This window comes from Mauremys reevesii, unplaced genomic scaffold, assembly GCF_016161935.1.
Source record: "Mauremys reevesii isolate NIE-2019 unplaced genomic scaffold, ASM1616193v1 Contig80, whole genome shotgun sequence".
NCBI classification, from domain to species: Eukaryota; Metazoa; Chordata; order Testudines; family Geoemydidae; genus Mauremys; species Mauremys reevesii.
The window spans coordinates 7,679-141,496 of NW_024100896.1; the positions used below are offsets into that span (position 1 = coordinate 7,679).

Here is a 133,818-nt window from a genome sequence, read left to right on the forward strand (position 1 = left end):
CGGCCCTGCCCCGCAGCCCCTGCTCCCCCAGACCGGCCATGCCGCCTCGTAGCCCGGCCCGCAGCCCCTGCTATCCCAGGCCGGCCCAGCCGCCTCCTAGCCTGGCCCGCAGCCCCTGCTAGCCCAGACCGGCCCTGCCGCCTCCTAGCCCGGCCCGCAGCCCCTGCTAGCCCAGGCCGGCCCTGCCGCCTCCTAGCCCGGCCCGCAGCCCCTGCTAGCCCAGGCCGGCCCTGCCCCGCAGCCCCTGCTATCCCAGACCGGCCCAGCCGCCTCCTAGCCCGGCCCGCAGCCCCTGCTATCCCAGACCGGCCCTGCCCCGCCTCCTAGCCCTGCCCCGCAGCCCCTGCTATCCCAGACCGGCCCTGCCCCGTCTCCTAGCCCTGCCCCGCAGCCCCTGCTATCCCAGCCCTCCCACTCCTGAGCCGTTGGCCGCAGGTGTCTTTGCAGAGCTTTTTGTTGCAAGATGGAACTAACCAAACTCCCCTCGATCCAAGCGGTTCCTGCGTAGAGCTAGTGGCCTCACTCCCCAGCTTGGTGCATCCCGGTGCTCTCCCCCTAGCTCAGGACAGGAACTTGTGTGGTCTGTGTTCCTGTCACTGCTACGCCGCCACCCCACCCAGCTCTTGGCCTGTTGTGTAAAGCAGCCAAAGAGCTGGCTGTGTAACTACCTGAGCCCGGCCTGGCGCCTCTGGGATACCCAGAGACCAGCAAACCATCCAAGGGCCCTTTGCGCCGAGAAAGTCCTGCGGAGGCTGTTAAGGGCAGGAGTTACTTCCCGTCCATTAGAGCAAACCATTCTCCCAAAGGGCGAGACCCAGGAAGCCCTGGTGCCTACCTGTAGCATGACCAGATGTCCCGATTTTATAGGGACAGTCCCGATATGTGGGGCTTTTTCTTATACAGGTACCTATTAGCCCCCCACCTCCTGATTTTTCACACTTGCTATCTGGGTACCCTACCTACCTGTCAGTAATGGTCCTAGGAGCAGTGTCTCGGGGGCTGGCAGGGCGCTTGAAAATGCATATGATGCTATGAGCCCTTGGTGTGCGGGATGTGCTGACAGATGCCCGGGCAGGAGAGCAGGTAACGAAATCCAACCGCAGCTGGGATGCTCAGAGGAAGACAGCTGCTTTTGGGATTCCGTTGCCCGCTGTCGCGCCATCGAGTGGGCAGGTGGGTATCCGGTGCCACAATCCCCAGGAACCAGGCCCAGCAGGAAAGTCCAGCTTCAGATTCCTGGGGTGGGTGTAGAGAGACGGACTAACACCCCATCAAGTAGCAAGGCTACAACAACACTGCGAACAGTCAAACCGTCAGCCTGAGACTCCCTAGTGGGATACACCCAGGAGAGGACGATCACTTACCACAGCTGCCAACAGCGGGACCCACATGAGGGAGAGGTGGGAACTTCCTGAACTCACCCAGCAGCCTCGTCCCAGGGTCCATGAGTGTGCAGCAGATCACTGTAGGAAGAGGAACCCCTCCAGAATCAAGCCCTCAGGAGCATGGTTAGTTAATGCTGCAGACCCAGCACCGTCATGCAGACTAGCCAGAGAAGCAGAGAAGCCTCTGACCCCAGCAGAGGGGCCAAGGAATGGAGCCGTCCCACTCGCTGCTGGAGCTCAGACTTCGTAAGCTAAGCTGCTCTACACAGGGTCAGAGAGATCCGGGCGCTACAGGACGTGTGGCTGTAAAGTGGTGCTCTTCCCTCGGGGGCATTAGTGACCCCAGTGTGTGACCATGGTGCTCTGCCCATGGAGGTGGCCTCTCTCCAGTACGACCTGCCCAAGGGCCTGGCCACGCAGGGTTATTAAAGATCGTTGGGTATGTGGCCTGGCCAAAGTACCATTTGGGTAATGACGTTCTGCTAACGTCCTTATGCCCTGGCCGTTCTTCTTCGCTTCCTCCTCCAAAGCTGGTGCTGGGCGCTCTTAGAGAGCCTCTGTGCTCCACCCCAGGGGGGGCTGCAGTCTGATGGTGGGTGAGTGATCTCTGTGAGCACATGCATGGTTTGTAAGGGGCTGGCGTAGGGAAGGAGCTGTAGAGATACAGTTATAATGGGGGGAGAGGGAGCTTGCAGCAGTTCCACTCCCTGCAGGAGGCTCTACAAGGAACAGGGCAGAAGCTCTGGCTGTGGGGCAGAGCCCAGGCAGTGCAGTGCTGGAAGATGGTTCTGGGGAGGGAGTCAGTGTGGTGGTGGTAAGAAGAGGCTGGTAGCAGCACTGCCGGCCTGGCCCTGCTCCCAGCAGGAGGGGCTCTGAACAGGGTGGCTAAAGCTGCAAAGCCAGACTGCAGCGAACAAAGACCTCACCTGGGCCAGCCCTTTCCTAGGGAAGGAGCATCTGGCATTGTAGGAGAGGCTTCTTTAATGCCTGGAAACCTGAGACAGACCCCCGCCCCCCTGTCCTTTCATCCTGGCTTAGGCACCTGGGGCTCCTGCTGCCAGCGAGGGAGGGGGCCCAGAGGTGTTCACCTCAGAGGCCAGCTGGGCTCACGCAGGGAGGGGAGAAGCAGGCAGGGCTGCTGGTTTGAGGTGGGGAGCAGGAGTCAGGGTTTGGTTGCCGATTGCTGAGCTGGGAGCAGCACCAGCGCTGGTAGAAGGAGGGGACATCCCAGGGAGGGTCTGTGAGGCAGATTAGAGGGACGGTGGGGGCGTGATAATCCCGGAGGAATTCCCGACCTGGCCTCTCTTCTCTTCTGCGCCTCTGAACGTTTCACAGACCGTCACTAGCAAGGTGTGACCAGCCCTGACAACCACGAGCTGCTCCGGCCTTCCACTCGGTAAGGGGCTCCAGCAGCTGTGCCCTCATTCGGGGCTCTAGGGGTCACCTGCTGCGCATGGGGTGGCTGGATCAGAGCAGATGGGAGGAGGAGCAGGAAGTGAAGTTGCTCCCCCTCCCCCACGTGCCCAGGGTAATTCCAGGGCAGGCTCTGAAAACTGGCAGAAAGTCAGCGGTGAGCAGTGCCCGGGCTCCTCAGCAGGGAGTCACAGCCACAAGCTGGCACACGGTAGGGCTTGGCTCTGGGAACGATGGAGCTTGGAGTCAGCTCTGCCCTGGACCGTCTGCCACCCCAAAGGCTCAGGCTCTGCCTCTGGGTTGTGGGAGGCATGTGTTGGCGCTGAAAGGGGCTGTGGCACGGCAGGTGCCTGGGGCCGAGCTGCTCTAGATGGAAGGGCCGAGTCCCCTGGGTGTAGTGACTGAGGTGTGGTTCCAATGGGCAATGCTTTGGGGTTGAGAACTGCCTGGGATTTACACTAGCAGCAGCCCTGCCCTGAGCGCCTGTGGAGCCAGCTCCAGCAGGGCCCCTCCCGCAGGCCTTGGGATGCAGGGGAGGCCAGTGGGTTCTGCCCGGGGAGGCTGGCAGCCATGCTAATCATGGGTTGTTACTTGGCTGGAGATGAGAGCACGGCGGAAATCCCTAGGGAGAGACACCCCAAGGTTCTCTCTGCCAGCACCACTGCCATCGCGCCCCTGCTTCTCCGCTCTCTCCAGGCCCCCTGGCGCTGCCCTCCCCCCTGCCCCCCTCGCAGGCCCTGGCACAGGGCAGGCTCTAGTGCACATGTCAGCAAGCTCAGTGGGGAGGGGCAGACAGGCACCGAGGAGCCGCAGCGGCCCAGTCCTGCTTCTCGTCCTTGCCTGTCCCAGGACTCCCTCAGCCCTGCCAGGAGAGGGCACCACTCCCAGTCCTGCTCAGGTGGCAGAGAAGCTGCCTCGTTAGTGGAACTTGTCTGCAACCTCCCTCCCCTGACAAGCCTGCGCTGCCTGGCCCCTCCAGTGTGGGGAGGGCCTGCCTGGCTAGGTGAAGCGGGGCAGCCTGTCTCCTTGGTCTGCGTTGTGCCCTGGCCCACTGCTGCAGCACCCCCAGCCTGGGCCGCCCGGCCCAGCCCAGCGCAGCCAGGCTGAAAAGCACAGCGGGTCAAATTGCAAATACAGCAGTCACTGGATCCTGCCAGGATCCTTCTCTGTACCCCTCCACGCCACCCCCACCCCCCCAGCGGGAACACCGGGCCAGGGGTGGTGGGACGTGGGGCGGCAGCTAAACACACATACACCACTCCCTAGCTAATCCCCCAATGGCATCAGTCCGGCTGCAGGCTCTTCGGAGCAGGGGCTCTGCTGCCTATTGGCAACTCTGGCTTGCAGAATAAATAAGACATCATCACTGTAACCTGGGGGGGCCCATCTCTGCCTGCGACAGGGCCAGGCAACCTTGCCCCCTCCACGGTGCATGCTCTGTACCTGGCCTCTGCAGGCTGGGCCCTTCCCCACTGTGGGGCTGAGAGCTCTTGGCAGGCAGAGCAACTGCAAGGAGGAAATGCTTGTGGGGAGCTGGGGAGCTGGGAAACAGGAACTGGAGAGTTGGTGGTGTGTGGGGCAGAGGGGAATTCAGACCAGCAACAGTATCTTTGCCACTCTTTTCATGTTAGCTAGCAACAGCTCGCAGTGACAGAGCAAAGCACCGGGCTCAGCAGCATGCACCAGCTCACAGCACGGGCTGCAAGGGTGCTCGCTGTGTGGGCGGGATGGGGGCAGATCCTGGCCACTCTGGTCCCAGCCTCTCCCAATGGGGGGCACTGTGGGAAGCGGGGCAGGAGCGCTGGCTGTGAGAGTATTTCCCAGCTACTCCAGCCCCAGCCTCTCTCAGCAGGGGATGCTGAGGGGAGGCAGGGCAGGAGTGCCGGCCATGGGGGGAGCTCCTGGATACTCTAGCCTCACCCTCTCCTAATGGGGGTCACTGTGGGGAGTGGGGCAGGAGCTTGTGCTGTGGGGGGAGCTGCTGGCTACTCTGGTTCCAAACTGTCCCAGCAGCGCATGCCTGACAAAGACAAGTGCCCATGTTTCCCCTGTAATGAAAGAGGTGCCGGGGCTCAAGCCATTTTTTTACTTTCATAACTGATGTGGCAAATCCAGAGGTGCCCGAGGCTCTGAACCGCCAGGCCCGGAGAGGCCCGAGGCTCTGAACTGGCACAAATTAAGCCCTGCAAGTGCCTGTGTTGGTAAAGTGTTCAGCAGGTCCCTCCCTCCCTCTCTCCGTGCCATGGGTCAGAAGTGGGGCTAGGCTGGGGGGAATTCCAGCCCAAGGGAGGAGTGACTCCCCCAGCCCCGCGTATCCCAAGCGGTGGGTCACAAGAAGGTTTTAGAGGGGTTCCCGTGTCCGGGGCTGGATTTACCCGTGTGGGCCAGGAGCCAGGGCTGCAGGCTGCAGGGTGGGGTGCCGGGGTGGGATGGTGGATCACAGAGACACTGCCATAGGAGAGTGGCCTTAGTAAACAGTTGGGGAACCGGTGTGTTCCCGCCCAGGGCTCTAGTCCGGCGGGGAGAGAAGAGATGTGCTCAGCACAGCCAGCGCCCACCGCTTGGCCGTTCCACCTCTGGCGCAGGCCTGGGCGTCGCAGCTGGGGGAGGTGCCCTCTCCCACGGGGGTGAGAGGCTGGGGGAGGGAGGGGCAGTGGAGAGGAGAAGGGGGTGACCCAACACCCTCCCATCCCCTTGCCCAAGGGCGCTGGGTCCCAACCTGGGCACAGGTGGGTGGGCAGCCTGTGTGCGCCTCTCCCGTGTGCTCCGATTGATTTCCGCCCGGGCTCCCCGCCGGGGGCCACACCCCAGCTGCGGTGCTGCCAGCTCTCTCCTGCCCCCAGACACATGGCAGGGCCAGCCCAGGGGCACTGGCTCCTCCACCCCTCGGTCGCTCGGTCAGGAGACCTGAACACCCTGGGTGACAGGGAGCAAATGGGAAACCTCTGGGTGGGATTCAAACCTGCACCGCAGCAAGTGGCTGGACAGGGTGAGGGATCGAATGCCAGCTCAAGTGCAGCTCTCCCAGCCAGGGCACAGCTCCCTCCTCTCACCTGCCAGTCCTGAGGGTGGGAGCGTTGTCCTGGGCAGCCATCCTCCGCCTGTGCCAGGTTCGGGCTCCTTCCCCAGCCCCCGGTAGGCAGGGCTCTGCACGCTGCCAGCTGAGTGTGGAGTCTGCTTGGGTGGCCCCAGGCTGCCCAGAGACAGAGGCAGCGCTTGGGGGGGCCGGGGGAAGGTGGGCTCCTTTCCTCCCTCTCCAGGCGGGGCCTGGCCCCGCTTGCCTGGCTGCCCCTCCAGGTCTGGCTGTTTTATGCAGAGACGCCCAAGGCAATTCCCCCTCGGGAAGCCCAGGGCAGCCAATCATGGACCAGCTCCCCCCCTTCCAAACTTCCCCTTTTCAAGCAGCAGCAGTTTCACTTTTGCTATTACTCTGCCCTGCTCCACCCTGTGCTGCCTGGCCAGGCCCCGGGTGCAGGCTTGGGCTCCCCCCTGGGGAGGGAAGGGCAGCTCCTCGCTCTGTCTCCCTCCTGCTGTCGCTGCTGGGGGCTGGGCAGCCCTGGCTGTGCCTTAGGGTGACCAGATGGCCCGATTTTATAGGGACAGGCCTGATTTTGGGGCTCCTATTACCCCCCACCCTGTCCCGATTTTTCACACTTGCTGTCTGGGCACCCCATCCTGCCTGCCCCTCGCGGGGGGCTCTGCCGCAGTCCCTGCCTTTCCTGCAGCGCCTGGCCGCTGGCTCAGGCTACCCCTGTAAGCAGTGAGGGGCCAGCCGGCCACAGGGGTCCTGGGGCATCTGGCCGAAGCCAGGGGCTGTCGCCGGCAGTGTCTCTCCGTGGCTTTGGCACAGTTGTGTCAGGTGCCAGGCTCTGGGTCCTGAGCCAGCACCAGGGCTGGGGATTTCCACCTGCCGCATCCATTTACAAACCAAATGAACTGAATGTTGCGGGTCCCACTGCCCCTTTGCTGGGAGCTCATGGGCCTGTCTCCCCAGAGCTTCCGCTGGCCTCAGCGCCCCTGAGCGCGGGTGATCCCAGAGCCAAGCTGGGTTACACCCCGGCTAAACCCTGTGTTCAGCCTGGGGCTGGAGCTGGGCTGAGAATGGTCCTTTAACCCCATCACAGCCACTGCCAAGAATTGGAACTGTGCTGGCACAGTGCTGCACACAGCTGAAATTCCCCTCCCATGGCGGCCTCCCCACCCCTGGGGGGCTAGACCCTGCCATTGGGCTGTGAGATCCATGAACCTACCAGCACTGTACACCGCTCTCGCCTGGCGCCTTCCCAAGCCCCCCCCCAGTGCTGCCTGTCCTGTCACCACGTCGCTGGGCCCCACTTCCCTAGCCAGCCAGGATGCTGCAGTGTGTGGCCATCAGGAGCCTTCCTTCCCAAGAGGCAAAGGGAGCCATAGGCTGGGCTGGGCCGGAGCACACGGGAGGATGGCAGGAGGGTGCGTCAGAAGGGAACACAGATCTAGGTGGACGTCTACACTGAACTTGACCCAATGGTTCACTCCACTCCTGCTGTCTGAATGCTCTGTGGCTGGCTTCGCTCCCCTTCCTGTCCACAACTAGGAGCCACCAGCGGGATGTGCCCGTGAAAAGGGCTAATGCGGCCCTGTGTCAGGTGAGGTATTTCCAGGAGAGACAGGGAAGTGTTAATACCTTGTACAAGGCACTGGGAGCCCTCCTCTGGAATACCGGGTGCAGTTCTGGTCTCCCATGTTTACAAAAGATGCCTAGTTGCCACGGGTGCAAAGAAGGGCTACTAGGCTGAACCGAGGAATGGAAAACCTGCCTTATGAGAGGGGATCTTGGCTTGCTTAGCCTGGCCCAACACAGGCGAGGGGAGAGCTGATCGCTGGCTATAAATCCGGCCGAGGGGGAACACCAGGCAGGGAGAGGTTATTTCAATGAAGTGACAGTCTCAGCTGGAAATCAGGAGAGGGTTTCTAGCCATTGGAGGAGTGAGGTTCTGGAGCAGCCCCCAAGGGGTGCAGAGGGGGGCAGAAAACCTAACTGGCTTCATGCCTGAGCTGGATCCGTTTTCGAGGGGATGGTGTGATGGGGCTGCCTCCGCTGGCATGGAGCCGATCGGGGACTGCCAGCAGCACGATCCCGACCGCCGGGGATGGGCCACTAGCTGGGAAGGGCTCCGAGTCACTGCCGAGAATTCTCTCCGGGGTCTGGCTGCCGGGGCTTGCCCATGTGCTCAGGGTCTAACCAATCACCAGATCTGGGGTCAGGAAGGAACCTTGTGCTGGTCCCTTCAAAGCGTGGCCCCCAGGTGACATGGAACTTGCAGAACTGGATCCTTTGGGAGGCTACCACAGCGATGGGGCCATGGGAGGGTGTAGAAATAACTATCCCCCGAGCCCTCTTGGGTACGGTGCCAGGGAAAGCAGCTGGTGCGTGGAGCCCCCGTTGTGCGGCTTTCAGGGCTGGCTAATTGCAACTCGTGGCATTGGGAGAGGCGGTTCCGCCCTGGTGGAGTGTAGCCAGGAGGTGCCTGAACCACACAAGTCAGGGGAGGCGTCTTGAATAACACTGACTGGCAGAGAGTGACGGAAACTGGCCCATGGGCCCTGGCCCAGCCCAGCCCTGCTGCTGTTTGACAGGGACAAGCAGGGAAACCTGAGCCCGAGATCCAAGCGGATTAGCTGGCTTTGGTTTCTGCAGTGGCTCAGGTTGCAGGTGTTCGGTGGGGAGGGGGGCCTGCCCCCAGCTTCACCCACAGCCACTTTCCTGCTTTCCCAAAGCAACCTGGGGCTACTTGGATCCAGTCCAAGCCCCTTGCAGACATCTCGGGGGGGAGGGGGCGTCATGGAGGTCCCAGTAATCCCCTCTCTGTCCCCACAGAGCCCAAGCGATGCCCCTCCGTCCCCGGGAGGCAGGGAAAATATCTTGGCTGCTTCTGGAGGGGTGGTGGTGTCTGTGAGGCACAGAGAATCTGGGCCAGAGCGCAGCATTGAACCTAGAGCGCTTTAGCCACAAGGGCATCCTGCCTGCCTGCCTGCCTAGCCATGGCCCACATGCTTGTGCTGAGCAGCCGCAAACCCACACCGCAGGGGCCTCATGCTGGACACGGTGTGACGGTGCCATTTGCAAGTCGGAGTGTCTGGCCCTCCTCCAGGTGAGTGCTAACGAATGTCCTTGCTGCGGTCAGGCAGTGCAGGCCTGTGTGTGAGGCTGCAGCCGGGGGCCTCGGGAGGTGTGGAGTGCAGTTGGGAGAGGAGGTTGGCTTTCCAGAGCAGTTTGCAGCCAGGCTCCATTAGCCGTTCTTTGTCCTCGGTAAGGAGCGTGTTCAGCCTGTGCTAAGGCAGCGCTGGCGTCATTTCGCAGCCTGGCCCCGCTTTGGAACCAGTTTTGGTTTTGGAACGTCCTGGAGTCTGTCGCCATCCCAGTGAGCAGAGTCGGTGGCCAGGTCCTCCGCCTGGCCGCACTGTCTGCAGCCCCGGCCTTTAGGAGCTCAGCTCCCGGAGCTCTGCCCCAATCCGCAGAGTCCTGGGCCTGCCCTACCCATGCAGCGGCTTCCCCACCTCCCCGGTGCAAGAGGTCCCGGCTGGCCCCTGGCCCCCTCCAAAACCGCTGTCTTTACCCATGATGCTCTGTGCCAGGCTCTCTTCAGCTGACCATCCCCGAGGGGGCCCAGCCCGTCTCCCCTCGGACGAGGCGAGGCCGCTGGGACGTGACCTGCACCATCTGCCAGCACCGCCCGCCGGGGAGGGGACGAGCCGGCGCCGCGGCTGAGCCTCGCTGGCAATTAACTGACACCTGGGAAAAGCCCCCTGGCCCCCAGGGGCAGGTGCTTCCCAGCCGCCTGGCGCTGGCACAGCCCCGCCCTAGCGAGGGCTCAGGGGTGGGGGATGCAACCCGGGGTGGGGAAGCTGCAGGCCCCGTGGCTGAGCAGCCCCCGTGCTGCCCTGGCCGCAGCGACCCCCGCCCCCGTGGGAGCACCACGGCCTGGGAGAGGGGGCAGAGCCTGGGCAGCACCAGCTGCTCCCCGAGCCCAGGGGAGCTCCCAGCGCCGGCCAGCAGGGGGCAGCGTGAGCGCCGGCAGGGCCCGGCCGGCCGCTCTTCCCGCCGCTCCGCTCCTCGGCAGCGTCCCCAGCCCGGGTAAGTGGGGCTCGTGCAGCCGGGTGCCCCTCACTCCCGACCTGCAGCCCCGGCTCCACCCGCCCCGCCCTGCCGGTGCCCCTCACTCCCGACCCGCAGCCCCGGCTCTGCCCCTCCCCCGCCCTGCCGGTGCCCCTCACTCCCGACCTGCAGCCCCGGCTCCACCGCCCCGCCCTGCCGGTGCCCCTCACTCCCGACCTAGCACAGTTCTGCCCCCTCACTCCCGACCTAGCACAGTTCTGCCCCCCCCCTCACTCCTGACCTGCCACCGCAGCTCTGCCGGTGCCCCTCACTCCCAACCCACAGCCCTCTGTGGTTCAGCCCAGGGCTCTCCCTCGCAGCTGGTGCTGGACCTGGACTGAGCCTGGCACTGGTGATTTCTCCAGTGCATTAGGGTTGCCTGGTACTTTACAGATGGGATCATGCCCCTGCCTACAGCCTGAGATGCAGCCCATGGGCTGTGGACCGTGGTAACACACGTGCGGCAGCAGTGGGCTGCACTCAGCTGTGCAGGGACTCACAGCACCTTCCCGTGGGCTGCAGCTCTGGCTTTAACCCTCTCTCCATGTCATTGCAGCACGATGATTCTGGCCTCAGTGAAGATGTTCTGCCGCGGAGGCTTAGCTCCTAGCTGGAGGCTGGCAGCTGCCAGGAGAGCACTTGACTGGTAAGGTTGGGAGAGCCCAGCGGAGCTGAGGGCCCCAGCACCACCTCTCCCTGGATTTCCCATGGCCCAGTGCAGACTGGCCTGACCTTCTCTCAGGCAGAGTGAGCCTTCCTCAGCAGCTAGCAGAGCCTGGCTGCTCCGGGCCAAACCCCAGCAAGCAGCAGCAGCCTCCCCCTCTCCGAACGGGGACTGTGGCCAGGTCGAGGCTGGCTGGTGCTCTAGCAGCAAGACAGAGCTGTCCAGCAGTGCCCAGGGCCCCTCTTATCCAGGCCCAGCTGCTGCTTCTGTCATTGGTCCCTGTGTGGTGCAGCTTGACCTGGTCACTCAAAGGCTGCCTGGGAGCCTTGGGCGGCTCTGGGGTGAGCCCTTCATGGCAGTAGGGAACCAGCCACCAAGCACAGTGTGGGGAGGTCTCTGCTCGAGGGGGACTGGTGAGGAAGCTGAGTAAGTCCTGGGGTTTTTGGCTCGTGGGTCTCAGTCAAGCCCTCCTGTGGCAGGCAGCCGCGCCGGGGTCACCGCCTCACCCCTGCAGACGACGAGCTTTACCAGAAGACAATGCTGAAGGTGCTGGAGCAGGACTCCTCCAGCATGACGTTCATACACAGCTACAGCAGCCGGGGCTTCACCATCAATGGGAACAAGGTGGTGGGGCCCTGCGCCATCATCCCACACGCCATCCTGCAGTGGAATGTGAGTGCCCCAGGGGGCAGGGCCTGGAGCCTGAGGACCTGCCCCTCCCCACAGGGCCTGGGCCTTCAAATCCCCACTGTGCTGCACTCCCAGCCAGGGGGAAGTGGAGTCCCCCCAGTCCAGTCCTGGGGGCGGGTGTGTGGGAGACCCAGGGAGCTAGGCCTGGGTGGGAGCACGTCCGTCACTTTGACTCTTCCCTGCCCCCAAGGGGGAGTGCAGGTGCTTGGACCTGAGCCGCCCTGGCTGTCGAAACCTGCCCAGTCCAGGCAGCCGCGAGCGCCAGGGGCAGGTTGCTATTGGACTAGTGTGGGCGTGATGGTCCCCCATGCAGGGCACAGGCCGCATTGCGGGCAGGAGAGGTGAGTGTCTGAGTGTCCTTCCTTCCCCTCAGGTTGGCTCTTACCAGGACATCACCGAGGAGAGCCTGGTGCTGTTCCGGCTGCTGGAGCCGAGAATAGGTAGGTGGGAGGCGCAGAGATGAGTGGGGCACATTCTGCCGCTCCCCCCAGAGCTCTGCCAGTCACTGGCTGGGTGAGCCAGGAGCAGGGACTGCACTGGCCAAGCCACATTTCTGACCTGCCCCTGGCATGTGCTGGCGCGTGTCCTGCTGCCCTGGCCACGTGTGTTGTCTGAGCCAACGCAGAACTTCCCCTTCCCCAGACACTGCCCAGCAATGAGTGTTGGGACTGGGGCAGCCAAGCTGGGGTGACTCAGGGTCTTAGGCACGAGGCTTTGGCCACTGCAGTCTGAGTGGACAGACAGGCCTTGAGGATGGCTGTACTGGTTGTGTGCTGTGCACCCGCCATTGAGGGGAGGAGGTAGGGCTGGGTTTTGCCATGTGGCCAACAGCCTCACTCACCTGGGCTTGTCTCTTGCTGCTAGAAATCCTGGTGCTGGGCGTAGGGAACAAGGTGGAGCGGCTGGAGCCTGCTGTCCTGAAGTTCATGAGGGAATGTGGGATCGCTGTGGAGGTGCAGGACACGGTATGGGGGGGATATGCTGGGACCGCGGGGGGAAGCTGAGCAGACCTGCAGGTCAGAATATCTGCTCAGGAAGCCCAGAACAAGGGGCACGTTTTGAGGCGAAGGTAACTGCTGTGTCTGTGCCTGCCCAGCCAGGCAGCTGGAGCTCGAGTCTCCTAGTGCAGCCAAAGCGGGGGATGGCCTGGTGCCCCAATCCTCCCCTGGCCCCTTGCTCAGATGGGTGGAGGCCACAAGTGACCCTGCAGGGCCAGGGAGTGAGACGGACCCACAGTTGCTGTGTTCTGAGCTGGCATTGGGCCCCACGTACCCGCCACATCATTTCACTGGACTGTGCACCAGGGCCGCAGCCCCATGATCACGTGCACACGCTGGGGCAGGGTAACTGTGCCCTGGTGGCTATTTGCTTGAGACGCACTCCTGCCACCACAAGGTTAATGTTACTTTTCTGATAGGTGCCAGGCAAGGAACTCTGGTCCCTGGGCTAACAATCACCTGTCGAGCTCTGGGTTAGGCATTGACGGTTTCTGGGCCTCTGCTTTCTCTTTCACAGCCTAATGCTTGTGCAACATTCAACTTCCTGACAAGCGAGCGTCGGGCGACCGCGGCTGCCCTCATCCCCCCCAGTGCTGGCAGAGCCCTGATGTAGCGGCAGCTCCGCGGCTGAGCCCGGCTGGCCCTTGGGACTCTCACCCAGCCCGTGTACAAAGGGTTAAATGCCTCCCAGGGCCTGGACCTGGACCATGAGCTGGTAACAGGAAGGAGAAAATGCTTCAGAATAAAGAGTGAGCAGCTGCCCTGCATGCAGCCTGGTGGTGCTGCTTTCCCTGGGAAGGGCTGCAGGTGCCCCTACCCTGTGCTTCCTTCCTCCTGCACTGGGCCTGGCCAGTCGCTCCTCAGGCTGCTGCCAGGGGAGGGGGCAGCTACCCCCCTTGGTGCAGAACTGTTCTTGGCACAGGCTGCAGCCATTATTGGGGCCTCTCTCCCCCTGGCCCCAGGAACACCATCCTGGCTTTTGGGGGGGGGGGGGGGGGCTGGGCTGAAACACACCGCACCCCCCCTAGGCAATACTAGGCCCTGCCCGACAGGTACCAGGGGTTGGCTCAGCTGCAGCAGAAGTTCCTTCACTTCCCCCAGCTCTGTCCTCTCTTGGCCAATGCCAGGCAGCAGAATAACCCCTGGGAAGCTCCGCAGCACACTGGGGTGTTCCGGCTGCAGGTGGGAGCGGCCAGTAAAACCTGCCCGCTGGGGTCACAGGGACAGGAATGGTGAGGAGTACGTGGGGACAGCGGTTGCTCTCACCATTTTGCACCAGAGCAAATTCTGGGCCCAGCAACAAAACCAGCCTAAGGGGTGACCTGTGGGCATGACAGGCTCAGTGGCCACAACAATGGGACAGGAGTCCAGGGCTGCACCCTGGGGAGAGGAGGCCTGAGACAGACACGGAGCCCCACCGCTTTTCTTTTATTGTAAAACATGGGCTGGGCCTGAGCCCCGCTGCCCCGGGGCATTGGGAGCACAGGGCCGGAGAACAGCTGCTGAGCCCAGGGATCAGCAGGCGCTTGCAGGATAATGGCACTTCTGTGAAAGGAGCAGCTCAGGTGCGTGGCAGCTGAGGGCTGCAGAGCAGCAAGGTGCTGAGTACAGGCACGGACCCTCCTTCAGAAGAGGCGCTTCTCATACCTAAACAGACAGGAAAGTTAGCCATGGGCACGGGCCCCTCCTGCACCCGGCCTGCCCAGCCCAGCACACACGGAGCAGGGCCTGGCTTGCCCCCAGGAGCCCTACGCCAGCAGCAGCTGCTGCTCTCAAGCCATAGGGCCTGTGCTGGGACAGTCAGTTGCAGTAGATCTGCGCCATCTGGAGAAGCCAAGTCCGGTGCTATCCAGGAACAGCTCCGGCCCCCCAAGCAGCCAGGCTCACTGCAAGCCAATAGGACGCATCTAGGGACAGCAAGGGCAGGGCTGGGCCATGCCACACCACATCCAACTCCAACCGTGTGGAGCCACTGAGAGCCCAGCCCTGGCAGGGGACTTACGAATGGAGGCCGTGAACTCCTCCTTCCACCTGGGCAGACGTCGTCCTCTTCTCAAACTTCAGTTCTCCCGAGTACATCATGGCTCTGCCAAGGGAAAGCAGATGTGGGGTCATGCTCCCCTGGCAAGTGCCAAGGAGATTTCACACCAAGTGCAGCACAGGAAGAGCTAGGGGTTTCCACACGCTTGCCCCCAGGCCCATTTCTGGCAGCAGCAGAGCCAGGAGGCAGCTCCAGCACCTCCTCAGCAAGGCTGCCCAGGCAGCGCTCTCCCATCCCAACTCCGCCTTCAGGGTGTGCCCGCTAGGGACTGTGACAGGAGCAGGGGCTACAGCTCAGCTGCACCAGAGATCAGGGTCAGACATGGTGGGCCTTGACTACCAGACGCTAGCTCAGGGGTGACAAGATGAGCTCCATGGACGGCACTGAGCATTAGCCAAGCACGCACAGGGGAAGTCTCTTACCTGACTTGGGTCAGACTCTTGGCACCGATATCCTGACAGGAGTGCTGGATCCCAGCAATCAGGTACGGGATGAACTTGTGGATAGAGCCTTTGTCTTGCACTGCACCAGAGACCCCCTGGGCCACTTTAATTTTATCTGTCTCACTGTGGATGGTCAGGAGAGAAAAAAAAAATACAAAACCCAACCTTCCATGGACAAACCAGGGCTGGCAGGCTAGGCAGTAATCTCGGACTTGGGGACCTGCCACCCCTCAGGCCAGGTCTCTCCTACCTGAAATAGCGCGTCTGGCTGCCCAAGTTCTTGTCCATGGCGTCCAACGATCCCATTCCCCGGTATTTCTTCAGCCTGATTCCGTCCGAGAAGAAGTACTCGCCAGGGGCTTCCGTGGTGGCAGCCAGGAGAGAGCCCATCATCACTGGAGCCGGCGGGAAGGTTAGTGACAGCAGAGTCAGCCATGGGGCAGGAGGGGAGCTTACACTGGGGCAGGGCTTTGTGTAGCCTCTTGGGGGTGGGGGGGTGCCTGCAGCAGGACCCTGTGATCAGGACAAACGGTGACAGTGGAGCTGGCCAGAATATACCAGGTTGCCATTGTTTGCTGGGCCCTCTCCCCCGTTAGCAGGTGCTGCTGCTGCTCCCCCGGAGGAGGATTTGTTACCCTCACCTGGTTCTAAGGGAGGTGGGGGCTGAGCAGGCCTGAGGGAGGAACCGTAGGAACAGACGAGCTTAGGGAGGAAGGGGCACGTCTGGGCCCTACATAGCAGGTGGACTCGAAAACCAGACTGAGAGAGACAATGGCTCAGAGGCTCGCTGGGTTTGCAGTTAGCCCTTGTACCTAGATCCCGAAGGAGCCAAGACCCAGCCACGTTTGTTTGGCACGAGTGGCACCAGCAGACCTGTCTGGAGAATGCTGCCCTGAGCATGAGAGTAGATCAGTGCCTGGGGCAATGTACATTCGCTGCTGAAAAGCAGCCTGGGCAATGTAAACACCCCAGCAAGCTCCCACTCTCGGCCTGGCGTGACAGTGCTGACGTGGTCAGGGCTTTTCAGTGCTGCTGCCCTTGCAGAGCTCCCGTAACACTGCCAGGCAAGCGCTGCAGAACAGTCTGCAGGCAGGCAGACGCTCACTCATTGGGTTGCTATTCCAACAGCAAAGCAAATCCCCCAGAAAGGAGCCACCCCTCCGAACGCCCTTAGCTCCCCCCGTCCCCCTCACCTGTGGAAGCACCGAGTGCCAGGGCCTTGGCAACGTGTCCCACGGTTTGGATCCCTCCATCTGCGATCACCGGGACCCCAAATCTCCTGGCATACTCGGACACTTTGTACACTGCTGTGGCTTGGGGCCTGCCGCAGGCCAAGACTAGAGCCAGGAAGAGAAGGGGTGAACCGTCAAGGACCAGGTGCTGCAGCAGTGCCCGTGCTTAAAGGCCCTTTGGCTTTCAGTCACACACAGACCTCCCAGTCTGCTTCTCCCCTGGAATACGCCCCACGAAACCAAGCAGCCCTGGCCCCACGGCCCAGAAGGCAGGTGAACGGGGGCTATGAAGTAACTGCTGCCCCAATGCCATAGAGAAGCTTTTGCAGTGGTTACAGAATGACCATGGACCCCAGCTGGTCAGTCCTTAAGGGCACTGATTCACTCACCGCGTAGTGTCCCGTAAGACACAGAAGGAAGCACAGCCAGACCCAAGAAACCCAAGCCCAATGAGTCCCATACGATTGCTGTGTTCCCTGCCCTGCTGATCACCACAATGATGGGGTGTCAATGTGCAGCCAGGAAGAGGCATTGATCAAAAGGAGAGAGTTTCTATTGATACGCAGCAACAGAAAAGGAAAGACACAGGGAGTTTCCCCAGCATAGCAGGGCCTCCTTGAAGTTTAGCCAAATACAGATTTACCAGCGCTTTAGCGACTACAGGCTTTTCGCTGTACAAAGAAACACCTGAAGGGAAACCACTGAATGATACGTATTCGGGTACATTTACCAGCCAAGTGCATGCAAATATGCTGCAGGAACCTTCCCATCCCTCAGATTCCCCCAGCAACACAGTCACCTGGACGCCTTTCCTCCAATCGCAATCAGCACAGTAGCCCAGATGAGATTCTGAACATGCAAGATTAGTAATTCAGGGTGCAAACATCATGTCTGATGCAGGGTTTCAAGCTGCCACCTGTGAGCTGCACCAAGCGTGCCAGCTCCTAGGAGACTGGTGCTCTGCCAGAAGAGGGAGCCTTTACAAACTACTCTTTGCACTGGCTCACACACATTTCCCCCTGTGCTCACACCAGCAGCTCAGGTTGGGAGATTTCCAGGTAGTGATCGTGAAAGTCAGTATTAATTGGACCCAGCCAGCCATGAAGAAGTGTCTGCTAGTAAGAGTGTGAATGCTGTTAGTGTTAAAGAGAGGGTCTCGCTTGGTACTGCACTGCCGAAGGAGAGACTGAGGGTGCCCATACAGCAACTCCTCACTTAACGTTGTAATTATGTTCCTGAAAAAAATGCAACTTTAAGTGAAACAATGTTAAACGAATCCAATTTTCCCATAAGATTTAATGTAAATGCGGGGGGTTAGGTTCCAAGGACATTTTTTGGGGGCAGACAAAAGGCATTATATGCTGTACAGTACTGTACTGTACTGTGGTTGGGAAGTGCCCCTGCTTACCCCACACAGGCACAGCCCGCTGCAGGCCAGGATGCTAGGAAGCACCTTTGCAGCAGCGGCAGCTTCCCTGGAGAAGAACAGGCGCCGACTTTGCTGGGAATGCTCCAGGCCCACCTCTTCCCATCCCCACTCCACCTCCTCTGCGGAGCACGCCACATCCCCGCTCCTTCCCCTTCCCCCTGAAAGTCCTAAGCACCGTTTGGTGGTGGGGGAAGCGCTGGGGGGGAGGGGGAGGAGGCGGATGCGGATAAGAGGATGCTCCCTTGTAAAGTCACTGCTCTCCTACAGAATCTTACCAGCAGTGGACAGAGCAGGCAGCCTAATGATGTTAGAAGGGAGCATTGCACAACTTTAAACGAGCAGTGACATAACTCTGAAACAACGTTAAGCGGGAGGACATTAAGTGAGGAGTTACTGTACAGCCGTCTGTGACGGCACCATCTCCTCTGTGCACCAGCCTGATTTCAAAGAAACCCAGGGCCCCAAGCCTCTGGATCCCATGATTCTCTACAAAGAACAGAAGTTTGTAGCTAATTTAGAGAAGTAATCCCCGAGACCAGCCCTTTACAATTCACCTCTTGGCACAGGGCACATGGGACCATCACATGACTGTATTTGGCTGTCCCAGCTCCCAGTGCCAAGACAAACAGGAGGTGCAGGCTTCCAAAGCAGGGTTCAAAATGTACGCACACTGCGCCTGTACTGGGAGCCAAGGCCTGTAAGGGTGGTGCTAAGAGAGCACTGTCATGCTGGCGGGTACAACCCAGGAGCCAAACCAGAAACCTCTTTCCCTTGGAAGTGCTTCATAAATAGCCAATAGGGCAAAAGCCAAGATTCATCTTGGTCACCTACTTATCCTGTAACAGTAGCGTGTGAGGGAGAAGAGCCCTTCCTCACACTCGCAGCTCAGAATCACTGGCAAAGGGCCTGGCTCTGGGATGCGCCTTCCAGCTTCGCCACAGGGTGAAAGTCCCTGGTAAAGTCATTCACACAGCACGGCTAGCTTCACACAAGGCGAAATGTAGCTGATGTGTAACCTCTCCCATCGCTGAGAGGAGACGAGATTCAGAGCAGAATTGCATGCTCTGCCTAGGCCCCATCCTCCCACATGCAAGCACCTGCTGCACCTTCCACTGAGAGGCTCAGCAGTGCCCCGAGGAAGCTCAATCGGGTTTTTAAATTGGGTTTGGATTAAAGACACTGACGAGCCCAACTGGCCTCGATTCGGACAATTCAGAACCCTGCTTTAGAAATCCAAAAGACTTCTCGGCATCAGTCTTTGGGTCAACTACCAGTATCCAAAGCCACAAAACCCCAAGTGCATCTGCAACTCAATTATTCTCAAACAAGCGGAGGGGCCATGTGCAGCCAATCAGGGTCCTGCTTCAAGACAGAATTAAGGTTGAGACCAGGGCAAGTGACTTACTATAGGTGCCCATGACAGAAGACGGGCACTTGGGGCTGTGGGACTTTAGTTCTGGAGGGATCTGTGGAGCAGCTAAACAAAACAAATAAATAACATTTAGAAACAAACAGCGGCAGCAGAATAAAGGGCCCCCCAGCCTGGGCTAACTGAGCCAGAGCTCGGACGTCAGGGTCCCTCTCAGGCCAATCCCCTGAGAAGGATGCCAAGCTGAAGGCCACGTCCCGGGGAGCACAACCTGGCACTCAGCATGTGCTCTCCCTACTCCAAGTGATGCTGAAACCCTGGCTCCTGGCGTTCCTGGCACGAACACCCGCCACACAACATCCCCTGTGAAGTACAGGTGTTCCGTCTCTGCTGCCCCCGCGAGAGGGACAGAGCTCCCAGAGTCTGGCTGTATCCAACACACTGCCTGCCGTCACTTCCTCGGGGAGCACGCCAAAGGGAGAATGAAAAGCAGCAGGAAAGCGCTATGCATGAATGGCCTGGCCCAAACCAGGAACTGCTGGTGCAGTAGGGGATTGGGTAGGGAAGGGCAGCTCTTGAAATAAACATTCTTACACAAAAGAGACACGACAGTTTCTCCAGCACAGCACCTGGGCCAGTCTCCAAGCAGCAGGTGCTCCCTTAGCAGGCAGAGCGAGAACACAGATCCTTGGTACAGGGCTGTCCCCAAGGCGTGTCACCCTCCCCAGGGTCCCCAAGTACTGCTGCTGGGATCTGCAAGACGGCCCTGCACGCATATATCGAAGGGCTGCTTCTACTAGTCAGCGGCTTGTTTCAGGCCCATTACAGCAAAGGCAACTGATGAAGCACAAGAGGGGCTCTGCAGCAGTGATGGCATCCACTCCCCTGCTCGCTTGTGTCTCTTGGAACTGTGATGTCCAGTTGCAACTTTAAAACCAGTCCTCATTCCAGGCCGTGCCCAGCCACTGAGTCAAGTAGCTACGCTAGGCTAGAGAGCTGTGCCTAGGAACGCTGCCTGCCTGGCACAGGCTCCCCTGGGATCTTGCTAACTGCAATAGCTGCATTCAAAACTCTCATCTTCAGCGGGCAATTGCACACTGGCACCACAAGGGTCTTACTGTCAGCTGCAGCTGTCCCACACAAACAACCCTGGCAGTTTTATCACCATCCTCTCTGCTGCCCTCCTAGCTATGCCTAGGGGGCAAATGGAAACCCCCTACCCGCCCCCCGATGTCTGTACCCTATGCCCTCTCCTTTGCCCTGCTCACTTTGATGGAGATCAGGTCGAGTGGCACTTCTACGCTCTCACACTCAGCCCTGGAGTGTCTTTGGCACTACACAGCTGTAAGATCCTATCCTGGTACACCGGCCCTGTGGCAGACAGTCACCACCACCCCAACAGCACCTAGAACTCACTCACTGTGTCACCACAGACTTATCGCAGGTTCTCAGTAGGAAACAGATGTTTAGCAGATGTGTTCTTCTAGCTACTGAGAAGATATTAAACATTTTCTTTACCTTCTTGTGTGATGCAGATGGAGCCACTGCCCATCCCGACCCTTAGAGCATCGACCCCTGCATCAATCAGATTCTTCGCCTGAGCAGCCGTCACCACTGAAGCAAACAGAGGAAGGTTTTTAAGTGAGAATGTTGTCTCCTTTCACCACTAGTAGCTAGCCAGTCGCCCTAGCTTCCTGCAAAGGTGCTTCCTCCCTGAGCTGGCTTGGCAGTAAAAGGGTTCTCTGCACTTGCCCAGCACCTTCCACTCGGGCATCTCAATGGGTTCCACAAACAGCACCTGATTCAGCTTCGCAGCCCCAGGGGATCTAGGGATGGAGAGGGCTCCCTTTTGGCGGCAGGCTAATTGTGTTGGTGTGCATGGTAACAAAACAGGTCATGCACAAAGTCAGTTTGAAATCTCAACAGCAATCAGGCACCAAATGGCTGGTTCTCAGTCAACTGTGTGCGCATCCCCCTGCTGCTCCTGTGCATGCACCAGTCACCACAGCCATGGCACGTGCACACTGAACCTGGGTGAAAACCAGGCCTTGATGTTTGACTGCTCTAGAAGAGACCCTGCCAGCTTGGTGTGCAGGGACCAGGGGTTAGCTTTACAGGGGGGTTGGGAGGGATCAGCCTGATGCCAGAGCCTGGGTGTGGGTGGGGTTAGCCTAAGACTGGGTCCTTCCCAACGTGGTTCGTGTCTGCCTGATTCCCAGGGCCATGCTTCTCCACTGCCCTTTTCACTGGCATTGTACTGGCTGCTGAATCCACAACAGCTTCCCCACTAACCAGTGGCGCAGCGGAGTCCGTGCTGCAGCTGGACTAGTGAGGCCATTGTAATGCATTGTACAATGGCAGAGGAAGCGGGAGACATGCTTAGGGCCAGGCAGGGGACAAAAGGCTGGAAGAGGCACTATGCTGCGTTATCAACGTATTTGGTAATGCAGATAAAGACGAGAGTTAAACTCTGCTCTGCCAGATTCAGATGGATCTTTCCATTTATTTTCCACACAAGGTAGGAGTCCTCCAAGAACCAGACACCTGAAATTCTAGAAGGATTTCAAAGCAATGTTACAGAGCCCAGAGAGAAAAGGGTCACGGCTGGGGACTGCACACACTGCATTAACCCTGCGTGAGAAGTTTTCACACAGAACGGAAGTGTCCCTCAGGTGCTGAGGGGCTGGACCATATTCGATACATCTGACACACAGGTCAAAGTCTCACTGGGCAGGTGACAGGGAGGCTCATTTAAAGAAGGTCAACACGTCTTTCACTACAACTGAAAACACTCCAAGTCTAGAAGCTAAAATTGCATCTAGCAGATTACCATTGCCTCCAATGACCTGTAGGTTAGGGTATTTCTCCTTGATATACTTGATCATGTTGATCTGGAAAATGGAATTGCCCTGAGAGGAATCCTGGAAGAGAAAGAAAAACAAAATCAACCAAAATAGCTACAAAGGATTTTAAATCCAGCCCTAGGAGAGTCACAGGGACTTCAGCACGTTGCAAACAGGTGATTAATTCACTTCAGTACTGAAAGATCTCAGTGCCCAGGCTCAGAAGGCCAGGAAGACGCGAGCCACACGAGAAAACCATCACAAACTTTCATCTTCCAGGACTTTTCAGCCTAATGAATGCAGGGTGCACGCGCACGCACACACAAACAGCTCACACCGAGGGCTAAGAGAAACATCTAAGAGCTGCATTCTTTAGAGAATTATTTGTGTTTCGGGGTCTCAATTTCACACTGCCAAGAGACAGCTGCCTTGCGAACCCCAGGACAAGAGGAGGGCTCACTAATACTGCCCTGGAAAGAAAGGTTGTGGGGTGGAGGTCAGTCCAAGCCCTTAGTGCCACCTGTCCAGTCCTCACTGTCCAAATGATCCTGTCCCACCCTCACGAAACGCATGTGTCCGTGGTGCAGTCTATACGAGTGAGGAAGGATGGTTCTGTGGTTACAGCCCTGGCCTGGGCTAGGAGACCAGGCTTCAGTTCCTGCTCTGCCACAAATACCTTCTCACGTAAAGTCGCTAGACCCGTCTCCCACCCCTAGAACCGGAATGGCAGGACTGGCTGGCCTCAGAGGGGTGGTGAAGATGGTCAGGTGCTCAGCTACTATGGAGATGGGCCCCCCGAATACTGAATTCAAACAGACCCCAGAGATGCTCAAGGACGACTCTTCCCAACTCCCATGCACACGGCTCATTTTTTGTCATTCATTTTACTCTGGGTGGGTCTTCACAGCACAGTCAGCTCCAGTTCTGACAAGTTTGCACTCTGGGTCCTGTACTGGAGCTAGCCTGCCTTGGGTGAGGCCACGTCTACCCCACAAGCGCTAGAGCGGCACACAGCTGCAGCACTGTAGCTGTACAGCCATAACTCTGGCTATGGCTACACTTAGCGCTGCCGTGGCAGCGCTTTGAAGCGCGAGTGTGGTCGGAGCGCCAGCGCTGGGAGAGAGCTCTCCCAGCGCTGTCCGTACTCCACCTCCCTATGGGGATTAACGTACAGCGCTGGGAGCACTCTGATCACACTGGCGCTTTGCAGCGCCACAACTTGCAGTGCTAGAGGGGGTGTTTTTTCACACCCTGCTGCAGCGCTGCAAATCTGCAAGTGTAGCCATACCCTAAGTTAGCGTAGTGCAGACACAGAACGCTGCAGCTGCGCCACTGCAGCCCTTCAGTGTAGACAACCAATGCTGACAGGCGGGGTTCTCTCCTTGGCATGGGGTAAGCCACCTCCCTGAGAAGCAGTAGGTAGGTCAACAGAAGAATTTTTTCATCAACCTAGCACGGTCTATATTGGGACTCAGGTCAACACCACCAGTCAGGGGCGTGGATTTTTTCACACCCCTGAGCCATGTAGTTAAACCGACCTACATTTCTAGTGTAGCCCAGACCCGATGGCAGCCATGGAAGGGTTTTTTCTGTCACCACAGGAACTCCACCTCCCCGTGCAATGGCCGCATTCTTCCCTCGAACTGACTGCAGCTGGCATAGATCCGTACAGCACTCAGGCGTGGGATTTTTCACACCTCTGAACACCATAGCTATGATAAGCTAGGTTTTAAGGCCAGGCCTGACAGCAACCACACTTCAAAAGAACACTGGCGTTACACAGATTGCTCATTAGTAGCACAGGATGACTGGATTAGCTATTGATGAGATCCCCACTGCATTACTAGCTCCAGCGTCAGCATCCCTGGAACGCCACTGCCCCATCCACCTCATGAGCTAGCGAGCGGGACTTGAAGCACTGCTTCATTCCAGCTAGAGAACTGTGCATGTGGACAGGAGTCAAGTTAGGGGTCAGATGTTACCTGTGTGGTGAAGACACCCTAAGACAGGAAAAGTTAGCTGCCTTTTTCCCAAGGCAGCAGCAGTCCCTGCTTACAGAGGCCCCACATTAAGAGCACCAGCCCCCCTTGTTTGCATGGGAGAGAGAAGGTGCTTCTGACTAACCCAGCTAACTAAGATGGTCTGTTAACCAAGCGCTGGATGAACATGCTCTGGGAATATCGCCCATTTCCTTTGGGCTCTCAGACTAACCCATCGACAGCAAGGGCACGTGCAAACGGCTGTGCCCCAATGATTAGAGACGTGGGGCTGACAGGACGGACTGCTGAGGAGTTCCAGATTGGTCCCTCTGTGTTATCAGGTAATTACAGGACACAATACTGTTATTTCACACCAGGAGTCCAACACGTGCTGGTACATTAGTCCTATGGTCAGTGACAGACAACAAGCGAGCAGAGCACCTTTGTAATTAGCCATCTAGCCTGAGGTCCCTACATCGAGCTGCACAGATCACCACATGCTAGCAGACCGGTATCTGTACCAACACACACGCCATCAGAATGCCCCACCATGAACAGACTCCTGCGCCAGCCCTACAGGTCCAAGCTAGGCCACTGGCACAAAGTCCACGGTGAAGCTATGCTATGAAGAGGGATGCTAATCAAAAACTTGTCAGGGTGTGTTGAATTCACTCGAGTCAGAGAAGCCAAATCCTGGCGCTCACCAAGACGACGACATCCACCCCCGACTGCACTAGGAGGTCCAGGCGGTACTTGTCATCTTCATGGGTTCCAATGGCAGCGCCACAGAGCAGTTGCTTCTTAGCATCTTTAGATGCGAGCGGGTAATCACGGTTCTTCTTCAGATCTGTGCGGGCAATTATAGCCACCAGCTCATCCTCCTCATTAACAATTGGCAGCTTGCCTTGAAATAAATAAAAATACACCATCATTTCAGAACCTCCCACCAGCCTGGCCCTCAGGGCAGGAGTTCCCAGTTAAAGGAACCCAGCTCACCGGCAGCCCGAGCAGGACTTGCTTTTGAAACCCAGCAGACTCTGGTTCTCATCCCAGCTGGCAGAATGAGAAGTCAGTAGGACTGGGAAAGGGCTCAGGATTATGATCCCGATCGTGCGGCATAGCCTTGAATTCAAAAAGGGCACTTGTACTCGAGTCACTCCAGCCCCCCCACAGAACTGAACTGGTCACAAGCCTCTGAAACCAGACTCTAGAAACTGGATACAAAATTAAAACCCTGCGGCCAAGTGCACTCTTGGCATTTACAGCTTTTCAGCACCTTGATTGGCAGGAATCCCTGAAGTTCTAAGCAGACTCAGAGATGAAGGTGAAGGTTTTAATCTTTTGGCAGGTCTTCACGCTCGTTTGGGGCTCCAGGACACACCTGTCCTTACCACCCCCTTTTCTCCAAGGAGATTTGGAAGGAACACCCCATGGGACACCTGGTACCAGTCTTTGATTGTAGGAAAAAACATTTGCGTTGAGAAACAAACTGAATGTGTGGAGAGAGAAGCATGAGAGCATTTCCCATATACGCACAAGTGTGTGCTCACATCTGCCCCACCTCCCTTACCCGCTGCTCTATGCCAGACACAGCTCACCCACGCAACACATAGCTAGTCACGGTACCTTTTTTGCTTCTCTGCAGAATTTCATTTGCTTCCTTTAATGTTACCCCTGCAGGGGCAACAACGAGATCATCCCGCTTTGTCATAATCTGATAGAAAAGGGGGCAAAGAATGAAACGTCACACATGAGTGAGAGCTCCTTCCCACCTGAGCCAGGACAGGAAACACAAACTGCCAAGCAAAGGCACTTCAGTGGCCACTTGTTAGGAGCCAGAGGGTCCCAACTAAACGTTACATATGGGATGGATGAGGGAGCACAAGATAGCGTGGAGCAGCCCATGGAAATGAATCTTCAGCCTGCAGCGCTCAATACCCATTCAAACAGTCCACTCAAATCCACACGGAGCCCGGCACAGAGCTGTGTCCATAGGCTGTATCTCCATACTGCCGGCTGACCCAGGGACATCACCCTGAGAGAAGGAACAACCACCTCACACCCTCTACTTGGGATTTCAGCAGCACAGACTCCCCTCACATCACCAGCTACACAATCCAGACCAAAAGTACTTTTCATAGGTTAGGAACCTAACTCCAGCACTCATTTGTCTGATACAATCACAGCCTCTTACTGTTCTGGCAGAAACTCCACCAGTCACTGGGCTTGTTTTCAGACAGCGCTCCCTAACATGCTGGCTTTAGGACGACTCTGCTTGGGAGTGCCTGATGCTGCAGAATAAGGGCAGGGGATGGGAGGAAGAGTTCACATCTAAATTAGGGCTGTCAATTAATCGTAGTTAACTCACACGATTAACTCAAAAACATTAATCACGATTAATCGCACTTATAACAATAGAACAACTGAAATTTATTAAATATTTTTGATGCTTTTCTACATTTTCAATATTGATTTCAATTACAACATACAATACAAATTGTACGGTGCTCACATTTTTATTACAAATATGCACTGTAAAAATGATAAACAAAAGAAATAGTATTTTTCAGTTCACCTCATACAAGTACTGTACTGCAATCTCTATCGGCAAAGTGTAATTTACAAATGCAGATTTTTTTTTTGGTTACATAACTGCACTCAAAACCAAAAAAGCATAAAACTTTAGAGCCTGCAAGTCCACTCAGTCCTACTTCTTATTCTGCCAATCACTAAGACAAACAAGTTTGTTTACATTGATGGACAATAATGCTGCCTGCTTCTTATTTACAATGTCACCTGAAAGTCAGAATAGGTGTTCGCATGGCACTTACATGCCAGATATGCTAAACATTCGTATGCCCCTTCATGCTTTGGCCACCATTCCGGAAGACATGCTTCCATGCTGATGATGCTCGTTAAAAAAATAATGCATCAATAAAATTTTTGACTGTACTCCTTGGGGAGAGAATTGTATGTCTCCTGCTCTGTTTTACCCACATTCTGCCATATGTTTCATGTTATAGCAGTCTCAGATGACCCAGGACATGTTTGTTTTAAGAACACTTTCACAGCAGATTTGACAAAATGCAAAGAAGGTACCAATATGAGATTTCTAAGGATAGCTACAGCACTCAACCCAAAGTTTAAGAATCTGAAGTGCTGTCCAAAATCTTGAGGGACGAGGTGTGGAGCTTTCAAAAGTCTTAAAAGAGCAACACTCTGATGCAGAAACTACAGAACCCGAACCACCAAAAAAGAAAATCAACCTTCTGCTGGTGGCATCTGACTCAGATGATGAAAATGAACATGTGTCAGTCCGTACTGCTTTGTATCATTACCAAGTAAAACCCACAGCATTGGCCTGCTAAACTCAGGGTTGTGAGTTCAATCCTTGAGGGGGCCATTTAGGGATCTGGGGCAAAAATCTGTTTGGGGATTGGTCCTGCTTTGAGCAGGGGGTTGGACTAGATACCTCCTGAGGTCCCTTCCACCCCTGATATTCTATGATTCTATCAATATGGAAGCATGTCCTCTGGAATGGTGGTTGAAGCATGAAAGGACATATGAATCTTTAGCGCATCTGGCACAAATATCTTGCAACGCCGGCTACAACAGTGCCATGCGAACACCTGTTCTCACTTTCAGGTGGCATTGTGAACAAGAAGCGGGAAGCATTATCTCCTGCAAATGTAACCAACCTTGTATGTCTGAGGGATTGGCTGACCAAGAAGTAGGACTGGGTGGATTTGTAGACTCTAAAGTTTTACATTGTTTTACTTTTGAATGCAGTTTTTTTTTAAATACATAATTCCCCATTTGTAAGTTCAACTTTTATGATAAGAGATTGCACTACAGTACTTGTATGAAGTGAATTAAAAATACTATTTTTTTGTTTTTTACAGTGCACATATCGGTAATAAAAAATATAAAGTGAGCACTGTACACTTTGTACTCGGTGTTGTAACTGAAATCAATATTTGAAAATGTAGTAGACATCCACAAATATTTAAAATCAATGGTATTCTAATGTTGTTTAACAGCATGATTAATTGCAATTAATTGTTTTGATCGCTTGACAGCCTAATCTAAATTAACATGCCTGCCTGTGTCCACTCTGACAAACCAGCACCAGTGTGCATCTGTACAGGGCTCATAAGGTACATATGCAAGAAAGAGAGCTCTCCTCCCTGAGTTCAGGGGAGTACTATCTAACCCAAAATTGGGGTGGAGGGGGCTGGTTTGTATTCAGATTGCACAGAAAAGAATTCCAGAAAGATGGCAGGGGGGAGAGAATAACACCCAGCACTAATTACTTGGAGAGCCTATGAGAGCAATGAGCAGGACATGAGAGCTGAATCATAAGTGGGATGAGAACCAGGGCTGTTACAGAGACGCCTATAAACTCTCCTGCCTACTGTTGCATACATAGGAATCAATGTTCAAAACAAGAATAAGAAAGGGGCTCCCAGTTCTGCAGCATAGATGCTCAGAGGCCTGAGCAGGAGATCTGGCACGAATCTCAACTGGCCGCCGTCAGAGACAGAATGCTGTTCTAGATGGACCATTGGTCTGACCCATTATGGCCGTTCGATGTTCTGAATGGTTCAGCATCTCTGAAGAAACTCAAGTCTCTTTGATACCATTCCTGAAGTGACACCACCAGCGTCTCTTTGGCTAGTAACAGGAGATGGAAAACAGAGCTGGGACATGAATGCAATGCCAAGCTGGGTCTATCTTTAGCGTATGCTGACCTAAGTCAGGAGGGCGGCACTGGCCGAGAAGCACTAAAAACTACCCTATGCTGACATCTGACAACACCGAAGCTCAACGGAATTAGCACCAGAAGGCTCACACCCCAGAGTGCACGCTGCAGGCTGATGGGCGAGAGCAAGAGGAAGAAAAGGAAAGTTTGTTCAGGAAGCACTGTGGAAGTGCTAAATATGACTCTACTGAGCCCAGGAGTTAGCCTGCACGGAGAGTGTCCCAGCCAAAGGGATTATACCAGGTGCCTGAAAGCACTATTCAGTGAATGGGAGCTTGGCGGCTCTGGCCTGTGCATTCAAACAATGTCACTTTTCCAACGGCCAGGTCACTACAGGAGAGCAGCAGTAGCCAATACAGAACCAGGAGAGAGATGATGGCTACAGCTAATAGTGAACATCTGCCAGGGGCAACAGATTCTTCTTAAAAGGGTGGGTGGGTGTCGAGGCCCCGCCCCTGCCCCTCCTCTTCCCCAGAGGCTCTCGGGCCCCCCATCCCAGCCCGTAAAGGATCCGCAGCTCCCCACAGCTGTGTGGTCCGCTCTCACCTGGGCCTGGCGATGGAGTCTTATGGGAGAAGAGAAGGGACAGGGCCCGTGGCGAACAGTGGAAAGGCCATGTGTGGCCCCCCAGTCCCCCGCATTCCTGCACCCCGATGACTGCTATAGGAAGCAAAAAGGATCATGGCCAGATTGTGCCAAATGGTAAACCTGAGCCAGCAGTTATTGGAACACGCTAGTAATAGGCAGCTACAGAATGAAGCAGCAGGCACAGAACCCAGAGGTGAGCAGTTCAACTAAGCAACAAAAAGACTAATTTAAACCTGGAATAAAACAAAGAGCCAGGCCCCTGTCCCCGCTGGGCTGGTTCACAAACCTCATTCAAGCACCGAGCCTGTGTCATCACCACACACTGTAGCACTTCCTAACATAACCCTCCCTCTCCCACCAGGAGCGCGGGACCTCAGGTAACAAACCTCACTGAGGGGCAAGTCGTGCTCCTCCTCTTTCAGGAAGTCAATGTCTCGGGATGAGATGATCCCCACCAGCTTACTCCCCATCTTTCCATTGTCTGTGATAGGAATGCCACAGAATCCGTGACGGGCTTTTGCTTCAAACACATCTCTCACTCTGTCCTTGGGGCTCAGCACCACTGGGTCCGTGATAAATCCCTGTTCATATTTCTGAAACAAAGCATGTTCAGAGAGCAGAGTAAACAACATGGATAGACTGAGCTGTAATGTGACAGGCATTTAGCACTCCTCATGGTAAGAGCTGTGAAGCTCTGTCTCTCTCCCCAAGCTGGCAGAGTCCGTTGCATACAGGTCTTTGGGGTCAGTGACTGCAGTAGCAAGGATGCTGCATCAACCAAGTCAAGCTCCTTTCTACCCATCTCTGGGGATAAATTCAATGACACTTTTGAAAATAGGCAGGGGGGATTTAACCCCAGCATCCTGGCCAACATTCCCCCCCACTCAGTAAGCAGGTTCTCGTGTCCCTAGCGGTTGTGGGATATGGCAAGACAGAAGAGCCGATACGTCCACCTGCACTGACCAGTGCCACTGCTCTAAGAGACCAGTGTACAAGGGGAACGAGTGCCTGCCAGCTCTCCTTTGCTGAAGCCTAGTTCATGGTTCTCAAACTGGAGCCAGACCCCTTTGGACATTTAGTGACTTGCCCAGTTGCTGCAGCTCCTAGTTTCCGGCTTCAGCTGTTCTTTACCTTAACTTTCCGTACTTCATTGGCCTGGAATTCCGGTGTGCAGTTATGATGGATGAATCCAATCCCACCTGTGAGCTGAAAACACACAGAGGCAGCAGTAAGTCACTGGAACGATAGGGACCTTCAATTTTATTTGGTGAATTCAACAACCAGGTACAGACAGCAGACTACTACTGCAGCAGAGCAAACTGCACTGCTAATGGGAGCTCAGATGCTCTGAGGGCAGGATCTGAACAGTATAAATGCCAGGATTTCCTTATCCAAAGACACGACTTGCCTCCCACCCCCATGGCTGCTTATGGGATACCAGCGTAAGGAGTATGTTCAGGCCCAAAACATGCTCCAATTTTCTTTTAGGATGATTTAACATCAGATGTTGTATGTTACAAAGGGTTTGTTTTCCTTACAGAGTGAAGAGTTGGAATACAGCAGCTGAGAGGCTATACTGCTAAGAGGACACATTGATAAAGCTCCAATATGATGCAGAGAAATAAGATCTAACCCACTAATAGCAAGACCAGCTTAAGGAGATCTGAAAAAACAGCAGCTGGCAATAGGGAGCCTAGTTAGTGACAGCTGGTTTAACACTGTAGCACATTATTTTAAACTGTAAGTTTAACACAGATGATGTCATCACTCTTGGGAAAAGGTATTAAAAAGTTATTCTTCAGTTTACAGGAGTCACTTCTCCCACCTTCTACTGTTCCTGTCCAAGGGCACTCACCGCCATTGCAATGGCCATGCTGGCCTCTGTCACTGTGTCCATGGGAGAGGAAACCAAGGGAGTCTTTAAGGTTATCTTTTTGGTCAAAGCTGAAGTCAGGTCCTAAAAGAAGAAAAGGTTTGTTGTGGTGATATGCAAGTTCATCCCAAAGCAACTCTACCTGGGCCTGTGAACCAGGGAAACCAGCATGGATTTTTGCTTAATATGCCACACACCACGGCTTTACAACAGAGTGGTTTTTTTAGTTCCCATGATCTTCAAAGGGGCACTAATGTCTCCAAGAGTTTAGCTCCAAGGGCAGCCAAGAGAGTAAAAATAAAGATCATTCTCTCCCGCTACAATGGCCACTTAAGCAGACACAAGACGAGCCTGTTAGCAAAGAACTGGGGTCAGGGAGCACCAGCCTATAGACATTAATTCCAGATAACGCAAACTTCCCCTTCACATGACATGCATGCGACGAAGTGGGTATTCACCCCCAAAAGCTCATGCTCCAAAACGTCTGTTAGTGTCTGTAAGGTGCCACGGGACTCCCTGCTGCTTCCCCTTCATACTCACCACTTGGTCTGCAGTGAAGTCAATATAGCCGGGAAGAATAAGGAAGTCACTGGACCATGGGATGGAAGGAGACAAACTGAAATCACCTACATGTCAGGGACACGACCCCCCCCGCACCCCTCCCTCAGGGACACGATCCCCCCCCCGACAGCCCTTCCTGCCTTGGCGCCGGGGTGATGGGGGGCGGGGGGCACAGCCTGGGCTCGCAGCCGGACTGCGCGCTCGGGGCCCCCCGCCAGGGCGCTGCTGGTCCCGTGCGAGCGGGTCCGCAACCCGGGGCACCACCGGCACCGCGCCAGCTGCGGGGGGCCGCCGGGCAACCCCGCAGGCGCCATGGAGCCCCGAGCCCCGCCCTGGGAACGTGCCTGGCGGGACAACGCGGCTCGTTGGGAGCGACCCCCGACGACCAGCCCCCGCCGCAAGACGCGGCCCCTAGGGCCCCGCCAGACCCAGCCCCCGCCGGGCCCCCAGACAAACCCGCCCCCGGTCCTCCCGTCAGACCCAGGCCCCGCCGGGCCCCAGACAACCCCGTCCTCCCGTCAGACCCGGCCCCCCCGCCGGGCCCCACACACACCCCCCCCCCCCGCCGCAAGAGGCGGCCCCCGGGCCCCCCGCTCACTTGTAGGTCAGCCCGTCCCCGCAGTTGAGGAGCTGCTGCGCCGTCAGCCCGTCGTCGGGCACGTAGCCGGTGCCGCCGCTGAGGAGGTACTCGGCCATGGCGGCTCCGCGCTAACGGCTGCGGCCGCGTGGCCCGGACAGAGGCGCCCCCCGCGCGCGCCCCGCAGATCAACCCCGCGCAGGCCCGGCCCGCCCGCCCGCCCCTACGGGGCCGAGCGCGGACACCAGCCCCGCCCACAGCGAGCGGCGAGCCCGGGCCGCCCCGCGCGGGCCCCGCGCTGCCCGACACGTGTCCGCGTGACTGGCCGGGGCCGCGCTCACCAGCGCCAGCCCCCGGGGCGCGTTCCCGGCAGAGCCCCGCGGCCACGAGCCGCCCGGGGGCTGAGCCCGCGGGAACCCCCTGGTGTAAGTCCCAGCGCCGGCTGGTGCTGGGCGGGCAGGGCGGAGTCCCGCCGCGCCTTGCAGAGCCCCGGCCCCGGCTCTGAGGAAGGGGTTTGACCGGGGAAGCTCAGGCCCAAATCACTCTGGGAGCCGTGGGCCCCGCGTGTTTTGACACTGCTAGAGCAGGAAGGGCGCAGCCCCGTGCAGCACCCGGGCTGGAAAGGGAGCAGTGAGGGAGATCAGGACAGTAGGACACCACCCCTGAGACATGTAATTATTTTACCTCAGTCTTCACGGCCAGAAATGCTGGGGAAACCCATCCATCCATCCATGCCTGGGCCCTGCCCTGCCCTGCCCTGCTCATAAAGAGATGGGGCCCTCCGAGACTCAGGGGAGGAGCTGAAGCAAATTGATAATCCAGTGGGTAACCAGGCCCAGACAGTGTATCCAAGATTTATGAAGGAACGTAGGTAAGAAACAGCTGAACTGCTCGCAAAATACACCTCTACCCGGATATAACACCAGTTTGGATGGAACATGGGTAAAGTAGCACTCGGGGGGGGGGCTGCACACTCTGGTGGATCAAAGCAAGTTCGATATAACGCCGTAAGACAGCATTATATAGGGGTAGAGGTGTATATGCAGTTTCTCATTAAAAAGAGCAACTATTCCAGAGGATTAGAGAGTAGCAAATGTTGTACCAATATTTGTTTTTAAAGTCTTAAGCAGTGATCCTAGGAACAACAGACTAGTGAACTTTACATGGAAAGATCAGTTTAAATTATAATTAAAAGCAGAACAAAACACCTGAAACATCATAAGAGCATCTAATCAGCATGATTTCTGCAAAGGAAAATGACGTTTCGGTAATCTCTCAGAATTCTCTGTGTCAATGTAGTAGTGGCTAAGGGAGAACCTGTTTACATAATTTTTTTGGATTTCCAAAATGCCTTTGATGAAGTCCCACTCCAGAGACTATGAAGTAGTCATGGGGTGAGAGGCGAACTATTGTCATAGATCAAAAGCTGGCTAGGAAACAAAACAAATTAAATGGTCAATATGCATCCTGGCAAAAGGTTAACAGCACAGGCCTCTAGGTTTTGAGACAGGTTCCATGTTGCTCAATATTTTTCTTAATGATCTGGAAAGGATGGTGAGTAATGAAGTAGCAACATTTACAGATGACAAAGTAATTTAGGTTAGTCAGGACAGAGGAGAGTGAGGAACTACAGTGAGTCCCAAACAAGCTTGGTGAATGGGCAACATGATGGCAAATGAAAGTCAATGCAGGTAACTACAAAGCAATGCACATTGGAGGGGGAAATGAAGTACTCATACAGTTAATTTAGACCTCTGTAAGCTGTATTAACACAGTAAAAGAACCTGGACATCATAGTACACAGTTCATTGTATAGCTGTGCTAAATAAAAACAAAGATTTTAGGATGTCTAAGGAATGAGGTGGAGAATACACCATTATATACTCAACAGCACAGCCTCAGCTGGATTGTGTGTGCAGGATTGATCGCCCCATCTCAGACAGGATATCACAGGTGTTCAGAGAAGCATTAGGGATGATCAAAGGCCTAGGAAAATTCTCTCAGGAAGAGAGATGAATGGAGTTTGGGATTGTTACCTTAGAAACCAGAGCAATAAGAGGGGACACAATAAAAGTCTATAAAATAAGAAACTTCTGTTCTGCCTGCATCTTAAAAGAGCACATACAATTAAAAAGGTGGGAAACAAACTGGATAAAAGGAACAGTGTCAGATACACACTGTTTGAAATGCTGTGGAACTTAGTGCCACAAGCAGCCATTGAGGTCAAGCGCTGAAGATGCCAAAAGGGATCGACCTTTATATACATAATGTCTACTTAAGGTATGTTTTGGAAGGGATATTAAACCTCATACTTTAGGATTTAAAAGAAAGAACAAATGTAGGGAGCAGATTATCCAATTTTACACCCTCCTTTGAAGTGGTATTCAGACCTGCATGAGTTAGCAGCTGAAGAAATGTTGACCCCATTTCTAGATACATTTGGATTAAAAAAAAATCAAAAATAAACAAAAAAAACCAACACTGAGATGGCTCAATCACCACCAGACTTCCATTCCACCTAACCCCTTTGCCTCCTATTCATGTAGGTTTTCTGTTTCATTACTGTTACCCCTTGCCCAAACATGGCTATGTAGTATTGTCTGGTGTTGCAGTGAGTTGTAAAATTGTATAGCTGTGTAATTCTATTGAGATCCTGTGAAGCGTGGAGTATTTGAAAACATATACAACTAAGTCATGCACCTTTTTGGACTTTGCATTGTCTGTTTCTTTATGAAAATAATCACAAAAGTTTCATATTCTTCAGTTTCAATCAACAGTGGGTGCCTCTTTTGGGGCCAGATTTTCAAGAAAGCTCAACACTTTGGGTACTGAACTGTTTTGAAAGTCCCACTCTTTTTGCTACCACATAAAACTGGTTAGGACTGGATAGGATTCTTCTGATGACAATGCAGTAGGGCAGGATTCTGCAGTTCTGGCAGCAGGGTTCTCCCAGCCTATAGCCTGTCACTGGGGTGACTGAGTTTAGTTTAACTTTTGGTTGTTTACTTTATTCCAATAACTTGATACTTAAGGGCAGCACCACATCTTTTATACTAGATATTGCATGGTGTCTAAGACTGTTTTGTTAAGCTGCTCTTATAACTTAAGGCTATAGTCACTACAGAAATTGACCACTGCAGTTTTCTTTCAGCGACTCCCAATTTTCCTTAACAGGTACAGCACACTCTATGCTAGCTGTACCTAGTACTCAGAGCGGTATCATTTCATTCAAGATAGAGAAGGAAAATTAAACTCCTTTTCTTCAGCCTTGGAGTTAATATTGTTTCCAGTTGTGCAATGTTAAGTTTTCAGTTTGTGTTGTAGGATGGCAACTGTTAAGAGAAATATGGCCCTTGGGTTTCATAACATCCCTGGCTGTGATTTTATACATCTGTGCATTGTTTCTTGGTTATAGGTAGAGTTACAGAATTCATACACCCACCTGCTGATTTCCACCAATTTAGAATTTTCTTGGACTACACTGAAGGAGATAAGGTGCTAGCAGTTTAGGATTTGATGTCCTGACTGACGTACCAAAAGTGGCTTAGAGTAGTGATAAAGGCAGTTCTTACTGAGCACTCAGGCAGAAGAGCATTTAGACATGTTTTTCACATTCCACCAACAGTAAATGTTGCCTACTGTAAGAGTGCCAGAAGTGAGGATGTCTTGCCTGCTTAAGATCTTTTGTTTATTTTAAAGGAAAGGACGATGGTGGTACAACTGCCCTATTCCAATGCAAGGCACATTTACGCTAACCTCAGCAGTGATACTAGAGCACAGAGTAGTAAACAAACAGGCAAGTTAGCATCTGTTCCATTCGAAACACAAGGCAAGGTTTAATGGTTGTCAAACAGACTACAAAGGCTGCAAGGAAAGACATTTCATTTCCAAGGGGATTACAAAGATCAGAGGGGATAAGAGTAAAGTTAAATTAAAAAAATAGTTGAGTTCATCTCTTTAAAATGATTTGCAGTGTGAATAATTCACAGGGGGCAAAAGCTACTGGCGAGCTGGAAGGTCACTTTGCGGGATGGCAATGACATATGCTGTTCAGACTAGGATTCGATGTGGGAGGATGGACAAGACATTTCTGGCATGCAGGCTGCACCATTACCAAGGGAGGATCTGGGCTGCAACTAGAACCAGTCTTAGTGAGATGCATCCCCCACCCACCCTGTGTTCTTCTCTTACATTCCCTCATTAGAGACCAAGACCCAATTTATTCCTGCTTTATGCTGGGCTCAGTCCTGCCCTAACCCTCCTGATTAACTCAGTAGCAAGAACAGATGGAAGCAGGCAACTGGAAACTTGGCTGCTGCGCACAGGGCCAAAGTGTCTACTGCAGTGCTGAGAGCTGTGCCAGAGCCACACTGGAGGAAGGGATTGGCAGGCACAGTGCCACAGCCATTGCTTCCCATGTCTTTTGGCAGCTTAATCTCCCCCACCCCCAGGACATTAACAGTTCTTTCCTGGAAGAGGTTTGAGATGCTCCTTACAGTAGGAAGATGTTTGTTAGTGTTGTCAGCAATAGCTTGGATGTTTTCTATGCACTAGCTCCAATGAAACAGAACAGGCTGAAATGATGGGGCAAGGTGCATTCCTTAAAATATCTGGGGAAGAAAAGAATCTCTGTAGGCTGCTGTTAGAACCTAGCAGCTCAGGATGCACAGCTGGGAGAAGGGCCCCACATCAGAGGCTGTAGCAGTTTCTATCCCATTTTAACGGTGATGTAAGAGTCAGAACGTTAAGATTAACCATTTCATTATTAAACAGGTTACACCTACTGTGCAGCCATCATGCAACTCCTCAGACAGTACAGCAAACAGAAGGGAAGCTAGAACATTAGCAGTAAAACCCTCCGTCCCATACAGACAGAAAAGGGCTCTTTTCAGGCAGTCACCTCTTTTTTATTTAGCGACAGATAAAGAGAACTTGGGGTGGTGGACACAGCTTTTGTTCAATTCAGTTGACCAGGGCAAATGGACTTGTTCTCTCCTAGGTCAGAGCAATCTATCTCATTTCCACCCTGTGAGGATCGGTGCAAGGCAGGACTCCTGTTTAGAGTCACTTTCAGGTTCTAGATCCTAAAATGGAAGTTCTAGCTCCCACAACGAATCAGGCCAAGGCAGCATGCTTTGGAAACAGCTTCAGACATACAGGAGACTACCTCCTCCCAGAAACACGGGAGTTTAGGAATCAAGAAGTTAGAAAATGAAGGAACTATATTAAGTTACACTTAGATTGTCCTCTTCCTCCCTCCCCCTGCAGTAAGGTGCCAGGGGATGATCGTTTTCCACAGGCTGTCCTCCACTGCTTTGGTCATTCCAATTTTACAGTAGTGACCATCACCTCCAAAAAAAGGAAATAAGGACATGATGGCACAGTGGACACCAAGTCTATGTAACAGACTAAGTTTCCTGTAGGAGAGCAGTTATATTGCAATGTCATGAGACACAGGACAATACATGGAGGTCAGAGGTTAGAACACAAGAAGCTTCACAAAGCCGCCATGTTCAATCACGCTACACTTTCTATGGAGACAAATGGGCACAGAACAATTAAAAACAAACAATGCAGGGGGGCCTCAGACTAAATAACTAACTAAGCTGAGATAGAACAGACAAGGCTAACCCTGTATCACTTGCACATACAAGGCAAAGGAAGGGAGAGAGTTCTGGGTTAAATATGTACAACAGCAAGATGTTTGGTACTCAAGAGGTGTTAGGTGCCATGTCCATCACTGAAACTCAGGCAGGGAGTGGAATATAGAAAACCCTGCTAAAGAGCTATTTTACATCATGAAACCAGGAGCAGATTTGCCAATGACCTGGGTAAGACCCCAGGCCAACAGAGCACTGTTGCCCAATCTGGACAGAGTTCCTTCCAGGAGTCCTTAAAAATAAGGCTTTAGGGTGACCTTACTAGAAAGGAAAGGTCAGATCACTCTAATCAGAGAGTACAGGGTTTAAACTCCAGAAATATTGCAGACATTTTAAACTGGTTTCATAGAGCTATGCAGACTAGAAACAAGTTCTGTGAAGTCATCTGTAAAGCACAGTATATTGGATAGGCTCCTAAGAAATGAAACTGGTATCAGACATTTTGATACCAGACAGTACAGAACACTGCATCTTCCAGTCAGCACCTTCATCTTCCATACACAGGAGAAATCAAAAAGACAGGACAGGGATGGAAAATCCTCAGTGTTTGCTGGGGTTTACGGGGCCCTCTGCACCTGCTAAACTCCCAATCCTGTTAAAGTGAGTTGTGCTTCTCCAGGCTGAGTGGAGACCCTAAAGAATTACTTGATTCTCCACCACTTACATTTTTTGATTCATTTGCTCTTTACAGTAGCAAGTGAACAGCAATAAATACACGAGACTCAGGTACATTTGTAAGCAACACGGCACACAGCTTCACCACCAGCTCTGCCAGTGTGCCCCAACTCAACCCTAATCCCTTGTTATTCCACTGCTGGGTCTTGTCTGTCTGCCAAACCATTTCAAGCTCTGGCAAGTTTATACTTACACCAAAACATTATGTGAAGCCACATCTCAAACCATTCCATCCACTTAGTACTTGGTGGAGGAAAGAATAGCCAGCCAGCTTCCATTTTCAGGTTGCTCTCAGATTTAATAGTGGATGGGCCCCACTCCGACCTCTGGGAAGGCTGGATTTAGTTTCATATGCGGCATTCCAGGGCACAGTGACTTGATGGGTGTTTAGCCTGCACATGCTTATTTCTCAGGGTCACTTGCTTTCTGAGCAGAAGGCGGGATGCTCCCCTCTCACATCCAACATTCAGGGCAGCTGTTTACCCAAGTGATCTAGATATTAGCTCCATGCAGGCCCAGACACCCTTAGCACAACACACATGCGTCTCTGCTCCCTTGAGCAGAGCGATGGCTACCTGGCCCATAACTATGTCCTTAAATAACTGAACAGGAGCTTGGAGAATACTGCAGTCATTGGAACACAGTGACGAGGTTATAGCATCTGACAGTAGCCAAACCAAGAAGTGTTACTGACATGGACACAGAGGAAAAGTGCTGCTGATGCTCCTGATTGCTGCACTTCGCGGAGGGTATGATGGCAACTTTACACTCCACCTGTCTCCATTCTCTTTTCCTGCCCCACAGGGACTAGAGTATCAGCCAGATACTACCAGCAGTTGTTGAGGTGGGACTTGAGCTAAGTCAGTGGACTTTGCTTAGATCACCACTCTGGGTGTTGATGTTGGTAAGGAACAGAGGGAGCAAGGTAGCGTCAAACCCACTGCACAGGGGATGCACGACCTCCTGCAGCAGTTACCCAAACATTTCTTACCAAGTTAGGCTTTTTAAGAGTTCTCTTCAGGGGCAAATCCCTCCTCACTTTCATATTCTCAGGCATATCTGCATTCTGACTGTTTGATGCAAGGAGCCTTCCATCAAGCTCAAGTATCACATGCTAGGACCAGAAGTCTTCACTGGACATACCTCCACATCAAATAGGATGGCACACAGGCAGGTAACATTATGGACAGTCCTGATTTAGGGGTATATTCTATCCTTGGTGCACATGTACAGATCAGAGGGAGGACACACTCTGCTTGCAAATGTCAATAGAGAAGTGACAAATGGAAGCCTCAGGACTCTCTCATACAGTAATGGAGGAGCTTCCATTTACAGGACTGCAACAGAGGGAGAAGAGGGGAAGGCAGATTCAAGAAGCGTCACCTCCTCATGTCCAAGAAACTGGAAGCTCAGTAACCTCAAGCCTCGCCAGAGTGAGCTCCGATTTCAAGCACAGCGGACAATCTATTCTCTTTGGAAGCCACCAGAAATGTTATGTTGTCAAAATACAGCAGCCATTGAAGATGCAATGAGGCAAGTGCTGTGGGTCTGATTTAAAAAAGAATTACGACCCCTGACAACTCTTGAAACTATACAACTATGATACTGATATGCGAGCCAGCCATCCATACAGCCTGAAAAGCATTTTCTCCCCTAACCCTCTAGCCACTGGTCAGGTACTTTGGGGCTGGGACAGGCATTGCCTGTGCCTAAAGCCCCACACACTGACCTCTGCTGCAGACAGGACACTGGTCTGGATGGACCAATAAGTTGATCTGGTGCAATAGCAAATCCCACGTTCCTAGCTGGACACGAAGTTCTATCAGCAAACTGGTTTCTCTCAATGGTAAGTTATTACACTGAAGAAAAAAGCTGAGCCAATGTGCAACACTAAAGAAAGACCCAGACATCCTAACAGGAGTGAATTCCTTCAGATCGTCAAAGTTTGGAGGGTGGGAAAAGGGTCCGGGGAAATCACACTGAAAAGCATATGTGTGGGGATGAGAACAACCCAATTACACTGATCTTTTAAAATGCTCCCTCTTGCAGCTCTTGCGCTCCTCCCCAAATAAAGACACACTGTTCAATGGCATGTTGAAAAGACGTGCTCGTCATTCTTAATAAACAACTAGAGTAAGAATACATAAGAGAAACAGGGTGGTATCTTTATATGATACACAAGTGTATGGTACAAGAACTCCATCAGGCACAGGAGCCTCAAGGTTTAAGGCCTCAATGTCAGGCCAAAAAAAGAAGAGTGTGGTAAAGTTTTTTTTTGTTTTTTTACTTTTAACATCTAAAAATGTCACTTAAAGGTCTGAATAGAAATTGTTTTTTAGAAATCATAATTGCAGTTCACTCTCCTCCTCCTCCTTCCAGGACAACAGCAAATTAATGTCTGAGCACAAAGGAGAGACACCTGCCTCTCCTTGGCTGGCTGAGCAGGTCCGTCCATCCATCATTCTGCGCTCTTCAGGCTGCACGTGCTCTAAGGAGGCGTCAGAGGCCCCAGCCATCCAGGCCAATCCCATAGCTCATGTTCTGTTTTCTACATCATAAAAAACCAAAGTCAACCAGCAGTTTCAACAGCTCTGAGCTGGCAGAGAAACGCAGCCTCCAATGGCTCTAAGAGCTCAGTGTGTTTGGTAGGATACACAATGGGTAGGTTTTCCTTTTAGATTCTTTTAAACAGAAGAAGCCTAAAAGGGCTTCGTAACTACACCAATAAAAAACAAAACGTAGGCATCTCCTTTAGTGTAAAAGTCTGTACAATTTATCCTTGCTCGTCATCCCCCCCCCGCCCCCCTTCTGAGCTGGAAGGATGCCTTAGTGCATGGGGCTGGCATTAGCCACAGCAATAGCTTCCTGAATCTCTCGTATCACCAGGATCCGAGTGAGCATCTGCTCCATCTGCTCTCTGCTGATTGGCTGGATGGAATACCAGATCGGGCTGTTGGGGGCTACCACCGGCTCCGGAGTTAAGTAAAATGTGTCATTCCGGCCTTTCACACTCTGGGGGCTGCAAGGGGGAAACAAAATCAGAAACAGGCAGGCTAGTAACATGTCCTGGAACAGGTAACCTCCCCCTATTCACCCTGGGGCTTTAAGAATCCTTACAGTGAATGTTGGGCTGACGAAAGGTGCAAGACTAGGAGAGCCATGGAAACACAGGCACAATTATGGGCAATGGTAGGGCAAGCTTCTCCTACCAACGGGTCCCACCCAGCCCTAGACAGTTCTCCTCTAGGGGAAAGAGGGGAGTTCTGTCTTAATGACTCATTCAGCCACTGGACTAAGTCCAGGCTAACAATAAAGAGCCGCCTTCCTCCCCACCCCCCGCTATCACGTGGATCTATATTCACTAGGAAAGATTAAACTCCTTTCACTTGGGTACCAAAGGTTCCCATTTAGCCTTTAAGAGTCAGTTTTCTTCAGACTCCATTTTCACTTCAGTAAAGCTAGTTGTGGTGCTGTCCATGAAGGAGCAATTCAGCTACTAAGAGACCTCGGTCATCTTTAATATTCAAAACAAACTTCCATTTCTGTGGCTGCCACCACCTGGGTCTCTCCAACATCTCATCCAAAGCAGAGGGCACTTCCGTCAGATATACTGTCAGTGCACCTGTGGGCTAGGGGGCCACTGCACAAGCTCAACTGCTCTGACATCTATCATCATAAGTAAACCCTGGGATAAACACTTTCAACAATTCACACTTCAAATATTGAGCAAAACAGGACTTTAGTGAATTTTTTTTAATGCAACCCTGGACCAAAGTCTATTATGGGCATGCACCTCTACTGAAGTCCCCATCCTAGTTAATGTATTTAACATACAAAGTAAACTGCTATTGAGGAGAGAGAACTACTGTCCCAAAGGCAAAGCTAGTATCTTTCTGCAGCTATAAAATGCAATGTAGGTACACATTTATAGAGGATAAGCAACCCCACGTGACCGGAGCTCTCACCATTTGACGAGGTAGAAGTCAGAGAGCTTGATGGGGCACCGCAGGGGGTTCTCTGGATTCTCAGTCTGCTCTGCATACATGTCATATGTAACTGCAAACCAACCCCCCCCCGAAAACCACAGTGTGTCAAACTGAGTACAGGAAACTGTTTGTAGTAGAAGCAGCAGAGTCTTGTGGCACTATAGACTAACAGACGTTTGGGAGCATGAGCTTTCGTGGGTGAATACCCACTTCGTCGGATGCATGCATTCACCCACGAAAGCTCATGCTCCCAAACGTCTGTTAGTCTATAAGGTGCCACAAGACTCTTTGCTGCTTTTACAGACCCAGACTAATACAGCTCCCCTCTGATGTTTGTAGTAGAACAACAGTAGGTAATAAAATAAGCAACGTCAAGCAGCCTCAGTGTTTGCAAATCCTGTCATCACACGTCGAGTTACCAGCTGCAGGAAAGGTAAAAGGAGCCAGATCGCTGCCCCAAAGCACAGCTCACTTGTTAGCAGCCAGAAGCCTCCAGGTATTGCTTTTGGCTGCCTGCTTTATCACCCCCCCCAACTCATTAACCCACCATCTAGCGATAACCCCGAAAGGCAGGAAGTCTGGTTACATGGAATGCCAGCACCTGAGCCAGTGGAAGCTTATGTCAGCAGGCCATATTCTACCTCTCAACTCCATGAATGTTCCCAGGAGTGAAGTGCTTCCATTGAGAGAAGAGAGCATGCTCCACTCCTATTCCTCTCCCTGCTCAGCGGCCCTGGCATCACAACAGTGCCTCTGCCTGGGAGAATGAGACTGGAAACTGATACCCAACTCTTCCGATGGGGGGCCTGTGTGCCTCAGATAAATCTCAGCTTCCAGCCACTCAACGCTATGTCAGAAGGCATCACGCTCTCATAAAACACACAGATGTGCTTCATCTCTGATCACCAAGCTACTGGGGGGAGGGGGGGGATCTTTCTGTCAAAGACACTGGTTTCTTGCACCCCGCCTGAAGGCACCTGCAAGTCTCTTTATAAGACTAGTACAGACCAGGTCTGTCAATCCGAGACATTCTCAAGAAGGCTTGCTTCTCCTCTCCTCATGTACACTCTACCTTTCTGGCCTGTCTGGTGTATGCCAAGTGCCTTCAGATACCGGATACTCGTGCTCTTATCCTTGGGATTGGAAGGGTTCTTCTTGGTCTGCCTCAAGACCTTGGAGAAGGCCAACTTCATATGCTGGTCTACCGTTTTCAAGAGGAAGTACCTGAACAGTGAGAATAGGACACAGAACATTTATGGGGCAAACAAAGCCTTATGTAGCCTCTCATCTGACAGTGAAGTGGTGATCTTTACTCGCTATGAGCCAGCCAGGATTCAAAGCAGCCTCTGAAAGTCAGCTGGCATTCTGAACAGCATAACACAAGAAAAGGCAGATGCAAGTCCAGGTTTCTCTTTGTTAGTTCACTTCCTTGTTTTACTGCATATAATTTCTTGTGTAAAGGGACTGCTTTGGGATTTGCTCCCATGTCCCTAACCATTAAAAAGCAGTGACCACACTTAGTCCAATACAATTTCCTGTCAGTCCTGTCAAGGATGCTGTAAGTTCCTTGGCCATTAAATCAACTGCCCCAAATACTTACTTTGTGTTAAAAAACATCAGTGTAGTGAGCAAGGTGGAAGGGGAGTGAGCTCCCAGCTGCTTGCACTCCCACAGCATCTCTTCTGTTACATGGCTGGGGAGGACATAACCTGAAACAATCAGAAGTCAGCATCACCCACCAAGGTAGTTACCATATGAACACAAGAGGCACTTCCAGGGATACACACTAGAAACAGGTTCCTTGAGGAAGGGAAAACAGATTCATTCTCCCATTTCACAGTTACTCATTTTGATATCAACCTTTAATAAGCAAGCTGATGGAATGGAACAAATTGAGCTGTTGGCCCTATGTGCATCTTCAGTCAAGGTACAGGGTCTAACACACTATTTGGATACGTGTACTCTTGATTTCCCCTTGTGCAGAAGAATAATTCTACACTCCAAACACCTAGATACACAGCAACACGACAAACAGTATGAACTCCAGAGTTAACGCAATGGCACAGAAAACAAAGCATAAATCAAACAGGCAGAGGGGAAAAAAGGATCTGAAATCCACCACACTACTTAAGCAGAAGTATCTGAACACAAATGTAAGATGGATTGACAGATGATCAGACCAAACTAAGAGCAAGGGAAATCAAAATCTGAAGAAACAAATTTGTCCCCTGAAAATGTGATCCTTTAGTTTTCATCTGAGTAGGTGTAATACTGCAGCACTAGCCTAATTTGATCATGCAAGGTCTGTTCCTTTATCAGACACTCACATGTACAGAGCTAAGCCCACACAGACATCCCAACCCTACTCTGAATAAGGGGTTTAATGTTCAGAAGTTTTTGGCTGCAACATCTCCAAGGCTCTGCTAAAAGCACCCACAAATGGATTCCAAAATGCACTAAGTTCAGAACAAGCCACGCCTTAGGGCAAATCTCTGGTTTTATCACTTGAAGCTGCTCTAGTCTCTCATCAGTGGCACAGAACACTGAAAGCAAAATGCATTGCCAATTCAAATCAGATCGCTTGCCTCATGGACACCAAAGGTAAGCCACTAGAAGGTAGTATAAGAACATAATAATGGCCATACTGGCTCAGACCAAAGGTCCATTATCCTGTCTTCTGACAGTGGCCAATGCCAGGTGCCTCTGAGGGAATGAACAGAACAGGTGATCATCAAGTGATCCATCCCCCGTCGCCCATTCCCAGCTTCTGGCAAACAGAGGCTAGGGACCCTCCCTGCCCATCCTGGCTAGTAGCCATTGATGGATCTATCCTCCATGAACTTCTCTACTTTTTTTTTGAACCCTGTTATAGTCTTGGCCTTCACAACATCCTCTGGCAAGGAGTTCCACAGGTTGACTGTGGGTTGTGTGAAGAAATACTTCCTTTTGTTTGTTTTAAACCCACTGCCAATTCATTTCCTTTGGTGATCCCTAGTTCTTGTGTTATGAGGAGTAAACAACACTTATTTACTTTCTCCACACCAGTCATGATTTTACGGACCTCTATCATATCCCCCCTTAGTCGTCCCTTTTCCAAGCTAAAAAGTCCCATTCTTATTAATCTCTCCTCATATGGAAGCTGTTCCATACCCCTAATCATTTCTGTCGCCCTTTTCTGAACATTTTCCAATTCCAATATATCCTTCTTGAGATGGGGCAACCACATCTGCACGCAGTATTCAAGATATGGGCATACCAAGGATTTATATAGCAGAATATATCATATTGCTGTCTTATTATCTATCCCTCTCAATGATTCTCAACATTCTGTTCGCTTTTTTGACGCCACTGCACATTGAGTGGATGTTTTCCGAGAACTATCCACAATGACTCCAAGATCTCTCTCCTGAGTGATAACAGCTAATTTAGACCCCATCATTTTATATGTATAGTTGGGATTCTGTTTCGATAAATGCATTACTTTGTATTTATCAACATTGAATTTCATCTGCCATTTATGAATCCATCTCTGCTCAACAACTCATGCATTCCTTAGAAGGGGCATCAACGCTACACTCCCAATGTCCTAAAAATTAACAAGTTCTCAGAACCCCTTACAGAGTAAGTTAAATGGTACACAGAATCAAGCCTAACTAAACCCTTAAAACAGAAGTCAGGACTGGAGTCTGGTGCACAAAACCCTCTGAAATATTTGTACTTATTGCCGGCTCTGGAGAACTTCCCTCCCCAGCTCAGTGAAAGTTAAGGGATGTTCCTCTGCTCAAGTGCTTCTTCAGATCAGTTTCTAGTCACAGCTTTCAGAAAGATGCTTAAAGCTTGCTTGCATCCCACCCCTACCCCACCATGTCCGAGAGGCCTCTTCCTAAAGCAGAGAAAAAGCTCTTACCAAGAGGAGTGACTCGGGGCTGTACATCCTTGAGAACTTCATGTAACCACTCCGAACCGTATATAATAGAGATCCGAGAAAATGTCATCTACTCGCCCATTTTCAAAGAGATACTGCAAACGAGACAGTCACAACATAGTCCGATATAACAGCATCAAGCAAGCTCCTACCAGAGGAGCTCTCTTTGGGATGGAATGAGCCCCCTCCCAGGCTCAGAGCCCAGGCACTAGTCAGGTTTATGCATTTCCTGCTTTACTGTAGTCATTGTTTGCTGGAGAGGTTCCATAGGTTACACCTGGGAGAGTACAAATACCCCTGTACTGATGCAGGAATAACTAATTACTGCTGTATGAGTGGATAACAAAGAAGAGGAAGAGTCTTAAAAGCAAAGGTAGCTGGCCCTCAGCTTTTTATTTGCAAAAGGATGAGTTTATTTGAAATTTACATTTCAATTCTTGCCCTGCGTGTACTGGGATTGTTTCTTTAGGGTACAAACAGCCTCTCACATTATTGAATAAAGAAAATACTGTTGCAAACCCAGATTCTCTCTTCTCTACACCAAGTAATAGGCCTCCATTCACATTTCAGGCAAGTCAAGCTGAAACACTGATTTTAAGCAGGACAGACAGATCTAGAGCATTACACTTTTCTTGGGGAAAAAACCAAATAACTTCCCCATTAAATTCTCACCACATTATTTCCATTTAGTTAATAGCAACTATTTTGTTTCTAATTGCAAGCTAGTATCTCTTTAAAAAAATCTGTCTACTAATTAAGGTCTCAAACTGTCCATTCTTAAAGCTGCATGTTCTGTCAGCAATCACAGAAGTAGTTTCTCTAATTCATTCACTTTTCCATATATAAAACAAAGCTGGAGAACTTGATATTAATAGCAACTGCCACCCTCATTCTGGGTCAGGGCTGGCCAACCTGTGGCTCCGGAGCCACATACGTCTCCTTGTATAGGCACCGACTCCAGCGCTAGAGCTACAGGCGCCAGCTTTCCAACATGCTGGGGGATGCTCACTGCTCTGCCACAAGCCCTGCCCCACTGCACGCCTCCCTGAGCCTGCCATGCCCTCGCTCCTCCCCCTCCCCCCCAGAGCCTCCTGCATGCACTGAACAGCTGATCTGGAGGTGCAGGGAGGGGAGGCACTGATGGGCGGGGCTGCCAGTGGGTGGGAAGCACTGGAAGTGGCTCTTTGGAAATGTACATTGGTAAATTCTGGCACCCTCTCGGGCTCAGGTTGGCCACCCCATTCTAGGTCTTACACAGAGAAAGCTATCTACAAATACTGTCTGATCACAGCATATGCACACAACATAAAATAAGAGATGAGGGCTTTCCCCTCCTACCTTCTGAATACATAGGAAGATATAGTAGAGTACATCTGGATCGTATGGTTCGCTTTCACCATTGCAGCTTCTCGCCATCAAGCATAGCCCATAATTCAACTCAGCCACAGCAGAGGAGATGAGATCTTCCTGGAATCTCAGCAACTGGCGTCCTTGCAAAGCAAAATGTCATGATGAATTTGCTTAAAAAAACCAAAAAAACCCCACAGTTTTTCAAGCATAATCTTCCATTTCACCACTGTCCACTCCTCCCTCCCAATAGGCTTGCCCACTTCCAAACAGCTCCTTCAGCACCTCATACTCCCCACTATAAGACTAACAGCGGGAGCAATGGAGACCTTAAGCATTCATAAATCAACTCAAAGCAGCAAGGAAAGACATTTAGAGAAAACTGATACCACCACCTATTCTATATGGAGACCATCTCCTTCTCCATTCTCTGCAATGAAACATTTTTCCTGCAGCAATGGGAAAGCCAGAACAAAACCGTAACAGCGTTTGCTGATTCATTAAGTAGTTGGTGTATGGGGCTATTTTGTTCCTGTAACTGGCACTCATCCATCACAGTCCTACATGGCCTTTTCTGCGCCACCTGAACTGGTAGCTCAATATGGAACACAAATACTTCTTGGAACGTTTCATGATGCAGCTGGCAAAGACAAACCCTTCTTAGGCTTGGAAGGATTAGATTTTTATTTGGTAAATGTCAGTAAGTGTCGATTTCACTGTACACAGATAAACTAATGAAAAAATATTTCCACTGATAATCATTGAAATTTACAGATAAGCAGCATTTCATACTTTGAGTACTTAAGAGTTTGATTTAAGTATATTATGCGTGAATGCTTTAACATGTGATGTTGAAAATGTGTTTAACGGTTGTAAAGTTATTTTTTTGAATCTCAAATGACTACTGTCATTAAATAATTATAGGCTGTGCTCCCCAGGATTTCTTACAACTGTGAAAATTAAGATAAAATTAGGGGAATATACTTTACAATAATATTATCCTTTAAAGTTTTATAGATACAGAAGTTCAATTCTGCCAAGCCTAACCATTACACTGTGACCAATTGTAGTTTGGGATCCCAAACTACAATCACCACTCAAACCAGGAGGGAGTTTTCCTAACAAAAGGGATGGAATATTGCAGTGGTTCTGCTGAAAAGGAAAATGATCCTCAAAAATCAGGGTAGATGGAAGGGTTGAGAGAGATTTGGAGCTTAGGAAAACTAGATAGGTAGCTCTATTCTGAACCAAGTGAAGTCTTGTTTCATTTGCTACCTGATCCCTACTTGAAACCAAATTTCTAGTGGTGAACACATGGAGTAAAACATACCATCCGTGCCAGCTAACTCCCTCCCATGACACTTACTGCCAATAGGAGCTAGCCTGTTCTGAGACTCCTTTTCCAGCTCTGCATTCTTGGTCTGTGCCCAGCTTTTCCACACTTCAAGCCCTTCTTCTGGCTTCAGAGAATTCGGAAGCAGGAGTTCAGGTGAAGGCTGAGGCTGTGGCTGTGGCTCCACTTCAGCTACCTGAACAGTTTGAGCCTGGGAAACAAAACCACTTCTAGTCACATTTCCTTCGAGGTGCAACAGGTCAGCCAAAATAGGACACGTCTTTTTTGCCTCATTTTTCTAGTCTTGTAGCACCATCTCCCCACTCCCAGTAGTGAACGTTGCCATGATGAATAGTAACTCACTCGTATCTCAGTAACAGGCATGATATATGAAACTAAAAGGAGGACGTTAATGTCATATCAGTAATCATGCATGAACAATCCAAGATATTCTCTGATCCCCAAGACCAGCTACATTTTCACTGCAGGCAGGCATTCTGAAAAGCCTCCAGGCCATTCCATATGGGCAGTTTAAACCCAGTATTGCAAAATTTTCCAGAAGTGTTCCCAGCCATTCATCCAGGTCATGAAGACCATTTATATTTTACTTACGCGTGCACGGAGAGGCAAATTTTCACCAGAGGTAAAGAACTTTATAGGACACACAACATCTCAGAGTAATTTTTTCCTGTATTCATGAACAGAATGGGTGAATCTATTGATTTATCAGGTCACATTAGCTTCATCACTTTTTCCCTGGTTGACAGGGGAAAATTAGCTGAAACAGTGTTTCAAAAACCATTGTATTAGATATAGAGTTAACAGCAATACAATGCACACTGAAGATTGGGCTCAGGAGCCAGGTATTTGGAGCTTTTAGGGAGAAAGGCTGCCCTCTAGTGGCAGACAGTAGCAAGTTGGCAACACTTTAAAAAAAAACACAAAAACTTTTGAGTAAGTTCTATTCTATCAGAAGGGCATCTTCTCTCCAGCTGTATTCTACAGTTGCCAGTAGAGTCAATGGCAATTAGGCTAATAAATGAACTTTCATAAAATGGCACTTGTCCCAACATTGCAGTTTAAAGACACGAAGGCTCACCCTACTCTAAGAAGGGCCACTCACAATGGACTCTATTCTGAAGCAATTAACATACAAAAAACAGTTGCAACACTATTATAATCCCAGGTGAGCAACATACCCACGAGATAAGCCAGGCTCTGGGTAGGTTACTATGTATGTGCACATTGTGGGGTCCTGCTGACAGCCTACTCCATCCTTATCCTACAAGGATAGGATGCTTGTAAATGTCAGTTTCACCTATTTACATGAAGGAGCAGCTAGAGAACAGCGATACCATGCAATCTACAGTGATATCTACCACCTTTAATACAGTCCTCTTTAAAGAGGCAGAGAATGTGAAAATCTCTATTTGATCCACAATTGCCAAGTGTCTCAGAATTACATATTGTTCCCTTATGAATCGCTTTTTCATATTTAGTGATTGCTCAAATCACCAATACTAAAATGCCAGTCAATTTCACCAACAATTCTGTATACTGCTCCCAACCTACTGAAAAATTAGTTGCTAATCTATGCAAGTATTCTGGAAAACGTCTGTCACATTATCTATTGGGAAGTTTAACAAAACACTGCAAGAGGAGCCTTCCCATGACAACAGGGCCCCAGAGTCAAAGCTTTGTCACCTCAAGCTGCAGACATTATTTCACAACATGGTGCCCACTATGCAGTCAGTCACTCCAACCTGTTCATCCAGCATGACCTATGCAGGCTGACCAGTTCTTTACGAGCTGTACAGCAAGGGATACAGTTAATCCCCTTCTACACTTCCGCTTCCTCATACAGCGCTTTTGTATTTACTTGAACTGAAAGCTAATGGGATTAAGACAAAGCTTTAATGGTTCGTTTGATTAAGGGCTGTATTCTCATCTCACTTACCTTGAAAATTTACAAGTGAGGGATTCTTAGCCAATACAGGGCCCCCTTTTCACATCCACTCCCATTAGATAAGGTAAAAGGCAAGTTAAACAAAAGGGGAGCCACCCCCCCCCCCAAAATGGAAGAGTTGCTACAATTAAAATCATAAATTGCTTGATTTGGTATCACCCAATAAATAAATATATCACTCAATGTATGTTTGAAAGTACTTTCCTTTGGAAGTCTTCTTCCGCTGAAGCCTCACAGAACTATGGTGAAGACAATGCAAGGTTTACAAGGGAGAAGTCCACAGCATTACTGACCAATGAAAAGCAAGTCTGCTAAAGGCTCAAACCCTGCAATAACCTCAGACATGAGGTTTTTAGACACAGACTGAGTGCATCCCACTGTCAGCTCTCCTGCATCACCTGCGTGCGGCTGTTTACACAACAGCTCCTATATTACAGAAAGTGGAGCTAGGGCAGAATCTGAGACCAAGTCCTTTAATTGAAGGGGCTCTGCTTTTACCATCAGGGCAGACAGGGATGAAGCTTAACTTGACAAAAACAACTGTCTTGGGAAGAGCCCGGTGACGTGATGGCCCCACATTTGCAGACCAACTCTTTTTGAATGCTGTCTCCTTGCTCCCCATGAAATGACAAAGCTTTCACTGACACTTCTCTAGCACAAGAAGAGCACTGCCTATCTTCCTGTGAGTACCTCACAATCACTCTCAGTCTAAGGCAGGGGTCCCCAACGTGGTGCCCGCGGGCGCCATGGTGCCCACCGGGGTGGGTAAGTGTGCCCGTGTATTGGCCAGCGGACAAGCATCTGCCGAAATGCCACCCAATTTTGGCGGTGATTCCCCTGGATGACGCCACTTGCCGCCGACAAGCAGCAGCATCCAGGGGCATCGCCGCAAAAATGCTACCAAATTTCGGCAGCGACGCCTCTGGATGACACCGCTTGTCGGTGGCATTTCAGCAGCTGCTCGTCTGCCACCACCGTCCTCCGTGGCTCATCTGGCGCCTGCCAGACGAAAAAGGTTGGGGACCACTGGTCTAAGGGCTGGCAATTGGGCTGGAGAAGCAATTCCCAGTGCAGTGAACTGATTGACATGCTTCTACTTTTCCTTACTCATGAACAACATACCTGTCCAGACAGCCAGCAGCTAGATGGATTCTGGGGGATGGGGGACATATCAATGCTGCAGCAGCAGGTGAATGGGGAGTACAAAGTACTAGGAAAAGCTCTGGGTTTTGAGAAGCTTATTCCACAGCAGTAGCAGGTCAAACTCCTACAGCAGCAATGAGGGTCAGAAGGACCCATCCTTTCCTTTTCTGTAATAATCCAATAGGATAACTCTACAGGTGGGCACAAGGACAGGCCCAGAAGGACAGAGGTTTAGTTACCCTGGCAGCTTTATCACCCTTCCTCTAAAATGGAAGACTGAATTCCAACTTGCCTAGATAGTCCTGGCACTAGAAGACACACTACTCCCCAGCAGACCAAGAAGGTGCTATAGGTGTGCTGTACTGCTGTGCAGGGGAATGCTAAGCAGAAGTAGGGAGGGGTTATTACTCCTGTATGAGGGGTTAGTCTGACCATTACTGAAATACTGCTTCCAGTTCTTGGGTTCACACTTCCAAAATAGGACAGAGTTCAGATGAGAGCTACGAGAATGACTAGAGGTCTGGAAAATCTGCCTTACAGTGAGAGGCTAAAGCAGCTCAAGCTATTTAGTTTCTCCAAGAGAAGGTTAAGAGGTGACTTAATCATGGTCTAAAGTACCAACCTACATGGGAGGCTGGGGGAGATTTGATATCAGAGAGCTCTAATCTAGCAGATGAAGGCAGAACATCCAATGGCTAGAAGCTGAAGCTAAACAAATTTAGTCCAGAAATAAGGCAGTTTTTAATAAGGGTAATTAACCACTAGAACTTACTGCAAAATGTAGTGGGTTCTTTTAAATCAAGACTGGACATCCTTTTAAAAAGATACTCTCTACCTCAACCAGAAGTTATAGGACTGATGTAGGAATCACTTGGTGAAATTCTATGGCCTGTGTTATGCAGGATGTCAGATAAGGATTAATTAAAATGATCCCTTCAGACCTTAAAACCTATAGGTGAAATCATTGCTTCACTGCAGTTAGTGGAAAACTCCCATTTACTTCAACAGAGCCTGGATTTCATCCTATGAAAACCAGAGAGGCATATGGCTACTAGTCTGACACCTAGCAAGAGAGGATACTCCCACCACCACGCACATTATGGAACTAAGGTTGCAGTCAAGTTTAAATTATTTTTAAATAATGCTTCTTTGCTTTTGTTACTAGCATCTTAAGTTTTTAAAAATCTTTGCTAAAAACATTTATGCTGGTGGATTTTGGCATGGGTTTTGTAATTCTGCTAGTGACATACTAGTCACTTTCTTGTTCTGGTGGACTAGCACAATGTTCAGAGCTGACATTGTTACTACACACACAGGCAAACATTTACATACAAACGGATTTATGAAATTTAAAAAAAGCTAAAATGTAAAAACGTTTTTAAAGAGGTTTGCCCCTAAGTTACCCGCTTCCCTGTAAAGACAGCAATATATTTGGCCATTGTGTACACCAAGCACACTAAAAAAAAGATGGTGTTTAAATTAGTTTCCAATACTCATAGACTTTAAGGTCAGGACCATTATGATCATCTAGTCTGACCTCCTGCACAACGCAGGCCACAGAATCCCACCCATCCACTTCTATAACAAACCCCTAGCCTATGTCTGAGTTATCGAAGCCCCCAAATTGCGGTTTGAAGACCTCAAGCTGCAGAGAATCCTCCAGCAAGTGACCCATGCCCCATGCTGCAGGGGAAGGCAAAAAACCTCCAGGGCTTCTGCCAATCTGCCCTGGAGGAAAATTCCTCCCCGACCCCAAATATGGTGATCAGTTAAACCCTGAGCATGTGGGCAAGACTCACCAGCCAGCACCCAGGAAAGAATTCTCTGTAGTAACTCAGATCCCAACCCATCTAACATCCCATCCCAGACCACTGGGCATACTTACCTGCTGATAATCAAAGATCAATTGCCAAATTAATTGCCAAAATTAGGCTATCCCATCATACCATCCCCTCCATAAATTTATCAAGCTTAGTCTTAAAGCCAGATATGTCTTTTGCCCCCACTACTCCCCTTGGAAGGCTGTTCCAGAACTTCACTCCTCTAATGGTTAGAAACCTTCGTCTAATTTCAAGTCTAAACTTCCTAGTGTCCAGTTTATATCCATTTGTTCTTGTGTCCACATTGGTACTAAGCTTAAATAATTCCTCTCCCTCCCTAATATTAATCCCTCTGATATATTTATACTCATTCATATCATGTCTGTATTCCTGCACACCAGGCATTTACTAGAAACAGGACATGCTGTAGAGACAGACTGGTACATCTGATCATCAATGAGATGTGTTCCATCAGCTGACAAACCCCTAGCTTTCTGTCAAGTGTCTCATGCTACTCTGAGCGGAGTGATTCAAAGTGACTGGTGAAGTGGCTAGCATCCGCTGCATCACATTAGTTCCACTAGCAGGGGCTCTATTCCAATACAGTAACAACAACAGCTCAGAACATTAACTCAGCACAGGAGAGTATTGAAGTATTAAAAATACCTGCTATCATAAAATTTGCTACAAGTATACTGCCTCATTTACACTAGAGGCCAGAACAGCAGTTTCACCTTCTGATTCTTGCCCCTCATAATGATACCCCTGTCCAAAGTGACTGACATGACACACAGATGTACAGCTGGGACTGGTCAAATGCTCAGTGTCATGCGTAGATTATTGGAATGCAGACACATGTACTATTTAGAAGGATCCTGTGAAGCACAGGATACCTGACAGACAGCATCTCTCCCCTCACCCCATCAACATGTCATTAAAATCAAGCATCAGAGGGGTCGCTGTTAGTCTGGATGTGTAAAAGTGACAACGAGACTTGTGGCACCTTATAGACTAACAGACGTACTGGAGCATAAACTGTCGTGGGTGAATACCCACTTCGTCAGACGCACCCCCGAAAGCTCATGCTCCAATACTTCGGTTAGTCTATAAGGTGCCACAAGACTCTATCACCTATTAAAATCAAGGGCCTGCGAATAGAAGCAGTTTTACTCACAGAACAAGTCACTTGTAGCTGCTGCCCCTGCTCTTGGGGTGTGGGCTGCTGTTGCTGCTGTGGTCCCATATGTGCACTGTCTGAGCTGTATTCTGGCACGCCCTGCCACGGCCTGCACTGCCACTGGAATGTGGATGTTGCCATTCATGAACTGTGCTGGAAAGAGCGAGTTAGCGATAGTTTGCACCACTTCCTCCTGTGAGTTTTTCACTACAGATGCACCTCCCACCATCTTATCCTTGTCATCCTCCAGCTTCACAGCAGTCAGTGTTGTTGGCGAGCCGCTGACGTGGACAGCATTGTAGGCCTCCTGGGGGATGGCGATGTGGGTTATATTTTGCTGTTGAAGGTCACCACGTGGCTGAGCTGAGTAAACAGGGATGGTCCAAGTCTCTCCTGTGGGGCTAGTAATGGTCCCAGTGGCACTGTATAGGTGGGCACTGTCCACTGTTAATAAGTCTGGCCTTAAGGATACATAACTCTGCTGCTGGCCTTGAGGAATGGCCAACACTGTGGCAACTGGCTGCCCTGAAATAGCATAGGACACAGTAATAGGCATATCTACTTTACGCTTCTTCACTGGCTGAAGGACACTAGCGGTGCTGATCCGCCGTTCGCCTTCCCGTGGTGAGCCCTGCTGAGAAGGTGGAGGTGACAGTGCCCCAACTGTCTGGATCTGGATCTGCTGGCCACCAGCAATGGCCTGTCCAGACACAAGCTGGGCCTGGATCTGCTGGTGCTGTATGTGTTCCTCCTGGATCTCAGTGGCCTGGATCTGTTGGGCAGTCTGTACGTGCTGCACCTGGATTTGAGCCGCTTGCAGCTGAGATGGGCTAGGGCTCTGAAGAGACTGACTCTGTATTGTCTGGGACGCCTGCTGCTGTGCCTGGCCTTGGATCTGAACTTGACCTGTATTGGCTGCTCTGAGGCTTGGTGGACGGTGAGCTGGGAGAGAGCTGCTGGGCAGAGACCTGTTGTGGGGACTGCTGGACCTGGACTTGTACCTGTAACAGCAAAAATGCAATGGTTAGTGCTCAAAAACACAAGAACTTTAGTTCAATGGTGAGGCCATGAACAGACAATATGGTCTATATTCTAGAGCTCTCTGATGTGCTCACTTTGTATTAATTTGTTATACTAATCCTGATCAACAAGATCCTAGAGGAAGTATAGGAAGAGAGAGAGAAGCATCTTGCCTAAGGAGATCTCAAAGCTGCCTGACAAAGGGAAGGCAGAGTGAATGCTGGATTTCCTCAGCACAATTCATTGCACCTCTAAACTGAAGAAATTCACAAACTGTATCACACACCACTTCCCAAACAACTCCAGTCTATAAAACGGACATCGGGCATCCAAAGAATTGTCAGCACTGACAGAATGTGCACCATTAGAGATCCAGCCTACCTCAGAGCAAATCAACATAAAGTTACAACCTGATGCAAACACATCAATCATAATTAAAGCTGCAAGTTTATCATGGAGGTCACGGATTCTGTGACTTTCCGTAACCTCTGCAGCAGCCCCTGCACTGGGCGTGGCTCAGGCAGCCCCATGGGCAGTCTTGGGCCCCATCCCCGCAACAGAGTTCAGGTGAGAGGGGGGAAGGGGCATGTGATAGGATGAGGGGGCACTGGGTGGTACTTACCTGGGGGCGTGGCCATACAGCTCTTTGTGCTGCCTCCACCCAGAGCACCAGCTTCATAGCTCCCACTGGCTGCGGTGCCCCACCGCCGTGCGCTGTGAAGCTGGAGCTCTGGGTGGAGGCAATGCACAGAGCTGCCTGGCCACACCTCTGCCTAGCAGCTGAGTGATGGGATGTTGCTGTTTCTGGGAAGCCCCCCAGGTAAGCACCACCCAGCACCCCCTCATCCTATCCTGTGCCTCAACTGCTGCTGTGGGGAAGGGAGGCAGGTAGCCAGGTAGAGAGCCAGTGGGGGTCCCGGGCCCCCAAGTTTTAATCACAGGCCATGGTTTTTTTTATTTTATTTTGTTTTTACTGCTCGTGACCTGTCCATGACTTTTACTAAAAATACTTGTGACTAAAACGTAGCCTTAATCATAATGCTTGTGTTAACATTCTTTAATATTCACCTTGCTACAAAATGCAAATGTTTGACTAACAAATCTCTCCATCTGTAGGATGCTTCAAGAACGAGGCAATAGGTTTTGTTTCCACTCAGTTCCCCAAAATCATCATGTCACTTCACACACAATGGGCACTAACTGACGTAAATCAGGATAACTCTCTTAAAGGAGGGGTACAGTGTTTATACGTAGAAACTGAGGTCTACTTACCTAGCCTTGGGACTAAGAGAAGCACTAATTAATGGAAAGTCCATGCATCTGAAGAAGTGGGTTTTTTACCCATGAAAGCTTATGCACAAAGAAATCGGTTCGTCTTTAAGGTGCCACCAGACTCCTCGTTGTTTTTGTGGTTACAGACTAACATGGCTACCCCCGATACTTGACACTAATGAATGGGTATCACGTTGGAAGGAACTGCAGACGTCAAACACATGGTGGTTTAAATGAAAGGGACACTATTAGGCTAAAAATGACTTTTTGATGTTTTCCTAAGTAACCTTTGCCACAGATTTTCAGAACTGGAGGAATTTTGAGTGTCTAGTTACCTGTTCGTCATTTCCAGTTAACTCTGCTTAGACAAGAACACCGCATTCAATTTCACTCTCGGGTTCTCAGGCATTTACACAACACATTGCATACTCTTGGTTTGAAATAATGCAAGGAAAGATTTACACCCAAAGAACAATCTTGAGTTTTAGTTTAGAAAAAAAGAATCCTACCTTCCTCTTTCTCCTAAAGTTATGGAGTCAAAACTACCCCAAGGTATCAGTGTACTAAGACACCTATCCCTTGTTGAGAAGCAACTTCACACAGACACACTGATGACATTTCACCACAGTGTCTGGAAGAAGCCCAAGAGTCCACGCTAACTCCTTCTGACAGTCTCACCAGAGAGTCAGTCTCAGGACCGACAGGAATCTACGATTCAATTCTTCTGATTTTAACAGCTAGAAATACTCTTCCAGGTCTGTCATGGCCACGTTGGATACTCGGATTACATAGTAGGAAAATCTTTGTAACTACAAGGACAGTTACATACAGTACCAGGTTACCAAGGGAGGTTGCTGAATCCCCCTTGTTGGAGATTTTTAATAGCGGGTTAGACAAATGTGTGTCCAGGATGGTCTAGCTTTACTTGCCTCCTCTTGCTGAGGCAGATGAACTCGATGACCTCAAGGTCCCTTCCAACCCTACACTTATGAAGCTATGTCACCCCCCATCCTCCAATCCCTCTACTGGCTTCGCACTGCACCAAACAAACTTCTCCTCATCTTCAAGACCCTTTACAACTCTGTCCCTCCACACTTGTCTGCTCCTGTTACCAGACTGCACCTGCCCCATTGCTCTACCGATTCTACTAGCCCTGAACGGCCATTTCTCTGCTTGTTCCATAAACATCCACATGATTCTTTCCCAGCATAAGGGGCTGCATGGAACTCCTCACATGAGTTCATCTACAAGGCCACCACTCTCTCCTCCCCCAAATCCCACTTCTATGATGTTTAGAAGAAATCAGGGAACCAATGATGGCCATGGAACACATTAGTGAGGGGTTGCAAATTTATTTTAAAGGTTTGACAATCTGGAGCCATCTGGAACCAAGAGCTAAGCTATGTAACTGCATGCTATTATTTTCCTTATCCTTCCCTCTTATTTGCCTCACCTATCAGATTCAAAATTATACTGTAAGCTCTTTGGGGCATGGACTTCCATTTGCAAAACAGGGATCTAGCACTGACTGGGGACTTTATTTCTCACTTTTATGTTGCGTGTATTGCAGTAGTACCCAAACAGTGATCCTTACCTAAAACGCCCAGTCCCTGAAAAGCTCAGATTTCCAAAAGGTCTTATTAAAATGTTTCAAGGATTCGTTTGCAGTAACTTAAAAGTTGCCAAGGAAAACTGAGGTAGGCAAGGAGGCATCATTCACAGAACCATTTTAAGTCACCTGTTGAAAAGAGCGGCTTCTACTCACAGGAAGTACAATGAACTGTAATCGTTCCTACTGCAGGGCTAGAGCAGTGTGCAACACACCATAATGCAGAGATGAATTTGATCTAATTTCCTACAAGGTAACAAGAATCATTTGGCCTCTTGCCAACAACACAACTTAAAGCTGCATCAATGAATGATCTGACCAGGCAGTTAACTGAAATAAATGAAGTCACACATGGGCTAATGTTTCAGTTAGTAATTTCTTTTCCTTTATTCACCAATATTCATCTCATCTACAAAAATCAGTCTTTATTGTCCCGTATTTAAAGGAGGCGGAGATCAAAATTTGGGTGGGATTTTCAGAAGCCCCTAAGTGTCTTAGAAGCACTTTCAATGGGACTCATGCTCCTAAGTCATTCAGATGCTCTTTAGGCTGGGATTTTCACCATACACAATGAAAGATACCTGGACAAAAAACCCAATCATCCAGCACTATTTTTGCAGCTACTTAAAATACACTAACTGTACTCAAGCCCTCAGTTTAGAGCGGCCCAGATACCAATGATGCAGAGATACAAATAGGAAGTAAACAAAAAAGCAATGTTATTTTCACAGCTTCACACAAAACAAGAACGTGAACGAAAAGCTGATTGAGAAATTGGAAGATTCTTGTCCTGAGATCGCCACACAATGAAGGAGTGTACGCAGAGGGCAGCAATTAAAGCGACACTAGAAACAACTCCCAAAATGCTGGATAAATATCAATGCACAAAGGGGGGGCCTGATCAGGTTGACAGGGTCCCTTCATTTAAAAAGATATTTTGCTCTGTGCTTCATATTCTCAGGATATCCACTGCTTTCCTTATATTCACTTTTTCAGATCAGAAAGTCTGTTCAACTGCCTTAATGTACACAAAGCTCTGCACCTCTTAGAATCATAGAATACCAGGAGTGGAAGGACCTCAGGTGGTGTCTAGTCCCACCCCCTGCTCAAAGCAGGACCAACCCCAACTAAATCATCCCAGCCAGGGCTTTGTCAAGCCAAGCCTTAAAAACCTCTAAGGAAGGAGATTCCACCACTTCCCTAGGGAACCCATTCCAGTGCTTCACCACCCTCCTAGGGAAAAAGTTTTTCCTAATATCCAACCTAAACTTCCCCCACTGCAACTTGAGACCATTACTCCTTGTTCTGTCATCTGCCACCACTGAGAACAGTCTAGATCCATCCTCTTTGGAACCCCTTTTCAGGTAGTTGAAAGCAGCTATCAAATCCCCCCCTCATTCTTGTCTTCTGCAGACTAAATAATCCCAGTTCGCTCAGCCTCTCCTCATGTGCTCCAGCCCCCTAATCATTTTTGCCGCCCTCCGCTGGACTCTTTCCAATTTTTCCACATCCTTCTTGTAGTGTGGGGCCCAAAACTGGACACAGTACTCCAGATGAGGCCCCACCAATACCGAAGAGAGGGGAAATATCATGTCCCTTGATCTGCTGGCAATGCCCCTACTTATACAGCCCACAATGCCGTTAGTCCCCAGGAGAAGGCACTACTTTTGTTTCTTATTTCATTGGAGGGGAGTCGGCTCTCTATTACATACTAAGAAGGCAATCTCCAACAGTAGGAAAGTGCAGCTAGAAAGGTGACAAGACTGGTTATTTCAAAGCAAAAGCCATCTCTATTCCTAGAAACAGGCAGGGCAGCACCACCAGCATTTTCCTATTTTAACCCTTGTTTTAGAGCCTGATCATATACCTACTGAATCGAGGGGGAGGAAGGGGAAAGGAGTTTCATTGGCAAGGCCTGAGACAACCTGCTACTCCCCAAGAGTAAATCCTAACTACTAATATATAGCACGCCTTGTAAACCTGTTCCTGTGTTTGTGTACCCATTAGTCTAGCTATCCAGAGACGTAGCACCTAGGTAAGAGGCAGACCCAGGAAGAAGGTAGGATGACACAGGTAAAGAATCACGCTTAGTGAGCTGCTAATTCTTTACAACTTCTCCAGAACCAAAGGAAACCACAACATCCTTAATTGTCACCAAGTGACTTAATCTGAACTGAGATACTGAGTAAGGACCCAAGTAACGGGATACTGAAGCTATTCCTACTTTGCTTTCCTATTACCCTCAACTCCTCCAATAATAAATCTTCAATATTTTATCCTTCCCCAGCCCTACATTGTAGCAACCCACTCCCTGCTAGCGTAACCAACACCACTCCTTAAGTGATCCAGTAGGGGGTTGCTAGAGAACAATGCATGGCCCATACGTCAAAGCATTCCCAAACCTCTCTACTCCTGAGGGCATTCTGTGCCAAAACATTAAAAATTCTACACAATATTTTAAAATTCTGAAAATTCTGTGTGTCAAATAAACGTGGCGGCTCTAGCATAGCATTGGGGAGCACAGGGCACTGGCTGCACACAGGTGGGAGATCACAGAGATCCTGGAAGGGGGGGGGTCTAGGTATGGAGGGCTGAGTGGGGGCATCCAGATGCAGCTGGTTGGGCCTCAGTAGGGTGGGGATCAGGTGGCTCGTTGGGGTGGGTCCAGGTGCAGGGGCAATGGGGCTCATCGGGGGTGTTCTGGGCAGATGGGGAACAGATCCCTATACCGTGATCCCTCCCCCTGCAGCTGAGGAGCGATAGGTGCAGGAAGCGTTGCCGGGGGGGGGGGGGGGGGGTTTGGCAGAACTTCCTACAGACGGGGGAGAAATGTGGGGGTGGGTTCCAAGATGTCAGCGTAGGACTTTCTGGGTAAAGCTGCCAAAGGAATCCCCAGAGCTACGCTGTTTGGCCCACTGTGTTCTGAAAGGCCCTGGTGTCACCCAGAGCAGAAGGAAGTGGTTAAGACAACATCTGAGGAGGAGAAACAAAAGGAGCCAAGAGTGACTCCACATAGTATAAGTAACAAAGAATCCTGTGGCACCTTATAGACTAACAGACGTTCTGCAGCATGAGCTTTCGTGGGTGAAAGTGACTTGCATCTGAAGAAGTGGGTATTCACCCACGAAAGCTCATGCTGCAAAACGTCTGTTAGTCTATAAGGTGCCACAGGATTCTTTGCTGCTTTTACAGATCCAGACTAACACGGCTCCCCCTCTGATACTGTCCACATAGTATGAGTAGGCTGAGCACTGATGGTTTCAAATGTTGACATTCCCGCCACAGGAGCCTTCAAAGAGTGTTGATTACTGGTGCTTTGGCCAGGGTGAACCAGCGGGCACCCTTCTGTATGTATCTGGGGCAGTTGGACCATTCATAAGACAATCCTACCCTTCTTGGGACCATCAAGATCTTGGAAAGCCATTTCCATGGTGCCTGGTTAGAGTCAACAACAGGATCCTTGCTGGAGCCCCTCCTTCCTTCCATACTGTATCAGTGGTTTCCAAAACACACAAGAGGGGTTTTCCTTGACCCCAGCTTCAGGCCCTGGAAACATCTTGTAGGGAACCCTGGAAACGGTTTCAAGGGTTCCCTATAGGATATTGTTACAAGGATATTGTTATGCTCCTTTTAGCCTGCGATTTGCACTAAGGGAGGCACAGGGGCCATACCAGGGGTCCATTTTAGGAAAAGTCTCCTAAACTCACAGGCTATGAGTCGTTTGCAGGGACAGAGTCCACAGCATAGTTCTTGTGACCCAGGAACCTCTTGATGCCAACTGACCGAGGGCACCAAGGGGATGCATGGGGTTTTACAGGGATACTCTGGGTCACTTCTAGGCATAATAATTCACCAGAGAGTGGCATGTAAGGTTGTGAAACGCATATACAGGTAATATTCAAGAAGTTATGCTTCTGTGCTGAAAATTATGTTCTTAAGAGATGCAGTTAAGGCAAGTCACCATTTGGTGACAAATTTTCTCCTGTCAGGTAGGAGGGAAGAGGAGACGCCATCTCTCTCTGGCTGTTCATATGCATATTGTCTGGCGACCTATCTATAGTCTGAGCCAAATACTAATCAATATTGTAAAAACTAGAAAGCAGCACACAGGAAAAGACACTAGCAGGGGGGTGGGGAGGGGAATCCTGTTTACAAGTAAAGACAATAGATTGTTGGGGGTATACCTTTGGGTGCAAAAAGACACCCTTCATCCTTCCCTGAGAAGAGATGAACTGTCAGCATGTTCTATCTTATGAAAGGAGGGTCACAACCAACCTGGCTGGAAGACACTGCAAAGACCAGGTAAGCTAATTCATTAGACAAGACAGTACCTTGTTAACTAAATCTAGGCTCTAGAAGGCATAGAACGATTTTATTGTACATGTAACCATGCGTGTCCAATACTTTGACTTGCTACTTCTTGAATCTCTATACAGTACTTCATTAAACAAACTTTCACTTGTTTTCACTATATACAGATCTGAGTGCTTTGTGTTGAACAGAACAATGAAACTGGTAAGCTAGTGTCTACTGTTTCTTTGGGAGCCGCGGGTCTGTGAATTCAGGGAGTTGTGTCACCCAGAGGACGCTTGGAAGGCTCAAGGGTTGGAGGTGCCTACTGCTAACCTGTGCAGAGGGAGCAGAGGCTGGGTCGGTTTGGAAGGGAGTGCTTGTTTACCCTGTGGCTTGTTGGGAAGCTGACCCCTGGCAGGCACAGACAAGGCTTCCTCATGCTAAGGGCAGGGGCTAGCGAGGTGCCTCACAACCCGAGATACCCGTCAGAGTTCTCTCTCCTCAGGCTTGCAGAGATCACAACCTGGGTTTGAGTGGCCATACCCAAGGCACAAAATACACTTTTCAGGACCATAAGAAACAGAAAATAGCAGGGCAAGGAGAATGCCTCTCACTTTTGTTAGATGGATCCTACCAGCTTGGGCAAGGCACAAGGTGACCCAAAGCCAGTAAAACTTCAAAACAGCCCAAGAACTACAACAATTAAACCAAAATTATCAGGTGTATTCTACACCTATCTGAACTATTCTACGAAAAGAACAGAAAAATGAGAGGTTGTTTCCATGACTATTCCAGCAAGCAAAGGCCACTAGAAGGGATGGGGTATTCATAGCCACTTCCTATGAAATGTAGGGTTTGAGGGAGTTACACATACACCAAAACTGCTAACTCTCTCTCAGAAAGTTTACGATCACCTCATTGCTAGGTCTGGAACTCCTCCGAGAGTGGGGCTCTGCAGAAGTAATGCCATGAGACATTATCTACCACACTTCTCAGATGAAAGAAATAATTCTGATACATGGAAAGCTAGGTGTCCACAGACTAGTGTTCAAATTATTCCTACTTTTTAAATTCTGGCCTGCATGTTGCACATCCCAAATGTAGACACCTGTACCTCTGACTTACAAGTTAATGCATAAATTCGAAATAATTCAAAGATGTTTACCTGGACCTGTTGTGGCTGCTGAACCTGTATCTGTTGCTCTTGCTGGGTTTGCTGCTGACACTGGTTGTAACAGGACAGGCAAGCTCAGCAAAGATCCGCCACCTCTGTGCTGTCCGTGTAAATGCAGTTTCCACCTTGCTGATATACCATGGTGGTGGTGGCTGTCTGCTGGAACTCCTGGAGAGCTTCAGGCCCCTTGGAAGCAAGAGAGTCGAGAAACTCCTTCATCCTGTGCTGAGGGATTGTTCGTGCTTTCACACGGATGTATTCTTCAAAGGAAATGGTGTTCTCCAGAGAATTATTCATATTGCAAGGTCCTTAGGATTCCTTAACAAAGGAGAAAGTTAAGACTCTTGTTTCACAACTTTCATAGTCATACCGCACAAGGGTACACAAGAAGCCAATGGATAACATCTTACACACACTGGATTTCTGCGTGACAAACACAGGCAGCCGGAAGCCTTGAGACAAATGCTGTAGTTTTACATGCCATTTTATGCAGCTAAGCATTTCTTTAATTAATCCCTTGTTAAGAGTCACAACTGCACACTGCTACCCACCCTTCAGGCTTACTTGCCCTGTATAAAGAGCTCTCTCCAGAGTGTTGTCTCCTGCTGATGACTACACTAATGCACTCGGTCTCAGGCCAGACCAGTCCCGAATAGGCTAAATTAACCCTTATTGAATTGTATGTGTTCATTTACAACATGGAATACTATATATAGTATCAAGAACATTTGAGAAGCTATTGCCTAAGGGATTGGTTTATAGCTACAGATGCAACAGAACCATTTATCATAACCCATCAGACAACAAAATAACACTCTGTGGTAACTAATGGGAAGGAGGAGATAGGGAAGTATGAAGAGATAGTATCTCCACATTTACACTGGGATTATTCTCTCTCACTTTGCTGAGCAGAATTTTAAGACTTCTTTGAAAGGACAGGATAGAATGCTGGAATCCAAAGATTCCATTAAATCAGACTGGTGCACCTGGAAAGCAGCAGTGAGGTCTTGAAAAGTAGGCCTCACACTCTTATTAGCAAATATTAGGAGGAAGAAATGAATATGAAACAGGGTATAGTAGGAAGGACATAGAAGTAAGATGAAGAAAGGAAAACAGAGCAAAAGAAACCAACAAGATCAGGGAGAAAGTAAGAGCACAGAGAAAAAAATGAGGACTCACCCAAGAACAAGATTAACATCTGGGGTAGTATCTCACAGGTAGTGTTTGAATTGCTTACCTATCTTCTTTAAATACAAGAAGTACTCCTATTTAACTATCATCTTTTCTGTGAGTGTATTCTTGTTTCTATGGCAGTAATAACTCCTGTTGAAGGGTAAACACATTTAGATGGTAACCTTACAACTAATTATGTGGTCATGAAATGGTGTTTGTAGATATGTGGTTGCAGCAACAATTACCAGGATAGGGAACTTTCGTGACTGGGCCTAATTATGTACACAGAAGAAGAGAAAGGGACACATACAGATAACACTATATACACACACATTATGGTGATTGGGACCATAGAAACAATAGATGAGAAGAAAGAAGCTGTACAACATTTCAGCACTGATTTGGTCACAAGAGACTGACTACATCTGCTCAACAAGGTGGCCAAAGTGTTATTTCTAAAGCAGCATGCAAGCAAAAGGGGGTTTAGTAATAGGCTGTCAACATTAAGTGCAACAGAGTTCTAGCAATGGGAGCTGGATCAGACCCTAAATCATTTCTCATTGTTGGTCTGAATCCCACCCCAACCTGGTCAGGCAGCACCACACCCATGACACTTCATGCAGGAGGGACTCGGATACAAGTCACTACTAGCACATGGGTCCGGCTTACAGTCAAAGAGGTATGGCTCCCAAAGGCAGAGAATGTGTGTGAGGCAATTCTTGCAGAACAGAACTTATGGGACCTTAAAAATAAGGTGACAAGTTTCTGCAATGGGTTCCTGTGGAAAAATCTAAGCATTTATAGTGAACACAACTATACTGTTGTGCTGACACAAATAAAAAGTACAAGCTTACATTGTTCATTTATTTAAGAGAAGGATGTTAATACAGAATAGCTGCATTTGCCACCGTCCTTTGGCCACAATGTTTTATAACACAGCATGCAGAAGCTTCCATCTGATAATGGTGGTGGGGGGGGGAATCTCTCTTTCACTGAAGTTACACTTTAACAAGCTTTCTAACCAGCTATACACGGGACACACAATTAATGAAGCTATTCATGTCACTGCTGACTCAGTGACAAGTTTCCCCAGAAGCCACCAACAACACACTCCAAACATCTTGAACAGTTTACCTTCTCTCAAGAAGAAAAAGTTTGACACTATCTACATCCATGCTGAAACCAACAGAAACCCTGGCCTTGCTAATCTGTTTTCAGTGCTACAGTAGACCACCAGGCCTTCATCAACAAATTCTGAAATGAGTATTAAACCTCACTGAAAAAAAACAGAAACCCAGTATGATACTTCGACGTAGAGAATTGTTAAGTTTTCCGTGTGTGTGTCTGGTTGGAATTTAAGCCTACTGAAGTTTGCAGAGATTGGCCAGAGTACCTTGACTAAGATTTTCAGACATGAATAGTTACCTTGGGTGCCCAATTTGAGATGCATTAAATGGGCCTGACTTTCAGAAGGCAGGTGCTCCTCGCAAATGTCTCAAGATTGGCACCCAAAAACTGACACACACACCCCCCAAATCTCTAGTTACTATTGAAAAATCTTGATCCTTGTGCTGGAAGCTGTTTTCACATATACAGCTGACTGCTCTGTGGCAGAGCTTAAAAACCAAAACCAAAAAAACCCACAACCCAGAAATCTATATCTACTAGGTACAGCCAGATTAAAAAATAAGGAGGGACCCACCACCACTGAGGTCTAGAGGCGTGAGTACCAAGGTGCCATCCACTACTTCCAACAGCTGAGGGAGTAGAACAAGTGCTGGGATTCTTTCTTACTGTCCCTTTACTTGACTCAGGTGTTCAATCTCTCCATTAGCTTCAGACTAGTAGTCAGCTGAAATCAGAAGCCCACTCTTACTTCCCCTACAGTCTGCTGGAAGGAAGTTTCCTTTTCCTCTCCCTCCCAATCCCAGAGCCTCCTGACAGCTGTCCTACTAAGTTCTTACACTGCATTTATCACTGTGGTATCTAAGCACCTTCAGAGCATTATCTAATATACATGTTATCCAGAGTGCATAGGAGCATTAGTCATGGACCAGGACTCCCTTATGTTAGGCACTATACAAAGAGAACAAAGATGGTCCTTGCACCAAAGAGTAGAGGAGTCGCTGCTATTCTACCTCTCCCAACGTTCTGAGAGATTGGGAAAGAGGCAGACTGGACTCTCTAGTGCTCCATTCCTATGCTCCCTTTATCTATATAGATAATTTAAAAACAAGTCTCCCTTTTTCTAAGCAGCAGCTCAGCTAAACTGACCTAACCAAATTCTTGTCAATTTCAAGGCTGCCTACAGAAATACAGAACTGCAGTAGTTAAACTGACAAGGATCTTGTTAGTTTCACTCTTCTTCCCTTGGCAAAAGTATGAGCAAGAGCAGAGGTATTAGCACTGGTTGTAGATTTAGGAAGGTAACATGTATTGAAGCCTTATTTTTCCATTGTAATGAGCAGAAGTTTAACAAAAAAAGTACAAAAAGGACTAAGCCTCCCCCTTTGATCACCTAACATACCACCTCCCTCAGGCATATTTACTACTCAGCATTAACATATAGATTTTTTTTTTTAATAAAAACCTGTACAGGTTTCCAAGCACACACTTAATATAATTCTCTTTATGCAATGTTAGTATTGCATTTAACAGAAAAAAGATTTTATACTAGAACATACACAAATTTATAATGTCAGGCAGGCAAACACCTTTACCACTAGCTATTAAAATATCAGAGTGGATCAGTTTATGCACTCAGTTTATCCATTATGTACAGTCCATTTCAAAATGAAGTGAATACTCATCACTGCTAAAACTTGGCAGAATGCATTTTTAAATTGTTCAGCAAAGGTTGCTGCTTGGATACATGGATATAATTCCTCCCTTTTCAGCTTAATTGCATTTTCCACTAAATAGGATCTGGAAAATAGTTCAAGTTCATGAGCATAAGTGGTTAGTTCATAAAACTTAGAGACTAAAGATACTGAAAATGTACACACAGATTTGCAGCAGGTGGACTATCTGGACTCACCAGTCACCATGTTGCAGGTATTTCTGCTGCACTTGTCCTGAGCTCTTAGACTTGTAACATTCTGGAGAAGACAGAACAAAGAAGCCCTTTCTATCCCCAGTTTTTTGGGTTTTTTAGTTAAATTGTATTTAAAAGAGACTTAAGAGAATGAAACAAACACAAAATGAATATAATCATAAAAATGCTACACCCTTAATAGATAGTTCCTAACTAATTATTACAAGACATGCCCAATTCCTAATCAGTTTGTTTTACTTCCAGCTCTTAAGAACATGTATTAAGACAAACAGATCTCCATGTACATCTTTTGCACAGTGCAGAATGTTCTCCGAGACAGAGAACTGTGCTGGAACTTACATAACACTTTTCAATGGACACTGGAGTTACTGAAACTTAGAACAAGGCAGCAGTGGGGAAAAAAATATTGCCTTAAGGTCCAGAGGCCTTTTCTTGCTCCCTTCTCCTCACAAGTGTTCAAGGTAGAATAGAGTAACTAGGCAGAGCTGGGGACCTTTTAAGGCTCTCTGAGGAGATAACAAAAACTAAAAAAGTCAGTGTTAAATGGAGAGAAGACTAAACTCCATACACATCTGTTAAATGGTGGGTTACACCTCAAGATTTTTTAAAACCCTCTTAATGTAGTTATGTAAAATATCTGCTGCTCTTGTTGCAGCTAATAAACAAAACTGTAAACAGACTTGACTAGTACTTTACTGAACCACTCATCCACTATACAAAATATACTAAGGTTTTGTGCAATACAGCAAAACTTTCTTAAGAGACCACTCAAGAGCCTGACACGTCAGGTGCTTACTGGAGATGTTTTCCAATAAAGGAGCAGCAAGATTGTGCTCAATTAATTTGCAGAGGTCTCCTGGGACAGGAGATTGCTTAGTAAGGTAGATCTGGAGAACAGTTTTCACGGCATATAAGCAACTAGGACTCTTGCTTTGTCTCTAAAACAGAGATTTCTGGAGGCAGGAGCCGTAGCGCTTCTACACGGCTCTGAACAGACACGGCCTGGGCTGAAGAGCTCCGCTACTTCTCCTCCTGAACTTGCTTAAAAGCGAGAGCTGCCCCCGTCGCGCTGTAGCGGTTCCTGGGGGCGACGCACAACTTCCAGGCCGAAGGAGTCTCGGTGTCGCCCCCGGCCGCCCCCCGGGCTGGGCCGGAGGCTGCGCAAGGCAGAGCCGCGCTGACAGCCCCAGCGCCCCCCGCACGGGCCCGGCTGCGCTCGGAGCCCGGAGCCCGGGGTTCCCGGCGCGGAGGCCCAGCAGAGCTGCTCGGCCCCGCCCGCCCCCAGCAATGCCCGGGAGCCGCATTGAGACGAGCGCGCCCCCGCCGCCGGGAGCGAGCGGCCCCGTGCGCGTGCCCGGGAGCAACAGCGGCGCAGGAAGGGGCCGCCCCGCGGCTGGGGGAGGGGACACGGGACGCGCCCTGCCTCTCACGGGAGGCCAACGGGCCTCGCGCGGGAACACGGCGTCTCGGTTCGCTGCGCGCTCCCGGCAGCGCCACACAACAAACGGGCCCGCGCCTCCCGTCGGGGCCGCGCCGCCCCCGGAACCGCCGCCGCCTCCCCCCCCCCGCGTGACGCGAGGGCCCGCCCGTCGTCCCCGGCCCGGAAAGCCCGCGGCGCCGCCGCCGCTCGGCCCGGGCCGTCCCCGCCTCACCCTGGCCCCGCCGCCGCCTCGCTCCGCCACCGCCTCGGCCCGACTCTTTTCCCCTCACAGCTCCCTGGGCGCCATCTTACATTCAACCCCCCGCAGCCAATCAGCGCTCAGCCACGGCCTCGCGAGAGCGCGGCCGCCAAGCCCCGCGAGAGCTCCGCTCCCAGAGCCACCCCGCGCCTTAAAGGGGCCGTGCGCCGGGCCGGGGCTGGGCTCTTGGCAGCGGGCGCTGCCTGCTGCTAGCGCCCGTGGGCGCCTTGGCCCGGCCCTGCCCAGAGAGGGGCAGATTCCAGAGCCCCCTCACCGCAGGGGGGCTGGGGGCCCCTTCCAGGCTTTGGGCCAGGCCCAGTGCACGGCGCTGCACAGCCCCTGCACCCGCTGGGTCCGGCCCCGACTCACCCCAGCCCAGCAGGTCTGTGACACAGCCCGGTCGTTAACCAGCCTGCCCTAGAGAAAGCACCGGCCCGCTGCCGGGGGGGGGGGGGGGCAGGTGACTGCAAGCTCAGCCCGTCCCCCCACACCCCCGGTTCCAGTTCCCATGAACACTTTTAACCCAATGTTCACAGGGAGCTTTACAATGGGAGACCCCGAAAGTCTGGCTTGGCCGAGCGACAGCCAGGCGGGGGAAGAGAATGTCATTTCTCACCCGCAACAGAAGGCTGCCTGTGGCTTAGGTACCTTTCAGACTAGCCTCTGCCTTACAGGCGGGTCTTGGCGTAGCTGGGATGCTCAGCAGTAACTAAATGTTTCGTTCTGCTTGCCAGCCCCGGGGCAGCAGAATGGCCTAGATGACCTTGAGGCCCCTTCCAGCCCTGCATGTCTATGATTTAACACCTTCTCCCCACACCTTTCATGGTGGACAAGACAGAGATGTGAGAAATGCAGACTGGAAGTTGGCTTTTTCCCCATCAGTCAAGTGACAGCCTGTCCTTTAAGATGAAGTCAAGCCTGTAGGATGATGAAAGAAGAATTAAAAACAAATAATAGGCCCACAACCACAGAGGCAGGCTCCTGTGCCCTCACCCATCTGCCAAGAGGAGCAGGGCCCAATGTGAAGCAGTCCAGGAGTGACAGGTTTCAGAGTAGCAGCCGTGTTAGTCTATCAGCAAAAAGAACAGGAGTCCTTGTGGCACCTTAGAGACTAACATTTATTTGAGCATACGCTTTTGTGGGCTAGAAAGGGCAATACAGAGGTCCTCTGGCAGCAGTTTTTTATTTCAGTACAAGAAAATACCCAGTGAAAGTTTTGACAATTAGGAGAGTAGCTGTGAATGGAATTCAGAGAGGAAGAAGGAAAAGTGCTGACCACTATGAATGGAGCTGGCTAAACAACTCCATGGAAGAGGACAGAGACAGGAAATACTGGATCCCATTGGTAGGAGAGAAAGAGCAGCTCTGGCTGCACTCAGGCAAAGGGAATAAGATCAGGAGCTGTAGAAATACAAGATGAATGGGGTTGGGTTTTTTTGGAAACCACAGTTCTATTTCCAGTTGAAGCAGCCATGATATTAGCGAGGCTCAGAGATAACATCCACACCTGCTGGAGAGAAATGCAGAGACCCTCTGTCTAGAATATTCACAGCTGAGCAGTGGAAGGATACATGGATTTCACAGTCACTGTCAATAATGGAAACAAAACACCGACAGGTCAAATCAAATCGCCTGGGGCAGGAGAATGCATCAGAGAAGCTTGCAGGCCTTTCCAAAAGCAAACATTGCTCCACAGCATTTCGGATGCTTGTGACGGAGCGATTCTGGCGGGACCCAACTGAGGTGCCAAATCAGGACCAATTGCTCAAACAGGGCAGTCACAGCCCTAGGCTGGGGTTTTTCCACCTCTAAGGCAAACCAAACCAGCCAGACAAAAACGACTCCGGTCTCACCCCACTGGCTTACCACAAGTCACACAAGCAATTTCCTTAGACACTCCAGTCTCCCCACCAGTGCACTCGTCCTGGGGATAAATGGTTATGAAAACCAACACCCCAATAAAAGAAAAAGGTTCCCTCGATCCCAAAGGACCAAGCCCCAGACCCAGGTCAATATACACATCAGATCTTACCCACAAATCACGCTGTTGCCAATCCTTTTAGAATCTAAAATCTAAAGGTTTATTTACAAAGGGAAAAAGGTAGAGCTGAGAGCTAGAATTGGTTAAATGGAATCAGTTACAGACAGTGATGGCAAAGTTCTTGGTTCAGGCTTGCAGCAGTGCTGGAGTAAACTGCAGGTTCAGATTAAGTCTCTGGAACATCCCCAGCTGGGATGGGTCCTCAGTCCCTTGTGTAAAGCTTCAGTTTGTAGCAAAGTCCCTCCAGAGGTCAGAAGCAGGACTGAAGACAAGATGGAGATGAGGCATCAGCCTTATATAGGCTTTTCCAGGTGTAAGAACCTCTTTGTCCCCACTGTGGAAAATTACAGCAAAATGGAGTCTGGAGTCACATGGGCCAGTCCCTGCACTTTGCTGAGTCACAAGGCGTGTCTGCCTTCTCTCCATGGGTCAATTGTGTAGCTGATGGTCCTTAATGGGCCATCAAGCAGGCTAAGCAGAGCTAACACCAGCTTGTCTGGGATATCACCCTGAAGCACATCACCAACTTGAAATACAGACAGTGTAGAGCCAATATACATAACTTCAACTACAAAATGATACACAGACACACAGACAGCATAATCATAACCAGCAACCCAGAGCCTGGTCTTAGACACCTTATATGACCCCTTTACTTAAGATTTGGTGCCTCTATAGGACCTTGGTTGCAACCCATGTTCTATATGGTCCCAATTTATATCAATAACGTCACAATGCTGCTTTGGAGGAGAGCGTTGTGTGGTCTGTATGATTGGGAAGCGACTTTGTCATGCCCTCTCCTCTCACTGCTGAGCTCTTCCTCTCAGGACAAACTCTAGTGTTACAGAACAGGAGCAACTTCCAGCACACACCCCAGGCACTGCAGTGGGCTTGGGAAGGGCTTGTCCCCACAGCAGCTAAGCCAGGAGGTGCTCCACCTAGCAGGTATTATCCTTAGTGGGGGCGAAGTTGTGAGGGTGACATGCAGCTGCCTGAAAACTGTCCCTGTCTCCCATGCATCACCTGTTGGAGCCCTGCAGCTAGCATGCTCTCCCTTTGCTTCCTGGCTTTAGAAGCAGTATCCTGGGCTCTGCAAGGCAGCACTATGTCTGACCATTCACAATGCAATGAGTTAAACAGGGTTTGTGTGGACAGAATGTGGAAGGCCAATCACAAAGAGGGATTTGATTGGTCCAAGTATCTTAACTCCCCTCCCTGCTACAAGGCAGCCAGGCTGGGTGAGTTGGAAAGCAAATGGTTAATTGCTTAATTAAAATACAGGGCAACATCCCACACAGGAGGGAGTTTAAAGACTAGCAAGTGAGACTGGGTAACCCAGAGATGAAGAGAAATGCAGGGCTAATTCAGCCTCGAGTAACTCCTTTCACTGCATGGAGTTACAGAAGGGATTACACTGGCCCACTGTTTAGCATCTGTTCAGTAGTTTCCATTGGTGGTGACCTGCTAACACCTTCCTGCACTTTGTTACAGCTCGCTCCAGGGAGCTCAGCACAGCTGTTGTGGCCTACAGCAGGCCAGGAAGAGTGAATTTGGCTGTGGGTACTTCTGCCTGGGGTTGGAGAACTGAGTTGTGCAGGGCCCTGTGCAAATCCAGAATCTCCTTATCAAGGAGCAGAAGCCCTAAGGGATTCTCACAGGCAGCCCACAGTGATGACGTCTCCTTGCAGACAAGCTATAGGCCAGCAGAGCAATTTCTGCCCCAGTGTCAGCCTGGGAGTTGCACACACACACAGCAGCCCTGGTTATGTGTGTGCAGAGCAGAGCATTTAACTTAACCCCCCAGCACAGGTAATTGGCACAGCCTCCCCGAGAGTCAGAGGACAGACTTTTAGCTGGCAAAAGGAAATGGAACAGCAGGCCCTGCTTATGGCATCTACCCCATCCACACAGAGGATCTTCCAGCAGTCAGTTGCTAAGTACAGGACCCACAGGCTACCAGGGGAGAATGAGCTGAGCCGAGCCTCCACTCCCTATGTAGGCCCTGTGCGCTCACTTTCACTCCTACACTGACCCAGTGGGGAGAGCCAGGGCTAATTGTTAGCAGCTGGGCCCAGGAGCTAGTTCTGGGCAGTGAGAGCCCAGGGAGTCACCTCCAGGTTCCAGCAGGCGCTTTCACGCCATCTGCCCAGGCTCAGGCAGCTGTTAGCTCTGCCACAGCAGTGAGATGCCCACAGCAGCCTTGGCACTTTGTGCCACTCTGGACCAGTGCAGACGCTATCGAAGGTCCTTCTGTGGCCTCATCGCCATGGTACCTGGGCACCTCCCGACTCCAACGCCCCTGGGGAGCTCAGCCTGGGCATCATCCCCACTGACAGATGGGGACTGAGGCCCAGAGCCTTCCGCTGGTTTAAAGAAAAACCTCCCTGCCTCAAGGATCTGGGCCTAAGCCACTTTCCCAGCCATGCAAGCCTTGGGTAGAGCCGGGAACTGAACGGAACCGAAAGGTCAGTCCCAGGCGAGTGCCCGGACCACGGGGTCATCCTCCTGCAGAGCAGCCCCGGCCGCCTGTTCTCTTTGTTCCGGCCCCCAGGGTCTCTCCCTGCCGCTGCCTTGATTCCACGTACTGCCGCTCTGCCCCAGCCCCCAGCCCGCGCCCCACTGGCTGTGGGGCCGGCGGGGGGCGCGGCCCAGAGGAGCTGAGCAGGGCACAGGCTGTTAGGAGATAGGGGGCTCGTTAAGGCACATCCTGCTCCGGCCAGTGCAGCCCCGCTGGGTGCAGGGCCAGGGCTGCCAGAGGGGAGGTTCCCCCCACGCCAGCCGGGCCCAGGCTGCTCCCTGCCTCTCCTCGCCCCACGCCCGTGACCCCAGGGCAGGGCCCCGGGGCTGGGATCTTTGCAAGGCGCCGAGCTGCTTTAACAGCCCCATGTGCTCGCTGGCAGCCTCCCACCCGGCAGCACCAACACAGCCGCTTAAGGTGGCCCGCGGGGCTCGCGGGGGGCGCTGCCGCAGCCCCCCAAGGCAGCTGCCCCCCTCCAGCGCCCGGGGCCCAAACCCGCCTGCGGCCCCCAGCGCCGGCCGCGGGCCGGCACCGCCCGGGGGTCAGGCCGCCCCGAGCCCGGCCCACCTTAAGCGGGGCCTGAGCCCCCGCAGCCCGGCTGCGAGCTCAGCTCCCGGCGCTGTTCGGGGCTCCGGGCCCGGCTCCTCGGCCTTGAGTCCAGCTCCGAGAGCAGCCGGGCCCCGCTGCGGTCCGCCCCGCCCGGCCCCCTCTGCCCGGCCCCGGCCCGCCCGGTCCCCTCTGCCCGGCCCCGCTGCGGTCCGCCCCGCCCGGTCCCCTCTGCCCGGCCCCCGCCCGCCCGGTCCCCTCTGCCCGGCCCCCGCCCGCCCGGTCCCCTCTGCCCGGCCCCGCCGCGATCCGATCCGCCCCGGCCCGGCCCGGCCCGCCCCTGCTGAGCCCGCCCAGATCCCCGGGCAGGGCCGCCGGCGAGCAGCCAGTCCCGAGGGCCCCTCAGCCTCGCCCCGTCCTGCGGGTTGCGGCCGGGGGCTGCCCACGTTTTAAGCGTCACTGTCATTAAGGGCGAGACTGACACTGGTCGGTGCCGCGTTTAGTGTCTCACATCCCCAGCGGGGCCAGTGCGAGCCCTGCTCTGAGCCCGGCCCCGAACCAGGGCCCGGCCTGAGACCCCACCCGGCCTCTGGAAACCGGCCCAGCGTTAAGTCCTCCCGCCAAACTCCCTCCTTCCCTGGCTGCTGGCCTCAGCCTCCAGCCCCAGGGCCGGGTTACCCTTCGCTGCTGGAGCCAACAGCCCTCACCCACTCTGTTCCTGGGGCACGCCAGGCCGGGCTCACTCACCCCAGCCCAGCTCCTGGGAGCTAACCAGATCGAGCCGCTGGCTCCTCGCTGCAGGGCAGGTTTCTAACCCTCCCGGCTCTGCTCTGAGCCTTCCGCACTTATCAACGTCCGCCTGGCAGCGCACTGGAGCTGGACCCAGGATTCCCGCAGCAGTCGCACCAGTGCCAGATACACAACACAGTCAACCTGTGGAACTCCTTGCCAGGGGATGTTGTGAAGGCCAAGACTATAACAGGGTTCAAAAAAGAACCAGAGAAGTTCATGGAGGGCAGGTCCATCAATGGCTATTAGCCAGGCTGGGCAGGGAGGGTGTCCCTGGCCTCGGTTTGCCAGAAGCTGGGAATGGGCGACGGGATGGGTCACTGGATGATTCCCTGCTCTGTTCATTCCCTCTGGGGCACCTGGCATTGGCCGCTGTCGGCAGACAGGACACTGGGCTGGATGGACCTGTGGTCTGAGCCAGCCTGGCCGTTCTGATGTTGTAGGTGTGGACACTTCCATGTAGCTGTTACCGAGTGCCCCAGCTGGCTCTGTCGCGGCCAGCTGCCCTTTCCCCAGTCACCACTCCCCTCTGCAAACTTTAGCTGTGATGATTTTGTTTTTTCTTCCAGGTCATTGACAAAAATCTCGTGATCCCTGCAGGACCCCCAGGAACCAGCCCTGGCCTGCGAGGATGCCCCAGCTAGTCACAGCTTGCGAGCGAGCCGATAGCCAGTGCATAACCCCTGCGACGCGGGGGCCATGGGAACGGGACCTTGTCTAGCCTGGGGTCGCTGGCAGGCTGACAGCCCAGTTACAGGCACATTAGCTCTCTGCCCAGCTTGGAGAACAGCCCCCAGGCCAGAAATGGGGGTGGACCCACCCAGATGCCCCAGGCACATGCAAACAGGAGCCAGGGAGTGGCTGGGCCCGGCCAGCTCTCAGGACACAGGCTAAGTAACTTGGCCTCTCCCTTCCTCCCACCCCGCTCCCCCCTCGCCTCCTCCCCTCCCAAGAACCCTGAGCCCTGCCCCTGGCGAAGGCCTGGCCCTGGGGGGCAGCGCTGCAGTGTGGTTCACGCACCAGCAGAGCCTGGCACCCCGTGACCCTCAGCCAGGGCTGGAAGCAGGCTGCCCGCAGCTCCTCCCCATGGGGTCCCCTCACGCCCGGCCCCATGCAGGGCCTGAGCCAGAGCTTGTGGGTCTCTCCCGTTCCCAGGACAGCTGCTTGGGTCCAGCCTCACTCCACCAGGCCCCATGGCCCAGGCCATGCCTGGCTGAGTGGCTCTCCTGGGTGCTGCTGGGACGCCACCACCCACCCCTGGGTGCTGGAGCACGGTGCGCTGGGGTGACTCTGCCCCAAGGCTCATGTGGGGAGCCTGGGCTGCTGCCCAGCCAGCTGCCCAGACACTCGCCCTGGCCAGGCATGTCCCGCCCTGCCCTGCCCTGCCGGCTCTGAGAGGCGGCTGCTGCCAGCAGGCAGGGCTGGGCAAGGACCGGCCCTGGATCGAACGGAGTCAGTAGCTCCCAGCCGCCTGTGGGATGCGACCAAACCTGCAGTTTTGAGCTAGGAAGCGATGCTGAAGGCAGGGCTGGGGCCGGGCCATCCCGGCTGGGCTGGGGCCGGGGCCAGCCCGGCCGCGGGCTGGGGCCGGGACCATCCCGGCTGCGGGCTGGGGCCTTCCCGGCTGCTGGGCCGGGGGCCATCCCGCTGCTGGGCTGGGGGCCGGGGACCATCCCGGCTGCTGGGCTGTGGGCCGGGGGCCATCCCGGCTGGCCTGCTGTGGAAAGCGATGGTGACTTAGCAAGGGGAAGACGTGACCCAGCCTCGTTCATGGGAACTGCGGCGCCACCTCGGTGCCCTCCCAGCAGCACCGGCTGAGCAAAGGGGCCTCCCCTCCCCCCTTTGGGGGCTGCTTTCTGAGGGACGTCTCCCCTGGAGTAAAAGTCCTGCGGGGTGGCTGGGGCTGGGCTGGGTCAGTGACGGGCTCAGGCTACACCTTGCCGCCGGGTGGCTGTTCAGGTTCGGCCCGAGCCCAGGCATCTCCCAGCCTGGGCCAGCCGCGCCTTCGGGTGCTGTGTGGACGATCCTGAAAGTCTGCGCCCCGCCTCGGCCGCTGCTTGGCCTGCAGTGGAACAGAGCAGCCCGGGGTGGGGATCCAGGGCCGGCCTGGCCCTTCGAGGGCGCCTCTGGGGCCAGCCCAAGGGCTGTGCCCAGGTGCCCTGTAAACCAGGTGGGGCTTCCTCCTCAGGGACTGCCCCTAATCCCTGGCTCCCAGGAGGCTGCCTGAGTGGCCGTGACCTCGCCTTTGACTGGAGCAGCCCCACGCCTGGGGCCGTGCTGAGCTCTGCAGAGGGGCTGGCTCCAGCGAGGGGCAGCAGAGAACCTCTGCGCCCACTACAGCACCCTGCCCCAGCACAGCCCCGCCCCTCAGCAGCCAGGACCCTGGATCCCACCCAGGAGGAGCCCCAAGGTCTGGCTGGCCCCTCGTGCTGGCTGTAGGAGGGCAGGTCAGCCTGAGCCCATGAGCCGTTTGGGGGGCAGGAAGGGGGTTACCCTGCAGCCAGGAGAATGGCAGGATTCCAGCCCATAAAGCTCGGCCCAGCCTGGCACGGGGGGCAGGAGGGAAGGGCAGCTCCCCATGGTCAGGCCTGGGGGCAGCACAGAGGCCCTCGGGTCCCCGCCCCATGCCAGTGACGCAGGCAGGAAGGCAGCTCCAGTGCTCGTTTATTGCGGCGCGATGCGCCAGCCCCGTGGGGTCTGGGTTAAGGCAGCTGTGGCCCTCGGGCGTGGGCCGGGCCCTTGTTCCTGGGTCGCCCTCGCCCCGGGCCAGAACGGGCCTGGGCACAGCCAGAGCCAAGGCGGCAGCAGCGGCTCCGTCACACCTTGCCGGGATCCTCCTTCAGCGTCACCGTGCGGTTAAACACCATCTGTGGGAGGAGAGGGAGCCGCAGTGAGCGAGCAGGGCAGCGCCGGCCCCGCCCCCCGGGACCCCGAGGACTCACCGTCCCCTCCGAGCTGTCGGGATCCACCGAGAAGTAGCCCAGCCGCTCAAACTGGAACCTGTCCAGGGGCTTGGCGGAGCGGACGGATGCGTCAGCCAGGGCGCCGGCGACCACGCGCAGCGAGTCCCGCGGAGAGCGGCACGCACGGCTCAGCGCCCCGGCCCACCCCACGGCCAGGAGAGCGGCACGGCTCAGCGCCCGGGCCCCGGCCAGGAGAGCGGCACGGCTCAGCGCCCAGGCCCCGGCTCACCCCACGGCCAGGAGAGCGGCACGGCTCAGCGCCCGGGCCCCGGCCCACCCCACGGCCAGGGGAGAGCGGCACGGCTCAGCGCCCGGGCCCCCGGCCCACCCCACGGCCAGGGGAGAGCGGCACGGCTCAGCGCCCGGGCCCCCGGCCCACCCCACGGCCAGGGGAGAGCGGCACGGCTCAGCCCCGGGCCCCGGCCCACCCCACGGCCAGGAGAGCGGCACGGCTCAGCCCCGGGCCCCGGCCCACCCCACGGCCAGGAGAGCGGCACGGCTCAGCCCGGCCCCGGCCGCCCCCACGGGCAGGGGAGAGCGGCACGGCTCAGCGCCCGGGCCCCCGGCCCACCCCACGGCCAGGGGAGAGCGGCACGGCTCAGCGCCCGGGCCCCCGGCCCACCCCACGGCCAGGGGAGAGCGGCACGGCTCAGCGCCCGGCCCCGCCCACCCCACGGCCAGGAGAGCGGCACGGCTCAGCGCCCGGCCCCGGCCCACCCCACGGCCAGGGGAGAGCGGCACGGCTCAGCGCCCGGGCCCCCGGCCCACCCCACGGCCAGGGGAGAGCGGCACGGCTCAGCGGCCGGGCCCACGGGCAGGGGAGAGCTGCACGGCTCAGCGCCGCCCCGGCTCACCCCACGGCCAGGGGAGAGCGGCACGGCTCAGCGCCCGGGCCCCCGGCCCACCCCACGGCCAGGGGAGAGCGGCACGGCTCAGCGCCCGGGCCCCCGGCCCACCCCACGGCCAGGGGAGAGCGGCACGGCTCAACACCTGGGCCCCGGCCCACCCCACGGCCAGGGGAGAGCGGCACGGCTCAGCACCTGGGCCCCGGCCCACCCCACGGCCAGGGGAGAGCGGCGCCACTCAGCGCCCGGGCCCCAGCTCACCCCACGGCCAGGGGAGAGCGGCACGGCTCAGCGGCCGGGCCCACGGGCAGGGGAGAGCTGCATGGCTCAGCGCCCGGGCCCCGGCTCACCCCACGGCCAGGAGAGCGGCACGGCTCAGCGCCCGGGCCCCCGGCCCACCCCACGGCCAGGGGAGAGCGGCACGGCTCAACACCTGGGCCCCGGCCCACCCCACGGCCAGGGGAGAGCGGCACGGCTCAGCGCCTGGGCCCCGGCCCACCCCACGGCCAGGGGAGAGCGGCGCCACTCAGCGCCCGGGCCCCAGCTCACCCCACGGCCAGGGGAGAGCGGCACGGCTCAGCGCCCGGGCCCCGGCTCACCCCACGGCCAGGGGAGAGGATGTGCCGAAGTGGGAATGTCCTGGCTGTGCTCTGACACTGCTGAGGGGGGAGCACGGACCTGGGAAGGTGGCAGGGGAGTTGTGCTGGGACGGGAGGAGACCTGAGAACCCAAGAGGGGGGTTGGAGGCCGGGTGACACCTCTGCCCGGGACACTGGACAAAGGACACAAAGGCTGGGGGAGGAGCTGGGGGGAGGCTGAGTCAGAGGCTGGGGGGGGTTTCAGTCTGGGGCTGGCTGGGAAATGGAGAGGGGCGCCCCCCCCCCCCAACGGGGCTGTGGCCTCCCTGGGGCCCCAATGGACCTAACTCCCGGGGGTCCGGCGGTCGGTGCCAGCACGGCCTGTCCTGGATTGGGTCCCTGGCATCTAATAAACCTTCTGTGTTACTGGCTGGCTGAGAGTCCTGGTGCATCGCAGGAACCCGGGGGGGCCGGGCCTGGTCTCCCCCCTCCCGCCCCGTGACAGGGGCACTGCTCAGCGTCTGGGCAACAGGCATGTGTGGCCCCAGCCCTGCTGGCCCCCCCGGCCCAACAGCCAGGACCTTCCAAGTGGGGTGGCAGAGGGAAGGGAGACCCTGGGGGGCCGGCAGGGCAGGCTCTCAGCCCGAGTCTCTCACTCTTCCTGCCCCTGGCCGTGGGCTGCTGGCGCAGAGAACCGGACGGGGTGCTCCTCACCCAGGTTGGGTGGAACCCGCCTGCTCTGCCCAGTGGCTCACGTGCTCAGTGCCGCCACCGACTCCCAGCAAGGCCCCTGGGCGCTGGCCCTGCCCTCCCAGCCGGAGCCGCTGCACTCGGGGCAGCACGTCCCCAGCCAGAGGAGGGAAGCCAATGGCCCGGCACGGGGCTGCACTCGGGGCAGCACGTCCCCAGCCAGAGGAGGGAAGCCAATGGCCCGGCCCGGGGCTGCGCACGGGCAGCACGCCCCCAGCCAGAGGAGGGAAGCCAATGGCCCGCACGGGCTGCGCCGGGCAGCACGCCCCAGCCAGAGGAGGGAAGCCAATGGCCCGGCCCGGGCTGCGACGGGCAGCACGCCCCAGCCAGAGGAGGGAAGCCAATGGCCCGCCCGGGCTGCGCCGGGCAGCACGCCCCCAGCCAGAGGAGGGAAGCCAATGGCCCGCCCGGGCTGCACTCTGGGCAGCACGCCCCCAGCCAGAGGAGGGAAGCCAATGGCCCGGCACAGGGCTGCGCTGGGCAGCACGCCCCCAGCCAGAGGAGGGAAGCCAATGGCCCGCCCGGGCTGCGACGGGCAGCACGCCCCCAGCCAGAGGAGGGAAGCCAATGGCCCGCCCGGGCTGACTCGGGCAGCACGCCCCAGCCAGAGGAGGGAAGCCAATGGCCCGCCCGGGCTGACTCGGGCAGCACGCCCCAGCCAGAGGAGGGAAGCCAATGGCCCGGCACAGGGCTGCGCTGGGCAGCACGCCCCAGCCAGAGGAGGGAAGCCAATGGCCCGCCCGGGCTGCGACGGGCAGCACGCCCCAGCCAGAGGAGGGAAGCCAATGGCCCGCCCGGGCTGCACTCGGGCAGCACGCCCCAGCCAGAGGAGGGAAGCCATTGGCCCGCCCGGGCTGCGACGGGCAGCACGCCCCAGCCAGAGGAGGGAAGCCAATGGCCCGCCCGGGCTGCGCTGGGCAGCACGCCCCAGCCAGAGGAGGGAAGCCAATGGCCCGCCCGGGCTGCTCTCGGGCAGCACGCCCCAGCCACAGGAGGGAAGCCAATGGCCCGCCCGGAGCTGCACTCGGGCAGCACGCCCCCAGCCAGAGGGGGAAGCCAATGGCCCGGCACGGGCTGCGCTGGGACAGCACGCCCCCAGCCAGAGGAGGGAAGCCAATGGCTCGCCCGGGCTGCCTTGGGGCAGCACGCCCCAGCTGGAGGAGGGAAGCCAATGGCCCGGCCCGGGCTGCACTCGGGCAGCACGCCCCAGCCAGAGGAGGGAAGCCAATGGCCCGCCCGGGCTGCACTCGGGCACCTGGCGGGAACCTGGTCACAGCAGCGAGGCCTGGCCCGCTGCAGCCGAGCCACAGCACCTGCCAGCACTCACGGGGTTGAGGTCACTCAGGAACCCAGCTGGCACCTCTGCAGGGTCCTCGGGGTTTTTGTGCAAGAACCTGCAAATAAGACAGGGCCAGTCAGGGCAGGGGCTGGGGCCCCAGGGGCAGGAGTCCCCAGGCTGGAATCCCTGAAATCTCTCCCCTGCCCCCTGCGGCGACCAGCTGCTCAGCCTGGCTGAGTCTTACCCTGTGCCACCCTCTGCCGTGCCAGGGGAGCCCACTAACCTAGCAGCCCCAGCAGTAGCCACCAGGGCTGCAGCCCTCCCCCTGCAGTGGCCTGGGAAGTGCTGAGGTCTCTGGTGTGTTTCCCAGCAGGCAGGGGCTGGCACCGAGGTGCCTGCGGCTGCCAGGGCAGCTGGCGAGCAGCAGAGCTGCTGAAGTGGCAGCTCTGGGTTCACCTGCTAAGTGCAGCTGGGTGCCGCTGGCTGTGGCCAGTGCCTGGCTCCACACAGCAGGGCTGGGGCACCGGCCCAGTCCCGCCCCCTGCCCCCCGGACAGCCCTGAGCCAGCGCCCCGCACTCACAGCCGCTCAGAGCCGCACCGCAGACCAGCGGCCCGACACCCAGTGGATGAAGGCTTTGGGCTTCTCCGCAGCGTCCGACTTGGTGCAGGTCACCTCCAGCTCCATCACCTGCCCGCCAGCATCCTGAGCACGGAGCAAGAGGAGCGCCAGGGGACGCCCACGGCCTCGCTTGTGCCCACCACACAGTCAGCCTGGGGAGAAGGGGCTCTGCCGCATGCCGAGCGGCTGGGGCTGGAGTGCCAGGGCCACCGGCTGCCTGTGCCAGCTCCACCCCTCTGCAGAGCTTCCCGCAGCTCCAGCAGCAGCTGCGCCTGGCCGGGACCAAGCGCAGGGGAGCAGGCCCGAGGCCCAGTGACAGCCAAGCCCTCCCCGGAACCCAGGCGCCCTGCCCCACCCCACCCTCCCGGAACCCAGGCGCCCTGCCCCACCCTCCCAGAACCCAGGCGCCCTGCCTCCTCCCCTGCTCCCTGGAACCCAGGCATCCTGCCTCCTCCATCCCACCTCCCTGGAACCCAGGCGCCCTGCCCCGCCCCACCCCACCCTCGTTTGAACCCAGGCGTCCTGCCTCTTCCCCCTGCTCCCTGGAACCCAGGCATCCTGCCTCCCTCCATCCCACCCTCCAAGGAACCCAGGCCTCCTGCCCCGCCCCACCCCACCCTCCTTGGAACCCAGGCGTCCTGGCTCTTACCCCTGCTCACTTGATAACAGGCATGCTGCCTGCCTCCATCCCAGCCTCCTTGGAACCCAGGCATCCTGCATCCCTCCACCCCACCCTCCCTGGAACCCAGGCGTCCTGCCCCGCCCCACCCCACCCTCCTTGGAACCCAGGCATCCTGCATCCCTCCACCCCACCCTCCCTGGAACCCAGGCGTCCTGCCTCCTCCCCCTGCCCTCTGGAACCCAGGCATCCTGCCTCCCTCCCCCCCACCCACCCCGGATCCTAGGCATCCTGGCTCCCCTCACTCTCTCTCTCTGGAACCCAGGTATCCTGCTTCCTCCACCCCACCCTCCCTGGATCCTAGGCATCCTGGCTCCCCCACCCCACCCTCCCTGGAACCCAGGTGTCCTGCCTCCTCCCCCAGGCCCACCCTAGAACCCAGGCATCCTGTCTCCCCTGCCCTCTGCCCAACCACGTAGCTAACAGTGATTGGAAGGAGCGCCCCCTGGTGCTGACGAGGCAGGTCGCACCGGGCAGCCCCCTGGAGCCAGGGCAGGTGGCTGGCACATCAGTCTAAGGGCAGGCGACCCCAAGGCAGCGGCAGTGCTGGCCGCTGGCCCCAGCCCACCTTGACGACGTTCTGGACAGCAATGACGTAGCCGGTGTGTCTCAGCCCCACTGGCTGGCCGGGTGCCAGCCGCTTGTAGCCTTTGTCCAGCACCTGCAAGGGGAGAGCCTGTCCCGCGTCAGCCGAGCCCGCCCCGCCCGCGCCAGCCGAGCCCGCCCCGCCCCAGTCCCTGTCAGCCGAGCCCGCCCCGCCCCTGTCAGCCGAGCCCGCCCCGCCCCGCCCCTGTCAGCCGAGCCCGCCCCGCCCCGTCCCTGTCAGCCGAGCCCGCCCCGCCCCGTCCCTGTCAGCCGAGCCCGCCCCGCCCCGTCCCTGTCAGCCGAGCCCGCCCCGCCCGCCAGCCGAGCCCGCCCCGCCCGCCAGCCGAGCCCGCCCCGCCCCAGCCCCGTCCCTGTCAGCCGAGCCCGCCCCAGCCCCGGTCCCTGTCAGCCGAGCCCGCCCCGCCCCAGCCCCGCCCCTGTCAGCCGAGCTCCAGCCCCGCCCCGCCCAGCCGAGCCCGCCCCGCCCGCCAGCCGAGCCCGCCCCGCCCCGTCCCTGTCAGCCGAGCCCGCCCCGTCCCTGTCAGCCGAGCCCGCCCCGCCCCGCCCCTGTCAGCCGAGCCCGCCCCGCCCCAGTCCCTGTCAGCCGAGCCCGCCCCGCCCCTGTCAGCCGAGCCCGCCCCGCCCCGCCCCTGTCAGCCGAGCCCGCCCCGCCCCGGTCCCTGTCAGCCGAGCCCGCCCCGCCCCGTCCCTGTCAGCCGAGCCCGCCCCGCCCCGTCCCTGTCAGCCGAGCCCGCCCCGCCCGCCAGCCGAGCCCGCCCCGCCCGCCAGCCGAGCTCCGCCCCGCCCCAGCCCCGGTCCCTGTCAGCCGAGCCCGCCCCAGCCCCGTCCCTGTCAGCCGAGCCCGCCCGCCCCAGCCCCGCCCCTGTCAGCCGAGCTCCAGCCCCGCCCCGCCCAGCCGGAGCCCGCCCCGCCCGCTCAGCCGAGCCCGCCCCGCCCCGTCCCTGTCAGCCGAGCCCGCCCCGTCCCTGTCAGCCGAGCCCGCCCCGCCCCGCCCCTGTCAGCCGAGCCCGCCCCGCCCCGGCCCCTGTCAGCCGAGCCCGCCCCGCCCCGTCCCTGTCAGCCGAGCCCGCCCCGCCCCTGTCAGCCGAGCCCGGCCCCGGCTCCCGCCCATACAGACTGGCTGGGCTCTCCTGCTCAGCGGCTGGCAGGTGCCCTGACTGACCAGCCCAGCCCCACTCCCTGCATGGAGCCCAGCTCCCAGTGCCCGCCCCCATGCCCCATTCCCTATGGGGAGGAGCCCTGAGCCCCGCCACCTCCCTGAAGTCGCTCTGCTCGATGTAGATGGTGGCCTGAAGGGGACTTTGTGGAAGCCCTTGGTCTCGCTGGCTGGGAAGTTGGGCACGAACTTCCAGGGCCTGGCAGGGAAGCCAGCAGGTCAGTGCCAGCAGCGGGCCATGCTGGGCCCCTTCGCCCCAGCCCTCCCGCGCCGCCAGCCTCACCTTCTGGGTGGGGAAGTTGGTGATGGTGACTCGGAGGGGCTGCAGCACGCCATGGCGCTGGGGCCCGCTGCTCAGCACCTCCCGCACGCAGGCCTCCAGCAGGTGGGGCTCCATCGCCGCCTGCGCCACCGTCACCCCACCTGCGGGCACAGGCTGCGCCAGCTCCCGGCCAGGAGGCCGCCAGCGCCCGCCCCAGGGCACCTACCCGCGCACAGAAGTTGTTGATGGCCTCGGGAAACCTCGGCGCGCAGGGCCGCCAGCGTGAAGAGCCGCGGGTCGCCCCAGTCCCTGAAACGGCAACCCCAGCTGTGAGCAGCAGGGGCAGCGTGGAGCTGCCCCGCCGCCCCAGCGGCCTGCACACCCTCACCTGACGGCGCCGCCTCCACCAGCCGGATGATCTTCCTCTTGACACCACGGTGTAGAGCAGGTTCAGGCGCCCACTCCCACTGCACGGGCAGTACACGCCCAGCGCCACAGCCAGAAGTAGGAGGAGCGCCTGGGGGCCACAGCGCTGGTCACGCCGCCCCGCCCGCCCGCCCCGCTCGCTGCCCCACGGCCTGCCCCACGGCCCGCCTCACCCCGGCTCACGGCCTGCCCCACGGCCTGCCCCGCCCCCTGCCCCGCCCGGCCCTGGCTCACGGCCTGCCCCACCCCTGGCCCTGACGCCACGGCCCGCCCGCCCGGCTCACGGCCTGCCCCGGCCCGCCCCGCCCCAGCTCACAGCCTGCCCCACGGCCTGCCCCTGCTCACGGCCTGCCCCACGGCCCACCCCGCCCCGGCTCACGGCCTGCCCACGGCCTGCCCCACGGCCGCCCCCCGCCCGGCTCACGGCCTGCCCCACGGCCCGCCCCGCCCGCTCACCCCGGCTCACGGCCTGCCCCACGCCCTGCCCCCCCCAGCTCAGCCTGCCCCACGCCTGCCCTGCCCGCCCCTGCTCACGGCCTGCCCCGGCCCGCCCCGCCCCCGCCCCGGCTCACGGCCTGCCCCCCTGCCTGCCCCACGGCCCCTGCCCCACGGCCTGCCCCACGCCCGCCCCCTGCCCCGGCCTGCCCACCCACGGCCCGCCCCGCCCCGGCTCACGGCCTGCCCCACGGCCCGCCCCGCCCCGGCAGCCTGCTCCCATGCCCACGGCCCGCCCCGCCCCGGCTCACGGCCTGCCCCGCCGGCCTGCCCCACGGCCCGCCCGGCTCCCCACGGCCCGCCCCACGGCCTGCCCCCGCCCCGCCCCAGCTCACAGCCTGCCCCTGCCCCCAGCTCACAGCCTGCCCCACAGCCCGCCCCGCCCCGGCCCTGCCGCCACGGCCTGCCCCGCCCCTCCTCCAGCCCTGCCGCTAACACCCTGCCCCGCGCCCTGCCGCCACACCCTGCCCCTGCCCCTGGACCTGCCACTAACACCCTGCCTGCCCCCGCCCAGCCCTGCCGCCGCACCCTGCCCGCCCCACCGGCCCTGCTGCTCACAGCCTGCCCCCGGCCCTGCCACTAACACCCTGCCCCCGCCCCGGCCCTGCCGCCGCACTCCTGCCCCGCCTCCGCCCTGCCGCCGCACCCTGCCCCGGCCCTGCCACTCACACCCTGCCCCACCCCGGCCCTGCCGCTAGCACCCTGCCCGCCCCACCGCCCTGCTGCTCACAGCCTGCCATCCCCGGCCCTGCCACTAACACCCTGCCCCGGCCCTGCCGCCGCACCCTGCCCCCGGCCCTGCCACTCACACTCTGCCCCCCACCCCGGCCCTGCCGCTAGCACCCTGCTCGCCCCACCGGCCCTGCTGCTCACAGCCTGCTCCCCGGCCCTGCCACTATCACTCTGCCCCCACCCCAGCCCTGCCACTAACACCCTGCCCCTGCCCCTGGACCTGCCGCCACAGCCCGCCCCGCCCCGGCCCTGCCGCTAGCACCCTGCCCCTGCCCTGGACCTGCCGCCACAGCCCGCCCCGCCCCGGCCCTGCCACTAGCACCCTGCCCCTGCCCCTGGACCTGCCGCTAGCACCCTGCCCATCCACTGCCCCTCCGTGCCCTGCCGCCACACTGCTGTCCCCTGCCAGCTGGGCTCAGCCCCAGCTGCACTGAGCTCCCACCGCCGCAGGCACTGCCCCTGCTGGCCTCCAACTATTCCCGGCTCCCACAGCCGCCGGCACTGCCCCACAATCAGAGCAAGCTCCCACAGCTGCTCCGCTGGCCCCGCCTCACCGGGCCTGGAACTCTTGGTGCAGAGCGAGTGGGTGATGTGCTCAATGGAGTCGCACAGGCAGTGCGTAGTCGCACGTGGGGTAGATGCACCTGAAAGGCAAGGCAGGGCCTGAGCGCTGGATGCCCAGCCCCGCCCGACACCAGCCCCTCCCCGACACCAGCCCCTGGCCGCGCCCGCCCCCGACACCAGCCCCTGGCCGGCGCCCGCTGCTCCCCCCCCGCCCCACCACCAGCTCCTCCCCCCCGACACCAGCCCCTGGCCGGCGCCCGCTGCCCCCCCCCGACACCAGCCCCTGGCCAGCAATTGCAGCCCCCTCAGGCCCCAGCCCAACACAGAAGCCACCTGCCCCACCACAGGAGCAAAGCCCAGGGTCCCTGCCCCAACCCCTGCATCCAGGCCCCCTGCGCCGCTCTAGGCAGGTCCGGGACGCGAGCCCCCTGCCCCCCAGGTCCCAGCCCCATTTCACCCCAGCTCCTCCCCGGTGGGGTCGGGCCAAAGGGCAGGCCCGGCGGGGGCCTACCATCTGTCCCCGGTCCGGTGGTGTGGCATGTATTTGATGCGGTAGGCGACAGGGTCCAGCTTCCCATCCTCCATCACCAGCTTCATTCGCAGCGTGGCCTCCCCCTCCTCAAACTTCCCCTTCTTCATCCCCTGCCGTGACAGCCGGGAGAGACCAGCGGGGCCCATCAGCCGAGGGGCGCTGGGGGGCGGGGCAGGGCCCCGTGGGGATGGGACGGGGCGAGCACCCAGAGCAAGGGGAGGGGCAGTCGCCCAGCAGGGGGAGGGGTCACCAAGGGGGCGAGGTCGCCCCGCCCAGAAGGGGTTGGGGTCACCGAGGCGGCAGGGCAGTGTCCGAGGGGGCGGGGCAGTCACCCAGCAGGGGGAGGGGTCACCGAGGGGGCGTGGCAGTGTCCGAGGGGGCGGGGCAGTCGCCCACCAGGGGGAGGGATCACCGAGGGGGCGAGGTCGCCCAGCAGGGGGAGGGGTCACCGTGGGGGCGCGGTTGCCCAGCAGGGGGAGGGGCAGTCGCCCAGCAGGGGTTGGGGTCACCGAGGGGCAGGGCAGTGTCCGAGGGGCGGGCAGTCACCCAGCAGGGGAGGGGTCACCGAGGGGCGAGGTCGCCCAGCAGGGAGGGGTCACCGAGGGGCGAGGTTGCCCAGCAGGGGAGGGGCAGTCGCCAGCAGGGGTTGGGGTCACCGAGGGGCAGGGCAGTGTCCGAGGGGCAGGGCAGTCACCCAGCAGGAGGGGTCACCGAGGGGCGGGCAGTCGCCCAGCAGAGGAGGGGTCACCGAGGGGCGGCAGCGCCCGAGGGGCGGGCAGTCGCCCAGCGGGGGAGGGGTCACCGAAGGGGCGGCAGCGTCCGAGGGGCGGCAGTCGCCCAGCGGGGTCACCGAGGGGCGGGTCGCCCAGGGGCAGGGGCCCACGCACTCGAAGAGGAGGAGTGACTCTTCCACGGGCCGATCCCGCCACGGGAGGGCGGAGGGTTGTGGCCTTTGATTTCTTCCACCCGCTGGTGGCAGACGAGGCGTGGCCCTGGGGAGGAGAGGACGCCACGCCCACTGGGCACACGGCTGAGCCACCGCCCAGCACGGGACCCAGCGGCCTGGCGCTGGCAGGCGGCCCAGGCTGCTTGCGGGATCCCCATCAGACTCGCCCCTTCCCGGAGCAGCCAGGCACACCCTGCCCCCAGAACGGCCGGCCCGCCCCATGGGCCCCACGTGCCCCCACACTCACCGCCGGATGAGCTCCACGCCCACGCGCACAGCTGGTCGGTAGTCCGAGGCATGTGTCACGGCATGCGGCTTGTAGCCTATGGCAGAGCGAGCCCATGAGTGAGTCCTCCTCCCTCCTCCCGCCCCACCCGGAGCACCAGCCTCACCCCCGGTCTGCCCCAGAGCCAGGGGGCGGCCCCGGGTGTTCCCCTTGCTGCACTAGCTGATGGCTGATGCCCTTCGGAACTGGGGGCCCAGGAAGGGGATGTGACCAGGTGCAGCGAGACAGAGAGGAGGAGCAGGAACAATGGGGGGCAGAGGTGGGGTGGCTGGAGGCTGGCAGTCTGCGTGGGGGGCTGCAAGGGGGGGAAGCCAGGCCGCCTGGCCCAGGACTCCCAAGGTGGACTTGGCTGAAAGTCCCTGATTTCTGTGCTAACGAGCTCTGCCCTTCGCCGGGATCCTGTCGACTGATAAACCTGCTGTTTTACGCTGGCTGAGAGTCCCGGCTGCCTGCGGAGTGGGGGGCAGGGCCCTCTGGCTGCCCCAGGACCCCGCCCGGGCGACTGGCTGCGGGAAGCACACGGAGGGGCAGGGGTGCTGGATGCTCCGAGCTCAGACCCAGGAAGCTGGAAGCTGTGGGAGCTTCTTGCCCTGGGGACCGTCTGCTCCGAGAGAGGAGGCTCCCCCAGAGTCCTGCCCGGCTCCGTAGGGAGCAGAGCCGGCATCGCCCACCGGCTTCGTAGGGAGCAGAGCCGGCATCGCCCGGGGCCCCCGGGGCAGAGCCGGCATCGCCCGGGGACTCCCTGCCCCGCATTGGCAGCATGCAGGGACCTCGTGGGAGCCAGCTGAGTGAAATGGGGAGGGGCCAGGCCAGCACCCTCCACCCCACCTCCTAGGCAAGGGCAGCAGGCCCTGGCCACCCAGCAGCACCTGGAGGGGCTCTGGCATCTCCCCTGGGTACCGGGCTGCTCCCCTCTCCACCCCAGCTGCTCCCGCTCGCCCCCCCCACTCCTCATACCCAGCAGGTCCGGCTCCGCCTCCCTCACCCCCCGCGCCCCATCCCCCCCGCCTGGGCACTCCAGCTACCCCCCAGCCACTGCCCCCACCCCTGTAGCCAGCTATTCCTCCCACGCCTGGAACCCAGCCATTCTGCCCCGGCCCCATACCCAGCCACTCCACCATGTCCCGGATGGCGCGGTACTTCTCCTCCTCCTTCTCGGGTTGGTGTCATCGCACCGCAGGAAGCACACGCCCCGCTGGCCTGAAGGGAGCACGGCCTGGTTAGCCAGCTCCGCACCCCTGCGCCCGCAGCCCCGCCAGGCCCCGCCCCTGGCACCCCTGCAGCCCCCATGCCCGCCCCTGGCACCCCTGCGCCTGCAGCCCACCCCACCCCGTGCCTGGCACCCCTGAGCCCGCAGCCCCGCCCGCCCCACCCCGGCACCCCTGAGCCCGCAGCCCCGCCTGCCCCCTGTCCCCGGCACCCCCTGCGCCCGCAGCCCCGCCCGCCCCCTGCCCCCGGCACCCCCTGCGCCCGCAGCCCCGCCCGCCCCCTGCCCCCGGCACCCCCTGCGCCCGCAGCCCCGCCAGCCCCGGCACCCTGAGCCCACAGCCCCGCCCCGCCCCTGCCCCTGCACCCCTGCGCCCGCAGCCCCGCTCGCCCCTGCCTCCGGCACCCTAAGCCCGCAGCCCCGCCCGCCCCTGCCCCGGCACCCTGCGCCCGCAGCCCCGCCAGCCCCGGCACCCTGAGCCCGCAGCCCCGCCCCGCCCCACGCCCGGCACCCCGCAGCCCCATGCCTGCCCCCATACCCCTGAGGCCGCAGCCCCACCCACCCCACGCCTGGCACCCCGCAGCCCCACCAGCCCCCATGCCCGCCCCTGGCACCCCTGCGCCCGCAGCCCCGCCAGCCCCCACCAGCCCCCACGCCCGGCACCCCCTGGGCCCGCAGCCCTGCCCACCCCCCACACTGGGAAGAGGGCAGGGCCAGCAGCTTCCTGGAGCCGGCCCCCGTGTGGGGTCGGGCGTCTGAGAGTGCTGAGCTCAGACTGGGCACCACCAGCAGGGGCCCCAGCAGGAAGGTGCCGTGGGGGAGCTGGGAGGGCACATCTGGCACGGGGGCAGGGCAAGAGCTCACCCTGGTGTAGCCAGGGGCCCCGGGGTGCGGCTGGCTCGGGGGCGGGGATCACCCTGGTGTAGCCGGGGCCCCGGGCCGCGGCTGGCTCGGGGGCGGGGCTCACCTTGGTGTAGCTGGGGCCCTGGGGTCCGCTGGCCTGGGCTCACCTTGGTGTAGCCAGGGGCCCCGGGGTGCGGCTGGCCTGGGCTCACCTGGCGTAGCCAGGGGCCCTGGGGGTCCGGCTGGCTCGGGGCGGGGCTCACCCTGGTGTAGCCAGGGGCCCCGGGGTGCGGCTGGCCTGGGCTCACCTGGCGTAGCCAGGGGCCCCGGGGTGCGGCTGGCTCTGGGAGCGGGGCTCACCCTGGTGTAGCCAGGGGCCCCGGGCTGCGGCTGGCTCGGGGGTGGGGCTCACCTGGCGTAGCCAGGGGCCCCGGGGTGCGGCTGGCCTGGGAGCGGGGCCTCACCTTGGCGTAGCCAGGGGCCCCGGGGTGCGGCTGGCCTGGGAGCGGGGCTCACCTGGTGTAGCCAGGGGCCCCGGGGTCCGGCTGGCTCGGGCTCACCTGGCGAGCCAAAGTTGAAGTTGATGGCTTTAGCGTGGCCGATGTGCAGGATCCCGTTGGGCTCCGGAGGGAAGCGTGTCCGCACCTGAGGGCAGAGGAGTTCCCAGCCCCACTAGCCCAGGGTCCGGAGGTGTTACCAGCCCTGGGCCAGGCCACACAATGCCCCTCGCAGGCACCCAGCCCCCACCCCCACCCCCGTGGGACTTTGCCCACAGGCCAGGCGGCCTCCAGCCCCCAGGGACGGTGCGATGGAGCGAGAAGGGCCTAGAAACAGAAAGAAACCAGCTTCCAGCTTTGAAATGCAACCGCATGGTTAGCGGTAGAAGGGGGGTGTTTGCTCAGGGCTGGGATGGCAGCAACCAAGGCTTGTCTATTGCTATGGCTTTAATTCAAAGATCAAACAAGGAAGATTAACATTTATGAAGACACTTGAGGGAAATAGTATTATTGTCTCTGTGTCTCTTTGCAGGTTGTGCTAACCTGTATCTGAACTGGTTAATGGATAAATTACCCTGTGCTAATTGCCAGGATGTTTGGGAGAAGGAGTTAAGCCTATTGTTTTCTCAGGCCAAAAGGCTGCTGGAAATGTATAAGAACCTGGGACATGATCCTTCTTCATCTCAGATCTGCTTTGGGTTTCAAGAGGGGGAAACCTTAAGCCAGAAGGATTGAGATCCCCAGTCACTGACTGGAGTCACCCTGAATATGGAAATTGGACTATAACCTATGGACTATTTCTAAAAGGACTTTTGGCAACTACAAGCTCATCTCTGCTGTGTATCCGAACCTCAGGAATTGAATTCAAGTCTGTCTGTAGATTGATCTTTTAACCAACACTCTCTCTCTTTTCTTTTTTAATAAATTTTAGCTTAGTTAATAAGAATTGGCTATAGGGTGTATTTTGGGTAAGATCTAAGTTATAATTGACCTGGGTGTGTGGCTGATCCTTTGGGATTGGAAGAACCTTTTCTTTTATAGGATGAGATCAGATTCTCAGGAATCATCATCATATATCTGACAGGTGTGTCTGGCCGGAGGCCTGAGGCTGGGCACTTTAAGGGAACTGCGGGGTTTGGACTCTGAGTGACCAGTGAGGTACTAGAGAAGCTGTTCTGTGCTGGTTGGTAAATCTAAGTATTGGAATAACCACCAGCATCTGGGGTTCGTCTGCCCCGTTTGGTTTGCAGTTCACCCTGATTGAGTGACCTCAGCTGGCTCCCACGGGCAGCACTGTCACACGGGGCTGCAGGGGTGCCAGGCGCGGGGGTGGTGGGGCTGCGGGTGCGGTGGGGCTGCGGGTGCAGGGGGTGCCGGGGGTGGGCATGGGGGCTGGCGGGGCTGCGCTGCCCCCCATTTCACTCAGCTGGCTCCCACTCAGCAGGAAGGAGGGTCTCTGTGGTGTCTGACCCCCCTTCCCCCAGAAACTGGGCAGAGGAGGGTCTGGAGGGGTCTGTCCCATCCCTGGGTTCTATCCCCAGCTCTTCTGCTGACCCTGCCACCATATGTCGCCCACATGTGCCTCAGTTTCCCCATGTGCCTAATGGCCTCGGAGGCCCACTGTGGGGGTTAACGACTAGATGGCCAGCACTCATCGCTGTGGTTAACGAGTGACAGGAGCCCGCCAGCCCCAGGCACTGCAGAGGAGCTGGGGGAAGAGCCTGACCCACCTGCCCGCCAGTGATCTCCAGGTGCTGCTTCATCAGGGTCATGGTGTGCGGCGTGAGCACGTAGCCTTCTGTCTTGTAGTTCTCACCTGGGGGAGCAGGGAGCTGTGAGCACGGGCAGGGCGAGCGGGAGGGCTGGGGCCCAGTGCCCCTGGCCGGGAGGGACGCATGGGACTCCACCCGCACACCCCTCTGCTAATGGAGCACAGCACCTGCTCCAGCAACCACCCCAGGGCTCCAGAGCTGGGCTGCCCACCTGGGGCACCGGAGCCAGGCTGGGGCGGGAGGCTCCAGTGCCCTGCCCCGCCCCCGGGGAAGCCAGGCTAGGATAGGGCGCCCCCGGCACAGGCTCCAGAACACCGGGGGCAGGATTCCCAGCAGGACCCGACCTTGCCCAGCCAGCCTGGGACGGACCCTCCCATCCCGAGCCTCTGAGCAGCGGCTCCAGAGCCAGGCTGCCAGGCCGAGGCCCCAGGAGCCCAGAGCGGGCGGCCGCACTCACCGGGCTTGTGGAATTTGAGGGCTTCTCCCCTCAGTTGCTCCATCAGCGACTTTGTTTCCAGGGTCACTCCACCTGTGGGACCAGGGGGGCGAGGTATGTTAGCCTCTGCCCCAGGGACCCCGCCCCTGGCTCCCAGACCTCCAGCGCCGCCCGGCCCAAGGCCCTTCCCGCCGCCCTGCCCGGCCGGCCCCGCTGCCCTGCCCTGCCAGCCTCGGCCGGCCCCGCTGCCCTGCCAGCCCCGGCCGCCCCGCTGCCCTGCCAGCCCCACTGCCCTGCCCTGCCAGCCCCGGCCGGCCCCGCTGCCCTGCCAGCCCCACTGCCCTGCCCTGCCAGCCCCGGCCGGCCCGCTGCCCTGCCCTGCCAGCCTCGGCCGGCCCTGCTGCCCTGCCAGCCCCGCTGCCCTGCCAGCCTCGGCCGGCCCTGCTGCCCTGCCAGCCCCGCTGCCCTGCTGCCCTGCCAGCCCCGCTGCCCTGCCAGCCCCGCTGCCCTGCCCTGCCAGCCCCGGCCGCCCCGCTGCCCTGCCAGCCCCGGCCGGCCCCGCTGCCCTGCCAGCCCCACTGCCCTGCCCTGCCAGCCCGGCCGGCCCCGCTGCCCTGCCCTGCCAGCCCGGCCGGCCCCGCCACCCTGCCCTGCCAGCCCCGGCCGGCCCCGCTGCCCTGCCCTGCCAGCCCCGGCCGGCCCCGCTGCTCTGCCCTGCCCTGCCAGCCCCGGCCGGCCCCGCTGCCCTGCCCTGCCAGCCCAGGCCAGTTCCCAGCCTGGGAACTCTCCAATCATTTTCCAGCCACGGCCGGCCTGCCCTTCCCTTCCCGAGAGCCAAGACCCGCACAGGAGCTGGCCCGCCATCAGCCATGCAGCAGGGACCACGGAGCCAGCAGGGGAGCGGCCTTGGTCCCCTCTGCCCCCCGCCCAGGGACAGCAGGAGCAGGCAAAGCCAGAGGATGGGGGTGCTAAGCAGCAGGAATCAGGGCTCAGGCCAGGCCGCCAGCTCCCAGCTGAAGGCAGGGAGAGCGATATGCCAGGGCCATGGCAGCTCCCAGCTCCAGGGGTGGGGCAGGCACATGAGCGTGTGCAGTCAGCTCCACAGCTCTCGGAGGCTGGTGGGGGGCAGCCCCACGCCCCAGGCAACGGGGGAGGGGGTGGTAGGTGGGGGCAGCCCCACGCCCCAGGAGGAGCTGCCCCAGGCCTGGGGGAGGGGGTGGTAGGTGGGGGGCAGCCCCACGCCGCAGGAGGAGCTGCCCCAGGCCTGCGGGAGGGGGTGGTAGGTGGGGGGCAGTCCCACGCCCCAGGAGGAGCTGCCCCAGGCCTGGGGGAGGGGGTGGTAGGTGGGGGGCAGCCCCACGCCCCAGGCCTGCGGGAGGGGGTGGTAGGTGGGGGGCAGCCCCACGCCCCAGGAGGAGCTGCCCCAGGCCTGGGGGAGGGGGTGGTAGGTGGGGGGCAGCCCCACGCCCCAGGAGGAGCTGCCCCAGGCCTGGGGGAGGGGGTGGTAGGTGGGGGGCAGCCCCACGCCCCAGGAGGAGCTGCCCCAGGCCTGGGAGCAAGGGAGGAGACACTGAAATGCAGGGCCCAGCACCGACCAGCGTGGCCAGGGACTGGGCTGCTCGGGGGCCGGGCACTAGATGGCCCTGCCTCACAGCCCCCCAGGTAACACACTGGCACGTGCAGGTCCCGACTGGGGACCAGCGTTTTCCAGGGACAGGACGCGCTGCAGATGCTGGGCTCGTGCCCCCGCCAGGACCCTGGCACCCAGATCGCTGCAGGCTGCAGCCCCCGGGGAACGGCCCTGCCCTGAGATCAGGGCCCTGCCCTGTCACTTACGGAAAGGCAGCCGGGGCCTGTGCAATGGCCGTGCCGCGGGCAGCCCCTGGCGCGAGGGGGCAGCCGAGCAGTGCTCAGCGCAGGGCACTGCCTGGCTCCCGAGAGCGCCGCAGGCCAAGCAGCAGCAGCCCCAGGGCCGGGCTGAACCCCGCGGAGCTGAGCTGAGCTGGGCCCCGGCTGGACTCCACTGGCTGCGAGGCCCCGGCCGAGAGCGAACCCCCCACTGGCCCTAGCACTGACCCTGGGCAGGGACAAGGGGAGCCCTCCCGGCTGCATCTGCTGAGGGGCGCATGGAGCGGCCCAGGTCAGGCTGCCCGGCGGCACCTTCCCCACCCCGCTGCAGCAGGCTGCCCAGGAGGGCGCAGACGAGGGTGCGGGGAGCCCCCAGACCCTCCCAGCCAGGCCCCCCAGCAGCTCACCATTCTCCACCGCCACCGCCTGCTGCTTCTCCGCCTCCGCCGGCTTGGCCTTCCCAGCCTGCGGGACAGACGGGGAGCAGCCTTCAGCGCCCCCAGGCTCTGCCTGGCCCAGCCCCCCGCACCGGCCCTGCAAAGCACCTCCTCCCTGGGGCCACGCTGGCTTCCCGCAGCCAGACCGAGCCTGGGCCCTGGCCACGCCGCGCTGCGGAACGGCTCCAGCCCCCTTCAGCTCCCCGGACCTCATACGTGCCCCCAGCGCCCGGGCACCGCCGCCCGCCTCTCCCCAGCGCCCGGGCACCCCGCCGCCCGCCTCCCAGCGCCCGGGCACCGCCCGCCTCCCAGCGCCAGGGCACCCCGCCGCCCGCCTCCCAGCGCCCAGGGCACCGCCCGCCACCCGCCTCCCAGCGCCAGGGCACCGCCCGCCGCCCGCCTCCCAGCGCCAGGGCACCGCCGCCGCCCACCTCTCCCAGCGCCCAGGGCTCCCGCCGCCCGCCTCCCAGCGCCCAGGGCACCGCCCGCCGCCCACCTCCCCAGCGCCCAGGGCTCCCGCCGCCCGCCCCTCCCCAGCGCCCAGGGCACCGCCGCCGCCCCCAGCGCCCGGGCTCCGCCGCCGCCCGCCTCCCAGCACCCAGGGCACACCCACCTCCCCCCGCCGCCCAGGGCACTGCCAGCCGCCCGGCCCTCCCCAGCGCCCAGGGCTCCCCGCCGCCTGCCCCTCCCCAGCGCCCGGGCTCCGCCAGCCGCCCGCCTCCCCGCCGCCCAGGGCACACACCCCACCTAGCCAGGCTCGGGCTCCTCCTGCTCACACGGTACCTTTGGTTTCTTTTCCAGGTCAGCTTCTGTCTTCGGGCCCAGCAAGTGCAGCACCTGCAGGAGAGGGGAGTGGGGCCTGAACAGGGGTGGACGGGGGGCAAGGAGTCTGGGTGGAGCTCCCTCCCCCACCAGCCCCCCCATGACCATACTCGGGCTGGAGCCCAGCCAGGATCTCAGTGGTCCCTCTCTGGCAGTGCCAGCAGGACGTCCCTCCACTGCCCTGCCTGGGCCACGGGCCTGTGCCCAGGCACTTCCGCCTGGGCCACGAGCCAGGTGCAGGGCTCGTTGGGGCCAGCGCTGCCTTCAGAAGCCCGCCCGTCGCCCGCTGGCGGCCCGCCCCGTCGCCGCTGGCGGCCCCGCCCCGTCGCCGCTGGCGGCCCCGCCCCGCCGCCGCTGGCGGCCCCGCCCGTCGCCGCTGGCGGCCCCGCCTCGCCGCCGCTGGCGCCCCGCCCCGCCGCCGCTGGCGGCCCGGCCCCGCCGCCGCTGGCGGCCCCGCCTCGCCGCCGCTGGCGGCCCCGGCCCCGCCGCCGCTGGCGGCCCGGCCCAGCCCCACCTACCTGCAGGTCCACTTCATTCTTAATGCTCTTGCCATCCGCCCACCTCAGCCTGCCGCGCGCCTCGCCTGCAAGTGAGCACAAAGGGACGGGTGTGGGCAGACCCAGCTCAGGGATCCCCCGGGGACAGGCAACCGCACCTCCCCCTCGAGTCTGGGCCCCAGCCTCACTCAGCCTCGGGCCTCTCTGCTGCCAACCTGGACAAGGCCCCGAAGCCACCGGGCGCAGCAGGGGTGGGGGAGCTGCCGGGCCTCGAACTGCCCCATTGCCCACACCTCTGCAGAGCGCTGGCACGTACGACACTGGGGCCCCCAGGGCGGCTGGGCAGAGCTTCGCCATGGCAGGGATGTTTTCGCACAGCTCCCTCGGGTCAGCCAGCGCCAGCCCTGAGGGATCTCGTACGGCTGGGCGTCCCCCTGCCCACCCGCTCGCGGCAGGGCTGGGGAGCTCTCCCGGGCAGGGGCTGCGCTGAGACGTCTGCACAGTCGGTGCTGCTAACGGCCCGTCCTGCGCAGCGGCACCCAGCCCGGCTAGCAACAAGCCCAGCTGGCTCAGGAGCTGCAAGGAAGGAGGATGTTGTCCAGGGCTCTGAGGGGCACCGAGCCGTCTCCCTCTCAGTGCTGGCGGCTGGCTCTCGCTCACCTGCTCCGGGGCTAACCCAGCGCCCCAGGGCAGAGGGGCAGTGACCTCGGGGGGGGGGGGGTCGCCTTCCTCCGCGGCCTGGGGTGCAGGTCACTGAATCACTTCCCTGCCATGGGGGCCTCAGGCGCTGGGGCCCTCGGCAGGGATGGACCAGAGCTGGCTTTCAGCAGGTGAACCCCTGTTTCTGCTGCCCCAGGAATACTAGTTAATCCCACTTTAAGGCGTTTTCTATTTAAAACTGTCTCGTTGCTGCTGCGCTTCCTCTTCCACGCTCACAAGGCTGCAGATTCAGAGATGAATTTCGGGCTGTACAAAGTGCTGCAGGCGGCACAGCGAGCTTGTAAATGCAGCGCTGAGCAGCCGAATGCCCGTGTACATTCTGGGTCAGCGTTTTCTGAAGGAAGTGACATATCTCGGGACTCATTTCAATATTATCGAACCAAACCCATTCGAGAGCATGAAAAGGCCAATAATGCAGCACTGTCGGCGGGCGGAGGCAGCCAAGCCCCGGGCGGGAGGCGGGAGGCGGCCGCCGAGCCGCAGGTTGCCCGTCCAGGTCCATCTGGCTGTGCAGTGCAGTGGCTGGGCGGAGCCTGTTCCTCGCTCTGAATGGCCGGATGCAAAGACTGAAAAGAGTCGCTCGTCGCTCTGTGTTCCTGGGCACTGAGGTGGTTCTTTTCCCAGGTTCAAGCGGGTTCGGGTCGCTGTTTGCCAGCGCCCTGCGCTAAATCAGTTTCCCAGGAAACCGCAAGCCCTGTACTTGGATCTACGTCTGGCTGTTGGGCTCAGCGTGCGGGGGCTGAGCGGGGCTGGCGCTCTGTCCTCTCTGACTCTGGCTCCACACAAGTTCCTGTTTGCAGGGTGTGAGCGCTAGGAGGGGCCCGGAGCCGAGGCAGCCGCAGGAGCTGGCGATGGTTTTAGTCACACACACAAGGAGCCCAGGAGAGGGGGACTCCAGCTAACGTGCCAGCGTGGGCCACCCCTGCCCTCAATGGCTCGACGCACATCCCTGCAATAGCCAGACCCACAGGCCAGGAAACCTCAACGCAGCCCAGCAGAGCCCCGGCGGTGCCAGGGCACAGGGCGGCTGGGCAGGAGCTCAGTGCCAGGGCAGGGCAGCCAGGGCAGGAGCCCTGCTCGCAGTCATGTGACTCTCAGAAGCATTTCCAGGGGGATCCTCTAGACTCGGGGCGCACATGGCAGCCCCACCAGGGAGCCAGCCCTCAAACCAGATCCCGCCAGCCCGAGGGTCAGGGGGGCAGAGGTAACCAGCACAGGGCCAGATCCTGCCGGCCGATTCCCAGGCACAACCACCCCCAGCTCAGCTCCAGAATTCTGCAGGCTCCTGGCCAACAAGCAGTGGCTGAACCTGGCCCTGCTGCGCGCTCTGGCTGTGGCCCTCGGGCGAGTTACCGGAGCAGCCGCTGAGCAGACGCTGTGCAGTGCTCACAGCAGGGCACCAGACGCTGCCTCCCGCCCTGGCCCGGCCCCCAGGCGCGGTTGAGGAGCTCTGGCAGGCGAGGGGGGATGCTGGAGCACTGGGAAAGCAGGGTGCTCTGGGAGGGGGCACAGAGGCGGGCAGGTGCAGAGGAGATGGGCACATGGATGCTGCGCCTGCTCTGTTAGAAGCACAAGGAGTGAGCCCAGCTGGGTGGGAGGGAACAGAGCCAAGGGACACACGGGGGGGGGGGCGGGGAACCTCTTGATCAATGCCATGGAGAACCGCACACAGGTCACCCCCCGGAGACCCACCCCCGCCCGCCTGAGCTGCTGACTCACCCATCAGCAGCCCCATGTTGAAGCGGTACCGCTCCGACAGCAGCTCGGCTCGGTGCTTGTGAACGGCCGCCTCTACCTAGAGCGAGCAGGAGAGTGCACGTGAGCCAGGCGGGGCTGCCGGGCAGAGACTCCCACGGCGATGGGAGAGCGGGACTGGCACCGGTGCGGACAGGGCAGGGCCACCGCACGGGCCAGACGGGCAGGGCTCAGGCACCCAAGGGAGCTACCGGCACGGCCATGCCGGCAAGGAGCTTCCACCGCAGCGAGGGCCCCCCACCTCCTCTGGGGAGAGACTCTAGGGCAGCCTGGCCCCATCCTCGCTGGCGGGGCTCTGACATGCCCAGCAATGGGCACTATCTGCCTCCTAGTCCCTGCAGAGCTCACCCGGCCCCCTGGCTGGCACACAGCCCCAGCAGCCCTACGAGTACAGCGGGCACAGGGCACCTCCGGAGCAAGGGAGGCCCGGCAGGAGTGTTCTCTGCCAGGCCCCCGAGAGCAGTGCGCTGACAGGAACAGCCCCCTGCCAGCCACAGCCCCACCGCTGCCGCTGGGAGCAGGGACGCCAGCCAAGCCCACCAGGGCTGCACCCTGCTGAGGACACACTGCCTGTGGTGCCATTAACACGGCCTCCTGGCCCCCCAAACCATGGGCTGCCCTGCGCAGGGGGGCCCCTCGCTCGCTCCCTTGTACTCACGGCCTCCTCTATCTGCTCTGGGGTCACGACCACCCCCACGCCACACTCCTGCTCAAAGTCTGCCGTGTCGATGGGGTCCAGCGGGTGGCTCCGCACGTACTCCAGGGCAGCTGGGGAAGGCAAAGCAGCAGCTCAGGCGAGCGGTATTTCCAGGCAGTGCCGTGGGCTGCTTCACCCAGGCTCCAGAAGCCAGGAGACCCCACGGGGGTCCCTGCCTGGCCACCAGGCTCTCCCAGACACATGGCCTGCACCCAGGCAGCAGCAGCTGCCCCTCCGCCTGGGGCTTCAGGCTCACGTCGCCCAGGTCTCACAGTATAAGCCCGGACCAGGCAAAGCGGAAGGCAAGGCAGGACATCAGCCAACTGGCTCCTGCTCCACCCCCCAGGTATCAGATTCCCCCTCTGCTGCCTTGGACTGGACGCATTCCCTCCAGATCTGATCCAGGCCGGTTCCTGAGCTCTAAGGGGGCTCGTGCCTGTGCCAAGCTCACAGAGTGCCGCCCCCGTGTGCCGCTGGGTCCCGGGGGCTGCTCTGCGGCTCACTGCAGCACGCTTGCTCAGCTGAGACATGGGATGCATTGGTCCGGGGGGCTGCATGCCCAGCGCCCTCCCCTATCCACGCTGGGACCAGCACCACCAGACTATGGGCCCTGCAGCAAGCAGCTCACACAGCCCACTGCACAGGGAGGCCACACAGGTTGGGATCCAAGGCACAAGACTTGTTGGGGCTCCTTATTCCCACCCACAGGCCAGGGCAGGATGCTCCTTGCGGCATGTTCTCAGGTCTTTGTCCAGCCCTGTTTAAAGGGTCTACGTACTAGGTGCTCCCCTCCCTTCCCTGGGGAGACCACTCCACGAGGAAACGCTCCTCCTTCTTAACGCAGGCGCAGACAAGCAGCACCGAAAGGAAGCAGCCTCGGGGTCTGGCTGCCAAGGGGCAGGCAGACACCACCACAGAGGAGCCTGCGCTGATGCCTGTGCCTGGAGTGACCAGGCTAAGCTGTGGGACAGACCACGCAGGCAGCTGAAGTAGGGAAAGCCTGAGGCTCGGGAGAGAACACACACTCTCCTGCTGGGCAGGGGTTGAAATGTCCGATTTACACTGGGAATTACCCCCCAGACTGAACCGCAGGCACAAGGGGGTGAGGCGCAGCCGCAGCAAAGGGAGCTGGGTAGCACTTTGCACGCACAGAGCAGGCTGCAGCCTGGCCGGGAGTGGGAGCAGGGAATTCAAACCCGGCTGAGCTGCTAGATCTCAGGCCAAGGCTGGCTCAGCAGAGTCCATGCTGTACATGGGAAAGAGGGGAGCAGATCGAGCTGCCCGCCTCCCGTATCATACCACTGAGCTGCAAGTCTGTGACGATCTTCTTGCTGGTGATGCAGCCCACAAGGAAACGAAGACGCTTTTGGTCCTGCCGAAGCCACATTGTACAGGAGGGTTCCAGTCGCCTTGTCGACAGTTGGGCCCAGGACTCCTTGTGCCTAAAGCCCAGGAAGGAAGAACAGAGTTCGAGCGACACTACCTCTTCACTACCAGTGTTGCCATGGCTACGCTGCTGGGGTGCAGACTCTTCCTCTATGGACAGATGGGGCTTTTCCGTGGCCGTAGCAAACCCACCCAGTGAGAGGGGGCGGCGAGGTCGCTGAGAGAATTATTCAGTCAGCCTAGCACTGTCTACACCAGGGCTTAGGCCGGCTTAACTACAGTGATCAGGGTTGAATTTCTCATGCCCCTGAGCAACACTAGGTCACCCTGACTTTTGGGTGTAGACCCGGCCTGAGCCAGCGGGAAAAGGGAGCCAAGCAGGGCCCTGGCATCGAAGGGGCAGGGGATGTTTCCTCTGAGAAACCCAAAGGGAAAAAATCTGTCAAGTTAGTGTGGTAGGAAGAGAGTGAAAACCAGCCCAGGGCGGAGGAGTGGGCCAACCAGGGCAAACCCCTCTCCTTGTCTTAGGAAGGGTGGTGAGAGAGGGGAGAGCTCAAACTCAGCAGTGCCTTGCGGGGGCTCTGCTCCCTCTGTGGTTTGAGAGTCGCAGCTGGGTAAGCAGTGCTCCCTCTCCCCCTCTCTCCGCCTGGAGCACACGCTTTTCTGCCAGGACAGGCCACGTGACCATTACAAATGTCCTATCCGAGCCCTGCTCTCAGCAGCACAGGGACTCCCAGACACAGCTAGCCAGGAAGTGCTGATTTTAATTTGTACGTTAGTTTCGGTTTCTGTTTGGTGCAAAGAATCCCATTGTAAGACCAAACCTCTGAACACTGAAAGCCCACTCTCTGCCTCCCAGAGCCCCAGCCCCGTGCCTAGGGGTCCTGTCACACACTAGGGAGAAGCGCTAGCTTACAGCATTCAGCCATGTATCAGAGGGGTAGCCGTGTTAGTCTGGTTCTGTAGAAGCAGCAAAGAATCCTGTGGCACCTTATAGACCAACAGACGTTTTGCAGCATGAGCTTTCGTGGGTGAATCCCCACTTCGTCGGATGCATTCAGCCATGGCAGTTACAGAAGCATTCTGGGAACCAAAACTGACTCAGCCTCCCCGAAAGGGGCACATCCAGATACAACTGCTGCGTTGTAAACAATCGGGTCACCGACCACGTCTTACGCTGCTAAGACACACAAATGATACAAATCCAGCTCCCTGGTTATGCTCTGTCTCTGCCAATCAGTTTCCCTGCATGGCGATGAAAAGCCAACGCAGTCACTTCCATGTTCCCAGCGCTGCAGGGCTTGGGTTTCACACCCAGAGCCGGGCTCAGTTGTCAAAGATAACGGGTTTGTGGCTGTTTCAGGAGAGGAGCACGGCTGGGCCACGCTAGTGTGCCCTCACCCTGGGGCGAGCTGGAGCGTGGGAGGGGAAGGCAGAGAGGAGTGCAAGGAAGTTGCCAACGCGGTTAGTTTGAGGAAAACTCTTCTCTGATTCTATGCACAGTGGCTCGGATGGTAACGATTCCACCCTGGGTTTGCAACCCGCACCCAGGCCCTGACCCTTACCATGAGTCATGCTGACAGTAGGCCCACTCAGCCCTGGCGTTAGCAGGCCCAGGTCCCAGGGACTTCAGGGGGTGCAGAGCCTGCAGACAGCAGGGTGTGCGTTGGGGACAGGTGGGGCTCTCTCCTGCACTGCCCCTGCCTGCAGAGGGTGGGTTGCTGCTGGTGCTGAGGCCACGGGGGGTCAGAGGAGGAGGAGACAGAGGGTGCACAGCAGGGACAGGGGTAGGAAACGGGCTGCCGAACGGGGGGCCTCGCAAGGAGGAGGAAGGGCTGTGTTCAAGCCAAAGGCCAGGGGTCCTGGTGGGGGCCAGGGGTGCAGGTGAAAGGCACAGGGGCAGGATCAGGATGCAGGGGTCAAGGGCCAAAGGAAGGACACAATGGCCAGAAGGCACAGGGGTCAGAGGTCAGGCACCCTGTGGGGGAAGGAGCTTAGGACAGGAGCCTGGTCAGAGGTCAGAGGGGAAGGGTCGCGCTGGGGCAGAGGTCAGGGATTGCATGGCTGGGGGGCCCGGCCAGGCCAGGGGTCAGAGGTCAGGCGCAGCTCAGGGAGGAGCTTGGGGAAGGGACCAGGTTAGAGGGCAGAGGGCAAGGGTCGTGTTAGGGGCAAAGGTCAGGGGTCATGGCCAGGGGTCAGGCACAGCTCGGGGAGGAGCTTGGGGCGGGGCCAGGTCAGAGGTCAGAGGGGAAGGGCTGCACTGGGGTCAGAGGTCAGGGTGCGTGTGGCTCCGGAGCTGGGCGGGGTCAGAGGTCACGGGTTACCTGGGTCACGGCTTCCCGGAGCAGCGCGCTCAGCGCCTCGTTCTTCAGGGTCTCGCGAGCCTTGGGCTCGCTCAGGCCGATGGCCGTGAACAGGCTCAGCGCGTCCAGCCCCGCCGCCATGCTGCCGCCGCCGCCGCCGCTGCCCCGCCCGGCGAGGGGGCGGGGCCCGCACCGCCCAATCAGCGAGCAGGAGGCGGGCGCTGCGGAGGGTTTCACCAATGAGCGGCGAGGATGTCCCTGATGGCCAATGGAGGAGCACGGCAGGATCTGGGTCCCCGGCAACCCAGCCAATGGGGACCGAAGCAGCCGGAGGGGGCGGAGCCAGGATTGCTGCGGGTTGCATCATTTAAAGGGCCAGGGCAAGACGGGAGCCACGTGGTGGGATGGGGCGGGGCTAGTCCCTGGGGGCGGGGATTGGGGGTATCTGGAGTTAGGGCGGGGAGGGAGCTGGGCAGCCCCCCCCCAGGCTCCCCACAGCTGGGTCCCAAGTGCCAGGCCAGGGGGCTGCGGCACAGCCCCCTCTCCACCAGCTTCACCCTGGTCCTTGATCTGCCGGCGCTGGGCGCCCCTCCCGGGCCGCGCGGGGACGGGGGGTCCTCGCCCGCCTGCGGGGCTAGTGCCCCCTGGGGCAGTGGGACCCAGGCACAGGGAGGCCAAGTGAGCTGGGTTAGGGCTAGGGTTGCACCTGGGTTTCCCCAGCCCCGGCTACCCCCAGCCGCTGGGTGCATCACCCGATTTCCTGGGCAAAGCCAGAGTCTCTGCAAGCCTCAGGGCCAGTCTGTTTGCACCACTCAGGGCAGCAGTTAAGCTCAATCCCCGGGACAGTGGAGCTGCTGGCACCTGGGCTGAAGCTTCCCGGCGTGGGCGTCTGTGGCATTCTCAGAAGTGACAAGCGGGCTGTGGAATGCCCTGGTACTGGAAAGCCCACCTCCTTGCCCTTGGGAATGGCTTGTTTTCCCAGAAGCAAACAAGGGAATTAGCCGTTTCTCAAAACAACTGGGATGCTCCTAGCCATGGCGTCTGTGGAGGAGTCTGCAGCCTGCCAAATGGGCTGCTGCCGTTGTCGGTGTGTTGCCACTGCATTGGCCTGGCGGGTGGGTGCATTAGTGTCTGCAACACTGGGCATCAGCTGGGCAGTCGCTGCTGCAGTGAGGCAAAGAGCCAGGGACACAGACTCAGCATCTGGGCCGGTTTCCCGCTCCCTCCCCAGTATTTATGGGACTTCAGTTATGCAAGAAGTCATGCCACCAGCTGGGCTTTTGTATCAATAATTGACACAGGGAATCACAAAGCGCTGGCCTGACTGGGTCCAAAGAGCAAAAGGAAACTGAGCCAGCACCTTGCAGTGTCACGTCAACAACCTGAAAGCAGCCCAAGCCTCCCTGCAGACTAGGTGCATCAACAGAAGCCTAAAGACGAGCCATCACAGGGGCCACTCTGACCTGCCTCTGCCTCAGAAGGGCCTGTGGCCTTTGCCCTGCTTGGCCCTGGCCCTGGCCCTGGCCCCAGCAGCGCGGCAGCGCTTTAACGTTGGCTGCGTGCGGACTGGGACTGGCGGCCACTTCTTACCGGTGCACCATCCCATCTCGTGCTGGCCCACGTTCACCCCTGCCCATGGGGCTAAAGAGAGCACTAGACATTCCGGACTCCGAGACCCTCCCCCTCGCCAGGTTTCAGAGCCGGGGCTCCAGCCCGAGCAGGAGGGGCTACATGGCTATTTTTAGCCCCTGAGCCGGAGTCGGTTGCCCTGGGCTCTGAGACTTGCTGCTGTGGGGGGTTGCAGTATAGATGTCCCCGTGGTGAGCCTGGAGGGAGAAATGGGCCTGCAGGAGGGAAGGGAGGGAGGCGAGAGGAGCAGCTCTGGCGGCCGCCTGGGGAAAGCAGAGGCTGGCATTGGCGGCAGAATAGAGGGCATGGTGCCCACTGCTGGCCACTCAGCGTCTACACTACAGGCGGTGCCAGTCAGAGTCTGTGTGCTGTAGACAGGGCCTTAGGTCTTGAGCAAAGGACACCTCTCACTGGCCCAGGGCTGGGTAGGAGCCCAATGCAAGACGTGGGCTGAGACTCTCAGCCATGCTAGCCTCTCTGTGGCCAAATAAATACAAAGCAAATAGCACTTGGCAGTTAGAACATGTTGTGGGTTGGAGGGGAGGCGCCAGTGTTCGTGGCCTCAGTGACTTCCTGTGGCAGGGAGTTCCACAGTGTAATATGGGTGCGTGGAAAGATATTTTATTTGTTCAGATTTTAATCTCCAGCATGTCCCCTCTTACTCACCTTTCCAAGGGAGCCATCCTAGTCTTGGCAACCTCTCTTCACGGGGGGCGTTCCAACCCCCTGATCATTCTCATCACCCTTCTCTGGGCCCCTCTAGCGCTGCGCTATCCCGTGGGAGATGGGCTGCCCACCTGCAGACAGTACTCCCCGCAGGCCACCCCACTGATTTATATTAAGGCAGGAGAATATTTCCATATTCCTTATGTCCCCCACATCGAGTTAGCATCTGTGCCCGCAGCTGCACCCGGAGCAGAGGTCTCCGCTGAGTCCCCCGGCACTGGCCAGGTCCGGTTGCTGAGCGGCGGCAGTTGGCAGGCGTGCCAGAGTTTGACTTTCCGCTCCGAGGTGCAGTGCTTTGCAGTGAGCTTCCCTTGCCATCCTGGGCCCATTCACCAAGTGTGTTGAGGTCTCCCTGAAGTTCCTCCCAGGTGTCGCTGGGCCTGACTCACATAAAGAAATCGGCATCTGCTGCACATTTTGCTCCCTCGCCTTTCCAGATCATGAACGTATTGAACAGGGGGCTTGGAAGCTGACCCGGTGGGGAAAACCCCATTACCTCTGTTCCAAGCTGTGATTAGCAGGGCACCCGAAGGACACGTCCTGAGGTTATTGCTTGGCATCTTGCCAGGCCTTACAGGGGCTCTGCCGCGCGAGCGTGCAATCAGAGAGAAGATGAAACGGCTCAGTGGGGGGTTGCACTGGGCGGGGACTGCTGTGCTGAGCGGGGGGTGCTCACAGCCATCGGGGGGCTGCCTGGGAAGCGGTCATGTGAGACATGGCGTTCATGGAGGGGTGTGAAGTAGAGAAAGTGCTTCGCAGGCAGGAGGAGGAGATGGCTGCAAGCACGGGGGGGGGGGGGGGTCCAGAGCTGAGAGCAGAGCGGCTGGATGTGCCTGGGGCAAAGGAGGCAGGAGAGAGATCTTGGATTTTAAACATAATTTGATTTGCCCCCATCACAGTCCAGTCCAACAGCCCGGGCAGCCCTTATGGCCCAGCAGTCTGGGCAGCAGGCAGCACACAGGAAGGTTGTTCGGTTGCAGCGATTTCTACCGTGGGCTTGAGCCGGAAGTGCCAGCCAGGCTCGCCCTTGTGTTTCACAGAACCAGGGCTCCAGCCTTGAAGGAATGGACCCCAATGGCTGGAGTAAGAGCTAGATCCACACCCCGTCCAAGCCAACGGCCTCGCCACATTGCCCTCTGCTCCCAGTAACTCTGGTTTGTATTATGGTACTGCCTCAGCGCTGGACAGACACAGAACCACGGGCCGGCCCCTGTCGTGCCAGGCGCTGGACAGACACAGAACCATGGGCTGGCCCCTGTTGTGCCAGGCGCTGGACAGGCACAGAACCACGGGCCGGCCCCTGTCGTGCCAGGCGCTGGACAGGCACAGAACCACGGGCTGGCCCCTGTCGTGCCAGGCGCTGGACAGACACAGAACCACGGGCCGGCCCCTGTCATGCCAGGTGCTGGACACAGAACCACGGGCCAGCCCCTGTTGTGCCAGGCGCTGGACAGGCACAGAACCACGGGCCGGCTCCAGTCGTGCCAGGCGCTGGACAGACACAGAACCACGGGCTGGCCCCTGTTGTGCCAGGCGCTGGACAGGCACAGAACCACGGGCCGGCTCCAGTCGTGCCAGGCGCTGGACAGACACAGAACCACGGGCCGGCCCCTGTCATGCCAGGTGCTGGACACAGAACCACGGGCCGGCCCCTGTCATGCCAGGCGCTGGACGCAGAACCACGGGCCAGCCCCTGCCCGAGGAATCATTTCTGACTGGGCAGTGAAGACCGACTGACGTCCTTCTACCGCTGGACAGACACAGAACCACGGGCCGGCCCCTGTCGTGCCAGGCGCTGGACAGGCACAGAACCACGGGCCGGCCCCTGTCGTGCCAGGCGCTGGACAGACACAGAACCACGGGCAGGCCCCTGTCGTGCCAGGAGCTGGACAGACACAGAACCACGGGCGGCCCTGTCGCCAGGCGCGGGCCAGCCACAGACCCACGGGCCGGCCCCTGTCGTGCCAGGCGCTGGACAGGCACAGAACCACGGGCCGCCCGTCGTGCAGGCGCTGGACAGGCACAGAACCACGGGCGGGCAGCTGTCGGGCCAGGCTCTGGTCAGACACAGAACCCCGGGCCGGCCCCTGTCGTTCCAGGCGCTGGACAGGCACAGAACCACGGGCCGGCCCCTGTCGTGCCAGGCGCTGGACAGGCACAGAACCACGGGCCGGCCCCTGTCGTGCCAGGCGCTGGACAGACACAGAACCACGGGCCGGCCCCTGTCGTGCCAGGCGCTGGACAGGCACAGAACCACGGGCCGGCCCCTGTCGTGCCAGGCGCTGGACAGGCACAGAACCACGGGCCGGCCCCTGTCGTGCCAGGCGCTGGACAAGCACAGAACCACGGGACGGCCCCTGTCGTGCCAGGCGCTGGACAGGCACAGAACCACGGGCCGGCCCCTGTCGTGCCAGGCGCTGGACAGACACAGAACCACGGGCTGGCCCCTGTTGTGCCAGGCGCTGGACGCAGAACCACGGGCCAGCCCCTGTCGTGCCAGGCGCTGGACAGGCACAGAACCATGGGCCGGCCCCTGTCGTGCCAGGCGCTGGACAGACACAGAACCACGGGCCGGCCCCTGTCGTGCCAGGCGCTGGACAGGCACAGAACCACGGGCCGGCCCCTGTCGTGCCAGGCGCTGGACAGGCACAGAACCACGGGCCGGCCCCTGTCGTGCCAGGCGCTGGACAGGCACAGAACCACGGGCCGGCCCCTGTTGTGCCAGGCGCTGGACGGACACAGAACCACAGGATGGCCCCTGCCCGAGGAATCATTTCTGACTGGGCAGTTGTGACGTTATTGATATAAATTGAGACCATATAGAACATGGGTTGCAACCAAGGTCCTGTAGTGGCACCAAATCCTAAGTAAAGGGGGTCATATAAGGTGTCTAAGACCAGGTTATGGGTTGCTGGTTATAATTATGCTGTCTGTATGTCTGTATCATTTTTAGTTAAAGTTATGAATGTTGGTTCTATGCTGTCAGTATTTCAAGTTTGTGCTGTGCTTCTGGGGGAAGCCTCCCAGACAAGCTGATGTTAGCCCGGCATAGCTGGATTGATGGCCCATTAAAGAGCCATTGGCTACACAATTGACCCATGGAGAGAAGGCAGACACGCCTTGTGACTCAGCAAAGTATGCAGGGACTGGCCCATGTGACTCCAGACTCCATATTTTTGCTGTAAAATTCCACAGTGAAGACAAAGGGATTCTTACACCTGGAAAAGTCTATATAAGCCTAATGCCTCACCTCCATCTTGTCTTCAATCCTGCTTCTGACCTCTGGAGGAACTTTGCTACAAACTGAAGCTTTACACAAGGGACTGAGGACCCATCCCAGTGGGGGATGCTCTCCAGAGACTTAATCTAAACCTGCAGTTTACCCCAGCACTGCTGCAAGCCTGAACTAAGAACTTTGCCATTACTGTATGTAATTGATTGCATTTAACCAATTCTACCTCTCTTCTCTACCTTTTTCCCTTTGTAAATAAACCTTTAGATTTTAGATTCTAAAGGATTGGCAACAGCGTAATTTGTGGGTAAGATCTGATGTGTATATTGACCTGGGTCTGGGGCTTGGTCCTTTGGGATCGAGGGAACCTTTTTCTTTTATTGGGGTGTTGGTTTTCATAACCATTTATCCCCAGGACGAGTGCACTGGTGGTGATACTGGGAGACTGGAGTGTCTAAGGAAATTGCTTGTGTGACTTGTGGTTAGCCAGTGGGGTGAGACCAAAGTCCTTTTGTCTGGCTGGTTTGGTTTGCCTTAGAGGTGGAAAAACCCCAGCCTAGGGCTGTGACTGCCCTGTTTAAGCAATTGGTCCTGATTTGGCACCTCAGTTGGGTCCCGCCAGAATCGCTCCGTCACAGTGACGTAGTCGTGCTAGGATCCACAGAACCAGGTCAATTAAGCTTTGGGTCAGAACCCCACGCTATCCAAATTTTAACTTTGGGATTGAGAGTTTGGTTGGTTAAAGATCAGTGACCATGAGACAAAGAGCATCAGGAAAAGCAAGGAAACTGCAAGCCTTGAGAGACAGCCTGCAGTTTGATTATGAGCAAGAACTGGCAGAGATTCGAATGGAGAAAGAGGCTGATGAGAGAAAGAAAGAAGTTGCTAAGAGAGAAGAAAAAGCTCGTAAGAGGCGTCTGGAGCTGCTGGCTGCTGAGGAGAAAACTCGACAGATGCAACAGGAGACAGCTAGACTCCAACTCCAAGTCAAAAGCAATGGAAGAACAGCAGAGACTGTATCCTCTTGAAAGTCCAGTTTGTAACAATGTTGGTATGTTGTATCACTCTGAGCAGTTGTCTGGGGTAACCACATGTACCCCAACAATGCCACCTTTATGTCAATGCTGTTACTGTGGGTTCAGTAGGGGGTGGCCCCATAAATTGTGGCAGTGCTATGTATGAGAGTGTAAAAGTCAATGGTAAAAGCTGTTTAGGGCAAACTATGGCTTCTAACATCACTCTTGTTAGAGCAGATCTGGTCAAAGAGGAAGATTATTTACCAAATCAGAGTGTGAATGTTGTGATCCTCTGTGAGTTTACTGTCCGTGTGCCTTTAGCCAGAATCCACCTTGAGTGGAATGGGGCTCAGCATGAAGTGATAGCTGGCGTCAGGAAGTTATTGCCTAAAGATCTTTTAATTGGGGAAAATGTTACAGCTTTGTTCAGTCCAGGTAGCCAGTTACAGGAGAGGAATGATCTTAAACCTGTGTCTATTGTGGGCAATGATTTGCCTGAGGAGGGTTGCTCCAAAGGTTTGTCTGTGCAAAAAAGCAGTATTTCTGGGAATGAAGTTTCTGAATGTCTGTCTGATGTCTCAGAAGTGAATCTGGAGTTAGATCAAGAGCAGAAAGATCTCATTGGTGAGGAAAATGTTTCTCAGGAGCAGATTAAAGTAGATGGTCAGGTTAAATCCCTAACTGAGGAAGGAGAGGGTAAATTTGTAATGGGTAATGGATTGGTGGCTAGTGCAGCTTGTAGAAGTAAACCTGAAATGGGTAACTGTGATTTGCTAAAAGTAGCTCAGTGTAGTGAAAAGAGCAGCAGCTTATCTGTTGGGAGAGGCAATGTGCCTGGTAGGGAAAGTTTGCAGGAGACTAGGCAGCCTTGTGAGCTGATGGCTTTGTCTAATCAGCAATTTGGGAAGGGAGGGATAGTGGAAGATAAGTGTCCATATCCCTTACCTGTTTCCTGTGTGGAGAAATGTGACAGTGAAGGGAATGTGCCTGTGTCTGTCAGGAGTATTGACTTGCCTATAAAGGAAGCTACTCCAGTCTCCAAGCAGTTGTCTGTGAACAGCCCTGTGTGCTGGGACAAGGAAGTGAAATCCCAAGCTGTGTGTCTGGTAAAGGAGAATGTGTCTCCGGCTCTTCTGTGTCTGTGGAGCAGACAGAAGGTGCCTGTCAGCCTGTAATGGTTGAGGGTGATTCAGTTGTCTCGAAGTTGGTTGTAAATACAGCTAAAGCCCAGGAAGGGAATGGTCCTGAGTTTGTGTCTGCTGGGGGGAATGGCACTGTGACTAGGTTGCATCCAGTTAGTGTCATAGCAAAATCCCAGAGACCAGACAATTCCGGTGCTTGTAGTTTGCCAGTTGCTAATGTGTGGTTGGAAAAGGGTGCAGCAACTCTGTCTGATCAGGGTGATACCCCAGCCAGGGCACAAGAAGAGCATAAAGGTGATTTAATTGTGTTACCGACTGACAGTTTGACAACTTGTAGCAAGAAGGAAAAGATTCCTGAACTTGTTCATGGCCAAGGGAAGGAGACTGCTTCTGACCTGTTATCTAGAAAGTCTGTAGCATCTGTGGTTGCTCAGGGAAGTGTTCCTTTAGAGCAAGCCCTAGGTGAAGAGGGGAAGGGCAGAATTTCTGAGAGGGGTGAATTGCTTAGAGAAGCTCCTAGGGAAAGGAATCCTCATGGTAGCCTGTGCAAGCAGTTTACTGCAACTGAAGGGTGTAAAAGTGATTTAATCAAGAAAGTTTCAGTTCCTAACAGCCAGAAATTTTCTGTTGTGAATGGATCCACTGACTTTCCTTTTGAGAGATCCAGTGTGGGCAGCTTTGAAAAGGTCTCAGGTGGAGTAGAAGCTGTTAAGGAAGTTAAGCAGCCCTATAACCACCTGGCTGTGTGTGGCCAGCTTGTTGGGGAGACAATGCTGTTGGGACAGGAATGTCTCCATGCTGAATCTGTAAGTGAGCAGTCTGTGCTTCAGGGTCTGAGGACAGATTCAGTTACTGGTTTTTCAAAGCAGAACAGTTTTATGGCTGAATGCTTGAGGAGGCAGGGGAGAGCAAGCCAGCTCTCACCCTCAGACTCTTTGGATTTGTGTGGTATCTCTGTAAGACAGAGTCCAGCCGTGGAATCCATAGCAGCTAAGAAGTTAAAAGCTAGTGTCTGTGTTGATGCGAATTACTTGGCTGGCAGGGAGAAGAAAGACTTGCTAATAGCTGTTAGCACAGAGGGCCCACCCCATCAGCCGATGATCTCTGTTAAGCAAGAGAAATCAGGGTTTAATCCTGCAGGACAAGAAGGAAAGAGAAGACTGAATTTTGCAAAGGGAAGCCACAGGTTAACCCTAAAATGCCCAAACTCCAATGGTATTGAGCCAAGGGTATGGCATGACAAATATGATTGTAAATGGACACTTGCAATGAATTTGTTGTTATTGCTGATGCTAATTTTTGTAACTAATGTGTTGCTATTGCCAAGGACTGTAACAATGTACAATGTGCCTAATCTTTTGGAAAATCCCTTAAACATGTTGAAAGGAATACATGAAAACATACTTTATGTTAAAGGGCCTTGCTATACTGATGTTTCACAGTTAATGCATGTAAACAGTGTTGGAACTTTTCACAGGGCAAAATACATTCCAGACCTGATGTGCTGTATGAAAGGGGAAACTGAGGCACACTACCATATTGCTTTCATGGCTAAATGCCAAGAGTCCTGTACTATGAACAACATCAATATCTACATTGGTTTAATGTTAATTGGGTTCAAAACATTGGCCAAGGCTGGTATGGATAAAGTAGCTGTTTTCTTTAGCTCTTGGCAAGATCACATGAAACATACAGGAACCATGCTGCAAAAGCTAACCAAGTTATACCTTGAGTTTGTAAAGAGATCCATTCATGTTATTGAACATGACTTTGATAAACCATTTCGGTTATACACTGGTGCGGCCTCTAGCCCAACACTAGCTGTAGTGAGACAGACCCAAGGAAAGGGGGCTCTTGGGATGCAGTCAGCGATGTTTTGTCATCCCTTCCTGCATCAATTTTGCGTTGGGGGTGTGACGTTATTGATATAAATTGGGACCATATAGAACATGGGTTGCAACCAAGATCCTGTAGTGGCACCAAATCCTAAGTAAAGGGGGTCATATAAGGTGTCTAAGACCAGGTTATGGGTTGCTGGTTATAATTATGCTGCCTGTATGTCTGTATCATTTTTAGTTAAAGTTATGAATGTTGGTTCTATGCTGTCAGTATTTCAAGTTTGTGCTGTGCTTCTGGGGGAAGCCTCCCAGACAAGCTGATGTTAGCCCGGCATAGCTGGATTGATGGCCCATTAAAGAGCCATTGGCTACACAATTGACCCATGGAGAGAAGGCAGACACGCCTTGTGACTCAGCAAAGTATGCAGGGACTGGCCCATGTGACTCCAGACTCCATATTTTTGCTGTAAAATTCCACAGTGAAGACAAAGGGATTCTTACACCTGGAAAAGTCTATATAAGCCTAATGCCTCACCTCCATCTTGTCTTCAATCCTGCTTCTGACCTCTGGAGGAACTTTGCTACAAACTGAAGCTTTACACAAGGGACTGAAGGACCCATCCCAGTGGGGGATGCTCTCCAGAGACTTAATCTAAACCTGCAGTTTACCCCAGCACTGCTGCAAGCCTGAACTAAGAACTTTGCCATTACTGTATGTAATTGATTGCATTTAACCAATTCTACCTCTCTTCCCTACCTTTTTCCCTTTGTAAATAAACCTTTAGATTTTAGATTCTAAAGGATTGGCAACAGCGTAATTTGTGGGTAAGATCTGATGTGTATATTGACCTGGGTCTGGGGCTTGGTCCTTTGGGATCGAGGGAACCTTTTTCTTTTATTGGGGTGTTGGTTTTCATAACCATTTATCCCCAGGACGAGTGCACTGGTGGTGATACTGGGAGACTGGAGTGTCTAAGGAAATTGCTTGTGTGACTTGTGGTTAGCCAGTGGGGTGAGACCAAAGTCCCTTTTGTCTGGCTGGTTTGGTTTGCCTTAGAGGTGGAAAAACCCCAGCCTAGGGCTGTGACTGCCCTGTTTAAGCAATTGGTCCTGATTTGGCACTCTCAGTTGGGTCCCGCCAGAATCGCTCCGTCACAGCAGTGAAGACAGACTGACGTCCTTCTACCGCCAGTGACGTACCAGGGTACAATTAGACTAAGGAACAGCTGTGCCACCCTTGCCCTTGGGTGCCTTATGATGTCTGGCTGAAGCAGCTCCCACGTGGGCTGCTCACAAACAGTCCTCCAGTGTGCAAGCCACACCCTGAGTGTCTGTGTGTAACTGCACCCTGCCAGCTCCACCCTGCCTCTCCCCAGCCTTGGTTATACTGCGGGGTGACCCCCAACACACCCCCAGTCTTTGATTCCCCCCCCCAGGCCTGTATGTCCTGCACTGCCCAGCCCACCCCTGGACAAGTTATACTAAGTCTGTTGTCTCTTTTCTAGAAATAACCTGCACACAACTTGCCACCCCAAATGGGGGTTCCCAAACACTTCAGTGTAAACGCACTGGATTAGATTAAACAATAAACCAAGTTTATTAATGACACGGAGCGAGATTGTCACTGAGAACGAGCCATGAGGCGGAAAAGTCAGAAATGGTCACAAGAAAATCAAGTTAAAATGTTACCGGTGCCTAACAAACAATATCAGAGTCGAGCAACGTTTCTCACCACATCATCTTCTCAGCATCGTACTAACCAGACCCTCTCGCTGCAGAGCCCTTCTCCCAGAGTCCAGCGATGGCCTCCTCTCTTGCTTCAGGTGCAGAGACTCAATGGGCCTGGTGTGTATGTCACACACACACACACACACACACACACACGGCACCAGGAGACAAGAAGTCAATGTGGAAGGATGGGCCCTGATGCTTTTTTCTCACCTGTTTGATCTTCCCTTGTCTCCCCTTCCTGCTTGATGACTCTGTGTATTGCTTCAAATGCAAATCAAGCAGAGAAGCCGTTCCCATGTTTGAGCCAGACCTGTCTGCCAGCGTCGGGTTGGGATGTGCTAATAACACCATACAGTGGAATATTTCACATACAACGTTGCCACACTTATCAGGATAATGGGGGCGAGCAGAGGATGAGTTTTCAAAGGACACCTCCCAAGACACACCCTGTACAAAGATCACTGCAATAGTCGGGTTCGACTCGGGCACATTGTGTCACCCACGCCGTCAGCATGGGACTTGCCTACAGAACTGGTCCCGGCTGTGCCCCTCGGCCAGCACTGGGGGCTCTCTCTGGTGTTCTCTGGGGGATAACAGATGGAAAGGACAGTGCCGAGGTGACAAAACTGGCGCTCAGAGTGCTGCCAGGCCAAGGGGAGGGGACAGCCCCATGCAGCCTGACCCCTGCCCAGAGCTCGGGCACGTAGAGAACGCAGCAGGCAGGTGAGAAGGCAAGTGAAACCATCTCCAAGGATTTCCAGGGGCCCCCACTGAGTTCCCAGGGCTGTCTGCAGACATCAAGCCTCCAGCGTGTGATCAGAGCCCAGCCTTGCCCACGCCGGGCTGTGACTATCGTACACCGACAGAACCCTCCAGTCCCTACCGGCACGGGCGGGATCAGCACCGTCTGGCTGCCGCAGCACGCCAGCCGGCTCCACAGCATGCCAGCCGGCTCCGCAGCACGCCAGCCGGCTCCGCAGCACGCCGGCCGGCTCCGCAGCACGCCGGCCGGCCCGCAGCACGCCAGCCGGCTCCGCAGCATGCCAGCCAGCTCCGCAGCACATCGGCTGGCTCCGCAGCACGCCGGCCGGCTCCGCAGCACGTCAGCTGGCTCCGCAGCACGTCAGCCGGCTCCGCAGCACGCCAGCCGGCTCCGCAGCACGCCGGCCGGCTCTGCAGCACGCCAGCCGGCTCCGCAGGGCACAGGCACCCGCGTGGGGCCCGAGCAGCCCAGCGTGTGACAGGGCAGGGTTAGGGCTTAGGCTCCCCTTTCTCATCGACATTGCCTGGAGGGGACCCACTGGCCTGCCCCCACCTCCATCACCCCTGTCACCTCGACCCCATTCACCTCCATCACCCCCACCCTGTGACCCCCTCCCCACTCTGCTCCATCACCCCTGCCCTCACCCCACTCACCTCTGCCCCCTCACCTCCATCACCCCCCGCTCCATGACCCCCCATGACCCCTCTCACCCCTGCCCCGTGACTCCCCTCACCCCCACCCCACTCTGCTCCATCACCCTGCTCTCGCCCCACTCACCTCTGCCCCTCGTCTCCATCACGCCCCTGCCCCGTGACCCCCTCACCTCTTCCCCACTCACCTCCATCACCCCACCCCATGACCCCCATGACTCCCCACCCCATGACCCCCTCACCCCTGCCCCGTGATCCCCTCACCCCACCCCACTCTGCTCTATCACCCCACCCTCACCCTCACCCCACTCACTTCCGCCCCTCACCTTCATCACGCCCCTGCCCCGTGACCCCCGTGACCCCCGCCCCACTCACCACAGTCACCCTAATCCCTCCCCCTGCTGAGGTCTAAGCCAGTTTGGCTCAGTGCCTGGAGCAGGTCTGGCCCCTCAGTGGCCCAGGGTGCTGGGGGCGGGGGCGGGGGCCTGCTCCCCCCCCGGCGGTGGGGCTGGTTTCATGGTGTACTTGGTGCTGATGGTGCGTCCCGACACACACCGGTACTCCCCCAGCTCCGTCCTGCTCCGCTCGTTCTGGCTGACGGTGAGCTCCACCGGCACCGAGATGGTGGCCTCTTTGCTCACCACGTGGATGGTGAGCTGGGTGCAGGGCGGGATCTTGGCTGGCAAGAGCACCTCCACCCGATCCCGCCGGGTGGTGGACTCGCTGCGCCCCTTCTCCACGGTGAAGACATTGGCGGCTTCCACGGCCAGCGTGAAGGAGAGCCCTGCCCGCAGGCTGGTGGCGTTGCTGAACCGGAAGCTCTGCAGCGTGGTGGTGACGTATTCCCGGCTGCTGCAGGTGGTGAACGTCTGCTCCAGGTCCGTGGCGTTCACCCCCACGATCTCGTCAATCAGCACGTCCCGCTCGGCCTCCACCTTCCGCTGGCCCCACAGGATGCGGGCGGTGACGGCGGGGCGGCCGGGCGCCAGCGGGCGCAGGTGGGACAGGCAGTTGTGGAAGCCCAGCTGTGGCTTGTAGTCGGGCAGGCGCTCGCCAGGCCAGGCGATGTGGTACCAGCCCCCGCGGGCCGGGTGCTTGTAGAGCAGCCAGACGCCGCGCTGCACCACGTGGGAGGAGACCCGGTCGTTGAAGTAGCCGTAGGTGAGGTTGGTCGCTTCTGTCACCACCTTGCTCTGGCCCGCGTAGTCGGGCTCCTCGCACAGGTGATCTGCGGGTCGGCCAGGTCGTGGTGCACCAGCCGCAGCGCCGAGAACGCCTTGTCCTTCTCCACCGTCCGGTACTCGCCTTCCTCCAGGGCGTGGCGTCGCCTCGCATTTCTGGGGGCCGTAGGCGATCCACGGCTGCCCCACCACCCGCAGCGAGCTGATGCAGTCCCCGAAGTCCAGCTCGTGCAGGTCCGGCACGTCGGACGTGAACTCTCGGCTCAGCCCCTCGAAGTCGGCCTGCTCGTACACCACGATCTTGTTGACGCCGGGCTGCACAGGGCGCTGCTGCTCGGCCGGGCTGGGCTCGTCCCGCCGCACATCCGAGAGCTGAATGCTAGGCAGGGCCATCGCCGGCGCAGGGAGACGCTCTGCCGGGAGCAAGGTGCGAAGGGTCACCCGCTGCCCCAGCGAGCACGGGGGGGTCCCAGCCCTGCACCACCCCCACCACTTCATCCCACCCCTGGGCTGGACGTGCCCTGCAGCCTGTGGGCAGGACTCCGGCAGGGCCCCCCAGGGCCGGTTCTGGGGCCGGCTCCAGGCAGGTCAGACCGAGCCCTTTGGGCCTCACAGCCTGGGAGGCGCCACGTTCCTGCCAGGTTGAACAGCTGGAGGGCGAGTCGCTGAGTGCCAGCGAGCTCCGGCAGCCCTGTCACGCCTGCGCCAGGGCAGTGGCCTGGCGCTCGGTCCCAGGGACGGACACCCTGTGCGGGGCTGGGCATGCTCCCCTGTGCCCCCCCAGGCCTGCCCCCCCAGGCTCCCAGGGCGCTGGCCAGGCCAGCCGGGAGCTCCCAGCCCCTCCCAGGGGACAGGAGGATTTACCAGACTGTGCAAATGGGCCCCGAAACCCAGCCCAGGTGCCGCCCCCGGCCTCCTGCTCAGCCCTGCCTGCACAGCCGCTCTCCCGGGGCGCAGGCCTGGCAGCTCCCCACGGCCCCTCTGGCTGCGCTGGGGGAAGGGAGCAGCCGGCTCCAGTCACCTCCCCTCACCCCGTTGCTGTCGCGTGTCTGCTGCAGCCCCCTGGCACCGCCGCCCGCGGGCAGACACGCCAGGCCAGGAATGCCAGTGGCTGAGTAACGCAGGCCCTGCCTGCGCCCGCTGCAGGGCTGCTCCCTCCTGCCATCGCTGAGTCCTCACAAGGGAGCGGCCCCGGCACTGCCCCTGCACCCCGCTTCGGGCTGGCTGCAAGGACCTGGAGCCTCAGGGCTCAGGGCCCCTTGGGACGGTCCGGGCTCCCTCCCCCCAGCCAGACCTCTTACCTTGGGAGTTGGCAGCCCTTGTCCGTGAGAGCGAAACAGCCCTGCCCAGCGAGTCCCAGCTCCCTCGCAGCCAGCACTGCACCAGCTGCCTCCGCACCCGTTTTAAGAGGAGCAGGAAGGGCTTTGATCTTGTTGGGACCTGAATTGAGGGCTGCTGACACCTCCCACCCACGTGGCCCAGGGAGCTGCCACCCATGCCCTGGGGAGCAGGATGAGCCCACTGGCCTCCCCCTCACTGGGGCGGCAGCTGGGCCAGAGCCTGGCACTTCCAGACAAGCCGGGCCCTTGTGCAACGCTGCATGTGACAAGGGGGCAGCTGTGGTGACGCCGGCTTGAGTCAGGGGACGCGGCTGAGTCACTAATTTAATACTTGGCTTTGCAGCCCTTCCCACGCTCCTAGGGTGGGAGCCCGGGAGCCGGGAGGCAGGAATTAGCACCTGCTGCAGAGAGACCCATGAGCCAGGAGTTACCGCAGCCCGTCACCCTCGTCCTGCGCCAGCCCCAGCCACTCAGCCGCTGCCAACCTCTTTGTAGCACCACGGCAACGAAGAACTAGAGCCCTTCCTGGAGGAAGGTCCATCAATGGCCATTAGCCAGGCTGGGCAGGGAGGGTCCCTGGCCTCTGTTTGCCAGAAGCTGGGGATGGGCGACAGGTGTAGCAGTCGGATTTATTGTTTGGATTGTGTATGACTTTGAATGAAGCTAATAATGTGGCGTGTATTAAATGTAAGACTGACACTGCAAACCTCATAGAGGAACGTGGGGATTTACGAGTACAGAAGCCCCTCACTTAACGTTGTCGTTCTGTTCCTGAAAACTGCGCCTTGGAGCGAAACGCCGTGCGGCGAAGCCAGTGTCCCATAAGAATGACTGTCCCTGGGGGCTGGGGCCAGGGAACCGTACAGTACAGCACGGCGCTCTAGCTGGGAGGTGCCCCCCTTGCCCCACACAGGCCCAGCCCCCTGGCACTGGCGCCAAGGAGGCTGAAGGTGCTGCAGGCTCGGAGCAGCACGTTGTGCAGCAGCAGCGGCAGCTTCCGCTACTCTGCAGGCACCAGGGGCCGGGGGCCTCAAGCCTCGGCCCACCCACTCCACCCCTTCCCCCAAGCCCCCACCCTTAACCCGCCTCTTCTCCCCTCCCCCTCTGCTCCGCACCCTGCAGCCTCGCTCCTCCCCCCCGCCCGCCACCAGCCAGCTGATTGCCGCGGACAGGAGGCAGGGGGAGGAGGGGGGAGGCGCTGGGGGGGCACAGGGGAGCCGATAGGGGGGCTGCCAGCTGTGGACAAAGCAGGCAGCCAAATGACCTTGTAGTGAAGCATTGCACAACTTTACATGGAGCATGTTCTGTAATGGAGCAGGGACATAAGAGCAAAACAACGTTAAGCGAGAGGCCGTTACGTGGGGAATCACTGTGTAAAGCTGGGGAGTTTTGCCATAAGACTCTGGGGTCAGTCCTGCAAAGCCGCAGAGCATCGGATCGCGACCGACAGAGCCCAGCTCCTCACGCGTGCGCAATCTAACTGGCTACGACAGACTGGTCACTAGGGTGTGTGTGTGTGTGTGTGTGTGTGTGTGTGTGTGTGTGTGTGTGTGTGTGCAATGCAGCGTGTTGCCTTTTCCCCTGAAAAACATCCCGAGTGCTTCTTATAGGCAGAACATTTTTGGTGGAGAATTGCGAAGGGGAAGCCAGGCCCTGCTAATACTGCTGGGCGTTTGCAGAGGACAGGTATATTTCCGTCGTTGGGACCGTGTCCGACTCGCAGGGCCGGGCGTCTCAGAATCTGTGGAAACATCCTTATGGGGAAACAATATTTGTCCTATAGGTAACAGATGATTCCGGTGGAGAGTTTTGGTGGGGCCGTGACTGTCCTCAGGACGTATGTGATACACTGGTAGATCCCCAAGTTTCTTCTCTATAATGTATGGGTGTGACTCCCAACGATCGGCAATATACCTGTCCTCTGCAAACGCCCAGCTCCTCGGAGAGTGAGGATGAAATGGGGTTTGGTGAACATCCAGTTGGGAAGCCCCGACCCTAATGGATCCTCTTGTTGTCACGCAAAGAGATGGTGACGGGGAAGACCCCACACTGAGCACTCCTGAGGCCCCACTGTCCCAAGCTGTGGAGAGCCCCCAAGAACACGATGAGGACGGTTCAGTGCAGGCAGAGAACCCTGTACTGCAAACAGCCACTTTAAACCCAGATGCCCTCGAATTCATGCCTCAAGGACCCATCATCTGGCCTCCATGTCCAGTGGTGTCCCCTCAGCCAACCCCCGACAGCCAGCCTAGGCGTTCCTCTCGGGAAGGGAAGCCCAGGTGTGTGCTGACGTATGATCGTTTAGGGGAACCCAGTGACCTACAGATCCCTGGGGTGCCACGGGGGGCGAGCTGCCTCATGGGGGGCCTGTGGGGTGGATGATGGGAACGCTCCTGAGGAATGGGGGCCCTGGGTCTCCTGCTGGGGATCCATGGTTTAGAGCCGCCTGCTTTGATGGGGACATGAAGGATTATTTCCTTTGGGGGGGGGGTGTAACCCCTTTGGGGTTTAGAGAGCATGGCCCCTTTAGATCTTTTTCCCAGGGGGAGGGGGAGAGTGAGAAAAAAGGAGGGAAACTCCAGGGGGTGGGGGGCTGGAGCTCCAGGGGAGGGGGAGCAGCCAGAGGCCCTAGCGAAGGAAGCAGCAGAGAACCTGCCTGGAGCCGGGGAAGGACAGGGCGGCCGATCGGGGACCCCCAGGACAGGAGCCAGGAGCAGCCTGTGCCGGGAGGAATCGCCCGAGCAGGACAGGCCGGAGCTGGACCCAGGATCAGGCTGCCCAGAGCTGCGTGGGGCTGGGAGCACTGGGGCTGGTGGCTCTGCACTGGGAACAAGGAGAGGCTGTAGCTAGTTCAGTGGGGAGGGGGCAGTGGGGAGCTGCAGCCGTTCGCACTGGTTCGAGAATCGGTTGTTAATTTAGAAGCCCCTTTAGAACCGGTTGTTCCTGGAGGAACAACTAGTTCCAAAAGGGCTTTTAAATTTAACAAAAGCTCTAGCAGCTCCCTGCCCTTCCCCCAACCCCAGCTCCCCTCACTCCGCCTCTGCCTCCGGCTTCTCCTCCCCCTGCCCAGCTTCCCGCGAATCAGCTGTTCCCGCGGGAAGCCTGGGAGGGCTGAGCGGCTTCCACCAGGTGAGCTGGGGCCAGGGGGCGGGGGCGCCAGCGGGAGGAGGGCTCCAGGCGCCACGCCGCCAGGCGAGGTCACGGCCGGACCCTGGGGCCGGGCGGCGCGGCTCCTGCCCCCCGGCTCCTGCCCCTGGGTCCAGCTGCGACCTCGCCAGGCAGCGCAGCGCGGCTCCTGCCCCCGGCTCCTGCCCCTGGGTCCAGCTGCGACCTCGCCAGGCAGCGCAGCGGCTCCTGCCCAGGCCCTGGGTCCGTCCCCGGGTCCGGCGGGGCGGCGCGGCTCCTGGGTCCGGCCCCCCAGGTCCGGTGCGGCTCTGGCCCGGCCCCCGGGTCCGGGTCCATCGGGGCGGCGCGGCTCCTGGGTCCAGCCCCCAGGTCCGGTGCGGCTCTGGCCTGGCCCCCGGGTCCGACCACCCGGTCCGGCGCGGCTCCGGGGGCCAGCCCCAGGTCGGTGCGGCTCTGGCCCGGCCCGGTCCGACCCCGGGTCCGCGCGGCTCCTGGGTCCAGCCCGCAGGTCCGTGCGGCTCTGGCCCGGCCCCGGTCCGACCCCGGGTCGGCCCGGCTCCTGGGTCCGGCCCCAGGTCCGGTGCGGCTCTGGCCTGGCCCCGGGTCGGCGTGGCGGCGTGGCTCCTGCCCGGTCTGGCGGGCAGTGCAGCTCCGGTCCGGCCCCAGGTTCGGCTGGGTGGCTCGGTCCCAGCCCCAGCCCAGCTCGGCCCCTCCAGGCAGCGGTAAGGGGGCAGGGAGGGGTGTTGGAAGAGGGCAGGGAGTTGGGGGTGGATTAGTGTTGGAGCGGTCAGAGGGCAGGGAACAGGGGATTGAACGGGGCAAGGGTCCCGGGGGCAGTCAGGAAGGAGCAGGGGTGAGATGGGGCGGTGGGGGGCAGTTAGGGGTAGGGATTCCAGGGTCAGTCAGGGGACAGAGAGAAGGGGTGGTTGGATGGGGTAGGGGTCCTGGGGTGCCATCAGGAATGAGAGAAGGGGTTGGATGGGGTGGCAAGGGGCAGTCAGGGGACAGGGAAGGGGGGTGGATAGGGCACGGGTCCGGGGGGGGCTGTCAAGGAACATGGGGGGGGTTAGATGGGGCAGGAGTCCGGGGCGGGGGCATGACCCCCTCATGAGGAGGAGGGAACCGGTTGTTAATATTTTGGCAGCTCATCGCTGGGAGGGGGTCGCTCTGGGGGGCTTTGCAGAGAGCGGCAGGAGAGGCACCGGAGGAGTTTGCTGGGGAGAGTTCACTGGTGCCGGAGACGACTAGGAGCACCCAAGACTCACCACTGGCCTGGAACTTTGCTCAGGCCTCCTGATCTGTGTGTGCAGACGCACCCAGGGGTGAGCTGCAGACGGTTCCCGCGAACCGTTTGCTAAATTAGACGCCGGACAGCGAACCGGATGCTAAAGTTCTCTGTCCGGCGTCTGATTTTAGCAAACGGTTCGCGCGAACCGTTGCGAATTCTGCCTCCACCTCCTGCCATGAAGCTCCTCCGGCTTCTCCTCCCCACGGCTTCCCGCGAATCAGCTGTTCGCGCGGGAAGGCTGGGAGGGCTGAGAAGCAGGCAGGCTTCCCCGGCCCAGGAAGACGACGCTGAGGTAGGAAACTAGGGGTGGGGCGTGTGCCCCGGCCGGTCCCTGGCTGCGGCCCGTCCCGCCTCCCGGCCGCGACCCTGCCCGGCCACCCGCCCCGTCCCGGGTCCTCGCCCAGCGTTCGGCCCCGCCTCCCGGCCGGCCCCGTTCGGTCCCCGCGTTCCGGCCCCGCGTTCCGGCCGCGACCCTGCCCGTCCCCGCCCCCGGGTCCCCGCCCGACCCTCACCGGCTGCGGCACGGCCCGTGTCCCCGTCCCGGCCGCGACCCTCCCGGCCCCGCGCCCCCGACTCCCGAACTCCTCCCGGGTCCCCGCCCGACCCTCCCTGGCCGCGACCCCGCGTTCCCGGCCACGACCCTGCCCGGCCACCTGGCCCCCCCGTCCCCGGGTCCCCGCCCGACCCTCACCGGCTGCGGCACGGCCCGCGTCCCGACCCCCGAACCTCCCGGCCCTGCCGTGCCCCCACCTACCGGGTTGCTCGGCTCTGGACACGGCCCCACCTCCAGCCCGGCCTGGCCCGTGGCTCCAGCCGCCCCTGCTGTTTTGCCAGGGGCCGGGCCCGCAGCGCTGGTCTGGGCGTGGCGGCGGCCCCGGCTGCCCGGCCCAGCTCTGGCCGCAGCCCTCCCTGGCTCCGGCCGGCCAGCCACCTGGCTCCGGCCGCCGGGCTCCCTCCGCATCCTCCGGCTCCGGCCGCGCGACTCCTGTCCCGGCCCAGCCACGTCCAGGCAGCATGGTAAGGGGGCAGGGAGGGGGTGTTGGAGAGAGGGTAGGGGAGTTTGGGGTGGGGGTCAGAGGGCAGGGAACAGGGGATTGAACGGGGCCAGGGTCCTGGGGTCCATCAGGAATGAGAGGAGGTTGGATGGGGCGCGGAGGGTACTCAGGGTACAGGGAAGGGGGTGGGTGGGGCAGGGGTCCCTGGGGCGGCTGGGCCCCGGTGCCAGCCCGGGGAGGCGGGCCGAGCGGCTGCCGCCGAGCGGTGCCTGCTCTGGTCCGGCCGGGCTCGGGAATTGGGCCTCGCGCGCCAGTCGTGGTCCTGGCAGAGTGGACCCGGTCCCCAGGCAGTGTGGTAAGGGGGCAGGGAGGGGGTGGGTTGTGGGGGGGTGGATAGGGGTCAGGGCAGTCAGAGGGCAGGGAACAGGGGGATTGAATGGAGGCAAGGGGCCCGGGGAGCAGTCAGGAAGAAGCAGGGGTTGGATGAGGTGGTGGGGGCACTCAGGGACAGAGAGAAGGGGTAGTTGTATGGGGTAGGGGTTCTGGGGGGCCATTGAGAATGAGAGGAGGGGTTGGGTGGCGGCAAGGGGCAGTCAGGGGACAGGGAAGGGGGGGATGGGTCAGGGGTCTCGGAGTGTGTGTGTCAAGGAACATGAGGGGTTGGATGGGGCACGACCCCCCCCCCCCGGAGGGGGGGGAAGGAGGGAACCCGTTGTTAAAATTTTGGAGGGAGGAGGGAAGCCGTTGTTAAAAATTTGGCAGCTCATCACTGGACGCACTGCTCAGTGTCTGCCCTTCCAGATTGTGCCACCGCTGGGCCCGTGGGGCCTTGGTTTGGATGCAGCCCTGTTTTACTGCTCCCCCTATATTTCCCCTGGTTGTTTTTCTCCTCTCAGCCCTCTGTAAATAAATACCTCCCTTTGCTATATCCACTGTACTTTCCTGTGGGGGGGTGTGGTCACTCTGGGGGGTGGGAACAGGTGCCTGTGGGAACAGGTGTGGTCACGCTGGAGGGGGTTTCTCCTGCGGCCTCCCTGTGCGCGCTGTCTCTTGGCCAGAGCTGCCTGCAGAGCAGACTCCATCTTGGCCACGCGGGCGCTAAAGTTACACTTGGTGGCCGGTACGGGGACTTTGCAGCACACACTCTCTCTCTCTCTCTCTCTCTCTCCCCCATGTTGCGCACCCTGGGCTCCCCTTCACAGAGCAAAGAAACTCCCGAGTGACTTTCATCTCAGTTTAAAAAAAAAAAATGGAGAGAGGATTATTAGAAGACCTGTGCCGAAGGGCACGAACCCCAGTAGCCAAAGCTGTGCTGGTGGCGGGGGTCCCAGAAGAGAGGGAACCCATTGAGATTGAGGAGAGCCTAGATGCAGCTGAAATCCTGGGGAGGGTAAAGGTCCACACCCGTATTTACAACCGCACAGTGCAGGGCCTGGTAGCACCATGTACTCACTCCAAGGAGGCAGATCTTGATGAAGTGCCCAAAGAGGTGCAAGGAGAAGGTAACCCCTGGACAATTCTGGGGGCAGAGCAGGCCCCTCCTAGTGTGCACATGTCACTGGAGGTGGATTCTTTAGCGCAGAAATTGCAGGCTCTGATGGTGGATGAGAAGCGGACAAGAGAAGAATTAATTTTGGCATTAGGAGGGGCTCCAACACCTGCAGCACCCAGCCTGGTGGCTGGGCCAGAGAGCTGGGGAACGCTCTCAAAGGTGCATTGAAGCCGGTATATGACAGTGCTCCATACAAGCAGCTACGTTCATTCTCAGGGGTGTCACCTGTACCCTCAGTGGAGGCTAATTACGAGACCTGGAGGGATCGTACGGGGCCGCTTGTCCAGGAGTGGGATGCTCTGATGCTGAGAAGCGGAAACGGGTGCTGGAGAGTCTGAGGGGACCTGCCATGCGAATTATCTGAGCCCTGAAAGACTCACAACCAGCTGCCACGGTGCAAGACTATTTAACCGCTCTTGAGAGTGTCTATGGTGCTACTGACAGCAGTGAAGACCTGTATTATCGGTTCCGCCATACCTATCAGGAGCCCCACGAACGATTGTCGGATTTCATCAGGAGACTAGAGGATTTGCTACAGCAGGTAGTGCGGAAGGAGGCATCCCCACCAAGCGCATTGATTTCACTAGGTTGGACCAAATCCTCCGGGGCACCCGACAAGATGGGTTGATGTTGTGGCGACTGCAGCTGAGGGAGCGGGCCCAAGACCCACCCCCATTCCACAAGCTCATTCGAGAGATACGTGAGGAGGAGGAGCGATTGTTGCAAGTGGGTGCGGTGGTGCAGCCGAAGATGGCAGGGAGTCACCACCACCACAGCGCTTGGAGAGATGGAAGACGCCCCGTCAGTGGCAGCACTGAGAGATTTGACCCGAGAAGTGGCCATGATGAAGGCTCAGGGACGTACTGTGCCATCCTCAAGAGGGAAGAGCAGCAGGAGGGGTGACAGCCGGCGAGAAGGTTTCTGTTATAACTGTGGAAGAGCTGGTCACTAGGCCTTGGACTGCCAGAACAAGACAGATCATGCGAGGGTGTCTCAGAGATTGCGGCAAACCATTAGGAAGTTTCAGGGAAACACCAACAGGGCTTGGGGAAGGAGCAACCCAAGACCCTTGAAATTAAGAACATAAGAACATAAGAACGGCCGTACCGGGTCAGACCAAAGGTCCATCCAGACCAGTATCTGTCCACCGACAGTGGCTAATGCCAGGTGCCCCAGAGGGAGTGAATCCAACAGGCAATGATCAAGTGATCTCTCTCCTGCCATCCGTCTCCATCCTTTGACGAACAGAGCCTAGGGACACCATTCTTACCCATCCTGGCCAATAGCCATTTATGGACTTAGCCACCATGAATTTATCCAGTTCCCTTTTAAACATTGTTATAGTCCTAGCCTTCCCAACCTCCTCAGGTAAGGAGTTCCACAAGTTGACTGTGCGCTGCATGAAGAAGAACTTCCTTTTATTTGTTTTAAACCTGCTGCCTATTAATTTCATTTGGTGACCCCTAGTTCTTGTATTATGGGAATAAGTAAATAACTTTTCCTTATCCACTTTCTCAACATCACTCATGATTTTATATACTTCTATCATGTCCCCCCTTAGTCTTCTCTTTTCCAAGCTGAAGAATCCTAGCCTCTCTAATCTTTCCTCATATGGGACCCTCTCTAAACCCCTAATAATTTTAGTTGCCCTTTTCTGAACCTTTTCTAGTACTAGAATATCTTTTTTGAGGTGAAGAGACCACATCTGTACACAGTATTCGAGATGTGGGCGTACCATGGATTTATATAAGGGCAATAATATATTCTCAGTCTTATTCTCTATCCCCTTTTTAATGATTCCTAACATCCTGTTTGCTTTTTTGACCGCCTCTGCACACTGCGTGGACATCTTCAGAGAACTATCCACGATGACGCCAAGATCTTTTTCCTGACTCGTTGTAGCTAAATTAGCCCCCATCATGTTGTATGTATAGTTGGGGTTATTTTTTCCAATGTGCATTACTTTACATTTATCCACATTAAATTTCATTTGCCATTTTGTTGCCCAATCACTTAGTTTTGTGAGATCTTTTTGAAGTTCTTCACAATCTGCTTTGGTCTTAACTATCTTGAGAAGTTTAGTATCATCTGCAAACTTGGCCACCTCACTGTTTACCCCTTTCTCCAGATCATTTATGAATAAATTGAATAGGATTGGTCCTAGGACTAACCCTTGGGGAACACCACTAGTTACCCCTCTCCATTCTGAGAATTTACCATTAATTCCTACCCTTTGTTCCCTGTCCATTAACCAGTTCTCAATCCATGAAAGGACCTTTCCTTTTATCCCATGACAGCTTAATTTACGTAAGAGCCTTTGGTGAGGGACCTTGTCAAAGGCTTTCTGGAAATCTAAGTACACTATGTCCACCGGATCCCCCTTGTCCACGTGTTTGTTGACCGCTTCAAAGAATTCTAATAGATTAGTAAGACACGATTTCCCTTTACAGAAACCATGTTGACTATTGCTCAAGAGTTTATGTTTTTCTATGTGTCTGACAATTTTATTCTTTACTATTGTTTCAACTAATTTGCCCGGTACCGACGTTAGACTTACCGGTCTGTAATTGCCGATCACCCTAGAGCCCTTTTTAAATATTGGCGTTACATTAGCTAACTTCCAGTCATTGGGTACCGAAGCCGATTTAAAGGACAGGTTACAAACCGTAGTTAATAGTTCCGCAACGTCACATTTGAGTTCTTTCAGAACTCTTGGGTGAATGCCATCTGGTCCCGGTGACTTGTTAATGTCGAGTTTATCAATTAATTCCAAAACCTCCTCTAGTGACACTTCAATCTGTGACAGTTCCTCAGATTTGTCACCTACAAAAGCCAGCTCAGGTTTGGGAATCTCCCTAACATCCTCAGCCGTGAAGACTGAAGCAAAGAATCCATTTAGTTTCTCCGCAATGACTTTATCATCTTTAAGCGCTCCTTTTGTATTTCGATCGTCAAGGGGCCCCACTGGTTGTTTAGCAGGCTTCCTGCTTCTGATGTACTTAAAAAACATTTTATTACCACCTTTGGAGTTTTTGGCTAGCCGTTCTTCAAACTCCTCTTTGGCTTTTCTTATTACACTCTTGCACTTAAGTTGGCAGCATTTGTGCTCCTTTCTATTTGCCTCACTGGGATTTGACTTCCACTTTTTAAAGGAAGTCTTTTTATCTCTCACTGCTTCTTTTACATGGTTGTTAAGCCACGGTGGCTCTTTTTTAGTTCTTTTACTGTTTTTCTTAATTTGGGGTATACATTGAAGTTGGGCCTCTATTATGGTGTCTTTAAAAAGGGCCCATGCAACTCGCAGGGATTTCACTTTAGTCACTGTACCTTTTAACTTTTGTCTAACTAACCCCCTCATTTTTGTATAGTTCCCCCTTTTGAAATTAAAGGCCACAGTGTTGGGCAGTTGAGATGTTCTTCCCACCACAGAGATGTTGAATGCTATTGTATTATGGTCACTATTTCCAAGCGGTCCTGCTATAGTTACCTCTTGGACCATGTGATGGAGCAGGGGCTGTCTGTATGGGGGATGGGAGAGCAGGGACGATTTTAGGTGAGATGCAGGTATTCAGACTGTAACATGAGCTAGGCCTGGGGGAGAGGAGGTCTCACCTCTGGCTGGGGCTAGACAAAGGGAAAGGTGGAGTGAAGTCAGTCTTCGGTTGGGAGCTGGGAGGTGGGTTTCCAGGGGATCCTAGGCTGGGATCCAAGCACCCTGAACCCCCCAGAAAGGCCAGATCGAGGGGTCCTGGCTCTGAACACAAGCTGGGCTGTATCCTGTGTTCCTGTTGTTCAATAAACCTTCTGTTTTACTGGCTGGCTGAGAGTCACTGTGAGTTCAGAAAGAGGGGTGCAGGGCCGGACTCCCCCACACTCCGTGACAACCAGCTCCTGCGCTCCACTCAGGATTAAATCTAGCGTTGCCTCTCCCCTTGTGGGTTCCCGTACCAGCTGCTCCATGAAGCAGGCATTTAAAGTATCGAGACATTTTATCTCAGCATTTCGTCCTGAAGTGAAATTCCAAGGCTCCCCAGAAAAAACCACAAACAGGGGTTACACTGCAATAGGGGGAGGGTTAGAGGCCTTGCTCCGACCCGTCTCTCGCGGAAAGGTGTATAGAGAAGATATACACAAACTGTCTAGGTATCCCATACCTCCCCGGTCATAGCGGTGCTGGGCCATAAGCGGGAGGGTTAGAGTCCTCGCTCTGACCAGTCTCTCGGGGAACAATTGCACAGGTGAAAATACCCTCTGTCATCGCAAGATGGAGCCCAAAAACGTAGGGGCTTAGCGTCCCCCCCTCCTGCTCTGTCAGGCAGAGTTTTTAGTGGGTGGAGACTTTTGTGTTTTGTAATCCCAGCACAAGTGTGGGCCTAAGGAGTCGATTTCTGTAAGCCCTCACTCTGAAGGACACGGGAGTGTGGACAAATAGTGGTAGCACCGTATAACCCTTTCTAAAATGGAATCCTGGCTGAAATGCTCCGTACAATTGTTTGGGGGTGAGTAAATCACAGAATCATAGACTATCAGGGTTGGAAGGGACCTCAGGAGGTATCTAGTCCAACCCCCTGCTCAAAGCAGGACCAAACCCAACTAAATCATCCCAGCCAGGGCTTTGTCAAGCTGGGCCTTAAAAACCTCTAAGGAAGGAGATTCCACCACCTCCCTAGGTAACCCATTCCAGTGCTTCACCACTCGCCTAGTGAAAAAGTTTTTCCTAATATCCAACCTAAACCTCCCCCTCTGCAACTTGAGCCCATTGCTCCTTGTTCTGTCATCTGCTACCACTGAGAACAGCCGAGCTCCATCCTCTTTGGAACCCCCTTTCAGGTAGTTGAAAGCAGCTATCAAATCCCCCCTCATTCTTCTCTTCTGCAGACTAAACAAGCCCAGTTCCCTCAGCCTCTCCTCATAAGTCATGTGCTCCAGCCCCCTAAGCATTTTTGTTGCCCTCCGCTGGACTCTCTCCAATTTGTCCACATCCTTCTTGTAGTGTGGGGCCCAAAACTGGACCCAGTACTCCAAATGAGGCCTCACCAGTGCTGAATAGAGGGGAATGATCACGTCCCTCGATCTGCTGGCAATGCCCCTACTTATACAACCCAAAATGCCGTTAGCCTTCTCGGCAAGAAGGGCACACTGTTAAGGACGTGTGCACGGTTCAGGATGAGTGTGAAAGCATCACAAATGTCCAGATGGTCAAGACGAAGTGAGAGACTTGGAGAGACAGCAGGAAACAATCAGCTAAACTCCCCTCTGCGCAGGTAGGGTGACCAGACAGCACGGGTGAAAAACTGGGACGGGGTGGGGGTAGTAGGTGCCTCTATAAAACAAAGCCCCACATACTGAGACTGCCGATCAAATCAGGCCGTCTGGTCACCCTAGGCACAGGCCTCTGCGGGCAGGTGCCATCTCTGCCGGACATCCCCCCGCCCGCGCCAGGTGAGTCCCCAGCTGCTGCCCCCGCGCACGGCGTGGCAGGGTGGCACACGGACCTCGCTGCTGCCCCAGCAGCCCTGGCACCTGGCAGGGGCGCTGGTGGCACTAGCGGCTGCAAGGTTCCTGAGCGGGCCAGTGCGACTCTCCCCGCCCCAGGCAGGACACCGCGGGAGCCACCTCGGGCTGAGAGAGAGCTCCCTGCCCACCCTCCGCCGCAGCCCCAGGAGAGGCTCCACAACCATCCAGCGCCTGCAGCAGCCAAGCTGCGCGCTGTGGCCCTGCCGTGGGGCAGGCTCCCGCTGCTCTGGGCCCTGCCAGCCCAGGGCGGACCCCGCAGGCCGTGGAGAACCACCGGGCTGGCTCGGGGGCACTGCCTGAGGGACACGGCAAGCGACAGCTCACCAGGCCGGCCCAGCCCTGGCAGCTCACACCTGCCCCAGGGCCCCAGGGGCCCAGCACCGGCCCAGAGCATCGCCCTGCGGAGCCCTCTGGGGAACAGTCCCTGCGGGCAGTGGGCTGGGGCCAGGAAGCAGGGTCGTGGGTAAGGGCAGAGCTCGGGCCAGGGGGCGCCTGGCCCCTCACACAAAGCGCTGGGAGAGCAGGGGGCTGCAGGTCGGGGTTGAGGGGTACCAGCGGAGCTGGGGGGGGTGAGCCCCACCACTGTACGAGTGGGGAGGAGGCTGCCCGGGGCTCCCCCACCCCACCCAGCTCCCTCTATGGGGAGGGGGCAGAGTTAACCCCCGGCCTCAGATGCAGCAAGGGGGGGGGGCTCCCGAGGAAGCAGGAGACCCTCACCCCGGCAAACAGCCACTGAGGCCCCACTCAGCCACCTGCCCCCCCCCCGTTGTGGTCTGCAGGGTGCACTGCGCCGGGGGGTAGCACTGCCCACCCCAAGAACCAGAGACAGGTGCGGCCGCTTGAAGAGGTTCCTCTTTATTGAGATTGGCAGAAGAGGGTTTTGGGGGTCACGGGGGTATTTACAGAGAACGGGGGTGCAGCGTCTCAGCTGGGGGGTCCTTGGGGAGCTGGACAAGGGGCAGGATACATT

The 133,818-nt window shown here is 56.7% G+C and overlaps 3 protein-coding genes and 2 pseudogenes across 12 annotated transcripts; 1 reads left to right on the plus strand and 4 right to left on the minus strand.

The window, feature by feature from the left end:
* The first annotated feature begins 2,761 nt into the window (after positions 1-2,761).
* On the plus strand, positions 2,762-13,175 carry LOC120394856 (NADH dehydrogenase [ubiquinone] 1 alpha subcomplex assembly factor 3-like). Of its 8 annotated transcripts, XM_039519023.1 has the most exons (7): positions 7,556-7,700; positions 8,656-8,929; positions 10,490-10,579; positions 11,077-11,269; positions 11,661-11,727; positions 12,152-12,252; positions 12,803-13,175. In XM_039519023.1, exons 2-7 carry the CDS (start codon positions 8,820-8,822, stop codon positions 12,896-12,898), a joined length of 657 nt encoding a protein of 218 aa, XP_039374957.1. In that variant the 5' UTR covers positions 7,556-7,700; positions 8,656-8,819; the 3' UTR covers positions 12,899-13,175. The 8 variants fall into 8 exon arrangements, with proteins under 8 accessions (XP_039374965.1, XP_039374957.1, XP_039374964.1 ...); XM_039519031.1 differs by lacking the exons at positions 7,556-7,700; positions 8,656-8,929 and adding an exon at positions 2,762-2,781; XM_039519030.1 differs by lacking the exons at positions 7,556-7,700; positions 8,656-8,929 and adding an exon at positions 9,067-9,087.
* Positions 13,176-13,635: 460 nt separating this feature from the next.
* On the minus strand, positions 13,636-32,685 carry LOC120394855 (inosine-5'-monophosphate dehydrogenase 2-like). 3 transcript variants are annotated; one of them, XM_039519022.1, is made up of 15 exons: positions 32,667-32,685; positions 31,385-31,433; positions 30,827-30,928; positions 30,103-30,177; positions 29,358-29,564; positions 25,248-25,335; positions 24,326-24,525; positions 21,630-21,720; positions 20,318-20,413; positions 18,836-18,907; positions 15,963-16,106; positions 15,020-15,164; positions 14,749-14,892; positions 14,288-14,371; positions 13,636-13,932 (listed from the first exon to the last, which is right to left on the minus strand). In XM_039519022.1, exons 3-15 carry the CDS (start codon positions 30,866-30,868, stop codon positions 13,911-13,913), a joined length of 1,410 nt encoding a protein of 469 aa, XP_039374956.1. In that variant the 5' UTR covers positions 30,869-30,928; positions 31,385-31,433; positions 32,667-32,685; the 3' UTR covers positions 13,636-13,910. The 3 variants fall into 3 exon arrangements, with proteins under 3 accessions (XP_039374956.1, XP_039374954.1, XP_039374955.1); XM_039519020.1 differs by lacking the exon at positions 32,667-32,685 and adding an exon at positions 32,004-32,131; XM_039519021.1 differs by lacking the exons at positions 18,836-18,907; positions 32,667-32,685 and adding an exon at positions 32,004-32,101.
* A 9,918-nt stretch (positions 32,686-42,603) lies between these two features.
* Positions 42,604-70,349, minus strand: LOC120394857 (annotated as a pseudogene).
* Positions 70,350-78,830: 8,481 nt separating this feature from the next.
* LOC120394864 lies at positions 78,831-105,304 on the minus strand (annotated as a pseudogene).
* A 12,994-nt stretch (positions 105,305-118,298) lies between these two features.
* LOC120394863 (epidermal differentiation-specific protein-like) lies at positions 118,299-120,454 on the minus strand. The gene is given in 4 exon segments (XM_039519036.1): positions 118,299-119,068; positions 119,071-119,195; positions 119,197-119,443; positions 120,332-120,454. Coding segments are annotated over 3 exon segments (1,122 nt in total). The 5' UTR covers positions 119,424-119,443; positions 120,332-120,454.
* Between the last annotated feature and the right edge of the window lie 13,364 nt (positions 120,455-133,818).

Excerpts from the sequence above, each read along its gene's own strand:
- LOC120394856 (XM_039519023.1), top strand. The coding sequence starts at position 8,820 with ATGGCCCACATGCTTGTGCTGAGCAGCCGCAAACCCACACCGCAGGGG. Across the intron at positions 10,580-11,076 it reads GCCAGGAGAGCACTTGACTG|GCAGCCGCGCCGGGGTCACC; the intron begins GTAAGGTTGGGA and ends CTCCTGTGGCAG. Across the intron at positions 11,728-12,151 it reads GCTGCTGGAGCCGAGAATAG|AAATCCTGGTGCTGGGCGTA; the intron begins GTAGGTGGGAGG and ends TCTTGCTGCTAG.
- LOC120394855 (XM_039519020.1), bottom strand. The coding sequence starts at position 32,101 with ATGGCCGAGTACCTCCTCAGCGGCGGCACCGGCTACGTGCCCGACGAC. Across the intron at positions 29,565-30,102 it reads ATGAAGTACGGAAAGTTAAG|AAATATGAACAGGGATTTAT; the intron begins GTAAAGAACAGC and ends GCTTTGTTTCAG. Across the intron at positions 13,933-14,287 it reads GGAGTTCACGGCCTCCATTC|GTATGAGAAGCGCCTCTTCT; the intron begins GTAAGTCCCCTG and ends CTGTCTGTTTAG.